We start from the raw sequence: 143,560 nt of genomic DNA on the forward strand, positions 1-143,560 counted from the left end.
GTAGTTTATAATTTCCATTTGTTAGTTTAGGAAGATAAGTTTGAAGATGTACCTTTTTTTTTTTTTTTTAATATTGATTCACAAAATTTAGGTCAACTTATTCAATAGAGCCGTAGTTAAGTTATTGAGTTACATCACGACAATTTTTTGTTCATAACAATCACAAACATCTCTACAATACTTGGGTCAACTTTGGAGTGTTGCACTTAAATCACTCAAATGGATGGAAGCACATTATCAGTCTAATACGGAATTAGAGTTAGGATGTAAATTGTCTCACCATCTGCTAGAAATTGAGAGTATATACATATGCAAAACTAATATTATAAAACAAGATATCATGTTTTCGGAAATATGAACAATCTAACAACACTGCTATTATTAGATGATCTTGAAAGATTTAAGGCATGCTCTAAGTCAGAGATGTCGGTCACTGTTACCTTTTCTTTCTCTTCATCTTTATACTTTATTTTGAATGTGTTAACCTCTAGTTCTAGTTTGTTGGCAATTTCTTCTTTGAGCTGGTCAATACTTTTACTCAATGAGAAATCAAATCTTACTATATCATCATTATAATAGGCCTTCACAATAAAGTTGCTTGATTTCTCATTTTGTGGCAGAGCATCTGATAGTGTACGCTCATTTGCACCATTCAAATGCACTTCGGCGCCTTGATGACTATCTATGGTTTCCATTAAGTTCCCTCTGATAACAACATTAGAGTTGGAGGATACATGATTTGGCAACGTATGCAGGTCTGATCCCATTATACACTCCACATTTTCCGCGTGAGCTGCTAAACTACCAAGGTTCACCAAATTCTGTTGTGAGCAATCACTTTCAAATGGTGCTTTATTGTTGTGTTTCCTCTTCTTTGCATCAGGCTGTAGTTTTTTTCCTTTTCTTGGCCACTTGACACCCAATTTTTTTATTCTTCGTTTCAATGTAGACCTCGATACTGCAAATTGAAGTCAAGTATGATTAATCATTTAGAAAAGCCAAAATTAAAACGTGCATCATTTATATTTGACATCAGGTGAAAGCAAGTCCTTGCATAAATTGCGAGATGGAGGGATTAATATTTATATTGAAAACAAAACAACAATAAAAGTTTTCAAATCACTAACACCTCAACGACATTTGATTTAGAAAAGGAAACATACCTCTAAGTTGTTCTGCTGCGTCTTCTAGCTTTGTGTGATTGGACCAGAATGATTGTAGCTTCTCTAGAGTGATATTATTTTCTTTCATCTTAACCACATAATTACTTTGAGGGATACGATTCTGCTCACTTTCTAAAGCATGATGATTGATCTCTCCACAATCAATTTCTTTTGTGACATATACAAGTGCAATCCCTTGTTCAGTTGCTGTAGTTATAGTGTTTTGAATAGCATGGCTACTCTCACCACTTGGATTTGAAGTCTCCCCTTTGTTATAACTGAGATCTGTTTACACATAGAAACCAAAATTTTTGACTAGTACAACACAAAAAACTTTACTAGATGTTATAGTGAGCCTTTCCGCTAAATGCAAGTAGAGATGAAATTATTAAAAGGCAGGGATCAAATCACATAATGAACATCTAAATTTGCTTAGTGTCCATTTTTGTCAACCAAAAAAAAAAAATACAAAAAAATTGCTTAGTGTCCATGATGAAAATTTCTGTTACTCCGCACATGGAAAAAATTACTCAATGTTTTTATAATTTTGCTCTAGGAAAAAGTTCTCAATTGAAGTTTCGCATTGAATACAGCATTGTTATTCCTTTTGACATATCAGTGGCATCAATAGAAATTAAAACTTCAATGAATAAACAGATTTTAGCAAGAGTATGTAAATGCAGGTCTGAGATAATTAACAATTCTAATACAAACACAATGCGATCATGATACCTCCAAATATTTTTTCTGCAGTTTCTTGAAGTGACATCGGGTTTTCGGACCAGCATTGTTGTAGCTTCTCTGCAGAAATTTCAGTTCTTTTATTTCTCTCCACCATATTGTGTTGAGGGACCTGTTTCTGCCCATTTTCTAAATCATGATGACTGTTCTCACCATTATCTTGCTCAATTAGCATAGTTGTAATGTCATTTTGATCATTTCGTATAGCAGGGATGCTCTCACCTTCTGGATTTGGAGTTTCACTCCTACTAGAACAAAAATCTGTTTGCACAGAGAAATAAAATTGCTTACTAGAACAATCAAGAGAACCCTGCTATTACCAGAAGAGTAGAAGCACACAAGCACTTACAACTTGATCAGGGGATTTCTCATTAGAGATAAAGAAATTGCAATATAAAAAATGGTGATGTATGCAACTACATCAGGGGACTAAATAGCACGTACGTACCTTCAAGAATTGGAATAACATGTACTTTGTGTGGTGATGTTTGCACATTAATTGAACCCTCTTCCAGTTCTTTTGAAATTGCTTCATTATGTCCCTCTATGGAATCTAGATCGGTCCCATTGCCTTCATTGCTGGTTTCCATTGAGGTTTCATAACCATCATCATCATAACTCATGTCATTGAAATACAGTTCTACTATATCATCAATAGTAACATTAATGAACCCTTTATTAGGATACTTAAGAGAGCTGTCCTGTTGGAAACATTTTGGAAGGATCAAGTGCTCCAAATTGGATAGCTTTGTGATGCTATCGGGAAGTGACTTGATTCTTGTACCACTAATATCCAGAGTGCACAACTTGACCAATTTACCCAGATCATTCGGCAATGCTTCAAGGCTGGAACAATCTTTAAGTTGCAATTCTTGCAGGTTTTGCAGTCTTTCTATGCTGGGAAGCAACTTTATGGAGTAGCATGTAACCGAAAGTTTCTCAATATTGATTAACTGTTTCAAATTTAATGAGGCTACATCACATTTTGTTCTTTCGCATCTTCCTTTGTCGTGCAAGATTTCCAAGCGATGAAGACTTGTAGGAAGTGATTTGATGATGGAACCAGAAAGCTTAAGTTCAGCAAGTTTCAAATTTGCAGGTAATGATTCGAAATCACATTGAAAGAGATCCAAAGCTTTCAAGTTGGACAACCTAGCCAGGCTATTAATATTAGAATGTTTACTGCCATGACGTAGAGAAAGGTGTTTAAGGTTGACCAACAGATCCAAATTTGATGGCAAGTTTGTGTCCCCTAAATCTAGGCATAGAAACTCCAAGTTGGATAGCTTTCTGAGGCTAGTAGAAAGGAACTCAATGTTACAATGCTGAAGAGAAAGATGTCTAAGCGTCTTGCTTACGCCAGAGAGGTGCTTCAAGTCGAGGTTAATATTACCAGAGATATAGAGGTAGGTGAGCTTAGGCAGCTCCCCTATGGAATCTCCTATCTTCGGCAAATAAACCGGCAATTCTAACTCCAAGCTACGTACCGACACACATAAATCATAGTTTTTCATAATCCATAGCCCGGGATCCTCCTTCAATGGGAGATAACCAGAAGAAGATATAGTTGAAAAATTATGAACTTCATCAACTGCCATTTTCAAATTAGGAGGATGACTAAGAAGCAGCAGCATAATTAATTAAATAGAGGATCTAAAGCAAAACATACAAAAATTGCAATCCAGGAGAATTTGCTAAAAAATAAATAAAAAGATAAATATATAATCAGACTTTAACCTTTCCTGTTTGTATACTTTGGCATATTAGTAACTTATGTACTGTAAATTAGCACAAAGGGATTTTAAGAAGAGAATAATAATTGACAACATAAAATTGTCATAGATATAAGTAATGTTTGAAACACTTACCTCCAACACCACGAAATGATAATAGCCCCATCTCAGTTTTGAGTTCTTTCCAGGTTTTTCGAATGTGCATACAGTCTACAGTAATTACGACAGACTCAATCAATTGACATGACAATGTTTCGAGTCTGAAATCCAGCGGCAAGTTTAGAAATCGCAACTTCTGAAGATTCTTGATGCTCCAAGGAAGACACTTGATTTTGGTATCACGAATGTCAACAACCAATAATTTGTCCAAATTATCCAAATTTGCAGGTAACTTTTCAAGGCATGGGGCTGAAGGGCTGACTCCTCCAATGTGTAATTTTAATAGGCTGCAAAGTCCTGCGAAGCTAGGAAGGGACTCGATGTGGATACACCGAATAGAAAGTGTCTTAAGATTTGCTAACTCATTAAAATTTGTGGGAAACCTTTTGACATGATGCTGAGAGCAATCCTTAATGGCAAGGTGCAGTAGGTTCATTGACTCTTTCAAATTCGCAAGCAGTTCTTTTGAGCATTTGCAGAGTGATATTTTTAGGTGCTCAACCTTCATTAGATCTCTAGGAGGGAACTGCATCCTACAGTGATAGTTCAGCCATGGATGAACGACATTTATATTGTCCGCCATTTCCTTGGGCGAATTATATTCTGCAAAAAAAAATCTTAAGCTGTCAACTTAGACACAGCATGGTAATAACAAATAACAAAGTACAGTACTATTAACAGTTTGAAATTCATAAAGCTGTGTTTGAAAAGTAAACAAAAGTTCTAACATAACTAGGATCACAATACTCAACAACCTAAATTTCCCATTGTCTTCATTAACTTTCTAGGTGAAGGTAAGCAAGAGTGCACTAACCAGATAAAAGAACTTGAATCATTAAACAAACAAGGTTGGAAAACTCAGAAAGTAACTAAGCATGAAGCATCTAACAAATCTAGGCAAACTAACCATCATGTTTCTCTGCAGCATTGACAAATCTAGGCAACGGTTCCAGGATTGCCCCCGGAGTAATTTCTTTCTCTTGTCTAATAACATTAGCAAATCCATGATAACTCTGAGAGTTGTTGTTATGTCCCAAATCTAAAGCATGATGGTTGTTCCAGCCACCAACAATACTATTTCCATCCCATGAAGATATATTCTGACAAATTGAAGCAATTTCATGTTCATTTTCCAAAGTCATGCTGTCAAATTGTTCATCATTTATAACATGTTGATTGTTCACACCAAAAAAATCAGCTCCGGGCCTGTTTTTCATAAATCCGCCATTTCCCAAAGGATTGAACTGATTTTGTGAATACAAAGCAGTATGCTGTATATTCTCATCAATCGGATCTTTACTGACATTAAAATGAGAATCTGCTTGCACAAAAAACGTAAAATTTTCAACCTAAGCAGGCTTTATAACTTCTGATGATTTCAAACTTGTTACATGCAGGGTTTACCACTATCATTAAGAGTGTTGGAAGCACACATACCTTTATAAATCTGTGAAATACCACCTTGTTCTGTTGTGCTGTGCTCAATAGAGCCTATACTTATACTGTTGAAAAGATCTGCTGATGTCTGCTCATCAGGGACAGTTTCATGAATTTCTACTGTTGGCACAAGACAATCGTCTTCATTGCAGCTCTCTGTTGACATTTTGATACGAGAGTTATTCATATGTGTGAAGTATGCATCATCCGTGTCATCAATGATGATAAAAAAAAAATGCAACATAAGTTATAACATATGAAGTACTGGCAACATTTAATTACCTCCAGGAACAACAATTGGTTTTGTTACTTCATCTTTGCTTTCATCGGAGGCTGAGGCTTGGTAAAGGGAAGCATCGTAGTCATTGCTCTTGTAGTATGCTTCTTCCGTGTCATCAATGTTGAGCACTTGCTTTAGACTCCTTGGCAAGCTTTCAAAGTTAAAACACTTGGGGAGGATTAAGTGTTGTAGATTGCGCAGCTTCACAAAACTAGAAGGAAGGATCTTGATTCTGGTAACACTGATATCAAGAGTATGCAAATTGACTAACTCATGTAGATTTGATGGTAGTTTTCTGAGGCTGATACAGTCTTTGAGTTGTAATTTTTGCAAGTTGTGGAGTCTTGCTATATCTTCAGGAAAGAACTCCATTTCAGAACATGTAATGGAGAGAGTCTCCAGTTTGACCAACTTATTCCAACATTTTTCAAAGATACAACTCAGGTCATATTTGAAAAATAAGATTTCCAGGTGATGTAGGCCAATAGGAAGTGAGTCAAGTGAATTGAAGCAGCAATCCACAAGCCTGAGTTTGTGAATATACATACATGGTGGCAATGACTCGCAACAATAACAGGAATTGAGATCCAGACTCCTTAAGTTAGTTAACTTTTCCAAGCTATCATAAAGTGGCCTCATATTGCAATGTGATAAAGAGAGATGTTTGAGGCTGACAGGCATATTAAAATTTTCTGGTAATTCACTTTTAAGCGAACGCAGATGTAGTGTTTGTAAATTGGATAGCTTGCTCAAGCTGTGAATAACGGACTCCGCAATTCCAAACTTAGAAAAGTGGAGGGAGAGATGTGTAAGCCTTGTGAATGTGACAAAGTAGTTATCCGGGAGGCAAATATGATCATTGATGTAGAGATAGAGGTGGGTGAGCTCACTGAATTGCATTATGGAATCTGTTAACTCCTCAAAAATTTCCAAGTCCAAAAAGCGAACCAACATGAGTAAATTTCTGTTGTTAATAATCCATTGCGAAGGATCATCATCCTCCTCCAATCGGAGATAACCAGGAGGAGACATGATAGAGGGATTTTGAGCTGCATCATCATCATCATCATCATCATCCTCCAATCGGAGATAACCAGGAGGAGACATGAAAGAGGGATCATCATTTCCTATTTCTGCCATTGTAGGAGGGGGAGAGAAGAGATAAGCTTGATTATTACATAGTATAACTACCACGTCAACCAGAACAAACAAATTTGGAGTAAAACTGTAAAAGTAAAAGCATTGGCAATGTAATACTTACCTCCACCAAAAGGATTAGGCAATTCTCCTATCTCTGTTTTAAGTTCCTCCCAGGATTTGCGAACATGCCTTTTTTTAACGGAAATGATGACCGAATTATTCAATTCAAATGGCAACGTTTCGAGTCTAAAATCTTCGGGCAACATTAGATGTTGGAGTTTGCGTAGCTTCGTGATGCTCCAAGGAAGACACTTGATATCGGATTGTTGAATTTCAAGAAGACATAATTGGGCCAACCCATCCAAATTTGCCGGCCATTCAACAAACTCTATATGATCATGAAGAGAGAGAACCTGAAGGTTGACAAATTGATTCAAAAGGGCAAAGATTATAATATAATCGCCATGCCTTTCGCAACCTGAAATGGAGAGGTGTTGTAGGCTGCATGGATCCTTCCAATTTGCTAACGATTCATCAGAGCAGCTACAGACAGTGACTCTCAAGTACTTCAGTTTGATTGGCAATTGTGTGAGGGAATAACATTCTTCGATGAATAAAGTATCCAAGCTGCATAAATCTTTCATGCTATCAGGTAGGGACTTGATATTGTTGCAGTCATGAAGCTCCAGATGAGAAAGACTCTTCATTTGTCCTAGATTTGAAGGTAACTCCGTGAGGAAATCACAGCTTTCGAGATTTAAGGATGTCAAATTGGATAGATTTGCAATGCTCATAGGAAGTGACTTTATGTTCTTGCAAAATCCAAGTTCGAGATGGGTAAGGCTCACCAACTGCCCTATATTTTCCGGCAATTCAACAAGGGAATTACAGTGAGAGAGATTTAAAAATATCAAATTGGATAGATTTGCAATGCTCATAGGAAGTGACTTTATGTTCCCGGAACAGCTAAGCTCGAGATGGGTAAGGCTCACCAACTGCCCTATATTTGCCGGCAATTCAACAAGGAAATAACAGGCACAGAGAGATAAAGATGTCAACTTGGATAGATTTGCAATGCTCATAGGAAGTGACTTTATGCTATTGCAATAAAAAAGTTTGAGATGGGTAAGGCTCACCAACTGCCCTATATTTGCCGGCAATTCAACAAGGGAATCACAGAAAAAGAGAGATAAAAATGTCAAATTGGATAGATTAGCAATGCTCATAGGAAGTGACTTTATGTTCTTGCAAAATTGAAGTTCGAGATGGGTAAGGCTCACCAACTGCCCTATATTTGCCGGCAATTCAACAAGGGAATTACAGTGAGAGAGAGCTAAAAATGTCAAATTGGATAGATTTGCAATGCTCATAGGAAGTGACTTTAGGGATTTACCCAACACGAATTTCAGGCAGATGAGCTGTGTGAACTCACCTATGAATTCTCCTATCTCTTCCACATCATCCCTCAAATAAAAATTCAAGTCTAAGCTTGTAACCAAGGCTAGACGAGAAGCAGGGTTATTTTTAATCCATGCCTCTGGATCCTCCCACAATTCCAAGTGACCTTCAGAATCTACTTCTCCGACAGTTAACATTTCCTTAGCTTCAGCAAGAACACCAAAAACCACCTCTTTTAATTTTAATTTCAAATTACAGAAATATAAACTGGGAAATAAAGGAACAAAGAGAGAAGAAAAATACTACTCAGTAGACAGTAGTTGCAGCTTTAAGATTCCATGAAGAAATTATCACAACTATCAACTTGAACGTGAACCTCAACCGCAAATAATTAATTGTGGTTAATAAGAAGAGCTAATGACCACATAGATTTATAAATGCATCACAGCTTTTCTGGACCCCACTAAGTAATAGGCCAAAGACCCTATACTCCATTGACTTCCTGTTTGCTAGTACCAATTTTCAAACTACTCTTCCGTTTAGTAATAATTGAAACAATGGAGTACTGTTTGATCGATATGAGAATTAAATTCCTATAAAAATTAGTATTTAATGGAAGTTAAATTCTTAATGAAATTCCTAGGAATTTCCTAAATGTGTTCAGTTGGTAATATACGAAATTGAAATTTCTATAAATTTGGGTTATTAAAGAACCTTGTTAATTTTTTTTTCAAAGAAAATGAGCCAATATAAAACCAATCCTGCATTTTCTCGTCAATTATTCACTCGGAGTTGAATATTGCCAATTCTGAAAATAAGACTCATATAGAAGATTGTCTGAGTGACCAAGACTAGCTTTTCCATTAGAATTTAATCTTCTGTTGCAGCAAATGTGTCTCTTTGTTTTAGGTTTAACCCTGCCCGAATTTTGATAAACTAATGTATCGTAGTTAATTTGATGTCATACATTTGAATTCGTTTACTGAGAGATATTCAAGAGATTTGATCCTCTCTAGATCCTTTCAACTATATTCCATATTGGAACGTCGTTGTGATTGATAGAGTATAAAACCAATCTTGCATTTTCTCGTCAATTATTCACTTGGAGTTGAATATTGCCAATTTTGAAAATAAGACTCAGCACTAACAGTCCAAGTGTCCAACTAGTGGGTTGTTGAGTACTTCTCAGGGTGACCAAAACGCCTTATTCTTAGAAAATTGTAGTATACAGAGTACTTTGACTAATGACTAGTTATGCACTTGTTGATTTTTGAGGGTGTGAACACCTTTTTTTTTTTTTTTTTTTTTTTTTTGTCATGAAAAAGCATGATATCGGGAAAACATGAGTGATCAAAGAATGGATGAAAATAAATTCAGACTTTCTGAAAGTGGTAAAAAGTTCTATATGCCCTACCTTTTGCTTAACTGTGAAGTTTTTGATATTGTTTTTCGAAAAATTGACAAAATGCAAGATTTAACTCTAAATTAGCTCTGTTACTGATCACAGAAACATAACCTATAATAACTTTGGGTTAGGGATTATTTCTGGAACATGTACACAGCATAAGGGTTAAACCGTAACAAACATAACTTATACGGCTATCCCCACACCCGCCTATCTCCTGAGATGAGATGAGATTTGAACCTGCGATTTTGAAGGCTTACCACCCTTTACCTTCTAATTTTGTTACATGAACATATGTATAAAGATGACTTTTATCATTCTGTAAGCATCCAAATTAAAGGATGAAATGTAGAGTCTAATTCATGCTTAAAATGATAGACAGGTAAAGGCTTTTGTGATGGAGCACCACCTTAGAATTAGACATGAATTTCTGTGACATGTAACAGAATGATATAAATGATTTATTATAGTAACAATGATTTAATTCTTATCAAACTACTGTTGTCTGTTAATGAAATAGCATTAACCAGAAAAGGTACTATAATGATTTTCTGTTAAAAACTCATTGCCTATTAATCAATTTATTTATTTATTTTGGTGCGGGTAAGAGTCTCATTTCATGTCATAAATCATGATAACGTGTTAGCTTCTAAAACTTAGATCATCATTTTGGCTAAGTTGATTGATATCCCATCAATCCCTATATTCTTTTCTAATCAGAATAAGTCCCAATCCAAAATTATTAATTTGTTGAATTTGGTGAATAATTATTATTAAGATTCTAGCATCTTTAGCCATAGAACAATCCCTTGCTACCACACGTATAAGAGGATTCCAATCAAATAATGTATCAAGTTATTCTATTATACACCCGATCTACTATATGATCAAGATTTATAACAGACAATTATGTATCATATAAATAGTACACTAAGTAATTCCCTTCAATAATGAAATATGTACAAGGAACACTATATTTTATTTTATTTATTTTTTTAAATTTTTATGTTTTGGCTTGCAAGCATTATTTGTTGGATAGAATGGATACTAGTGTTGGCTGCTAGATTATATAGTGAACAAAAGTATTATTTAGTCCTATATACAAAGTATTATTTAGATTTGAATTGTATGTTCAATTACTTTATACCAGTATTTGGATTTGAACTATATGGTCATATACGCTATGATTTTTAGTTTGTACATCATGTTTTTGTCTCACCATTTTTTCCGATTGTGAGGCATACGCGTTTAATGTTGATTAAACTATTGTTTTAATACATGTGCACAGTGAGCATTGGGGACGTTTTACCAAAGTGAGCCCAGTTTGGTAAATATTTACCAAAGTAGACGCGTGGCAAAAGTATTTACCAAACTAAGCTTCTAGGGTAAAACGCTGTCTCGGTCAGCGTTTTATCCTGGAATATTTTTTTTAAAAAATTCAGTAGGTAAAACGCTGTCCCAGACAGCGTTTTACCTTTAAAAAAATAAGAATTCAAATTGAACATAAAACGCTGCCCGAGACAGCGTTTTATGTTCATTTTTTTTGTTGAACGTAAAACGCTGTCTGAGACAGCGCTTTATGTTGAAACCTAAAGCGCTGTCCCAGACAGCGTTTTTCTGCTGGAGACAGCAGACCAGCAGCAACCAGCAGCAACCACCACCAACATGCTCCAGCAACCTGCAGCACCCCCAGCCTTCATACAGCCAGCACCCTCAACCACCACCAGCAACCCCTGCCGTCGACCACCAGCAACCACCACCTCCCGCCACTTTCGACCACCCTTATGCCGTTGAAAACACTCCAACAACCCCTGCAACACTGCAATCACCACCACCACCAACCCCTACCGTCCCACCACCGTCGACCTCCACCAACCACCACCTCCCGCCACTGTCGACACCCCCAACAGCACTACAACCACCGTGAACCACCAAAGTCCGATTTAGACAAATAAGGAAATTAAACTTTACATCACACAGATTCATTAAAAAAACATTCATTATATTAATAATATAAGTGTTATTTACATCATTCTACAAAATCGGGCTACAGGAAGTAAATGACCTAATACTATCCCGACTCATTTATTCTGGGTAAAGGTTCTGTCTCTGTGTCGGCCCTCCGTCTGACACGCCGCCGCCTGTAATGGGTAATGGTGGTAAACGGGTCTCGGGGCGGTGGGGTAGTAAGCTGGCTAGACGATGGACCCTCTTGGGTAGGGGTCGGCGCAGAACTGTGGAAGACGTAGTCCTCTGCGTTTATGGGTGACGTAAGATCACCTCCACAGCTACTCTGGCCGAGCTCGAACTGTGAATGGACCGAGCGCCCATCATGGTCGTCCCGCTGGGTGACGAGATAGCCGTGACCATATCTCTGTAAGGTAGTCACGCCCATATCGCGTACCCGCTGGACCTGGGGTCTGGTGGGTCCGTCTACGAGGCTGATTGACAGTGCATCAACCATCGCAGCCATATCCGCAGCCTGCAGTAATCATCGATCAGTAAGTTGTATGATATAGAAATTAAAAATTGATAAAAATAAGTAGAATAAAAGAAACTCACATATCCGTGAATGACGTCATATGCTGGGTGGTAATGTGTCGAGGGTGGTGTGTAACTGGGGTTGATGAAACGCCGTGTAATACGCCTGTACCACACCATGTATGGATCGGTGGGATCCACAACGCCCTCCATCGGGGCACCTCCAACGACAAACTCAAGGCGTTGCGTCCACAGCTCAACGTAACGCCAATGCTCCAGTAACCAGCTGGTCTCCCCCTTTCCCCGACGGTCAACGCCGTGAAGGCGTACGCTCGTGTCACACTGCTGGGGGATGGGCTGGCGTAGTCCAAACTGCCTCAGGACTCGGTCGGGTAGGTGACTCTCCACGACCTCAAAACAGATCAGGGGGACCCTGGCGCGCCACTCCGCCTGATGGTCCAGCAGATGTGCAGGCATGGAATCTACCAAGTCAGGTACATACGGATCCCATGTCATCTGCAATAACACAACAACAGTAATATCAAGAAAAGGTTAGTCTCAGACAGTATTCACATTACAAAAATGATTACAAGTATCTTTAAATTATTACCTGGTCCTCGGTCGCGGTCCTCGGGTCTGAACCAATACTACTATGAACCTCGTTCATCAAATCATTCATAGTCATATTCGGTTCAAGTGTTACTGGTTCCATATTTCCCCCACTATACTCGACACGGGGTCCATCAAACAGAATTTCACCTCCCCACCGGCATAACAAAACTACATTTTGTGCAGCCACATTCTACATAACCAAAACACATTTTAGGGTTATTGAAATCTAGAGCGAGGTAAAACAGGTTGCCCACAAACTAAGCACTAACTCCATTTATAAACTCTTAGTTTAGGTTGAAATGCAAAACGATTACTAACAAACTAAACTTGCAAACATTACACTAATATAAATTGATAGATATATTATCAATAATTAACTAAGACTCTTCTCACCAATAACAACTTCACCATCAACAACTTCACCACTTTCAAAAATTTCAACAATTTCAACAATTGCATGAACACTTTCAACAATTTCATGAACACATTCAACAATTTTATGAACAATTTCAACCTAAACTATTTCAATAATTTCAACAATTTCATCTCTTCTCACCAATTTCAACCATTAACAATTTCAACATTTTCACCATCAACAACTTCACCAATGTCATGAACAATTTCATCAACAATGTACCACATCACCATCAACAATTATCAACAATGTACCACATTTCCATTAATAATTAGCAACAATTTCATAAAATTGACATGAATTCACCACAACTTAGAGCAATTACACAAGATTGAGTTTAGGGTTTTACCAAGAAATTGAGTGGAAGAGTGTGAGAGAAAGCAAGGCAGCAGCAAGGTGGCGGCAGCAGCACTATCAACGGCGGCAAGGTGGCGGCGGCAAGGTGGCGGTGGGGGCGGCGACAGCACCGGTGACGGTTTGGTGGTTTAGTGTGAGAGGGAGGAGGGAGTGGAGTGCGTTTTTGTTGTTGTTGTTGTGTTCTGTTTCTGCTGCTGCTGCGTATGTTATACGAGAATGAAACGCTGTCTGGGACAGCGTTTCTATTCACGCATGAAACGCTGTCCCAGACAGCGTTTCATTAAACGGTATAAGACGCTGCCTGGGTCAGCGTCTTATGTGCTACCTTGTTTTAATTTTTTTTTCCCTCCTTTTACCTATAATAAACTACGAATTTAAAAAAAAATTAAACACAAGGTAAAACGCTGTCTGGGACAGCGTTTTACCTACTGAATTTTTTTAAAAAAATATTCCAGGATAAAACGCTGACCGAGACAGCGTTTTACCCTAGAAGCTTAGTTTGGTAAATACTTTTGCCACGCGTCTACTTTGGTAAATATTTACCAAATTGGGCTCACTTTGGTAAAACGTCCGAGCATTGGTAAAAATTATTAGTGTCTATTGTCACTCCGTCTTTAGTTTTATCATGAAATGAAACACCACGAACTATATTATGATTGACCTACATAACACGAGAATATTAAAATATACTTTGTATCTTCATTAAACCTCTATTTACTTAGTTATTCACAAACTTCTTTCATCACTAATTACTCCCTCCGTTTCATAATGTTAGTCACATATGGAATCAATCACATAAAATAAGAAAAGAAGAATATTTGGAAATTAACATTAAAGTACAAAATATTTCATAATTAATTTACCTTATTTAAGTTTTTTGATTTTTTTTGGGAAAACATAAGCCATAATGCATAATTCAAGATAGAGATTTCCTTACTTAGAGCCATGTCATCAATCCACAACCAATTAATTCCAAAAAAAATTAAGTTAAAATTGGAACATATTCAATATATATGGGTAGAGCTTTTTGAAACGCCCAAAATAGTATATGGGACTAATATTATGAAACGGAGGGAGTATTATTTAAAGAAAATAAATAAATAAACTCTGTTTACAACACTTATTTAAAACCAAACGATGTAAATATGTAATTGTTTTTTTAGGGAACTATGTAATTGCTATTCTAACCTAAATTAAAATCCTAAAATCTACCCCTTACCAACTAGATAGACAACAACATACTTAAAATTGTTATTAGTCGATTTAATTAAGAGAGAAGTGGAGTGTGATTACACTCCCTTAAATCTTTGATTAGATGTATGCTTGGAACAATAGAGTATTGTTTGATCGATACGAGAATTAAATTCCTGTAAAAACTACTCCGTAGTATTTTATGGAAGTTAGTTTCTTAATGAAATTCCTAGTAATTTCCTAAATGTGTTCAGTTGGTAATATTGGAAATTGAAATTTCTATGAATTTGCCAATTTGGGCTTATTAAAGAACCTTGGTAATTTTTTTTTTTAAAGAAAATGAGCCTTGGTAATTTACTTTTCATGTTTTGTGGGAAGTTAAAATTCTCATGAATTCACAATTCTCTCTTTTATTTATTTTAACAAAATAACTACCCTTCTTATCAATTCCTATTAATTTTCTGTTAGTAATTTAGAGTGTATCTCTGGGGAGAGCCCTCTCCTAGTTGGGAAGGGAGAGGCTGCAGCTAGGAAGCCTCGAAAAGCCGCGCCTGTGGGTGACTTGGGAGAGCCCTCTCCAAGGGCGCGGCCAGCCTTCTCCAGATTTAAAAGGATGAAATTCAATTCGTCATCTCCGCGCCCACGGCCCTTCAGTTTTGCTGTTTTGTCGTTATTTTTATTGTGAAATTAAAAAGAAGAAAGGATATACAATTTTTTCCCTCCTCTCCGGTTTCTCTCTTCTCTACATTTTTTTTTTGAAGAAACTTGCAATCTCTTCCTTGAAATCTCTATCAATTAAGTCTATTTTTGAGAGTTTAATCATCTAATTACCATTTTTAGTGCTAAGATCGTAGTGTCATCTATTGTATCTCAAAGTGACTTTCCGATTTCAACCCAAGCACTGTTATGGGGGAAATAATCACTTTAGAAAAGTGTATTCACGCCTTAGACGAGTATCAAGTATTGAAGACTTACGTGGTCATATACATTCTCATGTTCTTGATCGTTTTACGGGCTTGGAGCAAGGCAAGTTATTTTCTTTCATACTTGTAGTTTAGTTTGTAATTTTTCTGTAATTTTCTTACTAAACTTGTTAGTGCTTGGTTTGTGTGTGTAATTGATTATAATTATACATTGTAATTTCTATTTTATTTACACATATTGTAGTACTAGAACTTGTACTAGTAGGAGAAAAACCTAACATTTTCAAATCCCCGATTTTACGTTTGCAACCAAACAATACCGAGGATATGCACAAAGTTTAGGAAAATTATTTTTAGTCTCTAGGAGAAACAAAACAACTGCAAGTTGCAAAGCATCAATGTCTAAAGTCCTCATAAAACATTTCCATCAAGTCTAGTCAAAATTGGTAGCTGCCAATTCACAGCTCTATAGAACCCCAAAGTCAGTCAAACCTCAACTTCAACTGTTACATCAACCACAACTAATTATGCTTTGAACCTGAATGAATTATTACGCATTAAACCTGAACCTCAAGTTATACTTCACTAAGTTAACAGTAACGGCCCATAGTCATACTCTGTTGGTATGTTCCTTAAAATAAAATAAAAATAATAATAATAAAAAAAAAAACTCTATTGGTTTGTATATCTACTAGTCAAAAAAATAAAAAAATAAAAATTCTAAATCTACTAGTCCAGAGCAAAAATATTGAGTTAACTCACTTAAACCTACAACACCTCACCATTTCAAGTAGCATTTATTCTAAATTTAAAGTATGAAAAAAAAATACAAGTAAAATAAATAACAAACAGCATTTATTTATTTATTTAAGAAAAAAAAAGTAACAACAAGCATTTAATTTTATAGCTTATACTATATGAGTCAAGATATGTCAACTGTAACCAATTAATCACACTCTGTTTCTCTACCTTTTTTTTTCCTTTTTTTTTTTTTTTTTTTTTTTTTTCTAATTACAAGTATCTTTTACCCAATTATAAAGCACATATCTAAGCAAAGAATCATAGTAAAAGTTCATATTTTGAATCACACGTCGAAACTAATTTAAGAATATCTCACCCATACTTTTATTATAAAGGATACTTACAATTAAAGTTTACCTCTTCATATTAAACATTCCAAACAAAAACAGCTCAAAGAAACGGAATTATACTCACTATCCTACAAATAATAAATGTAAGTCAATGAGTCAATATTATTCCGGCACAATTTTCAGCAAATCCATAGTATAACTGTCTCTTTAGTAAAGATTAAATGATTTAAGACTATAATACCGTAAGATCCAGAAGATGAAAGCAGCAAAAACTTAAATTAAACAAAAACCATGAACTTTCAACATCAAGTAACGCAAAAATCATGCAATTTCTACCTATCATAATAAACATGTATACATACCAGTAATTTGGTTAGGGTAGTTGGACATCACAGTAGTAACACACTACTAACACAACCTGTAAAAGCATTGGTATGAAAACCAACCTAGAGATTACCCGATCCGAATATGACCCGTAAATTATTGACCTGAACCGAACCCGATCTGTACCGAGATTGACCCAAACCCGTTTTAACCTGTCAAAACCCGAATTTAAGCCGACTTGTTACTAACCCAACCCGACCTATTACTAACCCGACCCGAATTTAACCCGATCTATTACTTACCCGACCCGAATTTAACCCGACTTGTTACTAAACCGACCCGAATTTAACTCGACCTGTTACTAACCTGACCCGAATTTTACCCGACCTATTACTAATTCTACTACTACTTTTTGGATACTACTACTTTTTATGAATACTACCACTTTTTGGATGCATGTGCATTTTTTATTTAAATTTAGTAATTATGATTTACGAATGCTACTACATTTTAGGTGCAAGTTCATTCTATATTTCAATTAAGCAATTACGGTTACGAATACTACTACTTTGTAGGTGCATGTGCATTCTAAATGTAGTCAATTACGGTTTACGAATACTATTTGACTTTAGGCTTGTTTGTTTCATCTTTTATTTTATAAAAAATTTATAAATTTAGATAAAAAAATAATAATATTAATTTCGAATGATGATTGAATTGAACGTGATAATGATTGCATGTGAGCATGAGTATATGACAATGACCCGATGATAATCTGACCCGAATAATTTACCACCGATCATGACTTGACTTGTTTGGACTCGAGAAAGTGGTGACCTGATCTAGAGTTGTTAAAAGGCTTTTATTGGTCTTTTATTTTTCTAATTTTATTATTCATTTGTCTATTTAATCTTATTTAAATGTTTTAAATAATGACATTCAAATGTTTCAAAAAAGAATTCCATTAAAAAAAAAACGTGAACTCTGAACCTATGAAAAATAAACAAGTTTAGATGATTTCAAATAAAATAAGTTTAGAAAAATTAAATTGTATTTTTAATTATATAAACTAAACCTATTTTAATCAAATTTATGTGAACTTATTGTATTTTATCTAAACTTATTTGAACATGTCATCTCGAATATCTGAAATTGTTATCCCTAAAATGAGTGGAATCAATGTGAATAGATTAGAATAGGGTTTGAACTTATCTTCTAAAAATCTAAACTAAACCTATCTTACTGGAATTAATAATGATTAAACGTGAACGTCATTACATGAACTATTAACAAACTGACCCAAAAAATGTACCGAACCTAAAATGACCCGACTTGAAATCAATCCGAAACCCAAATCAACCCAATATTTGAGACCCGAACCCGAAAATGACCCGACTTGATTATAACCCGCAAATTATTTACTTGAACCAAACCCGACTTGAACCCGAACATAACCTGACTTGGAAAAAACCCGACCTGATTGTAACCCGCAAATTATTGATTTGATTCGAACCCAACTTGAACTTGAGAATGACCCGACCTAATTATAACCCACAAATTATTGACTTGAACCACTAGAAAAAAACAGCTGGATTCCGACGGAATTTTTCCGTCGGAATCACAGGAAATTCCGTCGGAATCAGGCTTTCCGACGGAATTCCGTCGGAGTTGGTCTGTCGTAACAGCCCATGTCGGAAATTCGACCTCTTCCGGCGGAAATTCCGTCGGAAGGCGGTCTTCCGACGGATCTAATTCTGTCGGCGCTGTTTTTGACTTTATTTGAAATTCCGTCGCAAATTTTCGACGGAAATTTTCGTCGGAGGTGGGTAGGTTTCCGACGGAATTTTCCGTCGGAAGAGGTACATTCCGACGGAATTTTCCGTTGAAAAGGAATATTCCGATGGAAAATTCCGTCGGGAAAGTTAATAAAAAAAATTTAAAAAAAAAAACAGACCACCCCCACCCCACCCCACCTGCCCAGACCACCCCACCCACACCCAGCGCCACCAGCCTACATCCCCACACACCACCAGCCCACCCCCTGCCCCCTACCCCCTGCCCCCTAACCACCCTCACGCACCACGCAACACCACCGAAACCCACCACCCATACGTCCTCACCCACAACCCCACCCACCACCCATACGTCCTAGCTCACCCACCACCCCACCAACCGTCCACACCAACCGCCCGTACCCACCTAACACCGTACCCACACCAACGTAACCAAAAAAAAAAAGAAAAATTACCACAAAAAATATCTAAACCACAAGAAATATTATCAGAATTTCTCCAAAAAAAAAAGACAATTCACTATGATAATTACAAATTTCCAATAAATATGTAAACTAATATTACAATTACAAAAATAATTAACTATAATCATAAATGTTCAAAAAACAAAACAAGATCTACAATTTAACCTTAACTAAAACTAGATCTACAAAAAAAACCTTCATATGCTCGCGACGGCGGCCGTTATTTCGGTGGTGTTGTTGTTGTGGAGACCTTGACAACCTCGCGCAGTGGTGTTGTTGGAAGGTGGCCGATTATTGCGGTTGATGTTGGTGGTTGTTGCGGTGGTGGCATTGTAGGCGGTGGTGATGTTGGTGGTTTTGTTGTTGGTGTGAGAAGGAGAAGGAGAAGAGAGGAGAAGTGAGAAGGAGAAGAAAAGTGAGAAGGAGGAGAGGAGTTCTCAGAGAGAAGAAGAAAATGGCGGAGGAAGGAGGAAAGAGGAAAGAGGAAAGAGGAAAGAGGAGGAAAATAAGGTTTGGGGTCCCGGTTTTTTTTTTTTTTTTATATTCAGTTTTTTGTTTTTTTTTTTTTTTTAAATCATAATTCCGTCGGAAATTTACCTTTCCGACGGAATGTTCCGTCGGAAATTTCCAACGGATTTTAAAATGTATCGACGGAATAATCCGTAGGAAGTTTCCGACGGATTTTATTTCCGTCGAAACATTAAATTTCCGACGGAATATTCCGTCAAAATACCTATTTATTCCGACAGATTTTTAGTCCGTAGAAATTCCGTCGGAAATTTCCGACGGAATATAAATCCGCCGGAATATATAGGATTTCCGACGGAATTTTGTATCCGTCAGAAGATGTCCGTCGGAATCTACCCTTTTTCTTGTAGTGAACCGAACCCGACTCAAACCCGAGAATGACCCGACCTGATTATAACCCGCGAATTATTAACTTGAACCGAACCCGACTCGAACCCGAGAATGACCCTAACCCGTTTTAACCCGTGAAAACCCGAATTAAACCCGACCTATTATTCACCCAACCCGAATGTAACCTGACCTGTTACTAACCCGACCTAAACCCGACCCAAACCCAATAAGATGTATGACCCGACATGACCCGACTCAAGTATGACCCAACCCAAACCCGACCCGCATAGGTTACGACATTAACCCGAATTGACCCGACCCGAGTTGACCTGACCCACATTTACCCGACCCAAACCCGACCCGTATACCTGAATTGACAGCTCTAGCGGTAATGCCTTAGGTATTTCCTATTTCGTATTTTAAAAAGAGAAAAACAAGTATTTTAAAGGAAGGGAATTTCTAGGGTGTTATGTTTACTCCAGAACTCCTCCACCAGAATCTACAACACCTGCTTATGTGTAGTCTATCAACCAACATAACAAAAGCTGCATTCTCACCAAAAATCCAAAAACCATCAGCTTAAAATTCAACATTACCAATGCATAATTGTTTAAAAAGGACCCTCAACACAAAGATGATGTAGATCAAGTGAATATTGGTGATATCCAAGACCCCTAGGTGTGGTTCATGTGGTAAAATTACACAAGGCATGCATATAGAGTTGATATAGGAGATAGAGTGGCGGACAAAGGAGGTCAAAAGCTTCCATTTCTAACCATAGTAACGTACAATATTCACAATTTCACATCACATAATTCCAATCAAACAAGTAAGTTTTGCCAAAACATATAACTAATTAACTTCAAAATTTGTGCTATCATCAAAAAAACACAACAAAAATTATACTCCATGTTTAAACGAAATTTATGTATATGTGTATGATACTAAACATTTAACAAACATAACAAATTAGCAAGCAAACAAAAAACAAATCGCATAAAAGTATTACACAGCGAAGAAACCCTAATTCAACGGTTTACCTAGAGAAACATAAATTCATACAATTCATCATTTTAAAGAACATATAATTGAAATTCTGACAAGATATGGAATAAAAAGAAAAAAAAAACCATACTGAGCTTGTGTTGCCCCGCCGAAATGCTGTGCGCTTCCTTCTTAAATCTATTAGTATGTTGATCAGGTGTTTTACTCTGCGAACAAGCACTAGCAAGATATGCCTCTATCTTAGCTTTCACACTCCTTTTTTCCTCCTCAAGCATTGCCATTCGAAGCTTGAGAGCCTGATAGTCGTTTTCCTCATAGATGCCCTTCATTATTGGTGCAAAACGATCCTACATCAAATACCATTGTACAAAAACAAAGAGTCCTTTAAAGTGGCTTCATAACCAACCATCTTTTCATTTCCTCAAATTAATGGTAATTTAAAAAAAAAAATCATTAAATTAGATGACTACAAGTAATTCTTAACTTGAGAAGGCACAAGTTGAAGGCTTCACCAAAGTTCACAGACTTAATAAAAATAATCCATAGGGCTCAAGAGTGAAATCAATTCTGGCACTTATAAATGAGTTATAGTAATAATAGTACCAATTAAGAATCACCTTATTCACAGAACATGAGCACAAAATTTTTTATGCTTGGCAACATTCTTTGTAGTCCTCAAGTTGGATCGAGACATTGTTCCCACTCGCACCATCCCTACGAGAAGTAAAGTAGTAATGAATTTAACAAAAAGATAGTATATACTTGGAAGAAATAAAAAACACAACAATATCAGTTCATAAAATCACCAAAAAGTACTTGGCATTAAACAAAATAAAATAAAATAAAGCTTTGAACATGATAAACGCTCACAGTTGCACCCCTTCCAATATTCCCTATACCAACCTAAACTCCCACACTTCTACCCCTCCCTATCTTCCTTCTCTTTCCTTATAGTATAACATTAAAGATAACATATAGTTCTAATGTTCTGTAAATAATCAAACCTAAGTGTGAGATTTAGACCAAAGATCAAATGATCATCCTCTAGAACAAACTCCTGCACCTGCCACCGAGCCTTTTCCCAAACCAATCAATGCACCCCCTTTAGACAGGGGAAACTTCTATAATATTCACTCATGTCATATATACTATAGCTAGTGTATATTATAATACCTGACTTTTTTGAATTATGTTTCATAAGCAATGTTTTTTTTCCCTTTTCTCACCTTAATCTTTGACTTGTGAAGATGACGCTTTCTTACTCTCAGAATTCTTTCTTATGCTCTCAAATTTTTGTAATAATGCACCAAGTTTTTCCTGTATCCCATTGTAATTTACAATTCCATGTAAATAACAAATCCAATCAAGATGTTTCACAACATCTATTGATGTTTTAGAATATTTAATAACCCCTCCTCAAAACCAATAACTTTTTTATCTCGACCAACGATACTAGCATGGTGAGATAGTATACACAGTCCTAAATTTCACCTTTCTGATTTAACAATGTTGCTCCATAAGATCCAGCTGCAACTGCTAAGTCCATTGCAATTAGAAAACCTAGGTCACCTCTTTAAATATTTCCACCATTAACATTAGGGTTTGATATATATCCTTTAACATAGTTAAGAAAATGAACACTATATGGGCACGAACCTATTAAAACCTTCAATCCTACTGGTTGAGCATTGAGATTAAACTCTCTCGATTCACTTAAATTAGCCGCCTTAGGCTCAAAACCATATAATAAGGAAATTATTTTCTTAGCTCATTAATTGTTTCATGTTCATTAATGAGCCGTAAATGTGAAAAGAGAAGTTTTGCAAGTAAAAGAAACGGAAGAAGTAGAAGATTATAAGTTTACATTAATTTGTTATATACACCCGGGTACACCGTACACGCAACTAACCCAAATTTAGTTTTTGCTTTTGATGATTAAATGAAAACAATTATTAAAATGAGAACAAAATACTCATGGTGTACGGTGCACCCGAGTGTATGTAACAATCTCTCTAAGCTTACGGCTTATCTATGTTGCACTTTAAACGAATTATGCGATGTGAAATTGTGAATCTTGGTGTAAACTCATAATCGTAAACTCAATGAAGATTCTCAACTCTTTTCTTTTAATAAAATCAACATAAAACGAATTATATTAAAATTATTGATAAATTAACAAATTACGTGAAACTATCTCTCTATAAACATGATATACGCTCACTTTGGAAGTATCTGTGCTAAAGTAAACATGAAGAACGCAGTCGCGGCGAAAACTCCACCTACAACCTCTCTGTTGTTACTTTTGTGCTGAAACAAACAATAATAACACATTATTATTATTATTTAAAGGTTGAATATAAAACACGGTATATAATTATTAAACTTACCAAAGGTTGAACATAAAACTACCCTGAGACAAATAACGTAGTAGTAAAAGCCACGGTAAAGATGACCATGTACGCCGTGAGACTCAACCTGTAAAAACAATTAATTATTTATATTTTAATAAAATATAATATATGCCGACTTTTAATGTCGTAGAATTCTGAAAATTAAAAAGTCTACCTGAAGCAATCTCGTAGCCTACGACAGAGTTCCAGCATGAATTATACTTGAATACGAAAAACAGAGTTTGTAATATAAAAAAATACACGTAAATTAATCAAAATAAACAGAAATACGATATTAAGAATCGAATATCACAAGAAATCTAAAGAACAAAGATAAAAACTGAAGCTCAACATAGGGGAGATGGTGGCTGGGATGTGGTTGCTGGTTTTTAGTCATTGGGGTTAATTTTTTTTTAATTTTTTTTTCTTATATAAATAGAAATCTAACCATAATAATATTTAATGAAATAAGGTTATGAGTGCGATAGAAATTTTTAACTAAGGTCATATTTATAATAAAAAAAGAAAAAATTTATGGGAATAATCCCACCTTTACTCCTAATCTGCTCCCAATGTTCCCTGGTGATTAATAAGGTAATTTTTTTTATTAAGTTTATTTTATACGTGTCACAATTTGATTTGTCCAAAATTAAAAAAAAAATTAACAAAAAATAAAATCAAATCAAATAATTCTTTTTTCTTCCTTTCGTCTTCTTCCCTTTCCACCTCCATGAAAGCAGGCTCCATTTTTGCCCAGACCTCCGCCCACCACACCTCCACCGCCACCTTTGGCAACCCTTGAACCCTCATCTCCACCACCGGAATTTCCTGTTCCCCGACCCCACCACCGAAAACCTATTCCTTCCCTCTCCCCGAAAACCGCCCCTTCCCCTCCACCACCAAAATTCCGGCAGCCCACCCCCCTCCGACCAACCCTTTTCTTTCCTCCTACCATTCTCCACCATAAATTCCGGCAACAACCAAATCTGGCAAACCCGAGGAAGTACTAAAATTCATCACAAAAATTTCTCAACTGCATTGTTCATCATCAATCATCACATGCAAAAAATAAACTCCTCAACAACACTCGCCACCACTTTCCACTTTCCACCATTAAAATTACAACCACCATGAAATTCAAAGCCACAAGACAACCCTTGTTGGAATCCGACCTTAACAGGGCCGAAATTGGCCGGAAAAATTCTTTATTTTAAAATATGATCTACAACTGTTGGATTTAATTAAAAACTGAAATTGGCATAGGAATTGCGTGGGTTCGCCGCCACCACTATCAGATCTTCAATTGTTGGTGGTTTCCAGATGAGAGATTTTCGAATGGCCGTCTCGGTTTCGTGGGTGAAGGTGAAGAATGAGGGTGGGTGGTCGTGGTTGGTGAATGGGGTGGCTAAGGGCAGGGGAAAAGGAAAGAGGAAATAAAAAGATTTTTATTTTTGTTATTTTTTTTTCTGTTTTTTTTCTATTTATTTTTTATTTATTTTATTTTTTTGACCAATCACAGGTCGCCACGTGTCAGGTAACTTGTTATAACAGGTTAATTGACCGGTTGGGACCATTAAAAAAGATCGGGGGGTAAAGGTGGGATTATTTAAGAAAATCCCAAAAGTGGGATTATTTAAAAAGAAAGCCCCAAAGGTAAAAATATTCCCATGAATTTTTTTAAATTATTAACACTAGAATTGATTAGAAGGAGAGAGAAAAAAACTTCGAGCTCTATTAAGAATTGATTATGACGTAGATGATGAAGTTGCAGGGGAAAGAGAATTCATCGATTTCTTTTGTTTGGGGTTTTACGGGTTAAGGTCTGGGAGTGTGTAGACTGGGATTGCTGCTTGATGGGTTTGGTACGTGATATTTTGTGGTCCACCCAAGATTTTTTGAAATATTAAAATCCTAAATAAAGATAAACTAATTGTAAAATTCAGTTATGATTTAGGAAATACGAGTAAATCCCAACTATCATAGAGGACTAAGTTTGTGTGGCTATACTTGTTTAAAGAAGTAATTCTTATTCATACATCATAGTAACCTCATTTATTCTAAAGGGTAACTTTATCTTGTCCACACCATAATTCATCATTCGATTAAAATACAGCTTACCGAGATACTTTGACTCTCTTTAGGTTATATATGTGAAAAGACAAATAGTCATATATATTATTTGATTTGTAACAATGTGTCCTTTTTTAAATATATAATTTTGATAATTTCTTGTACTCGTAGCTTGAGATAAAAACGTCTCAAATCATGCCTTATAAACTGTGAAAAAGCAGCAAGTAAATGCAACTAAAAAGAAACATAGGTGTGGTTGGGAGTGCCACTGCGTTAAAAGAGTGTTTAAAGATTGAAAGACAGTGTTTGAGCTTTAAACAATTGCCAAAAGATTCAACTCATCGATTCAATAGGGATGGTGAAAACCTACGCTCCGTTCTACTAGCAGTCTTTGTTGGTGTCAGAGATGAATTTGATCAGTGAGCAGAGCCCGCCCAAGAAGTTATGATCAAGAATGCCGTTGCCTTCAATAACAAGAGCAAAATCAACAAGCTTGATTGTAGGTGCCGCCTTTTTACCTTCCAGAAGTGATCCCTTGTCAAAAACAATCAAAACTGAGCTCGAATAGAAGTGGTAAATTGTTTGCTCCTCAAACCATGACTTAAGCTCCTGCAACTGTGCCAAAATGCCAGAAGAACCACCATAGACAGTCGAAGCAAATTTACAATCCGGTTCTTTTTTGAAATCTGATGCTTGATTTGATGAGACAAACTTCCTCAAAACCAACTTGACATCGTCAGCTGTATAGGTTATGGTCAGCTTTCGATCAGGCTTCCAATACCCTAAATCTTGATTCTCGTAGATTTGCATCCCTGATACCCTGAAACCCAAATAAAGGCTAGAGGTTTCTCTGTCTTTTTTGAAACATTTGTCAATGTACTCATCCGTGGCTTCAGGGTACCAAGTTCGAGAACCAATCTTAAAATCAATGATGGAGGGATTTGCATATTTTGACATTAAGTTTTCCATAACAAGATGAGGAAGGGGCCCAGATTTATCAGAAGCCTCAAGAGTCTGGGTGCCAAAAGATTTGGGGAAGAATTTGCGGATGTGATCAGGCACTCTGTCATCAGTTAATAATGTCTTGTAGAAATCAGCCTCTCTTAAGCCCCGATCATCCTTGAGGGGCTTGTAGAATAAGCCTGATTCGTCTACAAGTGGCCCAAGCTGACCATTAAGAGCCTGGTGTCCGGCAACCTGGTGATCTGGGATCTTAAACAATGGCACACTTTTTGACATAGCTACCAAAATTTCAGTAATATTCCTGCAGAACAAAGGAAACCAATACAGGATTCGGGATTTAGAATACCATCATCTCCATACCCTTTGGTCAACATAAATTGGTCATATGTCGGTAAACTATATTTGACAAATCTAAACTGTTTTAACTTGGTTTCTATGACATTAAAGAAAAATAATTCATGCAATGCAATCTTCAAGTCAATCTGAAAATTTAAGCAAGTTCTTCACGACAACTCATTTCTCTATGGTTTCAACTAATGTCGTACACTCTAAAACACGACTGCTCTGCCTCTCCTCAGGAACAGGTGTAAAAGTCAAGTATGCACCATAATACAGCTAACTAATGCTTGGAGACATATTTTCATTATAATTTTGTACACTCAACCTCAGCAGTCAGCAGCTTCCATCTAACCCTTTAGTCAAATGAAGGCTTGTCCACGTCTAGGAATCTAGGATAAAGGTATACCCTTGAGCAGGGAAATCAGTAAGAAGTTAAGAACCACATAGACACCACAGTGATGTAACATCTTCCTCCCTATTTCTTTGACATTCAAGAACATATGCTCATCTTAAATACATCATCAAGAACAACAGTCTCAATTTGGGTTGGGTTTTCTTCGAGCTAAAAGTGATCCTTAAAGATAAATTACTCTAGGAAGGCTAAAGTGACATCCTACTTAAACAACACATCAAGAATACAAGAATCAATGCAAAGCCAACCACAAAAGATAATGTTTAGCGAAGATAACGAATTACAGCCTTTTCAGTATATCCTAATACAAGAATCAAATAAGGTCAACAAAACTCTAAAGCTAACTCCCACCACATCCACCCCTCCTCCCCCTCTTCTATTTCAAAAAGAAAAAAATTGAAGCCTGTGTGCATGATAAATACAAATCCAGGGACGTTTCCAGAATAACAGTGAGGGACATTATCCTGACAATTAGTTTCTGACAAAACCGATTACCTAGTAGGCTACTAGGCTAGTACGCAATCCAAAAACAAAAAAAAAAAAAAAATCCATACAAGCCAAATCAGTTAGACAAAAAGAAGAATAAGTGGATAACTAAAAGGAAAATTAGCATCTCATGTCTTCCGTACTTCAAACACAGAACGCTTGAGCACAAAAACAAAAAAAAAACTGTGTTTAAGCACCAATGTGCCAAAATCAAGAATACAGGAGAGCCTTGTGCAGAAGATAATCCTCAAATTAGTAGAAGATTATCCTCAAATTAGTGCTCACACGCGGCACGAGACAAATGCATAAATTTGGTAAGTCAGGAATAAAAATTCAAGTTTTGCATTCAAAATACAAATTAGAGATATGGAACAGAAGAACAAAAGGCTACCAACTGAGATGTTAACATTATTATATATCCTAATAGCTAACAATATATCCTAGTAGCCATTTCAACCCAATAGATCCCTTGACCATATCATCCGCAAATCCATTAGATCACCTATTGGGCTATTGACCATAACTCCATCCTCCAACACAAAAAGTCGCTTATTGATTTCGTCTTCTGACCATTCTCAATTTCTCATGATCCACAAAGGCGACATTTTAGAAAAGAGTTTCAAACCCGGCTCTTTGAACCCGCTTTCTTAAGACTTTACCAATTAAGCTACTTCGACAAAACAACATAAACCCACATCTTGAATATGAACAACAAAACCCCACCTCTTGTCCTTATAACCTTAAGTACAACTGACATTAAAACAACTAGGCAACACACAAGGTATCAAATGAAGTTTTGAAAGGGCTTTATACACATCTAGAACTTCCTAGATTGGCATTAGTGGGACCTACAATAGATTATGTCCTTAATTAAGTATAATTAAGGGCATAAACAACTAATTAATCTTGATCCTTGGGATCTAATCTCATCTCTTCATCTCACATTTTAATCATAAACAAAAGCAAAACTTACTTTAAAATTTTGCACAGCAAAAAGCTGTTACCTTTTACCTGCCCATCTAAACTTTACAATAATTCCAAGCAACAATTTAAATAATTTGTAGCCTCTCGGGAGAATCAATGACTGCATATTTGTTTGCGCATGTAATCAAGAAATGATTCAAAACTCATTAAATAAAAAACCCAAAAAGAATTCAATTCAATAAATAATCAAGAAATTAAAAAAAAAAAAAAACAAAAAGAAAAAATTCTGCAAAAATTTCACATGAAAGCAAGAATTAAAATGTGAGAAAAAAAAAGTAGCAAGAGAGTAGGAATTATTCAAAACTCATTAAATAAAAACCCAAAAAGAATTCAATTCAATTCAATTAAATAAATAATCAAGAAATTTAAAAAAAAAAAAAAGAAAAAGAAAAAAATCTGCAAAAATTTCACATGAAAGCAAGAATTAAAATGTGAGAAAAAAAAGTAGCAAGAGAGTAGAATGGAAACTAACAGAGAAATCCCAGAAACTAGAAACGTTTCTTGTAAATTCTGAAAGTAGAGTTGCTGCTATGGCTAAGCCTTTTTGATTATTTAATTTTCACACTCTCTCTTTAACTTTTGCATAAACTGGGCAGAAAAAAAAGGAGAGAGAGAAGAAGATCTGGGGATTTATTAATAAATAAAGAAACGGACCTTATAATATACGGAAAAAGACGTGAACAAAGGGACCACCTTTCGCGCTATTGACGCTAATAGTGATTAGAATATTAATAGGATTTTAGGAATTTAAAAACTTTCTAGGTTCGTCTCATCTCATAATGTACTAGCATTATGACATACAGGATGTTTCACGCATTTATAATAAAAAATGGGATTTTTGACAAAAGTAAGCTTTTGTGGGAAAATATTTACGAAAGTGGTGTCGTGTCAAAAATATTTCCCAAACTAAGCTTCTGGGGTGAAACGCTGTCTCGGACAGCGTTTTACCCCCAGTTTTTTATTAAAAAAAAATTCAAGAACTAAAACGCTGTCTGAGACTGCGGTTTATGTATTTGATTTTTTCTCAACCTTCGTATTTCAAATTTTAAATACAAAATACTTTTAAATGAAACGCTGCCTCAGGCAGCGTTTATTATACAAACATAAAGCGTTGTCTGAGGCAGCGTTTTGTTCTGTATAATAAACGCTGCCTCAGGCTGCGTTTCTTGCGGGACTTATAACGAATTCCAGTGGGTTTTCTTGTCAATCTCACGAAAGCAACTTACACTCTCTCTCACTAACTCTCATTCTCACAAACACCGAACCACCGCCCTTGCCACCACCGCCCTTGCCACCACCGCCCCTGCCGCCGCGAAAGTGACCTAAAGTTGTTGCCGGCATTGTCTCACTCACTCACTCTTTAAATCCGGGTAAACCCTAAATTCGTAGTACAATGTTGAATTTTACATTGAATAGTTGGTAGTTGATAGATGTTGTATGTTGTAGCACATTGTGATGTAAATTGTATTATGTTGTTGATAATTAGTAATAAAATGTGGAAAATTATTGGTAATTATTGATGAAAATGTGGTACATTGTTGAGGAAAAATGTGGACGAAATTGATGATTAAATTGTCGACGAAATTGTTGATGAAATTGTGAATGATAATGTGGTTTGTTGTTGATGAAATTCTTGATGAAATTGTTGATGGTAATGTGGTTTACTATTGTGAAAATAATGATGAAATTGTTGATGGTAATGCGGTATTAGTATGTTGATAGTTGTATGCGGTAGTAATAGTTAATGAAATTGGTGATGAAAATGTTGATAGTGAGAATGGACTTGTTTCATTGTTGTCATATTAGCTACACATGTAGGTTATCGAAATTTGATATGACTTTCCATTGTGAAAGCTATGTATGTTATGTATAGTTAAATAAAGGTTTTTATACGTTGGTTTAGAATTCGATTATTACTACAGGCCGGGGATATGGGTGCGATGGTTGATGCACTTTCAGATGCCTTAGCAGGCGTACCCACCAGAGCCCAGGTCGAGCGGGTGCGAGATATGGGCACACATAGCTTGCAAAGATTTGGCCATGGCCATCTCGTCCACCCGAGGGACGATCATGGACGCAACTCATTCCATTCACAATTCGACTTCGGACAGAGCAGTGGCGCAGATGATTTCCATTCACAGTTCGACTTCGGACACAGCAGTGGTGGAGGTGATACGACGGGGTCCACACAGGCAGAGGATTACTTCATCCATAACACCGCTCCCGGCCACACCCAGGATGACACATCATCTAGCCAGCTGACTCCACCACCCCCGCCCCGAAACCCATTCACCACCATTCGGCAATACGCGAGGCATCTTCGTAGACGGGGGGAGGACACACAGGATGGAGATCAGTTGCCTCCAATACATGAGTCCGGATAGTTTTAGTTAGTTGATCTTTTAGTAGTACTCAGATATTTAACAATGTTGTATATAACGCTTACATTATTAATACAAGAAATGTTTTTTAAACGACTCTGTGTACAACTTGAAGTTTATTTACCTTATTTGTCCGAATTTGACTGTTGTCCACTTATAGTACCGTTTCACGGTGGTTGTACTGTTGTTGGGGTTGTTTCCGATGTTTCATGGTTGTCGGTGGTGGTGGGAATGCTCTTGCATTGTTCAGGGTGTTTTGCATTGCATAGGGTTGGTCGAGAATGGCGCCCAGTGGTGGGGGTGGTGGTTGGTGGTTGTGGTGGTGGTGGTTGTCGTTGGTGTGAGTGGTGGTTGATGGTGGTGGTTGTGGTGGTGGTGGTTTTCGTTGGTGTGAGTGGTGGTTGATGGTGGTGGTTGTGGTGGAGGTGGTGGTTCATAATGGTGAGGGTGGTGGTTGGTGGTTGTGGGGGTGGTGGTAGTCGGTGGTGGGAGTGGTGGTGGTAGTTGTGGTGGAGGTGGTGGTTGATGATGGTGTGGGTGGTGGTTGTTGGTGGTGGTGGATGGTGGAGGTTGATGGTGGTGGTACTGGCTGAGGCTGGTGTGCAGGGGCAGCAGCAGATGGACAGGAACAGCAGCTAGCTGTTGTTGATGCAGTCCAGCAGTAAAACGTTGCCTCAGGCAGCGTTTTATGTAGTGAATAAAACGCTGCCTTAGGCAGCGCTTTACTGTAAAACATAAAACGCTGCCTGAGGCAACGTTTTACTCTGTATACATACATAGTAAAATACTAAAATACCAACAGAAAGTCAAACTAAATAAACCGCAGTCTCAGACAGCGTTTTAGTTCTTGAATTTTTTTTAATAAAAAACTGGGGTTAAAACGCTGTCCGAGGCAGCGTTTCACCCCAGAAGCTTAGTTTGGGAAATACTTTTGCCACGAGACCACTTTCGTAAATATTTTCCTAAATAAGCTTACTTTTGTCAAAAATCCTAAAAAATGATCTTAAAAGTATAACAATTGAGTATTAAGGAATTGAAAGTTTGTGTTTTAAATAGAATTGGCAAGAAAAACGATCTTACAAGTACAACAATTGAGTATTAAGGAAATGAAAGTTCGTGTTTAAAAGGAATTGACAAAATGACATTGGAACATCTAATATGCTTGGATACTTGCTCTCTCATGTAGCGTATTAGGAGTTGGTATGATGGTTTTTTCTTTAGATTTTAATCAGGACAATTCTTAGAATTTACAATATAACCACTTTAAAATTAACACCAAAAAATAACTTCATTTATAACTTTCATTTTTATTTACATGTTTGAGATGGCTTTATTTACCTCTAAACATAAATATTTTTCGTGCATTACCACAAATTCACTCTAGGGCTTATCAATGTACAATTCTCATACAACTCTGTATTGCTAGTTACCAAGTACATCATGGTCTAGTGATAAGGATTGAGTCTTTCAATCTTGAGAATTGGGGATTTAATCTCCATTAGGGGCACTTTAAGAGTATTTCCCGTACCTTCCCCCATATCCTCAAATTGTCTAATTCGCAAACTTGTGAAAGTTTTTAGTAGAAGCCCTATTATATTATAATGTACTTCGTATTATGTATTAGATCAATGAATTCAATATTTTGAAATATATTTTAAACATTACAATAATAAATCTCATCAATTTAAAAAGTTTTATAACATGAGCACCACATTATATTTAAACCATTAATATTACCGTCTTTTTTATCACCTATTCACCTGCCAAACATCCAACAATACAAGGTTATCTACTAGTATTTACCATCATTTTTTTAATCACCTACTAAAGATCCAACAATGCAAGGTTATCCCATAAAAATAAACTTACTAATGAAAAAAAATAAAAAAATCAAATTAGATAAACAAATTGGTCATTAATATATACCTGAAGTTAGAATTTTAATGTACAAAATATCTAATCAAGTTCATACTTCAAAATAATAGAATAGCGGAGTTTTTGGCCACTAGGGAAATAGACAAAATATGGGCCATCAACTCATCAACATGACTCCATGAGTGTTTGTCACAAAGCATAATTGATTGACATGTTAAGTATCTACAACTCGATCCAGACAAGCATGTATCAAGTAGCTTAATTGCCTTAATGTGACAAATTGGTTGCACCAAATTTTGCAATATATTTCTACAACTCTATATACCAATTTCGAGAAAATTATCATTAATTAATCACGTTAATTTTTCAATCTAAAAGAAGATAACGCATCAGAATAGGTGTTGTGATATTGGATAATTCTAATAATATATGCCTTATTTGTGACCAGTAAAAAATTAAATGACTCATAGTTCATCGGATTTTTTTTTTTTGTTTTGAGGTGGGGGGAGAGGTCGAGACGAGGGATCGAGCTCATATTTTGGGGCCGTATTCTAAAAAAAAAAAAAAACACACACACACTTGCTAATTTTCGGTATTTTTAGGGATGATTATGAAAAGAGAAGTTATAAAACCTAAAATTGAGCTTAATCTTAGCTAACCCGAACTAGGATTAATCTAATATGACGAGTTGATGACCCAAGTGTCTAGGTTTGACCATTCAAATTTTAGTCTTTTAATGCCCAACTTCATAGTCTTCTATTATAGGTACAACAACTATAGAATAGAAAGACTTTCTGCATAAAAGGCAAACAGATCAAGTCTTATAATATAAAATGAATGGCATAAGCAAAACAACCAAGTTAAATCACACCATATGATCTAATTCTTCAGCAGATTATGCAAATGAACACAAAGCCAGTTGAAAAGGTATACTCAGTACAGAATTTTTATGATATTGGACTTAGCCATTTCATAAACAGTTAACGGCGACATGCCTATCAAATTCATAATTTCACAATTGCTATTCGCAAAGATAAAAATAAAAATAAAAATCTCTATGGTTCGACGAAGTGAACATTGACCACCAAAAAATTCTAGGTCATTACAACATGAAGAAAATATGAGAAAAATCAAGCTAAACATAACTGTCCGCTTATTCTATACAAGAAAATTTTGTTTTTGTTTTTTGTTTTTTGTTTTTTTTTTTTCCTGGAATTTCCTTACCAAGATATTCTGCAAATGTTTTAAGTTGGAGCCCTTCGGTATCTCATATTTCGATGAGCATGATATCACACCCTCCAACTCTGTTGCTGCAGTTTTTTATTAGCAGCCTATGAAAACTTTGAAACACATTGAAGCTTCTGGTGCCTGTATCGATTAGAAGCGATGGCTTCATCGACATTTTACTCTGCAGTGTACCTCATCAGCTCCATTTCAAATACTACGTAGGTTATTCAGGAACCTCTCAAATCAAAGATCAGCCAGATTTCACTTGGGTCCTGCATATCTCAAGCATGCACCAGACAGGCAGTTCATGCAAAGATGAGGTCATTTCCAAGTCTTTGCAGATGACTTCTTTTAATTGGCAGCTTGTATGCGACCTCCACAGGGTCCATATGGCATTTTTTAAGCCTCTTAAATCCAGCAGAAAACACGTCATCATCAATCAGCAACAACCTGCTATAGGAAGAAATGCATCTCTTCTAGGAGAAATGGGCGAGCAGATCAAGTCATCACTCGTTTTGTGATACAGCATTTTCTGCAAATAGAATATCATATAGCACTGAGAAGCTCTAACAGTCGCTTCATCAACCTCTAATATCCATGCATCATCACATTTATACCACTGGTTATGCAAACGTAGAAAGGTGACATAGTGCCCAGATTCAAGCATCCCCGAATGTGTTACTACAGCAAAAATCTCATAGTCTGTAACTACATCAGCTTCATCATCTTCAAGAGCAAACATTCTATTCCCATGCCTACTTCTGACTATAGACGATGACATATATGGGGACATATCCAAAGAGAAGGGAAACTGTACGTATTGGTCAATCTTCTTGGAAACTTTTCGGACATGGGAATGCTCAAACCTTTTAATATGTAAGCAGAGAACCAAGGGCAGCTGTCTGAATGACAATTGTTTCAATGATTCATGCCTTTCTTGACAATTTCCGCAATGAAGCTTCTGATCAGATCCCAGCTTCTCAGACCTTGTAAAATGACCCAGGCAACTTGATAGCGTTGTCATGTTGTCGCTGCTACTTGCATGGGTTGTTTGGCTATCCAAGTCAAGAGATATGTCGATAAAAGGATCATAAGTAGTTGAAGTGGTCCCACATACAGTGCAAGACAAATCTGAACGCAGAAGGCCGGAAAATACCCTATGTGCAATGCACTCACAGTCTCTTACATCTGTGACAAAGAATATTCATTGTGTTAGAAGAGGGATCATTATATATAATAGTTGGTTCATCAGCACTAACTACTTCACACATTTCAACTTCCAAAAGTACTTATTTGACCAATCTTTCCGAGGTCCTGCAACTCTTATCATCAATTTGTAATAATAAGCTTGACTAATAATGTGAAAGTACAAGTGTAACTAACATAATAAAAGACCTATACGATGCTAAAAGTTTGATCTTAGAGGTTTTGAAATCCAACTGAAAAGCTAATATTTATATGGAAAATAGGAAGTACTTTATTCTTTCAGTTACTAATGAATTCTGAAGTTCAAGCACATTTAACATTCATAGCATTAGTCATTTCCAATGAAACAAAGAATCTATCTTTCCCTGTTTTCCCTACATTTATAGCAATTTGAACTGATATTAGTATACTAATGTGTGGGAATCAACACACACATTCCAATAAACTATTTCAAACAACCATATAATGAGAAAACATGAATTTCCTTTGGGGAACAGACAGTATCACATAAACAGCTTAGAAAAATTCCATTATATGCTCCATTCAAATTTCTTTGGGCCCTCATGAAGCAGAAGACAATATTTGTGCCTCATATTATACAGTTAAGGACAGTGATTGCATTTCAGAACAAATTTCGTCGCTCTAAACTTACACTATAACTTAAAGCTTTCTTGATATTGTTGTGCCACAATTACAAATCAAAGACGGACAAAGCACCTAAATCTAACACTAACACCCACCTCCATTCAGCTTCAAGTTCTTGGATTCTTTCTCATGTATTTGGTCAAGAATTGATATAAAGAATTCATGTGCATCCTGCTGCTCATAGGTTGCATGATTTTCTGAGTGCAACCACCAACTGTAAAGACAAAAAAGAAGTTTTTATCTCAGGTGGAATCACCAAAGATGCAAATTCAACCGAAACAGCAGAAACCACACATCAATTCAAGCAAACAGTCAAAATACACTATCCATTTAAACCACAATTCGAAACAAAGATATACAACCCAACTACAAATAATTCATCCCAAAGCTGCCCCATGTTTCCATCCACCACAACAACAATAACAAAGCCTAGATTCCAAACCACAAATCGAAACAAAGATATACAACCCTAATATTAAAAAGTTGTCCCAAAGCTTCGCCATTCCATCCAATACAACAACAATATCAAAGCATTAATTCCAACCCAATCAGAGTGGCGGCTTCATAGACCATGATACCAACCCCATGAGTCAAGTCAAGTCAAGTCGCTCACACGGATCCTTCTCCCTCACGCATTCCATTCCAATGCAATATGATCCTCCCATAAATTGATTTTAATACTTCGTATATCTTATCCAAAAACACTAACAATTCACAAAATTCCTACACATTACTACTTATGAAGCAATAAGATATACCATATCAAGATTCCAATCAAAATGGCACATTATTCAAGTATACAGCATGTAGCATTACTAGTAACACTTAATCTCAAACATTATGAATGAAATGGAGATAAACATCGAATCTTCGAATGAATGAGGATACCTGTGAAGAAATTGAGCAGGGCTATAAGGAGATCGTTCACCAGAGAAAACAGCAGTGAAAAGATCATCAATATCACAAGGCAAACACAGCTGATCAGATGACCTTTTCTTACAAGACTTTCGATGGCGGCTGTCACTCAAGAAGTAATTCCTCAAAGGAGGAGCATGAAGCAATGCTTGCAACACAGAATTCATAAAACAAGTACTTCCCAAATTGTTCAAACCCCTTAATCCCAAAGGAAACACCATTTTTGACCTCGGATCTCTTCTCAAAACAACTAATTGTTTCGATTTCATCAAATCCAACTCAACTGATGAAACTTTCCTTAAACTACTACCATTACAACCATTACTACTACTAATAGCACTAGTACTAGTACTAATTTTTGATTGAGTATTCTTAATTTCCTCGAAATTTTGAGACATGAAAACCCTGTCAAAATCAGGATCATACACCTGATCACAACATACACAACAATATAATTCTGCTCTGTCAAGATCAACAGCTATTTCATGGCCATTATTAGAGTCAGAATGCAAATGGGTATGATTTGGTGAATCTGAATTTGAGAAACAAGAAATTGTTGAACAAATTAAGCAAATGTAAAATCTACCCTTATTAGACCCAGAACAAAAACTGCATCTGGGGGCAGCATCTTTGTGACTAAAAAAGATTGGATTTTTAGTATTTGAGGTTGTTTTCAGGTAATTTTTCAGGTGGGTATAACATTTTAACCCATGTTTTAGCTTGAGATTTGAGAGATGTTTACATGGTTTTGGGATTGAAAAAGATGGGTTCTTTGTATACATCTACAATCAACAAAATAATAATTTTTTCTAAAAATAATTGCGAAATTAGATGTTAGATTAAAAGCAAAAATAAAAACAGAGATCTAATCTTAGAAAAAAATACAAATATTAATGATTGAATTAATAGGGTTATCGAATGATATTATTAATACAATTAAAATTTGTAAGATTGAAGATAATACAAAGATGAAAGAACAAATCTTGATTGATAAAAATGAAAGATAATAATAAAAATAAGAAGAAAAAAAGAAAAAGAAAAGGACTTTTCCAAGACAAAGGGGAGGAGAAGAGGGGGTGGAGGAAGAAGACGGGTGGTGGTCTAAGACTACTTTAGGTGGGGCGGTGAGTTACTCACATAATAGGGCACTCACACTTTCTACTTCATTTGGGATTTTTGCAAAAAAAAAAAAAAAAATTATTTTATTTTGGTTTTCTTATAATTAATTTTTTTATATAATTAAAAAAAATTTCTAACTTTATTTTTCTACCTTATTTCTCGGGGTTGTACTATTATTGGGAGGGTATGTGGTTGCTTTTTTGCCTTGATTATTGTCAATTTGGCATACATTTTGAAGAATTCATGAAGTAGACTTCAAATAAATTGAGGAGACTTAACTAAATAATAAGCTAGATGATTATGTTTTGAGTATGTAAGTATGTTGATGTTGGTGAAACTTGTCTACAGTATTGTCTTTCGCGACTTTTTATGCTTGACAAATTTATTTGCTAATATAACTAGTTTTATTGATTATCGTTGTATTGGTTTACATTTGTATTGAAAGGTAACATAAATGCATAACCTTTAATCATAAAGCTAGACAATTAAACATACTTCCTCCGTTATCTTTTAAATGCAACACTTTTTACGAGATTAGAATAGGTAAACAAGCACTTTATCAAAATAATTTCAACACTAAGATTATAGAAAGGTTAAGTACTACGTGTATAAATAATTTTAATTAATTGTTCATTTACATTACTTAATATCTTCCTCAAAATGCGTGCCAAAAAGGTGTGTTACATTTAAAAGAAAACAGAGAAAGTCACTACATTTAAAACTCTCACTCTATCCTCAAAACTCCACCTCTCAATTAGTAGTCACTACATTTTTTCACAAACAAATCAAGCAAATTTATAGCGTAATAGACCTTTTTGTTAATAGAACTATACATTACGGGTATAATGTATAGTTTATTTTTGCTACTTATTTCTATAATGTTCATTTGATTATCTTATGAATATGATATGTAACAATAATGTATAGTTTATTTGAATTTCCTATTTGAAGTTTGAACATTGGGTGGCTCTTACAAGCTCCATTGTGACCAAAATTGATAGAATGATGAAAGTCAAATGCCGAAAACTTAAGGTCATTTTTAAAACAAAATTTAATTGGGTACTATGTGTCAAAAACATTAAAGGTATTAAATTTCCAACTTAACTTAAAAAACAATGTATTTTCTGACAATTACCTATTTTGAATCATTACAGTTTGTTTTTTAAGAGTAGGATGCACATTATAATACTGCATTTTATTTTCATTATCACGAACTTCATCAACAAATTTACAAAATCATCAATGGGATCATCATAATTATATGCAAAACTAGGGCAGACTTGCATGTCCCAAACTCTCACAAGTCCAAATGAAAGAAGCCTATGTACGTGGTCTGTTCTTACATTTATGGACTATGAAAGAAGTCTATTTTTTCACATTGATCAGTATAAACGAAAGCGTTCGAGTATATGCTCTAAATTTTGGTGCCAATGTGCCTTCTAGGTTCCTTAGTTTTTTTGTTTGACTCGCATCATCGCATGGGCAACTAGGAATTTAAGAACCGTATCATTTAAACTTCAGTCTGATGGTGTTGCAAAAACCGAAAACACTGCAAGAAACCAACTGCCGCCTTACAAGTTGAGCTACTACGTCAACCAGCTCATGGTTTCCCTACCAGGTCGCTCGACACCACCAGTCAGCCCCACTTAGATCTCAAGCAGCTGATTAAAGTGAAAGAATCAATCCAAGCGTAAACTCACAAGGCTCAGTGAGCTTAATGCAGAATCTGGGGTTGAGTATTGAGTTTAAAAAGCAAAAAGCTTAAAGCATAGCAAGAAAATAGTGCAGATCATATACACTCCTACATCGCAACAATCACAAGCTAAGTTAGCTAACTGCTTCTGGTATACAGATACTAGTAAACAGCAGCAATTGTGCCGTAATATATAGACCAACATAAAGTCATCTTGCATATCATGAACCACAATTTCATTTCATTGCATGGAAGAGGGACATATCTTGCTTAAAAACCTCCCTTCCAAAGGGTAAGGAAACATCAGCTGAATGAATAATGTTTACTTCGGAAATTCTAAATATTGAGCTAAAGATAATATGAAGTATAATCCACTTATGAAAGCATTTTATCAATATAGTTGTATCCTATGTGACCAACATCTATAAGGCTATAACAACTGATGTTAGATCTTCATCAAGTAAAGGAAGCAACAAAGAGCGTGCAGCTAAATAAGATGAACATCCATGACAACTTTTAAGCCCGACAATTGGGGAAACAACCAAACCTTTAGCAATGTCAGACATATAACTAAGCTCCTCATGTTTCTCTCTTTAATGCACCTAGCACTACTCAAGCACAATTTCTTCATTTTACTGCCAACTACCAGTGAAAAAGTATACGAAAACATAGCCATATGACATCAACCAATTTTCATACATGATAGAATTTTGTAAAGGATAGCTAGCTGTCATAAAAAAACAGACAAACATCTATTGTTTTCAGCACATAAAAGAGCAATGTTCCTCCAACTGATAAGACACTAAAATCGTAACAATCCACAGGATGCCAAGGACAGGGTGTACACATACAAGTCAGAAAGATAATCATAGCGGAAGATTAAACCCTTCATCTTCCAACAGATTGATTTACAATTCTAACATCTAATATCCATGACATGAATCAATTCCAACTTCCTTTATAGTAGAAAAGAAGCTGTATACTTTTTCAATTTATTGGGTGTTAAACAAAAGACAGGCGCAAAATTATCCTTGAGTTAGAATGAAGATATTGCTTTTCTATAAAAGCATCAAAGAAGAACACATCTTTCACAAATCATGAAACTCACTAGCCCCACAAATTAGACAAAGATATGACCCATGATGATCCTAAAACTATACAATTTTGGAAACCGTATAACCAATAGCATAAAAGAAGATTGGAAAATATATTGAAAGAACCACGTTGAGATATAGAGCGTAATCACCTAGTTTATGTCAGCAGTGCTTTCTTTGAGAACAAAAAAACTCATATTGTACATCACATTTCAAGGAAATGTTTACAGACATTTGGAATTAAAAAAATAAAATAAAATAAAATAAAATAAATAAAAAAATAAAAAATAAATAAATAATAAAAAACCAAAGCTAACACACAAAGTTCAAAATCAACAGAACCAAAGTCAATCAACACCCAAACTGGGAGAGTGAAAAACCCAAAATAGAATGAGTAAACCAGAAATTTAAAAGACAAATGAAACAAAAACATGATAAATTGAGCTGCACCATCAGAAATTGTGCTGCAACAGCATCGGCTCAGATAATTGGATATGCAATAGAATTTTGCCGTGCACCAAGGCTCCCCTAAGACAAACCACAATCCTATTCCTTTTGAATGGAAGAGCACCACATCTAGCTTCAAAACCTCCCATAAAAAAAATGGAGAATAACCAGAAGTGCTGAACGAATAATGCTGGTTACTTCATATATTTCCACTATATAGTAACAAATAAATCTTCATAAAATCATTTCTTCAATATAATTGCATCCAATATAACCAATACCTACAAAGCTATAACTCTAGATGTCAAACCTTCAAAAAAAAAAAAAAATAGCAAGCTACAAAGAGAATACAACTTTATAGGCATAAAAAAGCCACGAAAACTGTAATCCAGACAATTAGGGGTAAACATTCACAACACCATAATAGCATTTTTGGCCATAGAAATAAGTTTCAAATGCTTCTTTTCTTTAATGTTAGCATATACTCAGGGGAAATTTTCTTCAAATCACCAACTTTAATGAAACAAGGATTTTTAAAATAATCATGATCTCAACCCAGTTCCACAATATAGTTAGAATCGTTATATTGCTTTCAGTGTCATAACAAACATATGTACACTTCAGCAAGAAATGACAATAGCCACATCAGCTATCCAGTGTGTTGTTCTATGACTCAAGGATTCTGGAGGTCAAAATTTAAATCCCTATCAATCTACAATTAGAGTTGAGGCAAACTATGAGGCTGACTTTAAAAGAACAAACAGCGTAAAGCATTTAACGTGACAAACAGATATAAACAGGGTACTTTGCTCGAAAGTAGGAGTGGCCTTTGTTTGAAATGAACAATTCATGACCAAACAACCTATGCAACACCTATCCAGTATCCAGCATGAAGATTGTTTAAGCCTATGCAACACCAAACAACAGTAGCTACCGTTAGTCCGTAACTGGCAACCTAAAAAGGTATTGCAGTGGTTTTGAAGTATTGACTCTAGAAAATAATTTGATTTACAGACCTGTAGCAAGTATCAAAACTGGAGTCTGATTTGAATCCAATGCATAGATAAAGACTGGAAGGAGAAACTGACACACCATCATAAATACGCTCTCCCCACCCACATCAAAAGAGCTTTTCTATTTATCGCATTTGGCACATCGACAGAGAAGGAAAGGAACAATTACCCTTTATCTAATATAAGCAAATCAATCACCATATTTCATGGTCAAACTACTATGCCTATGAATTAGCCAGAAAAACTGAAGCAGGAGATTAAATGTTACATCTTATAACAGATTGATTTATAATACTACGTCTCATACTACCATTAAATATCCACGACATAAAATAAACATTAAAAAAAAAAGTATAAATTCTTTATTTGTTGAGGCAGAAAAAGAAAATGCAAATGAGCTTGAAAGTTTTACAGATAATTTTCAAATCCAGATACATACGGTTAACAAACATTAAAATTCCGACTTTTCAACCAACTGATCATACAAAATCCTAGAAAATTCTACCTTTCAATTTTCAATCCCCATCACTACATCCATCAAACCATACACACAATTCATACCAACATTGAAGCTCAACTTTTTGATCATACCAAGAGTTAATTCAATCATTCAATTCTCAACCCAAATCACTACTTCCCTCAAACAATACACAAAAGTCATGCAAACATTGAAGCTGATCATACTAAATTCAATTTAATTCAACCATTCAATTCTCAACCCAAATCTTATAAACAAGCCATACAAAAAAGTCATACAAACGTTGATATCTGACTTTTCGATCAAACGATATTCAAGTTGATTCAACCTTTTGATTTTGAACCCAGATCATTGCATTCATCAAATTATACACAAAAGTCATACCCAAATTGGTATACAGCTTTACGCTCAAACCAAATTCGAGTTAATTCAACATTTTAAATATCAACCCACATAGCTACATTCATCAACCCATACACAGCGTCATGCAAACATTGAAATAAACCTTTCGATCAAACCAAATTCAAATTAATTCAACCGTTCAATTCTCAACCCACATCAATACATTCATCAAACCCTGCATAAAAGTCATACCAACATTAAAATTCTGATTATTTGACCAATCAATCAAAACCAAATTCAAATTAATTCAACCTTTCAATTCACAACCCAAATATTACATTCATCAAACCATAAAAAATCCAAAAAAATTAATATCAAATTTAACTTTAGAAAAGGTCAAATTATTAACCAAGTTAAACATTACAATTCTCATCAGAATTCCATCCACAACCCAAATTATTAAATTACACAAACATGCAAATTATGGTACGAAGTATTAGACAACAATTTCTTCCATAAATTTCACAACATAAACATAAGACCAACATAATTAATCATACTACTCCATTATTATTTTCAATAAAGATTAAAACTTTCAAACAACACGACCAACAACAGGGTACTTAGCTTCAAACTTCTTCTCCCAATCAGCAAGAACCTCAAGTTCCTTGTCAGAAAGGCCATCAATGTTGGAAACGACGTCGTCTTCATTCTTGCTCATCTTAGCAAGAGCTCTACTAGCATCTTTTCCGGCAAACATGGCGTAGGCCCCACCTGGTCCGTAGAAATTCTTGCCGGTTGAAACATCGAAAACCCGACCCTTAATTGCGACATAAACGGGTTTTGATGGGTCGGTTCCATCGTACTGTTTCAGCTGTTGTAGTGTGAACTCCATTGATGATGTTCTTCGGATGAAAAATGGGGTTTTTAGGAGAGAGAATTTGGAATTTTTGTTGGAAGGTGTGAAAATGTGTGAAGATTGAGTTGGTGAATATAAATTGTTGTTGGTTTGTATAAAGGAGTTGGCTTTTAGGGTCTTGATTCGCCTAATTGTTACGCTACTCGAAGCTGAAGGATACATTTTTAATTTTTATGTTACAATTGTAATTTTGTAATTAATTGAAAATTAGTATCTGTATTTATTACATTTTGTATAAACGAGTAGAAATTATTCAACTGCTCGATAATTAAAGTTGATACCTTGGGTCAAAAGTATTTTTCTATGGGGCCATTAATGTCTTTGTATTGATTTTTCCAATGATGCATTTAGATTTATATCGATAAAGATGGATGTAGATTGTGCACTCTGGCTTGTGTATGTGGTTTGTGTGTCTAGGATTTGACTAGGCCCAGTCCATTTCTGAGTCTACAAGTTACGTGATGGGTTAAATTTTTAAATAGACAACCCAAACTTTACGTGATATTGTGTTTTACACTTATACTTACATGCATAGGTCAAACTAAACTTATTCCAAGAAAATTGTGGTTTATGCTCGGCACGGATTAATATGACCTAATGTCATCACTATGTACCAGTAAGTTGAATATGTATTGAAGTGGCATGAAGGCCGATCAAGCACTACACAAAATCGACCAAATTCGGCATAATCCCTCCACAAGCCTAACATGGCATGCCGATGGGCCATGAGCCATGCATGGTAACATCTTCGAAATTTGTTACAAGCACAATGGGTTCAACGTGCTTAAATTGACCACATTGCACAAACAAAAATGTTTAAGTGGGCTTGACACAATACGTGGTTGGCCTATGCAAGTATAGTATGATATGATTTCTTGGTCAATTCCAAGCACAACCCATTGGGAAGTTATGTAGGTTTGTGGCTTGTTTCATGCCAACTGTATACACCGGGTATATGTAGAGATAGACGTATCCAAAAGACATATATTTACTCATTTTGCTCCATAACAATGAAAAAACGAGCAACCATATATCCTTGAATATGCCTAATTGTCTTTGTCTATCTTTTAAGTGTACCAGAGTGTAAGTAATACTTCTCCCACATTTCTTTTTCATTTGTATCCATTGACGAAGGCTTTGAAGTAAAGGTTTTGTTCATGTGGTCGATAAATCAAGTTTGTACGAGTCATCACCTTCTTTCTCTGTGCTTTGTAGGATTTAAACACAGACTTTAAAAACCATCTTGCGCTTGTAATTTTCCAACTTCCAAGCCTCTACCAATTGGAACCCCCTGACTAAATCATAACCTCAGCTCAGATGGCACTGCAATTCCAATATGAGACACAAGAGCACATTGTACCTGCATAGCGGTCCCTTATATTCCCACCACCGCCCTCGGCCTCTCGAGGCCAAACTACTCTTTAGCTGCTCCACCACAGTTGAGCATACCGCATACCCGTCAATAGGTGGAACTCACTACCTTACAGACACCTGCCTATTTGTTCGAAGTTTCGAATGAACGTAATTTCAAATGAACTAAATGCTCCACCTCCCCCGGGCATTTCATCACTCAATTAGGTACCTTATATTATATAGTGCCAGTAGCATGCAACTCTATTACCATGCTATTGCTACATTTGATAGTGCTGTATGGTTACATGATGAGAATGCAATCGGTAAATAGTTGAGAGAACTCAAATGAAGAAAAAGATTGAGTTAAATTCTCGACCAGACTGAAAACAGAACTTTACTATAAGCGCAAGCAGAAAAAGAAAGATTAATTAGAATTAGAGAGTTCAAGTTACTGTTTATGCCTTCTGGGTTCTTGACCCTTGATACAGCAAAAACAGATTGGTATATAAAGGACCTATGAATATAAGAAATGTCTAGCATACTGAATCTCCTGAACTTCTTCATGTCTCCAAAAAATTCGCAAAAAATAGGAACTGTCTTGAATATTGCACATAAAATACGAAGTCCTAAAGTATGATGTGCAATGATAAACCTGATCATACAAAAGGAATCAACAAAACAGCTATGCATCTTTGATATCTTCTACCAGGCTCGTTCCCATCAAGCTATTCTTGTAAATTGTAGGCTCAACGAATGAAGGATTAGCAAGCAATTAATACAGAGGCAATCCACCACCGGAAAACTCAACTTCCTGAGAGTAGAACAAAATTTTGTCAAGATTATAATCAAAATTGAGTCCAAGATACAAGCTCGTACAACATTAATATAGATGGTACAATAGACTAGCTAGTGACATGCAAGATATTTGAAACCCCAACATTATTAATGCACCTACCTTAAATGGCAATCAGACAAGAAAAAACAGCCTAAAATTTCCTTCTCTCCACCAGCTTAACAGTAATTATTCCTTCCTCAGAAATTAACAAAAATTATACTTCGTCTGTGCATTTGTGCATACATGACTGGTAGTGCACCCTCACATATAACATAAATAAAAAGAACATACCACTAGTATTGAGGATGAAGGACATAATGGAAAAAGGTATCACTACATCAGCATTCAACAACAATAACTAAAGGAGCATCGACGTGTATTATACATCAATTCAAGGATGTGTCAATCCATTAGGTCAATCATCTATCCAAGGAATAGTGTCCAAGAAGCTATCGAGTAATGATATATCAGTATCAGAGCAACTCCATGACAAAGAGCCATAGTAGAGCTGAGGACAGAAGACTATGAAGGGAAGATTCTTGGGGTTGGATAGCTGATCAAAAGCACCCCTAACATATACAAACATCAAGAACAAGTATGATGATCTATTTCATTTCACCAATAAATGTCGTTATCCACTATTCTCACAGCCTTTAAAAGAGTCCTGTATAAGCATCAGTCATCATATTCCTTAAGCACACAGATGCAACTATTTCATATGAAGAGTACAGAACTAATTAAGAGTATGTACATTATCACATCTTCATAACAACATCACAGTGGTTCTTAGCACTTAGTTCCATCACCATTGAACAGTTTCATACTTTCATCACTACACTTAAAAGATCGCAATTATGGATTTGTTTTCGACAACAACTTGCATATGTTCACCGTGACATATATCTACAGGGAATCATTGTTAAAACTTGGGGGGGGGGGGTAAATTGGAAACAGGTTGCACCAAAAGCCTCAAAAGTTGGATCATATGGGAAGGTGACCAATAAGGATGGGATTTAAAAAAATCATATCAATCACCTCTGGTATAATCTTGGCATTCAAGAACTAAAGATGGAAATCACCTCTCTGCTTGTGAGGGGCAAAGATATATCATCTTGATCTCCCAACAACCACCAGTATAATGCAGAAGTCAAGAGCTCTTAACAAAATCTAAAACCCCTATGATAGAAACAAAACACCGCATGGCAATAAAAGTATTCCAAGCACCAAACTCTAAAAAGACTAAAGCTAAAACCCCTATGATAGACATGGAGTCATGGGCTCAAAAGCCATAAGCTTATACACTCTAAAAGAACTGGTCTGAATTAAGCTTTAATCAAGAATATTGACCTTTAGACAGGTTTTCAAGAGCTTAATAACAAGGACACTTAGATATAAATCATACATGATCATTAACTAGATCAAGAACAAAGGTATCCATCAAGGCATCACATCTAAGAATCATCAGTGGTTTTCTCATATTGTATGTCACCAGAATTCCAAATAATAAACAAAAAAAGATATAAGGTAATGCTAGAACCTGAGCAGGAGGTAAAGATGACACCCAATCTGAAGCATGTGTTGGGAGAAGACCCAGTGTGTTCAGCTGCCAGTACGAAAATAAAAAGGTATAAACATTGTTAAAAAAAAGAAGAAGAAAAAACCCTATCTCCTTTCCAATACAATGCCTTAGCTACTCAAATTACCTTCCAGATACCAAGGGCAAGTCCCACCATATTAAGAGCAAGGAAGACCAACTTTGGCCCTAAAAGCTCAACTTTGCTGTCCTTGTAAGGCTCGAAAACTGTAAAACAAACCAATTTTGATTGTCATCAAGCTATCATATTGCATCATACCTACCAAGCAGAAATGAAAAAAAAACAATGTACTCGTATATGTTATAACTACTACAGTGTCATATAGAGGATAAAACAAACTCAATAACAAGACATTCAAGTAGATGATTGTACCTTTTCCAACATCTCGAAGGGCACTAATGGGCTGCCAAAGAGCTGAAAAAGTTATACCAATGCTAAACAAATGTACGGTGCTTCCAGACATCCACATCATGAATCCCATCATCAACAAATTCTTTACAGGACCTTGTGCAACTTCCCAAGCTTTCTATATACAGAAACAGAGTACAACGTTAGTTACATGCTAGTCAATAGTAGTCATAAATCCCTCCTTCACTTACTACAACCAAACAACAGATTCCGTAATCTTATCTCATGACACTATCTATCCAGTATGAGGCGATGACATCTAATTGAGCAATGACTTCAAATTCAGAAAATTCTTAGCTTATGAAAGTGATTCTCACTTCAAAGCTATCTCGAAACCCAACCCGTCTCTCCTTACATTCAAATCAGCTAGCCACACTACAAACAATTGTATTTCTGTTCAGATACACTATCTATTGGGTATCACACCACGACATCTAACAGAATACTACAATTTTAGAATAATCATACAATCAATTGAAGATCACATAAAAGTCAATAGTGTCGCAATTTGATTACAACCAGTACTATCACATTCGCAAAATTGATTCAAATTATGCTAATTAGTAAGCGCAGAACTAAATAAAGTCCTCGATTAGAGTAATAAATTGCCAAAGAAAAACATAAACCCTAATCTAGTAAAGATGATTAGAATTTACCTGAGCTTTCCAATTAGCTTCAGCATCCTTCTTTTGACGAGCAACAGACGAATCTTCCTAAATCATTACAACAAAAAACAACAAATTAAACCCTAATTTCACAAATTCACGATCAAATCGAATAAAAAAAAATCGAAATCAAAACCTGATCTTGAGAGGCGCGAGTGAAACCAGGAGGATCTGGAAAGTCGCGAGTAGAAGGAGCAGTGGAATTATCGGTGAATTCAACAGCCCATCTTCTTCCTCCAACCATAATTCCTTTACCTTTCTCCATATTTTCTCTCTCCTCTTTCTGGGTTGTAGGCTCAGACTTTTTGTTTCAAGTGGAAGTGGTTGAAGACGATGAAGAGCAGATATTTTTTTGTTTAACAATTTTACTCTTGATCTATAATTGCTGCGAATTACGAAAACTTCGACGTCTAGTTTGAAGCCTCCAATACTATGTGACCCATCGTGGATTCGTGGCCCGTGTATTAGAGATGTCAAAAATTGACTCGATTCGATCGTAATTTAAATTTAAAATGGGATTCGATTTAGATTTTGATTTATCGACAATCAATGGCATAATGTTTTTTTTTTTTTAGGATGCCCAACCAGTTCACTGGAGCTTAGCTCTAACTACATTCGAATCCGATCCGGGTCACACACCTGGCTTATAGTGGGTGAGTCTCCTAAAAAGAGTTTCTGCATACGGTGAGGCTTGAACCTGAGACCTCCTTAAGTTACATCAAATAGCTTACCACTTGAGTCAACTCTTGCCGGTCATGACACAATTTTTTAGTCAACTAAATTGACACCTCAATGTATTGTTCGAGTTGCTCGTTTCACACGTGTTGGTAAAAAGTTGTTGCTATTTCGGCTTAAATTAAAATTACATTTCAGAATTCTTTCACTTTTATATTATTTTATGCTTGTTACTTTAGTTAATACTTGTGATCACGTAGATAAGTTGTAATTTTGTCTTTCTCTTCATTTTCTCACTCCCTTAATTTTGTGCACACCTCCATATTTCAATATCAAGGAATAGAGAAAGTATAATGTTATCATTGGTAGTTTTGCAAAATAATCAAAATCGTTTAGACAAAGTCGAATATAAGTTAATTCTACAAAACTATTAGGCTCAAAAGCAACTAAGCCGTAATGTTAGCAAGCATGAAACCTGTAAACACCTAGATTACATAACAATGCACTATATTAGCTGATTTAATTTACACGAGCAAAATCTGATCAATTACTAATGGTTTTTCGTCTATAGGACACGTGTGTCCGAGCTTAAACGAAAGAACAAGAAGGTATAGAAAGAAAAATAGCCATCCTAGGAAGCCAAGATCGTCGCACTTGCTACACTTGTATTTGCTAAGGCCAATTTTGGCAAACACAAATTCTTCAAAAAGGCGGGTGTACGTAAATTTATTGTAAAACGGGTTAAAGTTATGTTAAAAGTAATTAAAGTTACCCTTTGTATTGCTAAAGTTATTATTTTTCTATGAATAAATTTTATCTTATAAAAAACTTATAATATATTAAATTGATCATATTAATCTTTATATTATGTAATCATGTATCTATAAGACATTACACATTAAAATAAAATTCAAAACAACGACAAATTAAAAGTTACCCATTAAGTGGTTAAAGTTACTATAAAAATAGTTAAAGTTACCCTAAAACCGACCGTTTTACAATAAAATTAATGTACACAATACTTATTGTTTTACAAATACTACGATTGATAGGATTATGTAATTCAATAGTCATATAAGCAGCAGCAAATTAAATGGCCATTCAGGACAGTAATCCATGATATTTGACCACATACATGTTGAGAAATTTAGCATGTTGCTTCGAAAAGGTCTCTTGGCTCAACAAGAACAGATTACGAAATAATCATCTATATAAAAAATTATTTCAGTTGAAATTATTTCAGCCCTAAATTTCATTATTTTAATAATTCTACAATTATTTTTTGTTAAAAAATAAATCAAGATTGTTACTCCAATGGCATAAATGAGTAAATGAATGAATGTGGTTACTCTTATAAATAAATAAAGCTACCTATACAAACAAATAAATTAATTAAAGATTACTCTAATAAATCAAAATGTGGTTAGCCACACACAAAACGTCTCAAATCTCAAGAAATCATAATGTGCTCCTTATACGTACTCCACAGTCCACAACCGATGACATTGATTTCACTACTAATTTTAAATCATTAAGTCAACTACGAATGTATATAGTACACAAGGCAACAAGAGAACGCAGAGAGGTAATAGTAATAATAACGCTAAAGTCGTTAACAGAACATCAACAATGCTGAATAACAAACGTTTGATTTTGTTGTAGGCCTTGTTGCTGCGTTTAACGGTTGAACTTAACTCAGCATCGAAAGAGCTCAAACACGGCTTAAATGGAAAACAAGCCATAATTCGATTACGTTCATCATGTGCCTGATCAACATCAAGACAATCATTTGACTCGGCGATCTTGTCTAGTGCCCCATTGCTTAGATTATAGGCAAAGATGGAACAATGGTTAATAAGAAGGTACATGATCGGAACATCTGGATGAAAGGCGAGTGGCCTTACCACATTATCCGCAACAAGATTTAATTTAAACAAGTCAGGGCTATTGCTAGATTGTAGCAATGGAACCCAAGACCACGCGTCAACTTGTGTTGTTGAGCCATATTCGTCAAGATGATGCTTCCAAATTAATAGTCCATTCGCGCTATAATAGGAGAGGTAAAGGGTTCCCGCACAATCCCATAAGCTCTTGTGCTCGTACCTCCTTAGCTCGCCGTGCACTTGTTGAGGTAAAGGAAATGTACATTGATTAATAATACTAAAAGGACTACTTTCATCACCCCTAAATGTTATTGCAAATCCGCAATCCTTGTTAGTTAGTACATATAAATAAATTGAATCCAAACCATCAACTAAGGCAACATAATTCCTTTTATCCCAAAGACAATTGTGGTTCACAATTTCATCATCCAACACCAAATTAAATCTTTTCCACGACATAGTTGTAGAATGGTAGACCTCTATGAGCTTTGAACTACGAAAAAATCCAATAATAATGAAGTCGCATTTGGTAACAAGAGGAGTAGGAAATCTAACAATCATATTCGTTACAACTTCGACAACCAAAATCGGACTATAATAAGGCACGTCCAACATTTTCTTAGTAACCGGATTATAAACTCGACAAGCACTTGTAGGATAGCTGCCTGAAAAAAGTAATAGACCTTTTGTGCATTGTAATGAAACAATATCGTGCAACTGGTATAAAGTTGAACGATATATTTGCCAACAATCCCTTAACATAACCACTTTTAACCATGAAAATTTCATCGAACCAACCCTTTTTCTCACATATTTTCCCTGTTTTCAAACATATATAGCTTATACTCTGCCTTGATTTACGAATATTGTAGAATTTGAGTAAAAGACCACAAAGAGGAACTAATTGGGGATTATTCATAATATTGTTCCTCAAATTATTGATAATATCCCTCCAATTTTTACACACTAATTGACATGTTAGTAGAGATTTAACGGGCAGTCTTGAAAAAATCTCAAACCAAACGTCCTCAAATATTGTGACAACTACGTGGTCCTTTTGTGGCCTACCATCACAAAGGCGTGTCATCATACAATTCATACTCATACTTACTACTATGAATTATTACTCTTTTCGTCTCAATATATTTTTTGTTATTATTAATTATAACTGTGACAATAAGTTTGAGATGATAACTTGAATATCGTGGACTCGGTTATATGAAAGAGACGATGTAACGTACCTTGTCTTCCAATGGCTAATTCTGAATTGCCTCTTGTTATAGGAACAATGAAGGGGTTGTACACTTGTGCGCCATTAAAAGACTAGTATAAGATATCTTAGGATATATTACTTACAACTTTAATCTGTATTATTTGATCGTAATTTATAAATAAGATTGTTCTCAAAAAAAAAAAAAAAAAAAAAAAAAATTATAAATAAAATATTTATCCTAAATAGATTTTTTTATATATATTACTAGATAGAATTAAAGAATCCGATACTTATCCTAAATAAAATAATATTATCTTTAAAATATTATCCGAATTGTAAATTAAAATAGGTTTTTTTATAAGTCACGTATGGCGCATGAGACTTTCTCGACGTAATGTCGAGAGCATACTTTGACTCAAAAAGCGTCAACAAATTAGGAAATACTGATTTGTATACTGACGGTAGAGGCATTGGGTCGATAAAACATAGAATATATTTCTTCATTTATTTTGATCTTTATCTTTATTTAAACATGTTTTAAAACATAAATATCTTCAACTCTGTTCAGATAATAATTCAAAAAAAAAAAAATCTCCAGCTCTTCATAAAAAAATTTGTAAAATGTGATATCTTAAATGATAGACATTAAGATTTAAAATGTATCCAACGAGATCCACGACTAGGGTTGTTTACCGGTCTAAGATCAGATTAAAAATTAAAAATTCAAGACCGGTGACAATATATACATGATTCCCATTAAAACTCACTCTATATTTACCTTCACTTTAAAACAAAAGTACACATATATGGTTCCATTAAAACTCGAAAAAAAACTCAAAAACGGAGGGAGTATTAACAAAGGCAGACAATATATACAAAATCCAACTTATTTGATGTGATGGTCCTATGATATTATTGCAACACTTTAAGGTTACTAATTACGAGCATTACAAGTATTCCAAATAGTATACCGACCAGCCAAAATATAGTAACATTGAAAGCACTAGAATGATGCCTATTAAAAGTTCATATCTGTCGCAAACCTTGTATCTGGCTTCCAAAGTTGTACATAACTCAGCATCGAAATAGCTTAAACAAGGCTTAAATGGAAAACAAACTACAATTTTATACCTATCATCCTCTTCATCAAAGCGATAATCTAACTCGACGATCTTGTCTAGTGCACCATTGCTTAGGTCATAGGCAAAGATAGAAGAATGGTTAATAAGAACGAACATGACCGGAACATCTGGATGGCAAGCGAGTGGCCTAACAACATGACCCGCGACAAGAGAAGATTTGAACAAGTCAGGGCTATTGTTATATTGTAGCAATGGAACCCAAGACCATGTGTTAGCTTGTGTTGTTGAACCATAATCATCAAGATGATGCTTCCAAATGAATAGTCCATTCGCGCTATAATAGAAGAGGTGAAGGGTTCCCCCGCAATCCCATAAGCTCGTGTATTTGTACGCCTCGTGCACAAGTTGAGGTAAAGGAAATGTATATTGATTAGGACTAGTTTTGCCCCTGATAAATTGTAATGCAACTCCACAATTCTTGTTAGTTAATATGTATATATTCGAATCCAAAAAACCATCAACTAGGGCAACATAATTCCTTTGATTCCAAAGGCATGAGTAGTTTACAATTTCATCATCCAACACCAAATTAAATCTTTTCCACGACATAGTTGTAGAACGGTAGACCTCCGCTATCTTTGAATTACGAAAAATTCTAACAATTATGAACTCACATTTGGTACCAAGAGGGGTAGGAAATCTAACAATCATAGTCGTCGCATCTAAGACATGATCATACAAACTTTTAGGCACGTTAAACATTTTCTTTGTGACCGGATCATAAACTCGACAAGCACCCGTAGGATGCAACGAAAAAAGTGATAGACCTTGGTGTATTGTTTCGAAATAATATCGTGCAACTGGTAAAAAGTTGAACGATAAATTTGCCAACATCCCTTTACTATAACCACTTTTGACCATAAATTCTTCATCCAACCAACCTTTTTTCTTACATATCTTCCCGGTTTTCAAACATATGTAATTTAAACAACGCCTTGATTTACTAACATCAAAGAACTCGAGTAAAAGACCACATAGAGGAACTAAGTGGGAATTAGTCATAATATTGTTCCTCAAATTATTGATAATATCCCTCCAACTTTTACACACTAATTGACATATTAGTAGAGATTTAAGGGGCAGTCTTGATAAAACCTCAAACCAAATATCATCACAAATTGTGAGATTTGTGACACCTACGTGGTCTTTTTGTAGCCTACCTTCACAAAGACAGGTTATACATATTATACTCATCCTTACTACCACGTCTCAATATTTTTGTTACTATTAATTGTAATTTGAACTTGAAACGTGACAACAACTTGATAACTTTAATATCTTTCAATATCGTGGACTCAACTAAGCTATATGAAAGAGACAATGTGACTTACCTTACTTGTCTTCTCAAGGCTAATTCTTGTTTCTTTGTATAAGAATGAAAGGGTCTTACGCCATCAAACGACTAGAATTTTCATAGGTGGAAGGTTTATTATTTTATTTTTATTTTTTTTTGTGTGTGTGTAGCTTTATATCTGACTTAACCGTAGTCTTTAAGTTCTTCTGGTATAACTATTCAAAAAAAGTTGTTCTTGTATAAATAAAATACTTATCCTTAATAAATTTTTTTATTTGTTATTTTTTTTTTTTTGTTTTTTGAAAGGATTTGTTATTAGAATAAAGGAAATAAATTATTAGTGCTAATGCAATTGATATACTTTGCCAAAAAGATAGTTCTTTATATATATAGTTATTCTAGAAGTTTAGAAAGTAGATAATTATTGACGAAGTTATTTGACTTTTGTTTTTTGCTAAAAACAGATTCATTTATCATATTGCCCTTAATTAATTACGTTTTACATAAAAAGTTTTCCTAAGTTATGTAATTTATATTCGTAGCCTAATACTAATTAGATTTTATGGGGGAATTGATGAACCTCTTGTCCTCTTCTAATAAGGCATGCTGGAATTTTGCTTTGCTAATGATAACATGATAATTGATACGGTAAATTACGTATTTTGCTTTGCTAGTAATAATTGGCGTTAAATTAATGTCTTTTAATTAGTGGGCTTTTTTTTCTTTTTTTTGTGAAAGACGTCCTAAAGTGATTTTTAAGTGATTGCAATGTCATTACTTAGAGGTTACAGTATTCGATCTTTTGCCTCAGTTGAGGATATAGAAAAATCCTTAAATTGCATCTCCTTTTGAGCTTTATATTCCCTGCATCTAGTACAATCAACTGTCAGTAGCTAAGTGGATGCTGTTCTCATGAGTGCTGAATACAGAAGCTGCATTTCCAATTTTTATCACACTGGTAGGAACTTTGGAAAGTTATCTCGAAAAAATATTACTACCTCCGTTCCATATTTTTTGCAACTTTGGAGTATTATTTGTTACATATAAAATATTCCAAAGTTGCAAAACATATGAAATGGAGATAGTATAATAAAAATAAATTTCGAAGGATGAAGCAGAGGAGAACATGTGGTACGGTGTTCCGTGTGCATGGCTTGTGTTTTAAAATACTCCGTACTAGGCATAGATTTGAATCATTTGATGGCCAAGTTAAGTTTTAAAATTAGTACTTCGTACTTTTTTTTTATTTAGTTGCCAATTACCATATACTAATGTGTATTAGACTAGGTAAACAAACACATTAATTGAAATAAACTCACCACATGTTTCGTACTTTCTTTTTTTATTTAGTTGCCAATTACCATATACTAATGTGTATTAGACTAGGTAAACAAACACATTAATTGAAATAAACTCACCATATGTAAAAAAAAGAAGTGTTAATTAGTTGTTATTATGTACAATTAAAATTTCATAGTTTAATCCGTCTTTAAATTGCATGCCAAAGAGGTAGTATTTTGCAAAAATTAGATTATATCATATAAATAACATATAAAATTGTGCGATTAGTGAAATCACGAACATATAAAAAAATTGAATTCACTTAATTTGCGGTTCTCCAATAGCGTCTCTCCTGATAGTTGCAAGATTACGATTAAGATTTTTTCCCTCAAAAAATAATTTAAGAAAAATGGTTTAACCTTGTTACTACCTTAATCAACCTTTATTTCATTAGTATATATACACGTAGTACTACTAAACACTAAAACACCTAAACAATTCATTTTTGTCTTCGTTCCAAACTTCGTCTTTCCTTTTTTTCAGTTCTTTAATCTTTACAGGGAAAATTATGGTTTGACCACATCCTTTGGAAAGAAACGCATCAAAAGAAGTGTGGAGAAAAAATCACCGGAACTCTCGACTACCACCCGCCAAATAAGCAGCTTACTCAAAACAGAGTCTACAACATTAACAATGATGACCACTCGATTAGGCACATGAACTTGCATTGCCATCTCTAGACGATGACAATGTAAATAACAATGACGGCGAGGAGGTGGATTATAACGGTGAATCTTATTTCGCCGAGGAAAATAAGTATCATCGACACTTAAATTCTTCGCGAGGATGGCTAGTTTGCCTAGATGATGCGTGTGCAACGAAGAAAGATATATTTACTAGGGAAAGAATAAGAATTCCTGCCCTTCCAAGAAAAATGATATCACGTATGTTGTGCACGTATTGCGCCAAGGATGAAGATGCCTACGTTTACAATGATTCGATTTTTGCTCTATCAGAATGTCCAATAACCACTTCACATTACACGCTTGCCATTATTTTCATCAAGCCTTGTAGCCTAGTCTACACTGCCGGCTTTTGGAATAGCAAGGACGAGAAGTTGGTAGTGATCCCGAAACCTCCTTACTTAGAACGTGTCACTGATCACTTTTTATAAGGGTGAATCCTATGTTGTCGATAGCAAAGGGAGAATGGTTGTAGCTAGTGGGTTATGATGCTATTAGACCTCTGATTACGCAACCAACTTGGGCATTGGATGGATGGAGCAGGTTGGGTGACAAGGTATACTTGGTGGAATCAGCAGGATTGCTGTTGCAAGTCCTTCGTTGCTACCCCGACCTTACCTTACCAAATACATCGATCATCGAGTTTCGAGGTTCAAAGTTTGGGAGGTTAAAGAAGTGAAGAATTTGGGAAATAGAGCACTGTTTTTAGGTCCTAATTCTTTCTTTTCAGTGGAGGCATCTCCGCATTGTTGTAAGCCTAATTGCATCTACTATGTTAGTGATTTCGGACACCACGAAAACATGGGCATAAATGATTTAACCTCCGGCCAAAAAATCGAGGACCACATTTGTCCAATATTAGCAACTACAAGTACATCTTTCTGTGTTGAGGCACCTTCTAGTTGTAGTAACAAATCATAAGAATTGCGTCATTAGTTATTTTCGTCTGATTAATTCTTGCTTTTGTTTAGCTTTAGTGCAAAGAATTTGATTATTGTTGCGATGACAGTTTTACGTTCCCTTGTCGCGTAGAAAGACAGATAGTTCTGTTCAACGTGGGCCCTACGTACCTGTCCAGTCCAGGACAACTGAGATCTTCAGTTCTACGTGCGTGTTTTGTATCATATGATTTTATTTTATTTTTGGAAAAATTGATTCTAATAATCTCACTTTTGGCCGGTTCACCAATAATAATCTCAACTTTGGATTATTATTTAATAATCCCACCTTTATAGGGGATTTTCTTCTAATGGTCCCTAACCTGTTGGTAACCGGTTTTAATAGGTTACAATGTCATGTGTCGCTTTGTTATTAGTTGTAAAATTAAAAAAAATAAATAAATAAATAAATATTCAAAGTGTTAAAAAAAAAAAAAAAAAAAAAAACCAACCCAAACCCCCACGCCACCCCATCCCCACCTCCCATTCACTCTCCGGCTTCCCCCATCCCCTCCACATCACCAGCGCCGCAGAACCTCCCTCCCCATACCCACCCAACGAACCGCCTCCCCTTCACCTAAAACCACCACGACTACCGCCCCCCTTCCCTAAAATTAAACTTATTTTGCGAGAGACTCCATTTTACTTTGTTCTATAATTATTTATTCCCACCATATTTGATTTTTGGGTTTTAATCAAATCTCATAATTTTTTCATCAAAATATCAAACAAATTTGATCAGTGTTTTTCTTCAATCAAATGGGTTCCAACCCAATCAAGGTTTCACCTTTAGATCTCATGAGTGCTATTTTTAATGGTAATTTCGAGCAATTAAACACGTCATTTAAATACTCTTTTGTTGTTGCGACCATCGTTGAATATCGTGAAGTTGTCATGTTTGTTACAACCTCCATTGTTGTACTCACTAGTGTCGCTTTCGACACCTGGGAAGGGGGAAAGGGTGTTTCTGGGGTGGGTGTGGGAATCATGGTGGTTTAATTTTAAGGGAAGGTTTAAGGAGGAATGGTTGCCGAAAGCGTGGATGAGGTGGCGTTAGTGTTTGGGGTGGCTATATTTTTTTTTAAAAAAAATTTAAGTTTCTCTTTTTCTATTTCTTTTTTGACCATTTATGTATTGACACGTGTCACTAAAATAAAAAAATTAAAAAGAAAAATCAACCTAACGTACAGGTTACCGGTCACAAGGGACCAATAAAAGAGAATGACCTATAAAGGTAGGATTATTAAATAATAATCTAAAGATAGAATTATTAACAGCAAACCGGCTAGTGGGATTATTAGAATCAATTTTTCCTTTATTTTTTTATTAAGTAAATTTTATCTTTCAAACAAAATTATAAAGTACTTTCTTCGGATGTTCTAGTATATCAAAATTTCCTGTTCAGATATTAAGGTAATTTTTTATCACAAAAGATAATATTTTTTTCTTTGATTACTTGGATCATTAAATTCTAAATTAAATTATAATCAAAATAAGTTTTAATTCATGAATTGTAAAACACAATTGATGATTAATTATTTTTCATTAGATATGATGAGATCAATTAATTTTTAAAAGGGTTTTAATTCTTCAATTGATATGATCTTCTACGTAATTATTGACACGTTCTCGTCGGCTCTTCACTCACTGAGCGCAGACTTCAATATGAATGTTCAAATACAAATGAATAAACTTTGCTCTTGTAAATACACATATTATGCTACGCTACAATCATCATTCCCCTAAACAATGATTTTCCCGTCCCCTGCCTCTTGAAAATTTAGTTCCTCATTGCTTGAATTCCCGACTTGCGTTGGGTTTTTCTTCTATTTTTTGAAGTCAAGCAACACAAGAATATTGACGTAAAAAACTTCGTTGTCTGACAAGCTCATGAAGATCGTGAACAATCTTGAACACGGCATCTGGCCTCGCATGCTTCAACGCATTCTGTGACATGATCTGCAGCTCATTTGATTTCGGACCAAACCATTGAGCAACTGTATAAGCTATTTCCTTGGGTGACTTCAAGTATTTTCCAATACCATTTTCTAAAACATAGGGGACATTTCCTGCTTCCTGCACCAAAAAAACAAGCCCGGCAACTCAGTAAAGGGGATGAGGTCCTTCGCTGTGATTTTTGCACAGGGAAGCTCAACAGAAATGAAGAAAAAAACTTTGGGGTAAGAATTAAAGTGTTCATATCGCAGCACTGTTATATTGAAAAAGAGCACTTTGCACAAAATAATAAACCCATTCACAGCTAACCTTAATAGAAAAAGTATTTCCTTCATATGGGAAATAATAGTCAGTGTCCAACGCCTTTATAATTAAGGATTTAACATGATTTTACCGGGTTGTCTTCAATGATACTTCAGCTGTTATTCCTTTTTCATCACTTAAGTAGGGTTTCTTAGAAAATCTAATCATAACACCCTACTGCTTCAATCCCTGACTTTTTCGTCACATGTCCTAAACATGGACATCCCAAATTGTCTTATCAAGTTTTGTTTGGGTTAAAAGCACTTATTTCATTTCCCAAATACCATGAGCACAATTGCAATTGATGCTTTGTGAGTTTGCTCTCTCAAAGAATAACAGATGCCCAATTATGCATATCTATGAATACTTAAAACATATATTTATATAAAAGGACTCTGGCTCAAAGGAACTAATGTGAAGAAACTAGAGATTGGTGACCACATATATCAATTGAAAGTGATGACCAGGATTCTACACCTACATATGATTGTTGAGATTTATCCTACTACTAAACATTCAATGCATCTGCTACTAGTTTCTTTGGAAGTGTTGTGTGTTTACTACTTTACTCCAACCATATTACCTAAAGAGGCATGACTCACACCTATCTCTCAGTTTTAGGACTCTTAAAACTAGTATATTCTGGACAACATATTGGACTCATACATGACAAAAGACAATGAAATTGTTCCTGTTTCAGAAACAAGGTGTTATAGGAAACTCGGGCATTGCATGCAGTACTAGCAGTATAGTACAATTAAGACAAACTGATGGATACCTGCCCAGCGATGTAATCATTTAATATGATGGGTAGTCCTCGAATCATTGCTTCTGCAATAGTTCCAGGGCCAGCCTGAGAGAAAGCCAAATAAATAAGGATACAGATACTGTAAAGCTGAAACTTATCCAGATATAATGATATTTACCTTTGTTATTATACAATCACAAGCTCCCATGCACTCCTCAATTTTAGTAACAAAGCCCTTCACCTGGAATTTTTAGTTGGCCATCAACTTTTAATCTTGAAGAATTAATTGAAACAAGATATCAAAACACGAAAGTAGAAGCTGAACAGAACCAAATTCAGTGGTAACCCTTAGGCTATGTTCAGCTCAAAGCTTGGATCAAGCTCAGTTTGACCTGATATATGAGCTGAATTGTGTTCAGCCCCAACATACTAACACTCAAATAAGCTAGGTTTGGTCTAATTTCTTACTGATTTTTTTTTTTTTTTTTAATTTTGTATAAAGTACTTGTCAACAGTCATTTGATAATTATAATAAATTAAAGTCATTTTGTTTTATTTCTGTTGTGAAAAAAAAATATATATTTGAAACAAGCTGAGTCTTAGAATGAGCTCCAAACCATGTTCTCATGACAAAACTCAGATTGAGCTCAAGCTGTCAGAACTTAGCAAGTTTAAACTGAGCTACAGATTACAGAGGTAGCCCACTTTTGGTAAGCTAGGACTTATTTCATTTCAGCTTTGCAAAGATCCCTAAAAGCATACCCACTGACACCCTTTCATAAGCCATTCATGCAAAACTACCCACAAATCACATATAGTATACCTGGACAGGGATCTTCCAATCAATTGAACTCAATTTTGCAGCAAGCTTTTTGTTGCGACCACAAATCACAATAACTTGACCTATTGGCTCACCAACGCCAGCATCATATAATGCATTTCCAAGAGCTCGTGCAGTAGCCTCAATGGGACCCATGCCTTCCCCTCCTCCCATCAACAAAACAGCAGGAAGATGATCATCCATTCCAAGTTCCTTGCGTAACTCAGGCTGTGGAAAACAAAAAAAAATTAAAAACAATATCACCAGCTGCACATACCAGAAACCCTTTATGTCAACATTAAGGGCAAAATCATCAACACAGCAGAATAGGGAGAAACAACATAATTTCTTGGAGAGATTCCATGAAACAATTGCATCAGCAATAAGCAGAATATAAAACACCGATACCATAACATTACCAAAAAAGTGTATATCAAACTTAATAATTAAGCTTGTTATAGACTAGCCAATCTTAACCAGAACACAAATGGCAAACTTTAGTACACAGCCAACCCAGATTACATGTCAAGGCAAAGATATATAATTATCCAGAAACATAGTAATATAACCAACAATAAACAAGCAATGGAGTACAGGAAAGAAATGATATGAATAGGTACACAAACCTTTGGCCTAACAGACCTAACAAAGGATGGCCGCACAGGAAGTCCATAAACTTTTATTTGGGAAGGCTGAAGACCAGCTTTTGTTGCTCTTTTAGCCACCTCATTTGAAGGGCAGTAGCACCTTGTTACAAGCTTATGAAACCTACAAGGAGGAAGAAAAAGAAAGGTCAGGGACCAATGTCACGGTCTTGTTACAAAATACAAACATAAAACCTACATAAAGGAAACCGCACAGCCTACCAGGTAGGATGACAGGTGCTCAAGTCTGTAACTACTGTAGTAAAGACAATTTTCTGAAGGAGACCCCTGCCCCTCAAGATACGAAGTGGAACATGTTGCATCAACGGATGCACACTAATGATTATATCTGGCCGATATTTCATCAATCCTTTAGCTACCTCTCTGCAAAGAATAAAAGAAACAAAGTTAGCTTTGAAGTGACACAGCATACAACTAGTTGATCCAGAAACATATTCTTCACCAACAAATCCAACGGAAGAGATTTTATCATCAGGAAAAGGCACCAGACAGTCAGCTAAAGATCTAACTTTAATTTCAAGCTACAATCAGGCTACACTTATATTTAAACAGATCCACTCATCACTACATTGTTATTCAACACAGTTCTTCAAACAGAATAAGCAGCATAACAATAAATGCAAATAAGCTAGGACAGCTTTAAGCTATACGTTGCACCAAGGGCCAAATGACGGTCACTTCCAACCAACTATAAACAAAAGAATGCTGAATACCATTATCACGAAACAGAAAAGGAACAAATTTATAGAATATAGAGGGAGCTGAGTCCCCTATAGTAAAAAAATATAGACTTCGTATAAAATAAATAAATAAAATAAAAAAAAAAGTTTTTCAAGTTTATTATTTACAAAGAGCAATGACTCCACTTGACACCACCAATTAATACACACACCTTCCTGTATTGGGATGCAAAGTAACGTTGAAGTATTAAACATTTATGCTTATTCATCAGCACTCCCCGCAAAACTAATAAACATACAACCTCACACCCCGTTCTACACAAGTAATGATTGCATGGTCATGAGCCAACACTGCAGGGCCTTCACTAAAGGTCTTTACCCATTTGTTTACAGGGTAACAGAGGTAATTTTTTGCAAGAGCTAAGAACACAAGTCCAGAAAAAAGACATAATTTTTATCCAAATCTTTGTCCAAAGAAAACAAATGCTACTCCACATATGCAAGTGACTAAGTAGTAGGATCATATTTTCTTCAAAAAAAAAATATGATTCTTTTATCAATCATTTGTTTTGGTCATAAGCTTTAAATTCAAATATATTTGAAACTCGAGATGCAAAGTTGAGTCATTCATTAATAGTGTTAGTGGAAAACTAGACATTTTATGATTGTCATATTCTGTCCTTCACTAGTTAAAAACTGAATCTCTCAGATCCCTCATATCACCTACAGGTAATTTGATCCAAAGATTCCAGACATGTAAAGATAGATCCTTTACATCCAGAGTTCTATCTCAAAGAATGTCACACCTATCACCTATGTACGTTTTCTTAAGAAACAGAAGACAATTTTGCATGATGGCAACAGACTCACCTTGCTATAAATACAGAGGTCGCGGCAAAATTTGATTGATGGATTACTCGAGGAGATGTACCATAATACATCATTTTCCACAACGGGCCATGTTTCACCAAGAAATTATAGCTCCTTGGTAATTGATTAAATGGCCAAGGAGTATGCTCAGACCATAAATCCGTAACAAATACCTGCATTTACCACTGTTTAAAAACGATATAATCAACGAATATATACATGAATGCAACCACCCCCTATTCCACATCTCAAACGGGCACACAATCACAAATTTAATAGAGGCAAAACCACAAATTTAGCAATTAGCACCAAACCAACCAATTGACAAGGACATGATCAACAATTATAAAATGCAATATCCTTATATCCTCACTTATCAAAAAGCATATTCCAAATTTTCTATCATTAGTTACCAAATTGATTCACTCACACACACAACTTCAATAGCATGGCCCACTCATATCAAGAAGTAACTAAGCTAAATCAACCTTTCACTTCCTCAATACAAACTAATCAAATCAAACTTATAATTAAAAGTACATAATTAAACTTGCATATGAATGATATCATTTACTGAGTACAAAATAATACAGCATTTAAGAAGAAATTGATTGGAAATTAGACCTGATAATCATCACCAAATTCTTCATTGAAAGCAGCCTTGATAGCTTCAGCAGAAGCCCGGTGACCGCCTCCGGTATCGCTCATCAAGATTAGAACTCTTTTAGGGGATTCAGGCTCAACCCCATTAACAGGCACTCTAACATCTTCCAAAACTCCATGTCCATTATCACTCAACCCATTACTCTCCCCAGAATTAAGACCAATTGAAGAAAACCCAAGTGGAATTCTATCACAATGAAGCCTAATTGCCCTATTAAAATCAGTCAAAATCCTCTTCAAATTAGAACCCTCTTTGCTAAAACTCAATGAATTAACGAATTTAAACCTGTTTTGAGTGGCTAATCCACCAAAATAAGAGTGATTAGAAGAAAATGAAGAACACCCATTTGAATTATTGCCCTGAAAACTTGAATTTAGAGCAAAATGGCCCAATTTAGGCACAAATTCTAGCAAATTTGAGGGCTCTGAAGTGACTGTTGAAGGATGAGACATGGGCAAAGAATGGAATTACTCAAAACTGGGTTTTTCAATTCCTAAGTGGGTATCATTGAAAAAGTTGTGAAATTTGAGTTCTGATTAAATACAGCAATCAAATTGAAGCAAGAAAAAGTTTTTTGGACGGAGGAAGAACAAGTGTAGAAAGGTTGGGAGAGGGTAGGAGAGAGATAAGTGAGAAGGAGAATCTTGGAAGGGATTGGTAACCACAGAGACAGGATTTAATTTTTTTGGGAAAATATAATTGCAATTTTTGTTTTTCAAGTAAAACTATGATGAAGAAATTTTTTTAGTTTATGTAATGGGATTTTTCCATTTTTATAAAGTTGGTTGTCCCATCAAAATAAACATGGGAGAAAATAAATTAATAAGAGTGTTACATCATCGAGGATTCGAGGAAGTCTATGTAGAATACGAGTAATAAAATATGATGAGAGCTTTTGGTCATGTTTGGTAAATGGGTTTTTGGTGGCTTTTTGGTTAGCTTTTGACTTTTTTATGTGGTCAAACAGCCAAAAAAAAAATGTTTAGTAATTGGTTTTTCATTCAATGAAAAAGATGACTTTTAAACCAAAATGGAAAAGCTACTTTGAGTAGCTTTTTTTGTTGGCTTTTGGCTTGTTGGCCCACAAATTATCAAATAAATAGCCAACAATTAAAATTTACCAAACACTTTTATAAACGGCTAGCTTAGACAGTCAAATTCAAAAACCATTATAAACAGCCAAACATTCCATCTGGTCAAACAAGCCAAGTGAACTAGCCAACCGCCAACAGTCATTTGCCAAACAAGGCCTTTAGCTTATTGAGAGTACTCCATACTTGTATTAAAGATTGTGAAATACGAAGTAGCTAGTTGTGGGTGTTTCGTAGACAACTTATTAAAGAAACTTTTTAAGCTTAAAAAACTCGTTTTAAAAAGGCTTATAAATAGAAGCTCTTTGTGAAAAATCTCATAATAAAAACTCTTTTTGGAAAATCTCATAATAGGAGTTTATTTAAAATTAACTTACTGAATGTTTAACTTTTTGTTATTACATAAACTGAAATAGCTAACCATTAAAAGTTATTTAACAAAGTTTATTGCACAACACTAGCCTATTCAAATGAGCTAAATAACCAACTAGTCAAATAAGTTTATACAACCAAATATATTAATCAACTACTAGCTAAATTACCAGACAAAGCTCACATGTTAAGGGTGATATTGTACATCATCTTGCGTGGTTATTGTCATGAGACATTGAAGAATAGTGGGGGAATCACTCTATAGAAAATACTACTTATAAATTTGTAATGTACAAATGGATTTAGTTGATACATTACCCTTTTTTTTTCTTAACTAAAATAAATAAATAAAATAGGGGTTATTTATCTATCACGAGATCACCTACGTAAATAAGACTCCTTCACTCTCATTTTACCTATTTAGTTTTGTTGAAGATATTAATGATGATGCAGGCAAGTGAAGCACACATGGAATATGAGTTGGCAGTAGGGTCACATAATAAGCATGAGCTAGTGCACAGCAGATATTTTCCAAGAAGGAATCAATTCTGTTGGAAGTTAGTTACAGCATTTACTTTGTAATAAATACAGCTTCCAGAGCTGATGTTTTTATTCATTTCTGTAATTTTCCTTTTCTCTCTAGATTTCTCTGTAAACTTTCCCTCTCAAATATTCAATGAATTAGTTCTAGTTTGCCCAAGCATGAACTCTACGGACAGTGCAATGAAGGCCAAAAATTTGATGTTCCTCTTTGTTCTGCTTTGATTGATTCTTCTGCTGCAATTTTGACATGGTATCAGAGCTCCGTGATGATCTGGAGACGATCAATTCTTCGCTAACTTTGTTCATTCAAGGTATTCTTGCTTTCGATCAATTTCTTGAGTTTTTCTGCTCGATTCTTGCTCAGTTGCTGCATATTCTGCTTGATTCTTGCTCAGTTGTTGCATATTTTGCTTTGATCATTTGTGGTTTGGTGTATTCGATCGTTTTCTGTTTTTTATCAATCGACTTCAAGTTTTTTTGGTGAATTGAGGTTGTGAATTGGTGATAATCCTCGATTTGTTTAGTTTTACATAAATCAAGTTCATATAGAGCTTGATAATGGCAGTAGATTCTTCACAAAATCCTCCCTCTCCTTTTTACTTGCATTCTTCTAACAACCCTGGTCAAAAATTGGTGAATTTCAAGTTAGATGGAAATTCTTTTGGCAATTGGAAACGTTCGATGTTAATTAGTTTATCGGCTAAAAATAAGCTTGGATTTGTGGATGGAAGCTTGATTAAACCAGCAATAACTGATGATTTTTATCTTGCTTGGGAGAGATGCAACAACATGGTCATTTCATGGTTGTTAGGAGTCTTAGATCAGGACATTGCTAGGAGTGTTCTATATTTCAGTACTACTAGGGAGATATGGTTGAACTTGGAGGAAAGGTTTGGGCAATCTTCACGTGCTTTGTTGTACTCTTTACAGCAAGCTCTGCATGAGATTAAGCAAGGTCAGGCAATATTTCGAGCTATTACACCAAAATCAAGATGATTTCGGATCAATTGGATGCAGTAGATCCTATTCTTGTATGCAGTTGTGTCAATTGCAATTGCAACATTGCTCAGAGGTTACATAAGTCACAGCAAGACAGAAGACTAGTTGATTTCTTGATGAAACTCAATGAAGGCTTTGAGATTGTCAGAGGTAGTATCTTAATGCTCAATCCTTTACCTAACATATCACATGCCTACAGATTGCTCATGCAAGAAGAGAAACACAAATAACTTTTTCAATCTAATGTCACAACAACTAAGTCTATGGCTTTTGCAGTCAATAATAGGAGGTACTATGATCAGGACAGAAACAGGCAAGGCTATGTATCAAGGTTACAGAAATAATGATCAGAGAAGAGTCAATTATTTCTGTGATCATTGCAAGATACCTTGACACAGCATTCAACGATGCTACAAGTTGAAAGGTTATCCTCAGAACAGTCATTTTGACAAAGGCAAGAAATTAGCAGCACATGAAGATTTCTATGATCATGGAGGAAGTGATGATCAGAGTGATGAGGTCACACTTACTGGAGAGAAATACCAGAAGTACTTACACTATCAGATGTCTCAACAGAAGGTGGATCCTCATGACTATAGCTCTACTGGTACCACACAGTCCAACAAATCAGCTCATGTAGCAGGTAAATTCTGTTTTACATCTTTTGTTGGTGCTAAGTGGATATTGGATAGTGGTGCTACAGATCACATGTGCTATGATAATTCTCTACATGATTCATTGCATCACTATAATGGATCAGAAAATTTAATCACTATCCCAAATGGAAAACAAGTAGCAATCACACACTTAGGTACTGTCACACTGAATGATCATATAGTACTAAGTAATGAGCTGCATGTTCCTGATTTTAGGTACAATCTAATTTCAATACCTAAACTATGCAAGGATTTAAACTGTCATGCCACATTCACTGATAATGAATGTTATCTCCAAGGCTCTTCAATGAGGCCAATTCTTCTTAGTAAGCTCACATAAGGTCTTTATTGCCTAGAGGATTCACTACTTCATAAGCCACCCAACACTACTTCTTTAGTTGCTACTGCTTAATAAGCTCAAGCTATGGCATCTTAGAATGGGATATCTTATATTATTAAGTTGCATTTTGCAGTGTCTGATGTTTGTAATAAGGATGTTACCTTGGATAGTTTCTGTTAGATCTGTCCTGCTGCTAGATAGACTAGGAGTTCTTTTCCTTTAAATAGTATTAAAACCAAGGCTCCATTTGATTTGTTATATATTGATGTTTACGGACCTAACCCTGACCTTACATATAATGGAAAATCAGTGTCATTATATTGTGAAAGCTATGAGAAGTGACAATGCATTAGAGTTGTGTGAAGGGGATATGAAGAAGTTTTATATTGCTAAGGGTATTCATCATCAAAGGAGTTGTGTGGATACTCCACAATAGAATGGAGTGGTAGAAAGGAAGCATAAGCATCTACTTGAAACATCTAGGGCTTTATTTTTCCAAGCTAAGCTTCCTATTCAGTTTTGGGGAGAGTGTGTTTTATGTGTTGTACATCTCATAAATAGGATGCCCTTGCAAGTGCTTGGTAATTGTTCTCCTTATGAGAAAGTATTTGGTGTATCTCCTACTTTGGATCACTTGAGGGTATTTGGTTGTCTATGTTTTGTTTCCACACAAAAACAACATAGAGGAAAATTTGATGCTAGAGCAAAACAACATGTGTTTGAAAGGTATTCAGCTTCACAAAAGGGTTATAAGGTGTTAAATTTGGAGACCTTAACTATTCATGTTTCTAGGGATGTTGTATTCCATGAGCAACATACATTTCCCTTTCCATTTCTCAAACTCTCAACAACACAAATTTTTCCTACCTGCTGCAATTGACTTCACTCCATTTCACTATGTGTTACAGATATGAGATATCGGAAAATATATGTGTGATATATTTTCCGTAGATATCATTAAGAGAATAATATGTTTAGGTTTATTTTATGTTAAGATATTATTTAGAGAATATATCTTTAAGATTTATGGTTAGGCTGGTATATCTTTTAAGAAGATTGTTTCCTATCTAATAAGCTTAGGTTTTGTATAAATACTCTATCTAATGATCGATAATAAAGAAGTCATTCTATTTACTCTTTCTCCCAAATTTTTCATGGTATCAAGAGCAGGTTAAATCTTGGGACCATTCACAAACATTTTTCCGATCCCCTGCCTGTGGGTTAGAAAATTAAACCCACCGGTGGGATAAAACTTTAGCCAAAAATATAATTTTTTTTTTAATATTTCAGATTGTTTCCTATCTTATAAGCTTAGGTTTTGTATAAATTAAATACTCTACCTAATGATATATGATAAAGAAGTCATTCCATTTACTCTTTCTCCCAAATTTGTCACTATGACTCAATTCCTGTTATTTTCAGACAAGATCATTCTCCTGTTTCTTCCCCTTCTACTACTTTTCACTCTGATTCCGATGAAACTTCTACTTCTGATGTACTTATCTCCTCACAATCAAATAATTCTAATTCTGATTCTACAGTCATTAATGTCATTGAAATAAAAAAAAGTACAAGACCTACCAAATTCCCAAAACACTTTGATAACTACTTCTGTAACCTTAGTGATTCTCAGTCAAGGTTACATTAGTATGGTCTTGTATATTGAAGATATTAATGATGATGCAGGCAAGTGAAGCACACGTGGAATATGAGCTGGCAACAGGGTCACACAATAAGCATGAGCTAGTGCACAACAGATATTGTCCAAGAAGGAATCAATTCTGTTGGAAGTTAGTTACAACATTTACTTTGTAATAAATACAGCTTTTAGAGCGATGCTTTTATTTATTCACAAAGATTTCATTTTTGTAATTTTCCTTCTCTCTAGATTTCTCTATAAACTTTATCTCTCAAATATTCAATGAATTAGTTCTAGTTTGCCCAAGCACGAACTCTTCGGACAGTGCAATGAAGGCCAAAAATCCGGTGTTCTTCTTTGTTCTGCTTTGATTGATTCTTCTGCTGCAATTTTGACAAGTTCAATCAAAATTTTTGTAAGAGCTAGCTTTTGGTCAAATTAGAACAAGTAAAATGAGATAAATCTAGAGAGAATAATATGCTATTATCTTTATTTTCAATATATATTTTACGTAAAATAAAGCACTAGTGTTGTTAGTTATCGTGAAAATTGAACAATCATGACCATACTCCACGAAATCTTTTTATTTTTTTATTATTTTTTTTAATAGAAAGCTACTAAATCTTAATACATGCTTATATATTTATATTTTTCCATACAAATTATCAATTAAAATGATTATGTAATTTTTAATAACAAAAGTCACAATGGTACAACTATCAAAACAAACGAGTCACATTTTTCTCCTTAAAAAAAAAAAAAAAAAAAAAAACTAGGCTCTAAATTTCGTGAATGGCTAAAAATGGCAATGGCCGTCCAATACCAATTCCATGTTATAAATGTGTCAAAGCCCACGTTGTGAACACACTAGGTGATGACCGTTGACCACCCACCCACCGTCCATGAATTTCAAGTCAACTACTTTTTTAAGGCATTTGGGAGAACTTTCATATCAATGGTCAACTCTTAATTTCATGCGCATGAGTGCATGACTCAACTACTAATATGGTTTGTTTGGGTGATATCAACTAATCGGTTATAGTGTTTCTTGTAGATTAGTCATGATTTGAATTATTATTTTCGTTATATTATTTGTAATGATTTGATAGAAAATGTGAGTAAAAAATATCTAATCGTTGCAAATAATATAAAATGGAGGTAATATTTTTAAGTTTGACCCTGAAAAATGCATTGGGAGTAACCTTTATAGAGATTGAATGAAAATTAATCTACCATAGCTTAATCTCTCACAATTATCATCAATATTATCATTTTTTTGGCAATATGATTGGTTCTTGGTAAAAACATATCTTCTGGAATCTGGAGTACTAATTAAGCTCAATGGAAGTTGGAAATCAAAGTTTTTACATACCACCCAAACCCAATTGATGAGTTTAACCCGCCCAATTTTCCAACCATCTATTATACGATTGCATTGAAATTACTAACTATAAATAACAGTCAAATAGCATAGGAAATCATGTCTTTTTTTCCCACATTGCATTTTTTTTTTCCACATTGCATCTTTTCAACCCTCTCTACCATCTACTCTTCCCCAATAAGTTATTGGCATTAACGGTTTCTTAATTTTTGAGTGGTCAATGACTCTAGTCTCAAGGTGCTTGTGACCGTTAATTTTTTAGTTTCATAATTGTGATATTAATTTAATAATTTTACTCCATTGCATACTTACATGCATGTCTTTTTCTTTACAATAAAAAAAAAAATTGTTATTATTAATCCCACCTTTGGGCCATTCATTTTAATTAGTCCCAACTATCGATTATTCCTTAATAATCCCAACTCTAGGGGGCGTTTTCTTTTATCAGGTCATAACCGGTCAACAAAAGTCAATGATTTTTTATAATAGGTTACTTAACACGTGTCAAGCCCTGATTGGTCCAAAAAATTAAAAACAATTTAAACAAAAATGAAATAAAAAACAAAACGAAAAAAAATAAACTAACCACCATCAGCCCCCAACCCCTCCCGCAAAACACCCCCACCCCCTCCCTTTCCTCCCGCCGGCGATTACCCCAGGCCACCCACTGAAAACGCCAACAACCTTCCTCAGAATACAACCATGCCAAAGCATGAGATAGGGAGTTTTACGGGGTGGCGGGGAGGGGGTGGCGGTGTTTACCGCTGGGGGAAGGGGGAGGGATGGATGGCTAACGGTGGTTTCCAATTTTTTTATTTTATTTTATTTTTTTTTGGTTTTGGTTTTATTGTTCTATTGTTTTTGACTAATTAAATTAAGACAAGTGTCATTTAAGAAAAAAATAATTTTTTTTTACCTTTTAATCAAGTTACCGATCATTTGACCTGATAAAAGAAAACGCCCCTTAAAGTTGGGGTTATTAAAAAATAATCGATAATTGGGATTAATTAAAGTAAATGGCCTAAAATTGGGATTAATAATAACAAATTTTTCGATCTTTTTGTCTTATACCGTGAAACCATTTTAGCTAGCCGTTATACTTTGTCATCAAATAGTAATTCTCAATTGTTTTAATTTTTCAATAAAAAAATTACAACTTTGTAGGTGAATAGTCAAGTTCAATTAGTTACGTTCTATGTTTGATTAGTAAATTTCAAATAATTGCACTTTCTAATCAAATTGCGATCTAGTATTCCGTCGTAGGTATGCAGAATACTTAATTACATTTTACGGAATAATTAATTCTTTGTACTATGTAATTAAATAATTCTAGGGAATGCTTAATTAGTTATATTTGTATTTAAAATTTTGTGTTAAAAAAAGAATTTATAATATATTTGTATTTCATAAAAGAACTCATGTACTTATATCTGTTTTTTTTTTAGCTGAGTAGGTGAGTTTTATATTGCTGAGCATATAAAAAGATACAAGTAGTAATTTTTAGAGTAATTTAATAAAAAATCTAAATATTACAGTATTTGAATATTATTATTTTTGTAAGAGAAAAGGACGGAAGGTACTCTATATGATTAAAATAAACGAGACATAATCTCATGTCTAAACGGACTAAATCACTACTCCGTAATACTTAACTTCAAATTTTAGAGTATGAGAGTATCTATCGAAGGACGGAGTAGAAATATCTTTCGTGTCCCGCGTTATTTGTTGTGTTACAAGGATTTACGCTATTACGCCCACAAACGAAGAAAAAACAGAAATTAAGAAAAACTGAAAAAACACCAAAATATTTCCCAGAAAAAGTGAAAAACCCCATTTTTGATTATTCTCAAAATTCATAAAATTTAAAATAATTGGAAGAAATTATTTCAAAAATTTAAAGCACCATGTCTTATTGTTTGTGTTGTAAACCTTCAATTTGGATCGAACCCATGAAGAAAAGCTCCACAATAATTCCTTTAAGAAGATCCCAAAACGTCGTCGTTTCAAGTTTGATGCATCAGAGGTTCAATTTCAAAATTCAAGCTTCAATGGTGGGTTCTTCATCTGATAATTCCTCCAATTTTGCTGATCGTATTGAACAAGCCTGGTTAATTTCTCAGGTATTTCACTTAAATTACTTAAATTTGTAATCTTTTTTTGTTTTTGTAAATTTCTTTAATTTTCCCAATTAAAGCTAAAAATGCCCTTTTGGGGGGTTTTGATTTCATTTGGAACCCTAGAAAGCTGGAATGTTACAATTTTGTATGATTTACCCTGTAAATTAGTTGGACAAAATTTAATGGTGGAATACATTTAACTTCAATATAATTGGTACTGTATTGAATTATTGAAGATAGATGATGGAAATTATGTACTCTCAGTGCTGGAATCATTCTTACAATGAAGTATTGCTTATAATACTGGAACTCGTGTCATATCCTGGACACTCAAACACGGGTATGGAACCATGGACACATCATTTTGAGTAATAATACGAAATCGTCATTTTAAGTTGCCGAGTTTGATACTTGGACACGTACGTACCTTTGTTTGACACCGATGCCCGAGTAATATGGTTTCTGACATGTGTAATGACAATGTATGCAGCAACCTATCCCTATTGCTAATTTGCTAGCTCTTCTTGTAGCTGGAACGGTTTGTTGATTGCAATAATATGATTTTTATGAGTAAAGTAGCCGAGTTTGACACTTGGACATGTACCATTGTTTAACACCAATACCTGAATTCCATAGTTTCTAATATTTATAATGTAAATGTATGCAGCAACCTACCCCTATTGCTTGCTCTTCTTGTAACTCGAATGGTTGTGTTGAATGCAAATGGTGTGCTGGTACGGGTTTTTTCATTATTGGTGATAACATGCTGTGTGAAGTTCCGTCTAGAAACACTACTTGTGTAATATGTGCAGGAGAGGTGAGCAATTTATTAATGACCTTACCTTCTGTATTCAGTACTTTCGGTTACTATTATGATACATATTAGTATATTAAACTCTCTAGCATAGGATGAAAAGAGTGTTCTTCTGTGTCTTGATTTTATGCAGGGTTCAACTCAATGTGGTGATTGTCAAGGGACTGGATTTCGTGCGAAGTGGTTAGGAAAGCCACCAATCTACAAGAATTAGCTGCTGCCTGCCCTATGTTGTAAAAATTTGTAGTGGTTTTAGAAAGTATGAGATTACATGTTTGTGTGGTTGCTTACACTGCTTATTCTGATTACAAAATCTGTGTAAGAACCACAACATCATTATTTGATCTGAAAATAGAAATGTTATACAGGAAAGACGTTCACACATTTGTTACATAACATATGGGGTATATAATCATTTTTTTCAACATTTTGGGCATCATCTCAATGAATTTTTAAACGGAGCCTCAACTTTGCTGTTTCTTAATATCAATATTCGATTGGTCTTGCATATGATGTGCACCTGCCATTAAATTCTGTGTACACAATTTTTCTGATTTATGCATTACTGCCTTACTGGAAAGTAGTCTTCAGTATTTTATTACTTCTATTCTATAGCTCTATGTTTCTTGCTTGAAGAATAAGAGAATTTTTTGTAGGTATGAGCATTTCTGTAAAGTTGTGATGAGTCCTTCGTGATGAGACCGTGACAATTCTATTCGAAACAGGGGTCCAGGCATGGGGTACCCCAGCTTCTGAATTGCACAGAAGGGACTGATGTTGCTACCCATATTATGTGGTGTAAATAGCCTTAGCCATATATAGGCTGAATAGGCATATAGCACGATCGTCACGATGTAAATTCAACAACCATAGCACTTGTTAGTGCCAGAAATCTGCATTCCTTGGTGAATGACACTTTTGCTGCAGATTCATTAGTAGGCTACTCAGTCAGATTTCAATGCTCTGGATTACTGATATTATACCTCTAACCTTATACTAGTCCATTTCATGATGATTATTGATGAATCTGTTCATTGATATAAGGCCCAATAAGCCCTTGCCTAATCCATAAGATTAGTGGCATGTTCATTGTTTAATTCTATGCTGGTGAAGGGATGTGCAAAGAGGACTAATACGTGAATGATGGAATGTGTACAAGATTGCTAGGGTAGTGGTGTACTGGTGTATGTACGTAGAATAATACATTGGGGACTAGTTCAATGAGGGTATTCATTATCAACATTGGGGGTTAGAAAGTACATAGGGGACTCATGCATTGGCAATTGAGTGTACACTAAAGACTAGTACACTCAATTAGTCCATGTGGTGATGAAATGGTGCATTGAAGAGAGGTGAACTGTGGTGTGTGATCAGGAGATTCTAAAAACTAGAGATGGTGTGTACATGGGAGATTTGCCTGATTATACACAAATGTAACCATGTTCCCATGTCCTACGGTGTCTTGCAAAATACTAATATCAACACATTAGTATAGGCAGTGGATAATACATCTAACAATGTTCTAAGATGTTGAATGCCAAAATTTGTTTAATTCCTATGTAAAGAGTAACTATGATAGGGCCATAGGGAATATAAATGACAATGAATCAGATCTAGGTCGGTTCTACTAGACTTAGGCCCGTACCTAGTGGGTCTAAATGGGTTTATAACAAATTACATTCCATGTTGCAGATCGTTTTTATTATTTTTATTGGTTTGTACAATTGCCCTATTTTTTTGTATGTATATATAACGATTTAACAAAGTTAAAGCATGAGCACAATTATTGAATGGAGGGAATGCTAAATATTATAAACTCGAATTTTTTTTTGGCTTAGTTCAAACTTCAAAAAGTTGCAAGTCTTACGGAGTACAAGCTACTATGAACAACACACGTAGTCACGTAGATGCCTCCACCAAGATTCAAATTTCAAATAGTTATATAAGCAATAAAAGTATTAAATAAGTCAAAACTTCCATATTTTTGTAAAAAAAAAAAATTTCATCTTTTTGTCGCCCTCCATTTCATCATCATTAACAACTCATTTAGTTTGTCGTTATTTATTTTAATTTTTTTTTGGTGCAAATGATTCAAGAGGCACGTAGTACAAATAGAGTAGGGATTTAAATATGTGATTTATCGTACACAGGCCCTGAATCTTACCCATTAAGATAAGACCTCGTTGATAAACAGGTGTTGGATTTAGGATTGAAGTTGTTGGACCTAGAATTAGACCCGACCCAACCCAACCCAAGACCTTATTTGCTGGGTTGGCCCGATTGAGGTTGTGAGGAATCACATAAATTCTCTCTTTAGACTTCCATTTCATGCTAAAATCTGACGCCAATAAATCATACCACCTCTTCCTTTAACAATCAAAGAAACTTAACAAATCCAATTGCAAGCTTATCAAGGTCAGTTATTCGATTCCCATTCTTCAATTTCATCTTTAATTTTATTTTTCATTTTTAGCACATTTTTTCTTTTGCTATTTTGATTAACAAAGTGGAATTCTTTAATTTAATTAAGCTGCAGAATCCCTTGTTTACAATTAGTCCATGTTCATAGTAGAATCCTCAACCGGTAAACCCCAGAAAATTTGCAAATTATATGAATTTTTGAAACTGTGAATGATTATAGGATTTTGTTTGGTAATTTAATCATCAAAGAGAACAAATTTACTTAGTACATGGTAATTATATGATGAAGATTGAAGGGATAGTACTAGTTTCCTGATATCTGAGCTGTAACTCTTTTGTTGAGAGTTGTGAGATAGGTGCACTAGGATTTTCTTTTAGAAATTCGTTTGTTGAAATGTTGCAAGTATTTAGGAATTGGGAAATCCATCAATGAGCATTTCTGTATATTTCCGCCTTCGGGGGAGATTCAAGAAGAATGTAATTATATTAGTGTTTTGAGCTCGTAAGGAGGGGAAGGTCCTATTGATTGACGGATAAAAGCTTCGGAGGTGGACAGATATGAGCTAGAGGTATTAGTGCTATTAGGAATTTAGGATCATGATATGGGGCTGGGGTGAAGAGAATTGTAGTAAAGTCATTTTTGATGGATGGATTATTGGACTGCAGTGGCGTCACCAGGATTTTCGAACTGTGGGTTCGAAACTTCCGAAATTTGAAATCATAATTAACAAAGGAATAAAAATACAATAATTAAATATTCAGTACATAAATAAGTTCAAACTATGGATTACAAATAGATTACACATAGAAAAATGAAAAGAAAAAAAAAAAAAAAAAAGACTACAGAAGCATTCTTCGAGTCTTCATACTTTGGAAGCGTTCCAATACATCATCATCACTAACTCTTGAAAATAAATCTCTTTCAAGAAAAGTGACTAAATTATCATTCAATAGTTGATCACCCATACTATTTCGCAACTTATTTTTTACGTATGTCATTGAGGAAAACTAGAAGGCAGAATAGCCGGGCTAATGCTGTGACTTCTCCTGGCTCTTATAGAAGTGTACTTATACCTCTATAGCTCTACCTTATGTAGAGGAGTTGTATTATCACGTTTAATTCTTAGTGGGTACAAGACTAATTATAATCATCTAAATAAAATCATACCAATCCAAGCAATAACATCAACCACTCTAGCTAATTAGAAGGTAGAAATTAGATTGTTTATTATTCTTGATCAACAAATAGTTAGAATGTTTACGATAAGATATTGAGCAAGGTGAGGCCATATGTTGAAACTTTTCAAGAGAATGTTTTTATGCTACGAGGTAATTAACAAAGTCTAGCCCATTCAACATTCTTACAACTTTTCAGAGGTAATTAACAAAGTCAAGCCAATTTAACACTCTTACAATTTTTCAAGAGAATATTTATACTTGAAATATAAGATAATTATAACCAAATTTCAGCAATTTACAAAAAATTCTGCAATTTGTAATGTATATTAGCAATTTAGCATATGAATTTCAAGTATTAGCATAATAGCATATGTATATGTATATTAGCAATTTAGCATATGAATTTCAATTTTCAAGTATTAGCATATGTATATGTATATTACTATATTAGCAATTTAGCATATGTATATTAGCAAAAAATCCCCAAATTCACTTACCCCTACATACGGTGGGTCTGCTCCGCCACGGCGCCACTCAGGGGCGGAGCTACGGTGGTCAGCTGAGTGGCTGACTAGTGACTACTGGCCTACTGCCGACCTGCCGTGCTGCGGTGCTGGCTGAGTGCCTGAGTGGCTGCTGCGGACTTCTGCGGTGCTGCGCCCGTGCGCCGGGAAGAGAAGGAGCCAAGGAGGAAGAACGGGAAGAGAAGGAGCCAAGGAGGAAGAACGGGAAGAGATTAAGAGAAGGAGGAAGAAGTTAGGGTTTTGCAATTTGGGGGAATGAGGAAGAGGAAAGCTGGAAGCAGGGGATTAGGGGAAGCAGGATGAAAGGAAACAAAATGAAAAAATAAAAGTGTGAGTTATGGGTTTCGAACCCTGAACCCACAAACTCTTGTATCATTGTATGATGAGAGGTAAAAATAACCACTGGGCTACAACTTTACTTGTTGCCATATAATACACAAATATTCTATTTAAACCTATTTTGATTTTTTTTTTTTTTAAAAAAAAAAGTTTTTAATTTTTTTCAAAAAATCAGTGGGTTCAATGAACCCACTTGAACCCACCGTGGCTCCGCCACTGTTGGACTGTATACTCCCTTTCGTCCATTAAAGATTGCTCTACGAGAGTTTAGCACGATCTTTTACATTTGGTTGCGTGAAGTGAATGAAAAATAAATATGGTGGGATCTTATGTATTTTAATGAGAGAGTAATGTATTTGGAATTTTGGACCTCATGATCATAGATAGAATGGAGCATTCTTTTGGGGAAATGCCGGACATCCTAAAAAGGTGGTGCATACCATAAAGGATGTAGGGATTATTTGGTTGAATTGAGTTCTGATCTCTTACCTGCAGAGGAGAAATTTATTGGAGCAAATGCTGCTAGCCTGCTATATTTTACTTCATCAGATTCATCTTCGTATTCTTATTTTTGATTTATTTATGCTTAATCCGTTATTATTTGTTTCCTTTGGAAGTTGTTGTCTTTGAGTGTAATGGGTGCTTGGCCTTGGTGTTTTCAGATGTACTTCATGTAAGTCATGAAATCAAACCCTTCCTGTAGTCAAAGCTTACATGGGTTGGTGGCAGGGCTGTGGGGTCAGAGTGGAATTCGTTGTGAAATCAATTGCTGTCGAACTTGTCCTGAATTTCTTATGTTGGCTAGTAAATAGTGATTTTTCATTCTTTGTAAGGATATCTAGATTTAATTTATCCCTGTCTCTCTTTCCAGCTGATGAATAGATGATAAGCAGGATTAACAACAGCTCAAATGTCATTAAAATTCTTGTCTTGTAATCAGTGGGTTCAACTTCAAAGGTATTTAACATCAAGACTCTGTTATCTAGCCATCCTTCCTTTTCTTTTCAAACTATTATCACTTCTCTCATTGTCCTGTTATCTCCTGTTGCGATCAGTCCGGCATCTTTAACAACCACCAAGGGAAGAGGGATAGAAGCTGGACCTAGATTTTTCAAACTACCACAATATACTCAGCATAAGAGCCTGTCACCACGTTTATGCGTTGCTATGGATCAAAATATCCGGCAAGAGGGTGCCTCTGGTGTTGGTCAGAAAGATGGTGTGATTATTGTGGATCATGGATCTCGTCGAAAAGAATCCAATCTATTACTGAGTAAGGCCATTTAGAGTTGTTTGATGTTCTTGTCAATGTTTTTTTGGGGGGAGGTTGGGTAGCTAGTTGTGCAAAATTTTCATTATGTAATAGTGTGCTTACTTGTGTACTGCAGATGAATTTGTGCTGATGTTTAAAAACAAAACTGGATATCCTATTGTTGAGCCTGCACATATGGTAATTACCCTGTTATGTATCATGTTGCCATGCAATGTTTCGAGCTGGATATGAAATTTCCGAGTGGCTCTGGAAGCCAGCATTCTATCACCTTTCTTTTGTGTTGAGGAAAGTGTGAGTGTATTAAGCACTCATCCAAACTAGAAAGACACCAAATTATGTAGATATTGGATTGGAACATGTACTAAATAATCTTTGTCATGCAATGTAATATTTTTTTTCCAGTGTTGTTTATTTTGCTTTTTCATGTTGAACTAGTCTCTTGACTTTTAAGAGTTCTGACCATGTCCTTACATTACATGTCACCTTATTGTTTAGGAATTGGCAGAACCGTCCATAAAAGATGCTTTCAGTTCATGTGTCCAGCAAGGGGCAAATCGTGTTATCATTAGCCCATTCTTCTTATTTCCTGGAAGGCATTGGCATCAGGTAAGAAAACTACCATTCTACTGTTTTGATCCCTCCATTTTTGAACATAAGACAATGGGGACTGGTGATGACCCCCTTCTTGCCTAGGTTCTATTGTGATCATATAGTATCTGCATGCTGCTGTTTTGGACTTTTAAATTTCAGATTGAATCTAGGACATTAGAATTTATCCTTGTGTGCCTTTAATATGTAACCCATACATTTATTATAATCACTCATACAAGAATGTTTCTTATCCTATCTCTTGATATGAAATTAGATATCCAGGTGAGGATGGTCACTCGCTGTTAGGGAGGTTGAAGGTCAACCTTTTTATCTCTATACGAATCTGAAAACAGTTGAAGTAAATTCATTTTTCTGTTGTATAGGATATCCCGAACCTTGCAGATGCTGCTGCTCTGGAGCATCCTGGTATCAACTATCTTGTCACTGCACCATTGGGTTTGCATGAGTTGCTTGTGGTATTAACTTAATCCCATCTTATGATTTCTATGTGAATGTTTGTATTTCGTAAATTTCAAGTGGTCAAAGTCATATGGTTGTTATACTTGTTTATAGTATGTTCTTCATTATAACATACCCGTTTACACCCTTCCAACATCACCCCTATTCAGATGGTGAACTGATCTGAAGAGATTTGTGACTTTCTCGATACCATCTTTTAAAAATATGCAATGATTTATAATTAATTTTCCCACTTCCTTGCTCTTTATTGTTGTAGCGTGATGCATATGTATGCTATTTAGAACTGACACCTTGGGATCATCATGCTGAATTCAGTTATTTGAAGTTGAGACATTGAAGGCACAATGTATTGATTGTATGCTTTGTGCTATTTGATCTTGCAGGATGTTGTGAAGGACAGAATTAACTATTGCTTAAGCCATGTAGCTGGAGAAGCGGAGGAATGTGCAGTCTGTGCTGGAACAGGCAGGTGTAAGTTTAAAGTGCAGGACTCTGAAATTGACTTGCAGCCTTCCAGCTGATGTAGTGAGTTAATACACCACACTTCTATAGATCAAGATAATGTCCTTAGACTATCCACTGTGGAAGCTTCATGCGCATTGTTATGCTGAAAGACTTGACTGTACACCTTGTGTGCTGAATAAGTATATGAAGTGGCTTGATTTCTCATCAGTCTGAAAATTTATTTGAGTGGGCCACATGATAAGTGAGTATTGTATTGCAACATCATCATGGCAATGGTAAACCTAGTGCATAAGGCTGATTGATGAAACACTAGCACATTTCTTGAGATGTACTCGTAACAAAATTGTAGCTGTAGCAGTTCATAAGTGTTCAAACTTCATCATTAACTTCAGTTTTGAATTCTTGATTGTATAGGCTCGACATGTCAATATAGAAAATTATGAATGCTTCATTTTTATTCACTTAATAAATTCATGTTGTTTTCATATAAACTTATTGGTGTTTAACTTATTTTAGTTGTGAATTGAAGTTTTTAGCTCTTATCTGGATCTTACAATGTAACATATGGAGTACAAAATTTTAATTATAAATCATTATTATGTAGCAAATATCTAGAAACCATATCTAGAAAGTATACGGAAATTGCAATAAGGTCATACGGATGGAGTATAAGTAAATTGTTGATACCGATGGTCAAAGTTGTGCATCTAATTGCACATAACTGTTAAAGAGTCAAAACAGTAGGTTTTTACAAAACTGAACTCTGAGAATTAAAAATCTCCTATTGATATTGTTATACGAAAAGGTCTAAGAGCAATTTGGTGCAAAACAAAACAAAGGAAACAATTTGATCGTTAGACTCATTTGCCCATGTAGTCAAATATACATCATTATCCATCGAGCTATCGAACCAAGTTGTCCATCATTCTGCAGGGACCTGATTGTATCGCCTCCAACTTGACCGATTATCACAGCATAAATATTTGCATTACCTACTCTCTGCTCATTGCCCTTCTGTATGATCTTCCTCAGTCCTATAATGCAGTATGCCCGTGTCACAATGTTGTTAAGGTACTCACAGAGAGGTTGGATGCAACCTAGATTCACCAACAAGCTGTAAAATAAACATTATGAGTGCATGTCGATAAGGAAGAGATAACATGATGCAAGAATCATAACAAGATAAGGAAAGTTAGTAATGTAAAAATAGGGAAGAACATTGCATACTTAATATCTTCAACAGTTCCATGCCTAACTGCTTGTGCAAGAATGGAGACAGCCAACTCTTTTACTTCGACATCTCCAAATCCATCTTGTATTATTTGAAGAAGCCGATGGATTACATCTTCGTCAAGAAGTACCTGTTTACAGTTCAAAATTATAATCCTTATATGTCCTTAAATTTGCAAGAATGTCGTAAAAAGACACAAGCGGGATAAAAGTTGAACATATAGGAAGGGGCAACAAATGTGTAATGCCATATGTTTGATTCATTGGCCAAACAAGAAATATTTAGGCTAGGATCTTATCCTGAAGGTGGTCATTTGGAACATAAATAGTAAGGGAAGTTTGCAGCTTCGATACTCAATATTTTGCAGGGAAGGTTTCTGTAGGGGAAGTTTGCAGCTTCAAGAAAAGTATAACATGAAGCAAGAGTACAAATATGCACCAAATATAAGAAAAAGTACTTCATATAGATGATGTACCTGTACTCTGACCCGTCTGTAATATATTATAGCGAAGATTGTCTTGCAAGCTTTTGCTTGATACACGGGATCATCATAGAGGTTTTGGTTAAGTGCTTGAATTAGTTGATGGTCAATTAGAACCTAGATTTTGAAACATGTAGGCAGGGGAAGTCATTGTTAGGACAATATGCAAGAGCCAAAGAAAAAAGTTAAGCTCAGAAACAGGAATATCATAGCATGAAACCATGAAGATTTATAATCTACTTAGAGCTTGTGACTCAGGCACAAGCACTAGTTGAATAATGAACCGAGGAGAGCATGGCATTTCTGAGCCTGTTAGCCTCAATAGTAGTAGGTGCAATCTAAGCTCATAATCACACCCTTGAAGTAACATACAATTCTGTTACCTTGAACATGAAAGCTATGGATGAGGGGGTACCTGAACAAGAACTTGACTGTATATCAGATTCCGCAATATTAGATGAACAGCCTCATCAAGTTCTTCGTTTGTTCCTCTTCAAATACAAGGCAGATGCAATGGTTACTACATGCTAAGATACAACATCATGTAGGACAATGAAGGTAACTTACTGCATGAGCAATATTAGACTCAGACATAACTCTGCATTCACATATTCCTGAAGTCGGTCAGTTGTCAGATTTTCCAAAATGTAATACAGGGTCACGCAAGCATCTGTAATAATCTTAGAATATATTCCAATTGGAATGTGAACTATTAGTATTCTTCGAAGACTTGGAATCAGAATTTCCACCTGCAATAAGAATTCCAGTTTATATAACTTGACAAAGTTACAAAAGCTTGAAACATACTCCTAGATTCCAAGAATTTACGCTCTTTTACCAGATGAAATGCCGGTAATGGATCTCCTGAGCATAAACTTGGCAAAGTTTTAACTCCTCTGTACAACAATGTTGCTTCTTCAGAGCCTTGGGCTACAGTAAACATAGGTAGTTCTACTAGTGGTTCAAGCAAGACTGCTAACTCTGTGGCAGCGCCATGGTTAAGAAGCGCATCCCTGTACTGTGGTGGGAGGTCCTGGGCACAGGCCATAGCTCCCAGTGCCTATTGTCCAACAGAAGAATGATCAACTGATCAAGTTCAGCAAACAACATAACAATCTTCAAATGACAGTTGACTTATGTACATAACAATTATTTTTCATTAATTAAGTTTTCACAATTCCAATTGATCAATAATGAAGTGTGATTACCCTGATTTTCACTGTAATATAGCTAGAATTTAATAGCCCAACAATTATGGCAGCACCGCCATGATCAATAATTTCTTGAGCTTGCTCAGGAGACTCATTTATCAGTTTGTAGAGTACTTATGCCCCAGTAATCTAGAAAATAAGGCAATAGACATCATTTAAACTTCAATATATACAGATTAATTAGTTAAAGAAAATTCATGCTTAAATGTTTTAGTCTTCTAGAGTGTTAATCAACTTGAACAAAGCCTGGACAAGTTTCAAGAAACCGTAGCAAATGAGGGACTATGCCACGCTGAACTAAGGCTTGTGTTGCAGCATGATCCTCTGAAAAATAAAACTCGAAAATATCAGTTTACGACAAATTAATCAAGCAAGGAATGTAGGACAATGATTTACAATACAATATAATGGTCATGCATATTTCATACTTAGTTGCACAATGATGAACTCCATCTTATGAACTGCTGCATATTGCAACATAAAATCCCCACTCGAAATGTCTTGAGCTACGATAGGTACACTGTCAACCTGCCCAAGTACGTAAATACTACGCGGTTATATTACATTCAGAAGCTGATAGTAAAGCCAGAATTTTATTTAAAATTTGATACTTGTTCATTATATTGACACGATCTATTATTCCGACTATCTTATATCGTTAATTCATCATATGTATTCGAACCCAACCCAAAATGGTTTGGTTTATGAATTGCCAAATTAAACTAAACGTGCCCAAAAACTAAAAATGGGTCAGATCAACCAGATCTAATAACTTGGTGCAACTAATTTTGATCATCAGTTACTCATATAGTAGCAAAGTCAAGAAATTTGATGGAAAAAATACACACTTTTGTAAGATTACCCACACACTTTATTTATCTAGTTTTATCAACATTTAGCACTTCAGATTAACCAAAATCTGCCACAATATCTTAAAAATACAAACTTTCACTATTTGCAACCAAAATTGTGTCAATGTTAAGCAAATATACTACATGTTAGCTAGATATTTATCAAAAAAATGCGATCTTTGGTGTTCTTCAGATAAACGGGACGCTAAAAATAATGTAAACTACGTATATCTTTAAGAATAAAAATACAATCTTTTTTTGTGTTTTCCAGTATTATTACATTACCCACAACATCCAACTAAGAATTTTTTGATCACCTAGCTAGATTTGTTGGCGAGAGGCTAGGGATCAAACCTTACTATCATAAAGATCGAAACTTTACTTATTTACTACAAAATCAAGCTTATAATACTTTTTTTTTTTTTTTTGAAACAAATTAAGCTCATAATATAGTAAATGGGAAAGAAACATAATATAGTAAATCGAACCTTACTATCATAAAGATCGAAAATTTACTTATTTACTACAAAATTAAGCTCATAAAATAGTAAATGGGAAAGAAACATACAATGCTTTGTATCTTTTGAGGGTTACCAATGGCATTCTCCAACTCGTAATCTACCATGTAATACTTGGCATACCTCTTATGGAAGAGTATGCAAGCTCTCGTTGATTTTCTTATCTTTTCTAAATCTTCAAAGTTACGTGCTTTCATGTTGGAGATCATTTGATATGGTTTCATATTTCTTGACTGAAGAAAAACCCTTCCTTTTTCTCTTCAAATGCCAAATGCCTAGTAATAAGAGGGTTTTTGTAGTATTCTACAGTGTAAGATGAGTAAAAAGTTTTTTTATGGACACTAAAATGGTTTTTCTAAGGGTGGTCAAAGCATTTAGCATTTCTTTGTTACACTTATACCCTAACTAACCCTCCCATAAAATATACAAGAATATTACTCCGTATTTCGTATTTCACAAACTACCCTCAATATTACTAGTCATTACTTCCGTGTATTCTGAATTGTTTTTTACGGTTTTAAGTTTGAGTCGTTCAATGTTTAAACATTTTGATCATTAATTTCAACATTATATATACTTCCTCCGCCCGCTATTATTAGCAACAAAGGGATATTTTATATCTCACAAATAATACCCCTTTGTTGCAAATAATAGCGGGCGGAGGAAGTAATACGTTATATATCAAAATATTTTCATGTATTCATATGAGATCTTAAGATAGGTCTACTGAAAAATGACACCATAACATGATGATGTGTTATGTTATGATCGGCGTTTTTTGATTTATTATTATAATCCTATGCATAATTGTAAATACATGTATTTTTTTAGAGAATACGAGATTATAGTTTTTTAAAATTTATTTTTATCTTTTTAAATCATTTTCGAAAATTAAAATTTAGAAAATAAAAAATTCATCATTGTTCTTCATTCATGATCTTAATTAACCACCCCAAAAATCTTGAATAATCTATTGGGAATTCAACCAAAATTCTGTCCGATCCAAGATCGGATTCATTGCAATGGTTTTCGAATCTGCTTCCATGATTCGTATACAAATTTCGTTTTAGGGTTCGATTGATAATATTGATTTATGAAAAAACCAAGTTGTTTGATGGTTTTGAGGATGAAAATAGCCTTTATGATGATCTAAAACACAAATCTTTCAATTTTTTTAACGGGTCAATGGATAAATAACGAGGGTGTGCTCTGCAATTTAGAGTTCAAAATATTTTTTCCACAAACCTGTTTGATCCATAATCGAGGTATGTGATTATTGTAATCTGTTTGTGGTTAGGTAATTACCTGTATTTAGTTAGGTCATTACCCAAAAAAGTTAGTTTTAATTTGTAGTTGGAATCTGCTTGTGTTATAAGGCATTCATTTGTATTAGTTTTGGTCCTTACTTAAAAAATTAAGTTTTATATTTTAGTTGGAATCTGCTCGTGCTCAAGGCACATATAAATTACTTAACAATTGCGTTTCATTTTTTAGTGGAAATCATAATTTTACGCTAATCATGTATCAAAAAAAAAAAAAGATTTATAGAATTCTTGTCATATCATTTTGGTAAAAAAGATTTATGGGATTCTTATCTTATTATATTTTTGAAATCTTAGACATATAAATTAATTAGTTCCTATAATTTTGGTATATTCATAATTAGTTGTTTATATGATTTGTATACAAACATAACTTTGTTATATATATGATATCAAAATATCTAAGTACATTGTTACGAATAGTGAAGGTTTGACCGAAAAATTTAGTTTTGAAAGATTATTATTGATCTTTTTTTTTTGACAAGAATTATTGATCTTAATTAATTATAGTTTAACGGTTTCAATTTAAAAAAAAAAGTAGCATTCACCTGATTTTTTGTTAACCGAAATATCCATAATAACATTTGCCGCTTTTTTTAGCAATTTTATAGAGAAATATTCTCTCTCAAAAAAAAATATTCTTAATGACATTTAAGAGAATATAAAAAATCAAAAATTGCAAAAAAACACAATTTGTTTACGAAGTTTTTATCCCGATTTTAGTCCGGATTTGCGAATGCATCAACAACTAACATTAATTTTAGGAATAGGGGGCTTATCTATGACATGATTGATGAACTCTATGAACAATGATGAACGATTGTAGAATAATATGAACAATGTTGAACGATTTTAATTTTGGGATTTTTAATTATAATTATAAATTCGAATATTAATTAATATTACAAAAAATAGATTTTCATAATTTATAATTATGTATTTCTAAAAAAAACATGAACTAAAAAGAATACAAAAAAAAAATACATTAATTCAAAATGAATATAGAAATACTAAATATAGGCCAATCAAATTTTTCCACATCAGCAAATTGTGGTGTCATTTATAAAAGAATGACATTGTAGAATTTTCAGAGATCTTAGGTTGCTTGTGACATTTGTTTATTTTTACTTTAGACGAAACAACATGTTTATTAATTTGCAGCCCACACAAATTGTAAGTGTTAAAAGTTTAGTCATATTTTGAGCTTTTTAACATTACACTAGTCATTACTTTTGTGTAGAGTTGTGGTGGTATTAGTGGTCGTGGTGGTGGCGCCAATGGCCTTGCGGTGGTCGTGGTGCGTATGGTTGTGCGGTGGTGACAAAGATGGACTGATGATGTAGATAGAGGAAAGAGAAAGGGGATAAAGCTAAGAAAATACATTAATATCCTTATATTAACATTTTTTGTTAATATGACACATTAACAAGTATTTTCTCCTTTTTTGTATTCTAAATGATTATATAGCCATATGAACTATATCAAAATATTATCTTGTTTCCACTGATTAATTGCATAAGTTTTAAAATTTTAATACTAGATGAAAGCTCGTGCGATGCACGATTTTTCATACATATATCTCAAGAAAATATATTTTCCAGTATACTCTAAGTTTTTTTTAATAATATTTGATTTATTTTACAATTTATAATACGACTTAATTTATTGTTGTTTTGTATTTTATTCGTTATTGTTAGTTATATGACAATAATATGATATCTTTCCAAAAAAAAAATTGTAAATATGATATTTCATTAATTACATATTAGGATAAAATCTTTAATGTGAAAAGATAATAATTTTTTAATTTTAAAATAATTTAAATCCTAAATCATCATTTGTTGCTTTTTACACTTGAATTTAAACTCTCAAATCTATTTATCATTTTGTAATTTCTAGTGATCTCTTGATCTCTAACAAATTATCTGCCTTTTCGAATTTTTAGACATAAAATGTTTAAAGAAGGTAAATTTTTTTTAATTGCGTTATAAGTTTTAAATTTCTTTTATGAAAAAATCATCTTATTAATCGGGTATATAGATAAAACCATTAATTTCATAAGATAATTTTTATTTTTTTTTAATAATTTAAATCCTAATATCCCACGGTTTTTTATACATAAAATCTCATAAAAATAATTTTTGTAGTTAGATCATACGCATAATATTTTTGATTACTTTGCTATTGTTTGTTAAGGATAATTTTTTATTAATTTATATGATTTATTCCCCTAATAAATATTTTGATAAGAACATTAAAAATAATAGTTATTAGATGTAATATATCAATGTAAAAAATGTATTAAAAAAAAAAATTGGATCGGATCACCAACTTTGTTCACACCCATATCTCTTCCATCTAATAAAAGTGGATAAATAGCACATGTTAGCAAAAATAAAATTTATATAAAATTATTCTTTATAGTCTTATAAAATATATTAAAATATTTACCAGAAAGTGAATAATTGTTGTGAAATTAACCTAAAATTTTTAATTATACAAAATTAAATCTATGCATTGGAATTTTTTCATCGTCCCCAATCGCCCAAACAATAGTATTTTGGAAAATTGAATCATTATTTTGTTGCTGCTGACAATGCGTGCGATATTGCTTCTTATTTTGTTAACGACTGAAAAATATCTAATGGAGTAACTTTTCCTTTAATCAATTTTGAACAAAATTGTAGATTAAAGTTGACTTTCATTGAGGCATGAACGTAATCACCCTGTAATTAAAAGTAAAAAATTAAGTTAATTTTATGACTTAATTAAGCTACCTAAATCACAAAAAATTTGTTTTAATATAATCATAAAATTAATTGATAAAAACTAAAAGGTTCATTAAAAGATTTAATAAATGTAAACGATTTATAAAGATATAATACCTCCTCATCCAATAGGATCATTAGGCGAGAAACTCGTACTTTGATATTCCATAGTTTTTTGCTCGAATATAATTCTTTGATTAAATTAGATCTGCATGTAAAAACAAAATTCAGTAAACAAAATATAAACATATAACCATTAAGTATCCCAAATAAACACAATTTAAGCAATAATCACAATATACATTTTAACATGGGTTTTAAAAATTAGGCTAAGAATTACTCAGTCATTGATGAACTAATAAAACTGACACAAAATTTGCTTGGTTTGATTTTGTATTGATACGAAATTTTGTTGGTGTCATATGATGCGTCAATTTATAATGGTAAATATCACAAATTTTAATTCAATTATAATTAAGGAATGATTTTTATTTCTTATCACAAACACTATCAAAATTTATCTTATAATAGTAGGTATATAAATCCTATATCTAAAGATGATTATTTTAAAATATAATTTTTAGCTTTTTAAATAAATTAAATCCTAATAAATCAATATTCATTGTTTTTACTTACGTGGCAAAATTCTTAAATCTCATTCGTCACTTTTGTTTAGGTGGCAAACGGATTTTTTAATTCCAAAATAAAATAGAAATCTAATATTTAATTGGTCGAAAATATACCTTTGCTTATGTGGCACACCGAATGCTCTTGAAAAATGCCTACTTTATTTATATATATATTAGATTTGTATAAAGTGGATAAATTTTCGCAAAATTTCTCCTTTTCTGTATTCTAAATGATTATATAGTCGTATGAACTATATCAAAATATTATCTTCCACTGATTAATTGCATAAGTTTTAAAATTTTAATATTAGTATAAAGCGGGTAAATTTTCGCAAAATACAAGTTGATCAATTTGATCAACTTGTTTCGCCAATCAACAGGGTAACAATGTCTTTTCCATCATTAAACCTGGGGCAATTTGGTAATAACATTTATTGTGACTCAGCATATTTGTCACACACGCACATCTACGTGTATTTGCTGCAATTTTGGCCATTACGTCAATTTTGATGGTTGTATGACTTATTTCCTCAGCTACCCCATGTCTCATAAATGCAACTACCCCTTTTAAGTATTCAATTTTTTTTATTTTGTAAATTGTTGTATTGATATTACTTTTCATCATCTTCCAAACAAGGTTCCTCTCTGCATCTGCACCTAACCCCGCTGCCCTTATCTTGCAAACCACTATCTATCCACCCACCAACTACGGGCAAAACATTACAGTTCTCCATGGCTAGTTTAGAATCTTCAAAATTCTAACACAAAACAAACAAATTCTAGTTCCATTGTTCTGGCAAGTGATTTCGCAACGACGCTTGATGTGAGTGATTTTGGTATCTAATCAATCGAAGTGTTGGGTAAGTCGAATACAAACTAAGTTCATTTTGATTTTGGTATCTATAGAAGGATTATTGTTACATTTGAAATTAAGGATTATTGAATAGCATCATCGAACACTGGTTTTTTTTTTATATTTTTAATCTTATTTATGTAGTATTCTCTTATCTGTTTTTTACAGATTATTGAAATGTATGGATTCTTGAAGTAGATTTTGGTGTGAAGTATTCGAATCAATATATAAGAAAGTGTGATAATACTGTGGATTTGTGAATTTACGACACCAAATTAAAAAAGATGAACATGAAACGTGGATATAAACAAGGCAAATCAATGATATTAAAACTTGACGGTGACGCTAAACACTCTAACGGACGTTATATGGGGACACTCCTACTCAGTTGCTGAGTAATTGCCATCAGTCAAATATGTGGATATGTGGATGTTTGCTATTCACTTTTTTTTACAAAAAGAGCCATTTTAATTGACAAGTTAAATTGATAAAAAAAAAATCAATGGGAGCACCCTCGTAAATTTTGCATCAATTACTTTCAAAAGTTTTCAATATTATTTCAATAATTTTCATTAATCACCCCTTTTATTTCAAGTGAGATGAGATTACGAAGTCGATACCCTTACTTGCCCTATTCTTAGTTTCTTTTTTTTTTTTTTTTTTTAATAGGAAAACGGTAAATGCATTAATTTATAGAAAGAGACCAAAAATACATATGGGGAAATCTCATTCGGGACAAAATTATCCCAGAGCTATTCACTACCATACGGCACTAACCTAGCTAGGTGGTGGGCAACAAAGTTTCCCTCCCGTTTAACATGGCACCAAATAATAGAAGAGAAGTCCGTACAAGCAGAGACAATGTCTTCTAGAATACCATCAACAGCCGCTAGAGAAGACGACCCCTTCTTAAGCTTAGAGACTAGCAATAAGGAATCAGCCTCTAGAATTATATTACCCATGTTTTTCTCCCTTGCCTTCTTTATACCAAATAGGGCTGCTTTGCATTCAGCCACCAATGGTTCCCACCACGCCCTTGATCTGCTCACTGCCGAGAAGAGAACACGCCCTCTGTCATCACGAGCTATAGCTCCTAATCCCACCCAGCCATCTTCTGAAATTGCTGCGTCCACATTCACCTTCACTGAGCCGAGAGGAGGGGGCACCCAAACTGGTCTACCCACTGGTTCGCTTGGAGGAGATGTATCTCCATAAATCTTCTCAGAATATTCACCAAAATCAGCCACTATCCTACTGTGTCTGAGAAGAAGAGCCTCATCCGAGTCCCATACATTTTCGAAGACCCATTTGTTGCGACGAAACCAAATAAACCATAAGAGAAATAGGCTCTTTTGATAAGTCTCTGTCGAGAGATTTTTAGCCCAGTCAAGCAACAATTCTCCAAACGAATACGGTATGTTCATGTTAAGCACCTCCTGGCAGCCACACCTCACCCATAATTGCCGAGCTTTGGGACATAGCACCACAGCATGAACAGCCGTTTCATTGTCCGTTCCACAACATGGGCAGCTTTGGTCTTCTATAAGGTAACGTAAAACAAAACTATTGATAGCAAAAGGAGCACAAAAAATACTTTATAATAAGATCACGAATCTCATTTGCGACCAATTATACATCACATTCTAGTGTTCGAGTAATATCATCTTTAAACAGTAATTTTAAATATGGAAGAATGCGAGGGAGTATAGGCAAGTCCGCTAAGTTTACACTCATGAGATCAAAATCAATGCTAGCCTTTTCCAAGTTGATCTCACTGCTAATTGAAGGAATTTTAGGATACCGTTGGCTGAAGTGTGTAAGAATAATGCGATATGCACCAGCAGAGCTCCCCACCTCCATGGCTTCTTTAGAGGTGCTGTGATTTCGGGCTATTGCCTCCTCCACAAGGTCATCTTCAAAAGTCGCCTGCAACAATGAAGTTCAGCTATCAGATGATACTCCATTTAAAAGTTAAATAAAGACACACAATCCAATCATCATTAGGATAATTTGAACAAATGGGACATTTAAATTGTTAGTTGTAACAGAAAAAACACACACTCAAGCGCAAAGTCTTCAAAAATTGAACCCACTCCACTGCCTCCTCAAATACAATTTTTTTGCAAGAAAGCACCTTTAAAGAATATATTTCCGTCAAATGGCACACAAGTTAACTTTTCGGTCCTTTGTTCCAAATTTCCTTTCCTTTTTAATTTACCTCACTCATGACGCAATAAAATTATCCACTCTCACTCTCTTTTCGTTACCTCTTATGATTCAAATCTTCTGCCATGAATTCCCACATCATTCTGCCTTTCCCTTCCCTATGCTACCATCCCTGCCTTTCTCCTCACCAGGACCCATGAAATGGAACTCAAAGATATCCACTTTCTTATAATTCAATCTCTCTTATTCCTGTAATGAACCTCGTGATCTCCATTTTCATTCCACCCCCATAAATTTCTCACCTCAAAAATCAATCAAAATGGAAAAGGAGCTTAAAATTGACGGTGATATTCACCTAGTTTCACACATTCTTTGAACAAATTTAGGTACAGTTTTGACAGCATCCAATAGTGGCATTAGTGCACACTTAATCAATATCAAACTGAATAAAATTAAACCAATTACAAGCCAAACAAAACATAAAGAAAATCTTGCTACACGTGACAAAACGGTTATTAAATTATTCACTTTATCCTCTTGTTGATGATACTAAGAGAGAACAAGGAATAAGTGATGAAGTGAAAAGAAAATGGGGAAAAAAAAGTGGGAAGTACGTTCATAGGGGGAAGAGTGTCGGAGGGTAAAAAGTAAGCAGGTGTGTCTAAATGCAAAGAAAAGAAGAGAACAATAAAGAAAATGGACAAAAGAGTGGTCAAGGCATCGGAAAATAGGCATTTGGTGCCTTAACCGTTGACAAAAGAAGAAAACCTAGAACAATATTCCTTTATTTAACTACCTGCTCTAACTGCAGCACAGAGAACTAAGGCAACCTCTAACTAGTCGTTTGATCCAATAGAATTTGAAAAACCCTAGGCAAATTTGATCACGCCATGCATGTCCAACTCAATAAAGCATCAATCATGCTAGCACAAAAGCTGTCTGCCTGATAGCAAGGACTACCAAGGTAATTCCCAATCTCGATCAATTTTTTGCTATTCTAAATAAGGGTTAAGCAGACTATTTAGACTATAAGGATCCAGGGAAAAGGTGAGGAATCCTATAAGGGATTAGAATTAATTTCCTGACAAGTGGACATGCACTCGGCCACTTTTTTTCAGTATACTCATTTATAAATCAAGGGAGCATACATACCTCGTGTATAAGAAGAGTCGCTGCTTCAGCTGCCTGTATTACTTCAGTGCATGGCCTAGTGTCACCTGAGTAGACAACCTTCCACCCTGGAATCAGAGCTCCATCATTGTTGACTCTTTCCCTTGCTTTCAATATAACACCAAATGACTCAGGACAATGCACAACAGGAAAACTTATCAATCTTGCCAGGCCCATTTCTTTCAAAACTTCACTCAAGCTCTTTTGTAAACCATAATCTACACAATTATCCACATAAATATTTGTTTTCTGTCTCTTTGAGCACCTCTGCAAACATCCATCCTCCTCATTTTCATCGTTCACATGCTCATCTTTCATGCTATCAGGTGAAAAAGTTTGGTAATCTGTCAACACAGGACCACGCTTGAATGTGTCCCATGAGGCTTGAGAGGTGCTTCTGCAGTCAAGGAACTGCATATCTATATCTTCCAGATCTTTGTATTTATACAGGAATGATTCAAGGTACTTGGGCCCAATGACATGTAATGGTTCATGAGGGGTTCCCTTCAACAAATCACGCCGCAGAGCAAGTATCCTCACCAAACCAGCATGATGATCAGCATGGATATGTGAAATCCAAATGCATCTTAGGTTTTTTACAGCATCAGCAGCACCATCCATGCCATATCTGTAGACAGTAAGGACACAGCAATTCAATAACAGTACTGAAGAAAACCTTATACAGTAATACAATGTACTGAGCTTGGAAACATACTACTGTCCCCCCCCCCCCCCAACACCCCCAAAAAAAATATACACTTTCCTCAAAAAAATAAAAATAAATAAAGCAGATCACCTTCTTTTTAGTTGAGCCAGCGTTCCTTCACCACAATCTAGGAGCAAGTTACCTTTGGCGAAAAGATTAACAAAGATAGAGCTAACATTGCGATATTTAGATGGCTGAGATGAGCATGTCCCTAGCAGCACAATTTCTGCATCATCTCTCCTTATATTCTCTAAACAACTAGGAAGAGGACTTTGATCCAATGAAGGATCTCCAATCAATCCTTCTCTATCTTTAGTGGAATCCCCTTTGGCCACTGTGGGCTCACACCAGAACTGGCTGATTTGCTGGGCAGCTTCTACAATTTCTGGAATCTCCAGCAGTAAATCACTAATGACTTGTGAAGAGGGTATGAAACCCGGAACATTTGATTTATCCAAACCTAGTTGAGAGTGAGGAAGTAAAGTGAACTGTTTGGTAACCAAAAAAAAAAAAAAAAAAAAAAAAAAAAAAAAAAAAAAAAAAAAAAACCAAAAATCAGATTATGGAATTTCAGGAAGACAAAAAAAGGACAAATAACCAGAAAAACACTCTATAGAGTATAGACAAGCCAGAAAAAGAGAGAGGAAAACAAGATTTTAAGCACCTTGAGAAGATTTTCTGCTAATACACTATCACAGATCCATTTAACAGGCTCCTGCAAAGTGCAAAGGTAAATGAGGAATTTCTCAGTTTCCATTTTCAACATCCTCTATAAACAACTCTATATTCTAGGAAGTTGAAATAACAGATACTAGATTAAACCTAAGAGAAACCAACCATGCCCATTTCAGCATTTTGATGTTCATGAAACTCTAAGTCAGGAGCTGGGAAAAACTGAGGACACAGGTAACTAAGCTGGTTTGTGATCCTAGCACTAGATTTTAGAATCGGTATATTCATATTCTTCCTGCACATACCATGGTCTCAATCAGCATACATCCAATAACTTAAACATAGAAATGAAGATAGATGTAATACAAGGAAGGGAGGAAGATTGCTCAACTACAAATGAAGGATTGGAGCAACTCACATTGAATATCCAGCCATAATATGTTGTACTGAGCCAAACTTCTTCATCCAGTTCTGATAATTTATAGTTTGTACAACAGAAGCAGGAGTAAGATGGACTACACAATTCACAGTTTCAAGTGCTTCACCTGAAAGATTTGCATAGTATTTACCAAGAGATTGGGTGATAAATAGCTTTCCTGCATGAGATTCAGTTGGGCAGTCAACTATGAGTACAACAGGGCCTTGGGTTGAAGGGTCTATCACATCACTGGGGTGAACCTAAAAGTAAAGGTAGCATATATAAACAGAACATACAAAAGGTTCTATAATGAAAATCTGTCTCCTAGAAATTCTCATATGAAAACTCACCATAATATCTAAGCGATCTGACTTGACAGATTTCCCGTTTTTAAGTTCTCTGCGCTTGGGTCCAGGGTTTAGACCAAGGGCATCAGCCTTCTCATTGTGGAACTTCCCTTTAATTTCGGCCAACTCACAGATGTAGACAACAGACACATCACTAGGTTTTAGAGAAGAATCTTCAGAAATACATGGTTGTAAGAGAATTGCTGAAACTTTGACAGCTGCACTTCCACAAACAAAGAAAGGACCTTCAGGCAGGCTTGAACCAGTATGAGATTGAGCATCTGAAGACAGATTGACTCCAAATCTCTCCGCACAGATGGAAGCATGTGGAATGAAGGACTTGAGTGCATGAACCAATGGTTTGAGATTTGATGGACCCCGTAGCTTGACCTAGCAGTCAAAATTTCAGCACAGCATATAGAATAAACTCACATAATACTATAATAGCTCATTATATAATTTGCGAGTCAAAGAGACAGCAAAGTTGGCATCATGACTCAAGCCAGTACTTACAGAATGTCCTTCTCCAATGCCAGCCAGAGTTAGAAGCAACCCTGTACAAGAAGTTATTGATCTTTTAGAACCATGGCACAAAGACTACAGTCAAGAAAACAAAATAAATGTGAAGCTTCTTTCCTCATTTACTCCTATATTAATTCAAATTACCTTATCAATTCATTCTATATAGAGCAAGCATACTTTTCAAGCATATAATAAAATAGAAAAACATGAAAAAAAGTATGACACGAAATGACAAAAACCTGGAAGTCCACCAATTGTCTCTGAGCAAACACGAGAAAGACATACATAATCTATCTGAAAAGGCATCACAGACACAATATCCTCAGCAATTCAGTATGGAAAAATAGAAAAAAAGAGCAACAGAATACTCATGAACATTCAAAGACTACAGCAATTGATCCACCTATATACACCTTTGATAGCTTAATCTTATGCTCCGCACAGAATCGTTGTAATCCCTACAATGAGATTAGACATGAATGTTTATAAGTGTTCCGAGAAGTATAATTTGAGCAACAAATAAATAGCATAATCGGAATGGGTGTTCCTAACAATATCTTCTACCAATAAAAGGCTTTATCTTTACCTCTCCAGCATTAAATATAATCCGGAAATTATCAAAGAAGAGCAGAATTGAAGGCATTGTGTCATGAGTATCCATACCAGTTCCTAAAATCTGCTCCAAAAAACAGAAACTAAATCATGTCACCAAAAAGAAGAGGACTTTCCAGTACAATTCATTCAACCAGCCACAAAAAAAATGGAATTTGAAGCAACAAGATTTCTATGATTAGCGTTAAACTCACTTTCTAAATACGAATGTTTCACAATAAGCTCAACAGTAAAAACTTGCATTTATACCTTTTACCGGCACCTCTATCATGTTCCAAGGTACACAGGTTTTGTTCTTCCTCATTTCTGATTTTGTTCCTTTGGAGAATTTTGCACCTAGAGCTAAGTGTACTTGGGAACAACTAAGAATTTATACCACATTTAGCAATCATGTCCTTCATTCTCTCGTGTATTACATAGGCGTTTTTTTTCCTTTTCGATCATCTATCATCTATTTCTATCCTCTTTCTTAAAACAAGGATAGTGTTAAGTTTTTGGGAAATTAAGAAAATTATAGGATAACACATAGTATATTAAGAAATTGTTTTAGCAAAATGTTAAACCAAAAATCAAAAAACGTTTTCAATTGCACAATATGCCAGTATATAAACAACTAAATCAAAAGAATTATCAACAAGTTCACAAATTTATAGCAAAACTATTGAATACAAGAAAATATCAACAAGAACATAAATCATAGAGAGTATATAGAGACCAAAAAAAATAACCTGCACATAGGCATTGGAGGACTGGGACTCTTCTTGACGATACACTTTCATCTGCTTGTTTCGTTTCATTGCTGATAATTACGAAAACATAAAATTAAGAACAAAAATCCAATATAACATCAAGTTAATTCATTACATTACCATAAAAATAATTATTACCCATACAAAAAATTGAATATTGTTAATAAATTTTTGGAGACTACTATAAAAAATAAAATGGCAAAACCCTTGATAAATATCGAGTGATTACAACTAGAATCAAAAGCCCTAAAATTGAATGCGCACCATTTTTGAAATTTATAGAAATTCAAGTATTCAATTTGAATTTGATTAAATTAAGCGAAGAAAGATTATTTACCTTAGCGATTACTTGAATTCAAATTCTGGAAAAAGTTTGAAGATGCTCCCAAATTTTATGCTCAAGGTGAGAAATTGTTGTTGGTGGCGGTGAATGGCGATGAACAAGCGAGCAGCAACGCCGGTGAAATTTGCCTTTGATGGTTTAAGTGCGATGTTAAGACATATACTAGCATGTTGGTATATAATTGGTCACTAGTCTCAATGTCTCATGCACACTTGAGTGTATCGAGTCTGCGTTACGGAATATGGATGTGTAATTGTGTATCATGCTCTCGCTACTTCAGGAGTAGGGTAGAAATTGCGTGTGCCGAGTCTATGCTATGAAGAGTATGAACAAGTTAAATTATACAGTATTATTTATGTTGTTTTACAGCAGTGCGGAATATGGCTGGAGTATGTTGAATCTATGCTAATGAATAGAAGTTATGAGCAAGTTATTTACTTAAAAATATACCCTCATTTACCCTATAAAAAAAAGCTAAGTTGGAATCGTTTCTCATTAAACACGTGTTCATTCCTAAAGTCATCGTTGACAATTAAATCCGTAATACTCAACACTACTTCATCCTTTTTTTTTTTCAAGTGCAACAATTTAACTTTTTCTACTACTCCATTTATTTAGTGTCTTTGACTACTTGTTTTTTTTTTTTTAACTAATGTACTCCGTATAATGTATAATAAACAATTTTTGTCATGTAATATGTTGTTGAATTAGTTACAATATACAGAGTACCTTTATATAATATCAACAAATTATAATTTATATCGACATAAATTTAAGATATTAATAGTCAAAGTTACCTATAGGGGGTGTTTGGTATCTGGGATTAGGAGGTGAGAATAGGATTATTATTACCAAGTCTCCATAAACCCATGTTTGATTAGGGAGTAGGAATTAGCTTGAGATTATTTACCCTCTATTCCCACCATTTTATTACATACCCCCTAGGTAATAAAATGATGGAAATCCTCTAGCTAATTAAAAGACATATTTGCCCTTAATTTAATAATGCCTATCAAATTTGAGATTTAAAATAATTAGGATAAAATAGTAAATATAGCCTTCAGTCCTAATATTATTCCCATTTGTGTGCTAAACAAGGGATTGAGAATATTTGATAAATTTCCACGTACCAATTCCCATTCCGACCTCTGAGATTTGTTAAACATCGCCCACAAATTACTATATAAAGCCCACAAAATTCACTTGGTTTCCCAAAATTGCCCTTGACCTTAAAAAAAACACTCACACTCTCATCACTCACACTCTCATTGCTCATCTTCTTTCAACCTCTCTAAAAAAAAAATTTCAAAATAACGGCAATGTCGAGGCGGCAAGGCAAGGAAGTGGCGGCGGTGGCGGAGGGAAGGATGTCCCAAGGAGGAAAGGTATATTTTGTTTAAAAAAAAAAAAGGGGAAAACCGCCGTGAACGCGGTGGGGCGCCCTGGCTGGACGCCCAGCCAGCGGTGGTGGCGCCAGATGCAGACGCCGCCACCAGTTGGCTGGCGCCTGGGCTGGACGCCACAGCCACGGTTGTGGCGTTTATTCTAGGCGCTGCAGCCGTGGCTATGGCGTCCAGCCCAGGCGCCAGCCAACTGGTGGCGGCGTTTGCATCTGGCGCCACCACCACCGGCTGGGCGTCCAGCCAGGGCGCCCCCCCCCATTTTTTTTTTATTTTTTTTTTTTTAATTTTTTAAAAAAATTGTTTTTAATTTATTTATTTAATTTTTTTTGTAATATAATTTTGAATTGTTTTTATGTTTTGTTGTTTATTTTTATAAATTTTTTCAATTTCGTTGTATTTTTTCTACGTTTATATTTTGTTTACAATTATTTGTATGTTTTTAGTTTATTTGATTTGCGATGATGATTATTTATCGTATAAATTTTTGTATGTTTATATATTTTAAAATTTTGTGTAGGGTCGTCATGGTGCGGGGAAGAATATAGAGCTTCTTAGTAGAAGTTATTCAGTGGAGAGGTCGGGGCATAGACATGTCAGATCCCGTGGTATTTCGGCCTCAGTTCGTAGAGAACGGATCCACCGTCGGGATGAGGATGACGATGATGATGCTGAGGAGGGTGACCAGGAGGAGGGGCAGGAGGAGGGCGCAGATGAGGATGAGGATGTGGACGATGGCAGTGGACCGTATGATGATTACGGTCCATTCAGTCAGAGGGTTGATGACATGTACGAGACGCATATGGTGGAGGTGCGTAAGGGTAGGGGTGGTAGGTTTGTTAGTAGATCTGGCACATCATCTGCGTCCACTGTATCTGGGGCAAGCAGGAAACGGTCGAGGGCCGGTAATGATTCTTGGGTTGTTAGGAGTGAGGTGCCCGGTGGGCCTGTTGACGGGAGTGTGATTCCTAGCTTTCTAGGACACATAGTTGCCCGTATTTGGGAGGACCAGGAGAGGCCTTCAGTTACGGGGTTGTTGAAATGTCATACCCGGGAAAAGACTTGTAGCTTTTTGCGTACATGGGCTGAGGCCTGGCCGGCGGAGAGCGAGATGTTCGAGCGACTGGAGGGCACTGGGGTGAAGCATGTTCCTGCCACCATGCACGATAAGATTGACAGTACGCTGATCACGGCTTTCATTGAGCGATGGCAGCCGGATACAAACTCTTTCCACCTTCCGTTCGGTGATATGACGATCATGTTACATGACGTCGAGGCCATTCTGGGGATTCGTGTTGAGGGTAAACGACTTTGTGCTGTGGCTGATGCGGATCAGGCAGATTCGCTGGCGGAGTTGTTGGCGGTGGACAGGGCTGCACTGTACACCGAGGCGCTAGGTGTTTGGGAACACGGAGGTGTGAAGATCGCATCCGTGTTGCAGCGGTGTTTGTACCCGAGTGCACGTAGGACGCCAGACGCACAGCTGAGTGCTTATGTTTTTCTACTCCTCGGATGTACCTTGTTTCCGGATAAGAGCGGCGGAAACAAGCTCAGGCCACGCGACATCGTAGAGGCGTGTGACCCCGACAGTGTAGGCCAGTTTTCCTGGGGATCGGCTACGTTGGCGTATTTGTATCGCCAACTAGGATTTGCGAGTCGGGCTGACGCGGCAGGTATCACTGGGTGTCTGACTCTATTGCAGACCTGGATATACGAGTACTTTCCTGCATTGCGACCACATCGTGACCCAGTTCCTATTGATGAGGGGATGCCGCGTGCTTGTGCGTGGAGTCCGCGCTCGGAGAAGAAGTCCGTTGACCGCCTCCGATCGATACGGTTATTGCTGGACAGGCTGTCCCCCTTAGAGGTAACGTTTATTTATAGAGTCTACATTTTATTATTTGCACATATTATATTCATGTTATTAAATTTTATATGTTGTTATTGTACAGGTGAACTGGATGCCTTTCGGCCCGAACCCTAGTGTTAGGGTACCCAGGACCCTGTACACGGGACTCATTCAGTATCGTGACATCGTCGAGGCGTACATGCCCCAGCGTTGTCTTCGCCAGCTTGGATTTGTCCAAGTTGTCCCTCCTCCCCCGGCGTGCCCGATGAAGGCGGTCCGACCTGCATCGTCGAGGGAGTACGTCGTGGAATGGCCGGATATCATGACCGGGACGTGGGACCAGTTTCCGATGGTGGCCCGCTTATGGACAGCGGAGTTGCAGCGGCCGCCCTCTGGGGGACAGCATGAGTGCAACAGGGAGAGCTGTTGTTGATAGTCTGGAACAGACCCTTGCGCAGTGGGAGTCGTCGTCGAGGAGGGATTACTGATGGTTATTGTATTTTATTTATAGAGCATTATGTTGGACATTATGTTGTAAAATTGTAACATTTTAGATTGTTCTTTTAGCTTCCAACTTAAACATATTATCAGTGTTGTTTTTAAATTTTGATATAACCGTTCGTGGATCCGCGCAACTTACCCATACAACATATAGAATGCAGTAAGCAATACAATATAAAATATTAATGTTCTCATTAAAAGAGCAACGTACAAATAAGATTACAAATAAAGAATGTAAACATGAAAAACTAAAATGCAGCTAGGGTGTTCCATTCGTGGATCCGGTCATTATATAGCGCATCCCAACCCTCTACGCTCGTTGTGCGAATGTTGTACCACCGAGGTATAATCGGTGGCACCGGAAAATCGGTTGACATGTCTAGTCGGATGAAATGTCTGTATGACGACCCAAGAAACGCAATAGCTAGCTCTCTGACCGGTGTGGTGACAGTCTCACGCGACCGCCAAGGGAGAACCGTGGTACAAGGATAATAAGCTTGACTATGCACTCCCAGGCCGAAATGCATGACTGCGCATTTGTAAATGTTTGCAACGGCAAACAGATCTAGGGGCGCGTCAAAATAATGATTTTCGCCGCAAGGTCCACCTCCCCACCGGATACGCCGCAGAGCGCCATCCAAGTCATCCTGGTACACATGACGATAAACATTTCGGTTAGAGGCAATTTCGCTGTACATCAACTCACGCACCAAACCGTAGTTGTCTTCGCCCATTTGAAAAACATCAGCCACGACCCGGAATCCGCAGTTACCATCTCCGATTACATCATTCCACCCTTCCAAGTACGACATGATGATCGCAGGTATCCTTTCCTTGTACGGAAACTGATCAACATCGTTTCTTCCTATTCACCAAATAATTAATTATAGACAGTTAAGAAGGCAGGAGTAACACTTTAAAACTATGTGCAATAAAAACAACCAAAACGTACCAGTTCTCAGGGGCATATTCACAGACGATGAAGATTGACTACGACTAGATGACGATGTCCGTCCACGAGAACGACCACGACCAAGACCACGGATATACTCAAACGCACTCCTGTTCCGCCGTTGTCGACCTCGAGGACGGTCAACTCCTTCGGGTTCCTCATAATCTAAGTTAGACGGGTGGAACATGTCATGAAGCACATGAGTAGCGTCACGAATAATAGAAGGATGGCTGGAGGACACTCGGTCGTACATTGAACGGAACTGCTCCAACTCTTCCTGTTCACGGTCGGCCGTTTGATTGTCTGCATGCTCACCAATAACAAGCGTCCTCCAGAATGAATGGACCTGATCAACATGTAACGACGCCCTTTCTTCTGTAATAACGCGATGAATGGTGCATGCGCAAGGTAATCCATGAGTTACTGAAATAGTACACCCACACCGAGTATACACTTCGTCAGCCAAGTCCCTCACCCTGTTCAGCTCAGTGAGAATCAACCCCAAGCAGTAGTGCGACACACGACCATGGAGAATCTTAAATTTAAAATGGCTATACATCGTACCATGTCGTCGTCTGGAGTCCTCTAGAGAGTTCCTGATGTCGTTCTTCTGAGTTTCAATTGACTTGTTCAGTCTAGCGAACAGTGTATCCAAAGCAGCGGTCGATGAATCAATCCAGTCCTTGGTAGCTCTATGAGCGCTCTCAACTCTACATGTTGTAGTGTTCCCAAAATGAAGTACCTGGTTTGTCCAATATTTGACAAACTTTTCTCTGTGAGGGACCCATTGATGCATCACATAGTCCACCAGTGCCGGACACCACTGGTACGAATCCCTGAAGTTAGCCAATGCTCGCTCATACGCTTCCTCTGTGGTAGCCTGTAGGATCTTCCGCCACTTACCATTCACCAATCTCTCTGCCATTTCCAAATTCTTCTTGAAAAGGTTGTAGGCTTTCACTTTCACGCAGTTGTTGATGTGCCATGTGCACAATAAGTGGTTCGATTCGGGAAACAGCTCTGCTATGGGGGCAAAGAGACCTCCCTCACAGTCGCTGACGATGGCTGCTGGATGAACATTAGGCCCGATGTAGTTTCTCAGCTTCTCCAAAACCCAATAATAACTTGGAGCCGTCTCATCCCTGATGATTGCATGACCAATCAGAAAGTTCTGGTTCGTTGGAGCCATCCCAACCATCTCAACCAGAGGGAACTTGTACTTGTTTGTCTTGTACGTTGAGTCGATCAAAATCACAAATGGCCAAGACTTGATCATATCAGCACAATCAGGATGCACAAGGAAAAGATGAGTCACCTCCACTGTATCTTCATCAGAATCAAACCAGAACAGGTAACCACGTGATTGTGCCTGGTGTAGCAGCTGCTGTATAGGGTTCCTTCCCTCTGACCGTTCAAACCTGAGTTGCTGTCTGACGTTGTAGATGTGTCTTCGGTTTGGATGGTCTTCTGGAAATTTCTCTAACACAGATGCTAATATTTTAGCAGGCTTCACTTGAGCATCACTCATTTCTTTCACAACTAGTTTCGCAGCAGGACTTAAGCCGCTCAGTTGTCGATGACCCTCTTCATATACTATCATCTCATGGTTGTGATACCCCCATTTAGAGTAACCTATCACTTCCCAACCGTCACGACTCCGTAGTTGTCGAACCTTTACTCTGAACTCACACCCACAACCTTTCCGCTTTGTGTCAAACCGAGTGGCTGTACGAAAATCTCTTTCTTCTCTTTTGCGATAACGGTCACATCTCAAAATGCGATCCATTCTACCATCCCGTTGAGATTTATGAGTTGCTACTACCAAGCAAAATCCAGCTGCAATTGCAACTTGTTTTGCCCAATCAATCGCCTGTTGAGCTTCTTCGAATGGACCATCATGTCCAAATATCTCACTGTAATCATTTCCGTCTCCACCATATTCCTGCATCAATTATATATTACAATAAATACATTTAACGTATAATACATTTAATTTCTATATTTCCACATAATTAACACAAAAAAAACATAATTATATATTATCAAACTTAATTTTTATAAAAACCCAATTCGAATTTTCAAACTAAATTTAAAAATATACCATTTCGAATTTTCAAATTTAATTTTAAAAAAACCTATTTCGAATTTTCAAATTTAATTTACAAAAAACCCATTTCGAATTTTTTTAAAAAATCATTTTCGATTTTTTTTTTTACAAAAAAATTAAATAAAAAACAACAACAAAATCAAAAAAGAAAAAAAAAATTTAATTATTAAAGGTGGCGTCTGCCAGGGCTGCCACAGCCACTGGACTGGCGCCTGGCAGGGCCGCCTCACCCAGTGGAGTGGCGTCTGCCCAGGACGCCAGTCTGGTGGTCTGGGCGTCTGGGCTGGACGCCACTCTGGTGGTCTGGGCGTCTGGGCGTCTGGGCTGGACGCCACTCTGGTGGTTCTGGCGTCCGGCTTGGACGTCCAGGCTACGGTTTTGGCGTCCACCCTAGGCGCCGGATCCACTCCGACGGTAAACCGTGAATTTTAACGGTGACTTACCTCGTTTTCCGTCGACGACGACGTACCTCCGGCGTCCCCCGCATCTCCGGCCTGCCATCCGGTCTCCCCCGGCGAGCCAGTACGGCTCCACATTTTTTACACCGAGATTATTTCAATTTTAGAAAAAGGGCATAATGGTCAAATCATAACATATTTGTGGGCTTTATATGATAAATTGCGGGCGATGTTTAGCGTTTCACCTGCTTTATATCCCCAAATTCCCATTCCACCTGACAAACGCCCCGATAGACAAATATATGCAATCAAATTACGAGTACAAAACACAATGGGATAGTGTGAAATAGAGTGAAAGAAAGTGAAGGACAAACACACACAGAAAGAGGCAATAGAAAGAAAATCATCAATGGAGTTGGAAGTACGAGCAGTGGCGGGAGTAGAGAACTGCCATGTCTCACTCCCACTCTCTCTCCTCCAAACCCTAGAATCCACTCATCCTGACCACCATCTTCCTCACTTTCTCCCTCTTCAGCTTCGTTCTCTCTCCGTTGACCGTCTTTGGCATGTCGCTTGGTGCGGTTCTTCCTCCTCTTCTCCTGCCATCGAGGTTTTTTTCTCTCCTTTTTTTGATTTTAATTTCATCAAATTTACGATTTTGTTCGGAGTTTTGTTCTAATTTGATGATATTTTTCTGAATTTTATCTGGAATTTTTGGTTGATTCTGCTTAGTTTGATGATTTAGGATGATTTTGCGCCGTTGGATTGGATTCATTTTTTATTTTTACCTCATAAATATTTCGATTATGTTGGAATTCATCTGCGAATTTTCGGTTTGGTTGGCTGATGTTGCTTAATATGATGACTTTAGGATGATATTGTGCTTTAAATACGAGCAAAGAGAAATACTTGTATTTAATTTTGATTTGATTTTATTCTCTTCAATTTCTGGATTATGTTTGAAATATTGTTCCAATTGTTTATTTTTTTTCGGAATTTACCTGCAAATTTTCCTTTTTTGGGCTGATTCTACTTAATTATGGCTTACTATGATTTTGTGCCTTCTAAATATGAGCAAAGAGAAAAAACTGGATTCAATTTTGACTTTAATTTCTTCAGTATATTAATTATTTGCTTTAATCTGCTGATATTTTTCGCAATTTAGCTGCAATTTTTCGTTTTTTTTGGGTTGATTCTGCTTAATTTGGTGAATTACTATGATTAATTACCAGCAAAGAAGAAAAAAAAAATGGATTTCATTGAACTTGTCAAAATCTTTGAGCGATGATGAATCCAGGCAAAAAGATGAGGATTTTTAACTGAGCTGTTAGGAAACTTGAATTTGTTGATTATTGTTTCGGATTTTTGTCGAAATGTATTATGGTTTGCCTTGAAATTTGTATTTTGCATGTATGGAAAATTGTTTAGTAAATTGTACTAAGTTTTAATGTTTATTGTAGATAGCTCAAGAATTTGCTGCTTGTATTGGTTTACCGGATGGAACAATTGTGCAAGTTAGAGCTCTTCCTAATGTGCCCAAGGCTAGCCTTGTCACAATCGAACCCCTTACTGAAGATGACTGGGAAGTTGTTGAGCTCAATGCTCAAAGTGCCGAGGCTGCTATCTTGAATCAGGTCTTTCCACCTCTTGTTTTGTTTACTGGGTTTTTTCATGATAATTAACTGGTTTTGTATTGACTGCATAGTTAGAGTTTTTATCGTTTAGTATATTGAATGAGCTTTACTGCCTCAGTAGGACTGTAGGAGTGAACCTGCTTATAGATTACCAAGCAAAATACAAAAGGAAACACTTGGCCATGAGATTCGTTTCACCATTATTAATATACGAGGGTCACTTTTGTGCTCTCTTTTGCTTGGTTGCTGAACATTCTACCCAATGTACGTGAATTTCACCATATGTATCAAATGCATTCAACAAAGCTAATACCAATTTACCACTAGCCATTACAAGCTGGAATGTGTTGTGGACTTGTGGAAAAAAACCTGTTCTTTTGCAGTGAAGAAGCTGTAAAATATGTCCTTGGCCATCTTGAAATTGTGCCGTTTGACTTTTGACTGATATTCATCTATTCCTGATGTATAATTGCTGTATCAAGGTCTGAGCTACTGCTATTCTAGGGTCATACACTACTTAGAGAAACCAGACCTAGTGTTGATTGAGTATATGTGGATTGTGAAGTCAATGAGAGTTGCTCTTCAGTCACAAGATTTCATGCCACAGCTGGCAGTGATTTATATTTTATTTTTTGTTCTTTACTTATTGTATCTGAGCACATCTGATGATCTAAAACTATTCAGATTAATCTTGTAAAGTGCTATATCGTTATTCTGTTATGAACAAACTTCTTCACTGTAACTGGTTATATCCATTAATCTACCGTGTTTTTCATTTTCTTAATTAGGGGCTTATAAAAAAATGTCTTGTGGTTTAATAGGTACGCATTATCCAAGGAAACATGACATTTCCTTTGTGGTTGCATGGCCATCGAATTGTTACCTTTACCGTGGTATCATTGTTGCCTGATAGAACTGTGGGTAAGAGATTACGGGTTCTTTGCCTACTTTGGGTCTATATTGTGCTTCTGCATGTTGCAGATTTGTGGAATTGAACTATTTGATGATTGAATATGCTCTATAACGATATTGATTTTATGATTAGGTTAGTCTTCGGATTTAAGATGTTTGGTATAAGTGAGGAACTGTTTGTAAACCTAATGATTGTAGTGGAAACTTTCTGCCATGTTAAGTTAATCAATCTAGAAATTTAAAACTGGTTTTTATTTTTTGTTAAAACTTGCAATCAATTTAGAATATTTAAAACCTCATGGACTTTGCCCGGATTTCCTTTGTTTCTAGCAATTCTGGCTCGATTCTTTTAATGCTTATAACACCTGTTCGTTTATCTGGATGACGAACATATAACTTATAACTAATATCTGTAGTTTTATTAACTTTTTCTTTAGTACGTGGTAAGACAGTACTGTTATACACCGCTTCATTGTTGTGTGTATTGCAATAGTCATAGCAATGAATATAAATCCTCTTTTCCATGCAAAGATATTATATTGCATATTACTTTTGGCTTAAATGGTGTAAGACAGTAGGAGTATTTTTTATTACTTTCAATTTTCCTTGATAGCTCTCTCTCTCTCTCTCTGTGTGTGTGTGTGTGTGTGTGTTTGTTTGTTTATTTTTTTTTTTTTTTTTTTTTTGTGTCTGTGTGTGCTTATGAGATATTAACATTTCATAATCAGTAGGTATGATTTTCTTATTTGATCAGTTTTTATGTGTGTGTAGATCTTTGTCTGCCTCCTCAGTTTTCTTTTCTATCTGAACCTTAAGATAAAAGAAATCTGACATTTCTATTTCATGATACTAATTGCTTATTGTGCAATATTATTGCAGTACAACTTGTGCCAGGAGCTGAAGTTGCTGTTGCACCAAAGAGGCGTAGAAAATCTGCTGACCAGTGCGAAGACTCCAGTTTGAAATCATTAGATGGATCTAATTCTTTCCAAAAGATGCTTTTGCGTGTTCAAGATCCAAAAAATAGGTTGATCCATGATAGCCATTTAAAAGGAGGGAATGTGGGGATTGAGCTAACAACTATTGTTTTAATTCATCCAGAAACAGCCAAAATCTTTTTGTTTGACTCTCTTCATGTAGTTGTCATATTGCCTAGACAACCTTCAAAGATGAAAGTGGAGAATACTGGAAATAATAGTCAGAGGAAGCAGCCATCATCAGAGGAGAGTAAATCTCGTTACGTTATAGTTCGTCTTGTGTTCTCTGAGTCTGTTGCTAAAGGACACATCATGATTTCTCAATCATTGTGTCGCTATCTGAGAGTAAGCTTTCACTCATGTATGTCACCTCTCTGGTATTGGGTAACTCACTTTATAGTGCTATGTTTCACATTTAGGCATATTTATCAAGTCTGTAATTGTTAATACTCAATACACAAAGTGTTTTCTTGCGATTGTTTTGCTATAATGCTGAGAACTAAGTGAGGGAATTTTCATTGCTGAACTTCTTAAGGATGGGTGTATTTAAGTTGTTTCCTTCCTAAAGCATTTTATTGGTGGATAGGCGTGAAAGTGATTGCCTTCTTGACCTTTGCAGCATTTTGTGGTTCAGGAAATTAGTTTTGTTTTTAGGATTGTAGTATGATGGTTTATTACCAAGCAAACTGTGTTGCAGACATTTACAAAGTAAGTTTAGATTTTATTGCAGTATGTTTGTTGTAAATATGATGAATAATATCTACTCTGCTCTTAGCTGTCTTTTGTATTAACATTCATGCCCTTATTCTGGATATGCCTATATGTTCGAGGAATTTAAATATCTTTGGATATCTTGGAATTGGCTTTTCATCGATGTGTTGATATAATTTGATTACACATTGTCACAATTACTTTAACATATACTCCTTATGTTCAAATTTATTTGTATATAATTGCTAGCTATGCGCAGAGACTAGAGAGTATCAAAAAGCCATAATATGGCTTGAATAAATGCCTTGATAAAGTAAGTTAAGTTTGTTTTTTCATGGCTGTTGTTTGTGGTATATGTCCATTGTTTTAAATTTCAATAAAAGCCAGAGTATGCATTCTTCACTACGGCAATAGTCTGTAGGGAATTTTATTTTTTTTTCTTTCAATTAGCGGCTGCACTTTGTATGCATTGTACTGAGTATTTTGGAAAAATTGTTGTTATTGCAGGGATCTATATGCAAAGATATTCTAATCATCTGAAGAAAGATGCTCCTTCATTTTCCCTCTCCCCAAGTCAGTTTATGCCGTACAAAAACAGCCAAGATCCTCAACAAAATGGTGCAGAGGTGCTTGATGACAGTCTTGTCCAAGAAGATAAACCTTCACTTCATCAGTCTTTGCGTGACATGGGTGGACTAGATTGCACTTCACAAGAGGAGCTTATCTCTACTCTTTTTGATGGATTAGCTGATACTGCAAATAAGGAGAGTGGTTTCCCTTTTAATGCTAAAGAGAGATTGAAGGGCCTCCTCTATTCATGGATAGAAGCTCAGTTTCATGGTATTACTTCAATGGCTGGAGTAAAGGCTACTTCATTGGTTTTGGGTCCTACAACTTTTCTTCGCTTCAAATTGACAACTAGCAGTTATGTGTCTGGTGATAAATGGCAGTCATCAACTGACAATTTAACGGATGCAAAAATGATGGTACAATCAGTAAATGAGATCTTGTATGTGTTAAACGCCTCTGGTGGATCTGTGCCTGCTCAAAAGTATAGTGCTTATGAGCTCGCAATGGGAGATCAGGTCACTAGGGTAAATGATGTTTTGAGGATACTTTCTGAAAATCTGAGCATGGACAGTTTTGTGTCTTATGATACTTGCAAAAACCGTGTCTTCAACCAAAACACCACTTCAACTATCTCTTCTTTGAGTTGGATGGGTATTGCAGCTTCAGATGTCATTAATAGTAGGTACTTCTTTATCTGATACACATTTATGTACATCACTTTATATATAGGGTCTTTAACTGTATGTAAGAAGATCATCAGGGCGGTGTTTGGCTTTAGACTTTTAGCAGTTTAAAGAGATTAGTAGAACTTTTGTAGTCTCCAAAATTACTATCTTCTAGTTTGCTCTGTTTCCTTGTTTTATTAGCTTCCTGGTATTATTGTGATTTTTTTTGCTCAATTCACAGGATTGTATCGAAAGTGTTATCTAAGGCAGCAAACTGTGTTAAATTAATTTGCTTTATGCCAGACGAGCTAAGTTGTTCTTTCAGTGTTTACTAATTGTAAATATTCTCTTTCCAGGGTTGACACTGCTGTTATCTCCTACCTGTGGGACATGGCTTAGTAATCTCAACCTTCCATTACCTGGTCATGTTCTAGTGTATGGTCCTCCTGTAAGTTTGTGCTGTTCAACATGCAACCTCTTGTCTATTTCTGTAAAAGTAAATGATAAGAAACAATATGGCAGAAAAAAAGTTATTTATTTCCTCTTCAGTTAACACCAATGACATTGACACAGAAATTTAGACTGACATTTACACAGAATTCTAGACAGACCCTTATTGAAAACACTTCCATGTGATCTCTCGCATAACAGGAGTTCTTTATTTTCTTTGTTTTATGCATTTCATGTATTGATGCTGGAGGATTACTCTCATTTCCTTCCTTGGTAATAGAAGCTTGATTTCTCATCTGTGCACATTGGGAGAAAAGGGGCTTAAAAAAAATATTCTTTTTCAGGATAAGGCTCCAGTTTGATTGATCATTGTTACTGAAGGATTATATTATTTTTTTTCATCCCATGCACTAAGAGCATCTTCTCTTAAGTGGTGTTGCACTTCTTTTTTCCATATTATAAGAAATAACTCTTTCTAGTCATCTTTTTGATTTAGATCTACTGGAAACAGCTCTTTACAATTGTAAGGGCTAGACTTGAAAAGCCTATTTGCAATTTGTACGGGTGAAGCTGTGTACATTTGAACCCTTCTTCACCCCTCTTAGGCTGAGCCTCATTTATGGCATTGGGGGTAGATAGAAAGCATGCAAATGTAAGAACAGAGCTCTAGAGGAAAATATGGGAATTAAAGAGCTGTATTTGGTTGATTATTTGATAAACAGATCCATAAAGCTTATCATTTTAAAAGTGAGATAGTTGGTCATGATATTCTTGCATCTGATAATATTTAGTTTTTCAGCTTGTGCTTGACTGAGCTTGTTATCTGATTTCCAGGGTTCTGGAAAAACAGTCTTAGCTTCAGCTGCTGCCAAATCCCTGGAAGAAAACAAAGACATCTTGGTCCATACGTATGCATTTTCATTAGAACTCTGATGCAACTCTTCTGGATTCAGTATTAGTCTCTGAATATCCCCCCCCCTCCCCCCTCTCTTTTTCCCCCTCTAAAACTTCTTAAGAGATTCCTCCTTTTCTAAACATATATTGCTGCTTTGGTTATCAGCCTCTCTTCTTAGAGCATAAAACTTATTGAGGTTCATGTTTCAGTGTTTTCATACCCTGCTCAACATTGGCTGTAGAAAAAGTCACGTCGATCCGCCAAATGCTGTGTGACTATCTGTCAGATGCCCTGGATAATGCACCATCTGTCATCATATTTGATGATCTTGATAGCATTATTACATCCTCGAGTGATGCTGAAGGATCTCAACCCTCTGCCTCTGTGGTTGTGCTTACGGAATTCATCACTGGGATCATGGATGAATATGGGGTAATGTATATCTGCTGGTTATCTAACTTTTAATGATTGATCATTCTACGGTAGCTTGTGAGGACGTAGTAAATACTTGAAGTGTTAAATGAGCATTTAGGTTATAGAGGGTGATTTGCTTGATTATTCAGTTATAAAAGCAACTCATATTCAAAACATGTACCATAAGTTCATGCTGAAGAGAGTTAAATACCACAGTAGAAAGCAATAAAACAAGCTAGTACATACAGAGTAGTAAAAAGACTCGGTAGGTTGGTATGCATGCTTAAAGTAAATCCCATAAGTGCTTAATTTTAAATAGATTTTTCCCTAACTGAAGATGCCTTTGATAAATTCATTTTACACTAATGCGTCCCTCCAGCAACGGGGATCGTCCCTATGCACCGGGGACGAAGAGAATGAGTTTCTTATCTTGTTGACAATGAAGCCTAGCTTTTGGGCTAACTTCTTTTGTTTTCTGTTTTATTTCTTTTTGAATAGGAGAAGAGGAAGCAGTCATGTAGCCTTGGTCCTTTAGCATTTATAGCTTGTGTTCGTGAGCTGGATAACATACCTCAGTCATTGAGGTCCTCAGGTTAATTCCATTTTCTGTTGAACGAAATTTTATATATTGGAATATGTTGTTCCTTTTTTATTTTATTTTATTTTTTATGTTTCATTTGGTACCTCGATTCTTATGTTTGGATATTTAAAACTATCAGGGAGGTTCGATTTTCACATACAACTTCCTGCTCCTTCTGCCTCGGAACGTCTGGCTATCTTGAGGCATGAAATTCAGAAACGTTCCTTACAATGTTCAGAGGATGTGTTACTAGATGTAGCCTCAAAATGTGATGGATATGATGCATATGATCTGGTAATACACATTTTGTATAAACACCTTTATTATGTGATTAAAAATGTAAATTGCAGAACATTATGCTTATCAAGCTTGTCCAGTGATCCATGAACAAAATTAGTTCTTGTCCATATGCCACAGATGACAAGATTGATGATAGATATCTAGTTTGTTTAAGAGTGAAATTGGTAACTCAAATAGTTAGAGCTAATGATTGGCAAGAAAGCAGGTAAGCTATGGGTTACTGTGATGTGGTAGCATATCTGACATGATGTGCTTCATTTGCTTTCCCAGGGCACTTGGTTTTTCCTCTTCTTTAAAGTATGTGCTTATTAGTTGGCTATGATATTGCCACTGATCCATTTAAGGATTCTTTCTTTCCTTGCCATACAATTTGAGCTTATCAGAATTCATCTTTCATCAGAGTGCTTCTATCTTCGGAATTGTTTTTATCAGACGCTTGCTTCTTAAATGTACCAACTAAAGGCTGTTAAGTTCCAAGCCCCCCCCCCACTCCCTCCTCCGTAGAGCGAAAAGGAAAAAGAGAATTTGCCTTATTGTGTATATCACTTATTGGACAATTCTGTATCCAGACTTGGAGCCACAAACTTTAGCTGTCAAATTTTAATTTTGACTTGTCATTTACTATTCCTTTTTCTTGTGGGTTTCAGGCTTCCAGCCTTGCATTATATTTTCGCATCTTAAGAACTAATTGCTTCATTGCAGGGTATATTAGTTGATAGGAGTGTTCATGCTGCTATTGGTCGTTTTTTACCTTCTCAAGAGGCAGTGGATAGGGTAAACCCGAGCTTAATTGCAGATGACTTTGCACAAGCTAGGCAAGATTTTCTTCCAGTTTCCATGCGTGATATCACCAAGTCACCATCTGAAGGTGGTCGTGTTGGTTGGGAAGATATTGGTGGTCTCAGCGATGTTCGTGATGCCGTCAAAGAGGTGAATGTTTTCACCCTAATCCTTGTAGCTTTTGGCTAATTATGAGATGTAAGTTCATGTGGAGTCCTTGGTGTCTTAACATTTGACAATGCTTATCTGATCCTAGTACAGAATGTGAAACTTGATGATCCAGGACTAAGTTTTACGGAATAGTGAGTCACGTTATTTAGGGCGAATCTTTTGATTTCATATACTATCCACCTGATTTTGTGTCAATTACTTAATTAAAGACAAAGAAAACTGACAGTTGTGGACACTACGATAACTGCTTCCATAGAGCACCTCAAAACTTGTGCTCTAGCATAATAACTATGCTTCAAATTATAAGATTTGATGTTTTCAATCCCTATACAGCATATTTTATGACAAAATTTGAATTTTGTTACTGTATACTACATATTTTGACATCTTCAGTTGGATGTTTTAGATACTCTGAAGCTTTTAAAAGCATGTGATTCATCCATCACTTTTTTCGAGTTCACTGACAATTATTCCAAAATTAACCTTTTAATGCTTGTAGCTTAGACGTGCCATTGTAATAAGGATTAAAGAAAATCTGTCACAAAATACCTTATAGAATTTTGTGGAACATCACTGTTTTGAGAATTACCTCATTAAGCAATATCTCTTAAAAATGAAACCTTTTAGCCAGAATTGGGCCAAAAAGTCAAATTTCAAGCTATTGACTTCATATATTCCAAATAATCTATCTGCAAGACTTACACTCTGTTCTTCAACCCCTTCTGTCTTTCTTCCTTGTCCTTCGACGTTGTTCCTTTTCCTTTCAACCTCAGTTCTTCTCTACCTCCTCCATCTTTTCCACCATCTCTCTTTTATCTTATCTTTTTTCTTCTTCTGCATCTACACTCCCACTCATCAAATGCCCGTAAAGAACAGTTTGAGTGTCATGACAATCATCAACCAACCCAAAAGATTGAACAATATAAATGAACTAGCCCAAATATTTACCCTTCCTTTAAGCCATGATTAACCAAGATACAGATACCAATGTTGATTCAATCAACAACTTCTAAACCAAATTATAATCTTAATATATGTAAATAGTATATGTAATATTAGATCTTGCAAATCAGAGATGTTTACATTTTACATTGATTAGCTACAGGGGAAGAGGATAAATCAAATCAATATCAAGCCCTAAAGAAGAAACTGCAATTGTATTTGCTCAGAAATAAGAAATAAAATGAGCACCGAAATCCACAATTGGTATTGTTCTTGCAAAGTTATTGCGTAAATATGGTCTTATGGTACCAGAAAAACTAGACCTCAGGAAAATATAGTTGAGCAGAATCTCAAACCGCAGTTATTGGATAAGGAAGTGTCTTCTGACACAAGGAAGTATAGAGCAAGTGAGATTTGCTCAGTAATATGGATATCATCACACTGAAAGATGGAAATTCATTAAATAAAAACATTTGGACCTGCTAATCCTTATCACTGGATCTGATTTTATTCTTTGTTAATAAGTAGATGTGAAGATCAGCTGTAGAAGGAATAAGATCATAAGGAAAATGGGTGAATTCTGTGTAGAGTAAAAAAATGAATGAGTGTGTGACACACACACAAAGGATGGATAAAATGAGGTTCAATGACCTAAAGTTTGAATTTTTGGCCAGATTCTGCTAAAAAGATTCCATTTTTCAAAAAACTTGGTTGTGCTTGTTACTTTTCTCACAAATTCTTTATAATATAGACAAGAGCTGCTATTTCACTAACTATGTTTCAGAAGGTACTTTCTTGCAAAATTTTCTTTTATTATTGATGTAGATAGGCCATTGTGTGATGCCCCTTGTGTATAGAAATTTGTCATTATTATGGAAGTTTTGCTTTGAACTGCCCTTTTGCTTTTGCTTTAATGGTTATTGATTGTGATAAGGCATTTGCAACCTTTTGGGCTATTTTTGTTTTATCTGAGCAGCTATAGAGAGCATTGTCACCTGCCATTATGCAATTATTTATCTGCTACTAACAATATTGAAGCATCTTTATTTAAATGCTTCCAGTGAATCTCATTTCTTTGTTTCCATGCTTGTTAACAGATGATTGAACTACCTTCAAAATTTCCACATATATTTGGTAAATCTCCTTTAAGAATGCGCTCAAACGTTCTGTTATATGGCCCTCCTGGCTGTGGAAAGACCCACTTTGTTGGGGCTGCTGCTGCTGCTTCTTCTCTCAGATTTATATCGATAAAAGGGCCTGAGCTGCTTAACAAATACATTGGTGCATCTGAACAAGCTGTAAGAACAACAAATACTTTTATTTTCCTTTTCTTTCCTCGCCAGCTGTTGATCAGCTTTCCTGAATATGGTGAATATAATACAAAGCAACTTTTAATAATTTTTGGTTACTTTTCTTGTGGAAGTTATCTTTGATTTTTCTATTTGATTTATTTATCAACTTGATTCTGTCTGTACTTGCATCCTTTGGAAATATTAATATGTGTACAGCTATCGTGACTGAAATTAACATTATTATGTCTGATGATTAATCTTATTGGACTGGATAAATTTTTATTGTTATGTATTGGATTGAAAGAGCAACACACTTGCGCTACTTGTCATACAGTAGCATACTTTACCTACCATCATTCTTACAATTGTTAGCAGTGTAGAGAAAGCTTTCCATTCATACTTTTTTCTATCACTAGGTTCTTCCAAATTGAATTGCTAGGGAATATGCTGCTTTTACTTGATTTAATTTTTTTTTTATTTTTTTATTACCAATCATCATTATGTGTGCTATTATTATGAACTTCATCTTGTTGATTTCTGTACTCTGTCTGTGTGTTCCTTCTTACTTTTTCTAATGGTTTCACTTTCTTTCAGGTTCGAGATGTGTTTTCTAAAGCTGCTGCTGCTGCTCCATGCCTTCTATTCTTTGATGAATTTGACTCCATTGCCCCTAAGAGAGGACATGATAACACTGGAGTCACTGATCGTGTTGTTAATCAGGTATGTTTTCATGCTATTGAAATATGTTGGTCTGTTTCTGTTATGTGAAAGTTAAATTTGCTTTGCTTTTTCTGACATCAGCAAACTCTTTCTCATTGTATTGCAGTTTTTAACTGAATTGGATGGTGTAGAAGTCTTAACTGGTGTATTTGTTTTTGCCGCAACAAGGTTTGTAATGTATTCACTCCTCGATATCTACAGATATACCGTACTTTGTAATGGAATTTGCTTTAAAATCTATACTCTGTAATGTGTGGTCTATGTTTATACACTAGCTACTTCTATCACGTCTGCAGTTAATTTAGATCCACAGCGACAACTAGTGCGGATTGGAATTTCTTCATGCATTGGTTAAGTGGATTTATGTTACTATGGCTTGATGTTTGATGAGAAGAGAGGCTATTTCTAAGCTTATGTAACACTAGGGGGCATGTTAAAATGTGAAAAGATCAATTTTATCTAGTTTAGGGAGGAGAGTGAGGAGTTTTTAGGGGTTAACAGTCATTGGGAAGGTGAACCATGTGTAAAATTAAGTCGCTATATGCTGTAATGAACCAACCTTTTAAGAAGCTTGAGGAAAAAGGCAAAAAGTTAAAAGTGAGAAAAAAGAGAATCAAAGTGCTGTAAATCAAGGAGAGTAATGAGAAAGATATTCAGATTGTTGAGTTGTTATCTTAGTTTTGTTTAGCCTTGGGAGTGAAACAAGCCACTTAAAAGCTTATAATTATTGATCACTTGTTCTGTTTCCCAGATTATTAATCACCATCATCATCTTCTTCTGTTAATTTGGCCATGATTATGTCTAGTTATGTTAGTTCATAACATACACTTTTTTCTTTTTCTTTTTGGTTCGTGTGTAAAATTTGATGTGAATGTATTTCTTGTCAAGCAGTAGGCCTGATTTACTTGATGCTGCTTTGTTACGACCTGGTCGACTGGATCGCCTACTTTTCTGTGATTTTCCTTCTTTGCATGAAAGATCAGATATTCTTAGAGTTCTCTCAAGGAAGGTAAGTGTTTTTAATCATGGTTTTGAGTTTTTCAGATCTGAAATTAATTCTCCTTAATATTTTAACTGTTCTGTGGATTATAAGGCAATAGGTAGGTGGTTTAAATTATCATAATTCAAAAGCAACAGAGATTTCCTGATGTAACCTGTATTTATGTCCTGAAAAGCTACCCACTTTTCCCGCCCTTTCCATTGTAATCGCCAACTATTCAAAAACTCATTTAATTGGATGGAAAAATTACTAGCATCAAGTTATTTGTTATTTTAAGATTTTAAAAATAAAAAATTAGTTCAAAAGTACTAGAGTAGAAAAGGAACGAGGAAAAAAATCATGGACATCTGGAGAAGTTATATAGAATATAAAGAGGGTTTGGGGTTTTATTAATTCCTTTCCTTTAGTTTTTAAATACAAGTACAATGTTGTATATATGATGACCCCAAATACGAATTTTGTACGGATGGTGTGAAGTGGGTGGGAACATGGAATGTTTAAAGTGTTGTCCAACTGATTCACAACTGTCCTTGGATATATATTTCAAAGGAAAGCAATTTTAATTTTGGAAAGATCTATGGATCGGAGAGCAGCCTTTAAGGTGCCTGTTTTCCACTACTTTACTGCTAATATATGTTGCGTAATACCGTAATGCTCCAGTTTCAAATTTCTTCTGTGGGAATGGTTGGGATTAGCAGTTTACTAGAGCCCCCCATGATCAAGAGTTGGAGGAACTCATTTCTATGTGTGACCACTTGCCTAACCAATTAATGGGCGCTGATGATACTATTGTGTTTGGGAGATTTGCTTGGCGTTGTTTCTTGTAAGTCCTTCCTCAAATGTTTGAATTGTCCCCCTAAATATCCTGCATTCCACTATCAAATTTCATCTAGAAAGTGAAATTCTTTCTTAAGTTGAGAGCTTTTGCATGGATAAATGTATAAAAAGGCTCTAACCACACCAATGGGTTTCCCTGTGCCTCATTGAAGTTGGGCGCTTATAAGAAAAAGTGAATAGAAGATCTGGAAACATAAAAGTTGTGATCCTCAAGCTGCTCTGTCCTGTGCGCCTTGCTGAAATCATAGGCCCTGCTCCTCAGCACCTAGGTGTGCCCTTTTTAATCACTGGTATGGACTGTAGCTTTGGGAAGGATCAGCATGAATAGTGATATACTTCAAACCATAGACCAAAGTTGGCATCTCACTAAATATATGCTTTCTGTGTCGAGCTAATAGTGAGTGCTGCTCACATGTTTTCCTTCTCGGTGAACTGGCTAGCTATCTTTGAAAAACTATTTGGTGTGCTTGTCGAACATTCAGGAGTGACTACATATTCAATTTGTGGGTTTTGGAGTGAAGGAGAAAAAGTTGCTTTGGCGTAATGCAGCGATGGCAATCTTGTGGTGTGTTTGGTTAGAACGAAATGGTCGAATTTTTAATGATGTTAGTCGTATTACTATCCGATGTGGTTAGCTGAAATGGTCAAATTTTAAAGGATGTTACTATCCGGTGTGGTTTGCTTTGGGTTAAAGTGATGCTGCTAGCTTCATGGGCTAAGGAAGCTGGGGCTTTACCAAATTGTTCTCTAGGGAAGATACAGAGGAATTGGGCTAATCTGTCGGCTTAACATAACACTTTTAGGCTTTTAGCTGTCCAATTTAGATATTTCAGGGAGGGATAAGAGCATAGGGGTGACATTAGAAAATGACCACAATTACAAAGTTACATCAAGAATTTTCCTCATCAAAATTTACTACAAGCTCTTCCTCTACCACAATCTGAATGCGATGTTACAACTAGGCTCCTAGTCTTAAGCCTAATGAATGCTAATGTTTACTGACATAGATTGCTACTTGAGATTCTAAATCTTTGATTGTGGGGAGTGTGACTTCTGTGAGTGGGTGGGGGGGAGGGGGGTATTACCATGTAATACTAGTCAGAGAAACATTCCTGACTTCCGAGTGCTTTGCTGACATTCATAAAGTTGGTAACTTTGCTGTACTGTGACACCAACCCCATCACCAACCAATATGGATCTGGTCCTTGCTTGGGAGGACATATTTACAACACCTTACCCCTATAAGTTGATATAAACAAAAAATAGACTTTTCTGGGAGGATTTTCGTTAAAGCTTTAATTTTTCCCCCCTGTTGACAAGTGATTCTATTGCTAAAAAAATTTGTACAATACATGCCTAGGCTGCTAGGCATTAGCATAAATAAGGATATGTTTCCATATCCGTTATGTATAATATCTGACTTTGCTACATCTGCAGTATTAATATGTAACCAGTTATCCGATTATCCATTACTTAATTCTGAACCTATACCTTCAATGATTGTGTACTTTTCTTTGCCATTTCTAATCATGTAACTTACTGCTAAGTGGAATGAATATCATGCATGACCTGAAGCCATCTTATAATCCTTATAAAAAGCTAAGATTAGTGCACATAAAACCCTGAGAAGCAACTAACCCCAGGGCACATAAACTATCTAAGTTGGCTGTTTTAAGCCTCCTAAGAGTAAATAGCGTTATTTTCAGTCTATTCATTAAATAAACTAACAATTTGGGATATGAAACCCTGAGAAGCAACTAACCCCAGGGCACTTAGTCTCCTCTATGCCTAAACAATCTATTGAAATAAAGGACACTTAGCTTATCATTGCTAGCTGCTATTTTTTTCATCATTTCTGTGCATATGCTTTTTTATCCCCTTTTAGTTCACCCCTAACCTGTGTCTGCATCAGTTAAATACTGCAATCAGATTTCCTCTGGTCGAAATTTGATCACATCCAGCATTACGGCATGACCTAATTGAATGATGACTTATCCAGCTTCTATTTCTATAAGATTTTGCCTTGGGTGGTAAAAATTCATTTTCAAATAAAGGGAAAGTAAGTAAAATGAAAATGTAGTCCACAACCTCACAATTTAGAAGCAATGACTTGTCTGAAGTAGTCTTGTTATATTGGTGTTTTAATAGTTTCTCGAGAGAACAACAATGTTGCAAGCATTAGAGAAACCAAGGATACTTTCTTTCTAGTATATTGGTTGGATGTGAACGTGTGATTAATGTGGTGTGTTATAGAAGCCATCCTTTTAGGAACTTCTGGGTTAACAGCATGAACTCAACGGGAAGTGGCAGTGGTAAACTGGTATGTTGTCATAGACTCATAGTCACCATTGATTTCCAGAAGCATAATTCTTAATCATCTTGAGATGCATGGTGTTGTGGATCGACCCTTCTGAGAGCTGTTTCCTTCTGTTCTTCCTTTGCATTAATAATTTGGTGAATAAATCAAATGAAGAGAAGGAACTCAAGGGAGCAAGAGGAGAAGACAATGTTTATATATGTTCAGTTTCCAACCGTGTTAAATACAGCTCTTTTGAATGGGATATGCTCACCTTTATCATTCAGATTAGTTGGTATGCATTTGGGATTTCTGACTTAAGAACTCTGCACTTGAGCATACAACTTCCCTCCAACATTAGCATATTCCTTCTTTTTGGTTGGTTAAGAATTAGATGGTTTCCACCTGTTCTCATTATAAAAGGAGACAACTGGCAATGGGTGATTGAGCACCTGGAAAGGAGCAACTAACTAAGAGCATGCTTATTCCTATTATGTCTAAATTTCAGTTAGGCAATACAATTGTGATTTGTGAATATTGCAATGTGTAACATATACAGAGTACTACTTAGCTTAAGGTCTCTTTCAGTTCATTTTGAGAGTTATCATGACCCAATCAGGTGCGAGTTTTACTTTGCCAATTATGTCTACATTCCTTCCACAAACCCCCTTCCCACCCCACCCCCCCCCCCCCCCACCCCCCCACCCTCCAAAAAAAAAAAAAAACAATTCCAACCCAAAAAAAAATGAAAATGACATGGCTGCTTTCCTTGGCCTCTGTTAGCTTTTTAGTAAAAGTTTGTTTCCTACCGAGTTTGTCAATGTGGCTCTTCCAAACATCAACCCTGCAGAATCACTACTGGGTGGTAGTGCTGAAAAATGCATCTTTGCTTTGTGAAATTTCTATGCAGTTGGTGTTTACAAGTAATTATTCTTAGGATACTTTGGTAGCTATATGGTGTGTTTTTCAGCATCACCTTTGAGCTGAAGAAGTTGATATCACACCTTAGTGATAAGAGTTTGTTAACTTGGGGGATACAGCTCTTGATGTGAAAATATGTACTGTAGTATTTTCAAAATTATTTACCTGACATTTTGTTTGCTCAGCTACCTTTGGCAGATAATGTTGATTTGGGCGCAATAGCATATATGACTGAAGGATTTAGTGGTGCGGATCTTCAAGCCCTTCTGTCAGATGCTCAATTAGCTGCGGTTCAGGAGCTTCTTGACAGTGGATATGATGGCAAGTCAGGAGAATCACCTATAATTACGGATGAGCTGCTAAAGTCTATTGCTTCCAAGGCTAAACCATCAGTGTCAGAGTCTGAGAAAGAGAGACTTTATGCCATTTATAACCAATTCTTGGACGCTAAAAGATCTGTTGGTGCACAGGTTTGTTTTTAAATATGCTTCATATTTCAAACCATTGAATACTTAGAATAATATGCACTGAATACATCAGGGCAATTTCCTCCTCACAAAGATGTGAAGTGGCCTGTGTGATGCCCAAAGATAAAATATGTGGATTCATTCACTTCTAAAAAATTGAATTTCTTCATATTAAACTAGGGAAGAGCTGAAAGTCAAAAGTCACAATACTAAGAGTTGAGGCTCAATGGTTCTCACCACTCAAAGACTTCTTAGGCCAAAGCCTTGTACACCTATGTAATCATTCTAGGCAAAATTTAACAGCTTTGAAAATCTGAAGATCCATATTTGGGGTAGATTATGCCTTAAGGGGAATTTGTTGCTACTCCCTCCTTTTTTTGGGAATTTGTTGCTACTCCCTCTTTTTTTTTATTCAGTGCTTCATTTTCTATTTTCAGCCGTTTTTTTTATAAAATAAGTGCTCCATTCCTATTTTTGGAAAGTTGTAACTATACTTTAATACTTTCCTCTCCACTAATAGTCCTCCATTTCATTTTTTAATACTTTCGTTCTCTCTCTCTCCTGCCCACAATAACTTACTAATGCTTTTTCTGATTTTTTTATCCTTCAACATACCATACTTGAATAATAACTTAATACATTTAACTCTTTTGCTTTGATGTTGGAGACACGAACACTTGAGCTTCAATTTCTGTGACTTTATCGTGTTGAGTGAATTGAAGACTTACATAATTTATAAATTGTCTGCAGTCTAGGGATGCAAAAGGCAAAAGAGTGACATTGGCATGATGAAATACTGACTTCAGTTGACTCAAAAAAATCATTGGATCAAGCAATAGCATGCCATACGTAATATGGTGAGCTGCAAGTAATCTTCGAATGATTAGTTGCCAGCATTTTTTTTCAGCTTCTAGGCTCGGGTTTTTTTTTTTTTGGGGGGGGGGGGTGTTGGTGTAAAGCTATAATTGTAGATTCACTTGTATATTTTGTGTTATCCTAGGCTGTTACATATTTCAATTTTCATGTGGTTGCAACATTGTAGCTTTCGTATAAGATGCAAGCTTCAAATGGACTATAGAGAAAATTCACATGTGCTGTCGATCACAAGTTACTGACCTTACTGCTACCAAATTTGATTCCGAGATGGAGAATACTGTACTAATACGGCTTGATGAATCTATAGTAGGCTGTCTGCCTATTTATACCATATGTTTTCTCACCTGTGTGTTTTTCCCTGTTGAATAAACATAAGCTCTCCGTATTCAGAAAATCCAAACAGATTAACCGAATTCTGACAAAACTAATACTAGACCCTGATTTTTGCTTTACTTGTTACATTGCCACATTTATGCCTCCGTGTATCTGAAGTGGAAATTCAGTCTGAGGCTAGAAAAATTAAGTATTCTAATTTGGCAAGCAGTAATGTGTTTTAATTCTGCTATCGGCTGGATGCACTGCGAAGACTGCCAACAAAAGCCTTTGATGGTAACTTGCGGACAAATTTATGCTAGAATGACAGATTATGAAAGCAAGTTGAAACTTTAAACCAGCATATCAAGCAAGATAGATTACATATAATATACATCTCATGAATATAACGCAACTTGAACATACATTTAATGACTGTCATGAGTAGGTAATTGATTCTCTTACGTAATTGGTAATTTTATTTAACTATTTAGATTATTGAGAAAGAACCATGTTGAAAATTAAATTAAGTTTTGAAGTAGTAACAGCATCATAGTGCTAGAAAAGTTGCCACACTTGCGGGCTTACGGCTGCTAACTTGCTAAGCATTCATAGCGATGTGTATTTTTTTTTTTAATCCTATTCAAGGATAAATTAGCCGTCAAAAAAAAAAAAAAAAAAGTTTTGAAGCTTTCTATTGAAAATCTTGCCCTACATCGCTTTGATTCGTCCTCCCTCAATCATATATCCTAAAAAAACCTATATACTGCTAAACAAGGTTAGTGTTGCGCCTTTGGTGCTAAAAAATTCTAGGGGAGGGTCAAGGCACAATAGTGTGGGACATTGTTGCTGAACTTGCCCAAGTCCTTGTGCTACTTCCCAGCCATGTCCTAACATGGGGCATCGGCATAAGGTTAAGGCATAAAAAACATTTCATCCTTCAAAAACTTTTAAATTTGACAATTGAGGTAGCGTCTTGGCTTGCCTTATGGCCGAAGCAAGGCAAGACAAGGCCTAAGACAAGCCAGTGCAAAGGCAAGCTAAGAAAAACGAAGGCATTTCAAAAGTTTCACCCTTTGAGAGCCCTGGGAATCACCTTCGTGCATGATCTATAATACACAAAATCGAAAAATTTCGGAGATTGAGGCATCTAGTAGCAACTCGGCCCATACCATGTAATTAATATGATTATGTTAGTCTTGGTAGTCTAACATAATCATATGATTGATAAATTTAAAAACTTCAAAGTACTAGAGTTACAGAATGGAAGTCTTGGGAGGTGGGAAGCATGGAGATTGAAATAACACTTGAAAGAAACATGAAAGTCCAAATGGGTAAGACCGCAAGATTGATAACAATTAATGCAGAATCTGTGGTGCACAGATCAGTAGAGCAAAAGATACAGCTATTCACATATATGGGCAACAACGTACTCAGCCTGTTCATAAAATTTACCTAGGCAATACTAATTATTTGCCTCACCCACTTGCTACATAAATCCTCACCAACTTACCTAAGAGGTCCATAATCAACGGATCCAGTTTAAGCTAATCAACTCATGAAGTAAATACACAAGACAGCTATTAAAAGGGCAGAAAACAAGTGCCTGTAATTTGTACAAATGATCACTTTTGTCATTAATCTGGATCCCTTTGCTCTCATTACAGCAATATACACCATTAATTGCTCCGAACAATTGATGCAAACAACAAATCGTTGATATCCTCTGGCATGGAAGTGTTGCCTCCATTTCCTGCAAAATTACCACAAGTTCTCAAATTTGGTTCTGAGATAACCCCATCAATAGCTACATTGCCAAGAAATGGGTTCCTTTTGAACAACGAAGTTCTGAAAAATCCCTATTAGTGTTTAATTGTAAGTGGAGAAAAGGATGCAAGTGTTCCCCTATCAGAAGAGACGTGGCAAACATGCTCCATTTTTTGGCATAGTATGACAAATCTTTTTTTACTTAAAAAACTCCCCTAACCCAATAAACTTGAGCATCACACTGGATATGTATAAATAAGGAAACAAATAATTAAACAACAACCTGAGTTTTTCATTAATCTCAAAATGAAAGAGGAAGCAAATACTTAGCAACACTTGCTTCTTTGCAAAGTGAATAAGGGGGAAAAAATAGTTTACTTGAGAATTGTGAGATTCAAAGGTCTATACCTGTTTTTGATCTGACATGAGTGGTCCATTCATCGATAATCTGCACAAATGAATCAAGAGGTTATAATGTTAGCTCATCTAGGCTTATTGGTGGTTGCTATGCATATATGAAACACAGAAGCTATGAGTATCTAGAGAAATAATGTAGCAAGGACAAGCATTTCAACCCCCTCAGGACTGCTGAGCAGATGCTTAATGCTAGCAGTTACTAAGAAAGCTCGTCATTTGCAAAGTTAATTTAGGTTGCTTGCTGGCAAGTGGTGTAAATTCTTTAAACACCATTTGGAAAAGTGACAACCGTAAACTCTTGAAGGAATTGGAAACAACAAACACATTGACACAACCACAGCTAGACACTGTAATCAATGAAAGCAAAAATATTAGGAAAATGTTTCTCTGCCTGTACTATTAGCAAATTCCACAATTAACCTTTCATTGCAAGAGTACTTAGTTTATAGCAGAGCATCAACATCCACCAAATGCCTCTATGGTTATATAGAGGCTTCCACCCTAAATAGTCTAGGGAAATGGAGACATTCACTAGTTTTTGCACAATATCAGAAGCTTTTTAAACATATTTATTCTCTAGGAAATAGAGCATAAGCAATTGTGACCTGATTAAAGCTGGAAAAGGCAGCATCTTCAGAATCATCAGTCACTGGAATTCCAACAGATGCTTGCATGCGCTGCACCATGCTTCTGTTTCCAACAAGAATGGAAGTCGCCTTATCAATTAAGTCCTGTAAGATAAAAAGCCTCAGTAACTACATACTTAAATCATGTCAAATGAATATATATGTTGCTGAAAACATCAAATACATGTATGCATAAACCTACAAGCAATTTCAAAAAGTCGTCATTTGTAGAAAAACATTCGTGAATTGCCAATCTATCCCCATGAGCATATTATATCGAACATCCAGGTGGTTTATACCTTATAGCAGTGTATAAACTCTGGCCACGATACGATACTTCTAGCTTGAGTTATAAAGTCCATCAACTGATCAACACGCATTACAGTTACTCAGCAAGCTTTATAATCCAATTTTTATCAAACTTCTTTTACTCCTATAATTTGTACCCCAAAAAAAAGGCACCAAAAAAAATCCAAATTAACTGGCTTTTAGAAAATTTATGGCATACTTGAACACAGCTAACTTATACTTGAAAAAGCATCTGCATTGGAGTATTTGAAATTCATACATAAATTCATTGAATCTCACCAACAATTTTTCTTAATTTTTGATTCAAATGACAGTAAGCAATCATTAACAATCCATAAGATGACAGGAAGCAATCATCGCAATCAAAAGCACGGTAAACTATTCACACGCAAATCAAATCAAAATTCAACAGAACCCCATTTCAATTCAGAACCAATTAAACGGAAAAGAAGCTATTAATTGCAAAATTAGGTTTAAAAGAAAAAAATCAAATCAAAAAGGAAACCTGCTTAGCAGTGAGAAGCTGGCGACATTGATCTTTAAGAGAAGAAAGCTCATCCTGAATTTTCTTAATCCGACCCACAAGTTTCATAGGATTAGCCTGAAAAAATCAACATTCACAAAATTACGAAATTTCTCATCAAAATTATACCCATTTCACCAAATCATTCATACCCAAAAAAAGTATAAATTGAAGTACCCAATTCTATAAAAAAAAAAAAAAAAAAAAAAAAAAAAAAAAAAAAAGGCTCATCAAATGTATACCCATTTCAATAAATAATTCATACCCAGAAAAAATAAAGTAAAATTTTAAGTACCCATTTCAATAAAATTAAAGAAAGGTTCAAATTAGATGAGAGAGAAAAGAAGGGAATAACTAACATTATCTGGGTAAATTTGTTGGAATTCTTTGTCGAGTTTGAAGTGAAGAAGAGAGAGATCATGATGAGCTTTGATGAAGAGAGTGACTAAACTGTCTACTGCTGGGTGATGCTCTTGTTCTTCCCACTTTTGCCCCATTTTCTTCTTGCTTGCTTACTTGTTGTTTCTCAGAGCTTTAAAAGTGAGATTTAAATTTCAATTTTTTTTTCAGAGAAATCTCAAATTGCCCGCCCATACTAAGAACCCTAAATTTGGATAAAGAGAGCCCCGTGGGGCAGGTCCAAATCAGGACCGGATTTGGACTAAATTAAATCGAACTTGAACCAGATTGGAGATCGGGAATTTTAAATATTAGACCAATATTCCGAACCAATTATTCGATCAATTTATATATATTTTTTTCTATAAATAAACATTTATTTAATAATACGGAAAATAAAATGTTCAATAAGAAGTATAAAACAATTCATAAATGAAATCATTTCAATTCCCCCATATAATAGTTGATATTGACATATTTTAGATTTTTTATACATAATTTTTAACTATAAATCGTTTCTGTCCAAAATCAATTTTATACAGGGACCAAACTAGATCAGAAATTGAAAAATTAAGCATTGTTTTTTTAACTTAGAGGTCGAATTCTTTCTCTTTGGTCCAAGGCAAAGTCAATCCAAAATCCAATCCAATATATATTTTCGTCGTGAGGAGAGGAGGAATTTTGGTCATAGAATTTAATTTTCACTTGAGCAACTCAAAAGTGATTGAGATTTCATGCTTGTTTAGATTTGTTTAATTCACCTTAATTTTCATGATTTGATCATATTCGAATATAAGTCTAAGAATGTGTTTAATCACTTGATTTTCAATTATATGAACTAATCTAAAATTGACCTTATTTTAGTTGTAATTTAAATTTGGATAACCCTTATTAAAATTATATATGTTTCCAGCCATGTAATTCAAAATCAATTGACAAAGAAAAGGCCCATGCTTTGGTGTAGGGTGTAGCACCGGTTCTGGCAACTAACTTATCTTAATTGAACTTTTATGTACATTTTTCCCAGAAACAATTGGAAATATAATTGATGAGAACAAAGTAGCGCCTAATTAGTTTAATATTAATTTATTTTTCAGCAACTTTTTGGTGCAGCAGGTCATACCGTGTGATAGGGATTACTCGAGTTATTTTGTTAGGGGTTACCCGAGTTATTCAGTCAGGGGTTACTCGAAATACTCGGTCAGAGGTTACTTGAGGGGTTCGGAGGGGTTCACTCGATCAAGGGTTACTTGAGGGGTTACTTGGTCAAGGGTTACTCGAGTTACTCGGTCAAGGGTTACTCGATTTACTCAATTAGGGGTTACTCGGTCATGGGTTACTCGAGTTACTCGGTCAGGGGTTACTCAAGTTACTTGATTAGGAGTTATTTAAGGAGTTCGATCAGGAGTTACTTGGTCATGGGTTACTTGAGGGTTCAGTCAAGGGTTACTTGAGGGGTTACTTGGTTCAGGGGTTACTCGAGGGGTTCGGTCATGGATTATTTGAGGGGTTACTCGGTCAGGAGTAACTCAAGTAACCCCTGACCGAGTAACTTGAGTAACCTCGCCAACTCGAGTAACCCATGACCGAGTAACTCGAGTAACCCCGACAACTCGAGTAACCCCTGACCGAGAAATTAAACTCGAGTAACCTCGACAATTCGAGTAACCCCTGACCGAGTAATAACCCCTGCCGCACGGTACAGCAGGCCGTATACAAAAAATTGTGTTTATTTTTTCTATTAACCATTATATATGTTAACTTATCTTAATTTAAATGATGTAATATAATTTGAACAATTGTTTGATTCTCCTGTATATTATAAGCGATAATTCTTTAACTTAGGCCCGGTTCAATTTGATCATTTTTTTCCTACCCTTTATAAGTTTAGATATGTAAATGAAAATCTAGTTAATAGAACCTACCCTATTTGGTAGTTAGATGACCAAATTACTTCTAAAAATCTAAAACTTGATTATATATATTACTTGCATCTATTTTTTGCATTATTGTATGAATAAATTGAATAATCGTGGATGGTGATGTTTAATAATCCTCGTATCTAAATTGTTGTGGATGGTGATACAAAAGTCAAAATGTTATCAAATAAAACCACAACATGTATCCAAATTTTTTTATCAAATTTCTTTGTCCGCCCTTACATATAATTAGTGGCATGCATACTCAAGAACGAATATAAATAAGGATATTGATATAAATGATACTCCGTAACTAAAACCCGCCGTTTTTAATAAGTATTGAATTATCTCATCCTATACTTGAGTGATTCTAGTTCATTATTAGGTGTTATTATGCTTTTCTTTATCAAAATTTAGACTAATAAATAATTTATGGAAAATTAAGCTTATTAAAAATTAGTTTGAAGATTGAAGATTTGAAGGTGTATTATTTGTTGGACCCAATAAATGGCTAACAAGGTTGTCATCATTAAGAACTAATATTAGTCTCATGCTAGAGATCATAAATCATGCTTAGCTTGGACAAACTAGCAAGCTGCAATAAAATTATTGCTTAAAGCTACTTCAAAATTTTGTAAACAATATTTAGGAATGTAATGCAAGTGCATACCCTACATTTGAATTGGCTCCGCCCTTTAATATAGCTGTCCAACGCCTAAATACAAGTGTTACACGTAATAAACATAACATGATTGTGATAGAAAGCATAAGATAAATACTTCTCATGTCCTTTTATTTTTGTTTCTAGTATCGCTATAAAATAAAATAATATATTTCATGTCCATTACATGTACTGTTTTATATAAACATGTGTTTTCCGGTATAGAGTATTTAATATGCACTCGGGTCCATAAATCTAATTTGCGCTATCCTTAGCACTAATCTGTCTCTATTATCCGTAAGACTCAGCTTCTGGATCATTGCATAATGAAGAAGGCAGGTATTGACTAAATTATATAAATTGCTTTCATCCTGTCAACCAACTTACGTATAAATGATACAGTTCAACTGTCAAAGAATGGTCCGAGAGAGATTGATAAAGGTTGAGAAAGGCACGGATAGATAGATGTGTATTTAGTAGTATTTGTTTTTCAACAATCATCCGCCAATTTTCAACATTACTACGCCATTAAATTAACACTTACACAATTAAATAGCGTCTTACCAAAAAAAAAAAAAAAATGGCGTCTTACCAAAATTGGATATTAATAAACACAATCTTAAATTTTTAGTGGTGCTAAGTTGGATTTCACAACCTATTATAAAACATCAAATCGAGACGTCAAGAACATCGCTTTTAAATCATCAATAAATATAAATTGAGGTAAACAGATAAAATTCAACTTCATCTCAAAATTAGAACTAAAACGTTTTAGGTATTGTATAATATTTTTTTTTGTTTTTTTTTTCCATTTTTCTCAGAAACATTTACTGAAAGGCAATGATGTAGACGATATACAATCCCAACGAGTAAGTCTAAGGTGACACGACTGACACCCCCGAGACTCAAACAATTAAATTAGTTGACATCAACAATTGCGTAAACCTAATTTGATGTACGTGAATTAAATAATCCCGTGAGAACGGAAATATATGTAGGCCTAATAAATCGTAATTAATTTCTTACACTCAACCAGCATTTAAAGAATTAAAATAGAGAAGGGATAGTAGTATAGTATAGTACAAGCACCCACCAAAATCCATTAAATACAGAGAAATTAGTGTACAAAAGAGAGCGTTGAGCTTCCAACTGAACACCCTTAATAAGGTTGGGTGAGAGCATTAACCATCTTCCACCTACCATGTCCCAACTAAGTTGTATTTTTGTTATAAATGAACAAAAATATTAATTTTATCATTGAAAATAAATTAAAAACAGTTTTGTAGTTAGTCACGTAATCAAACTCCAACCAAATATATATAATGTGACACATTCACACATTTTTATAAATATACACTTAAACCAAACTCAAACCAAAGCTAGCTAAATATTTAACTGGGGTTGCATTGCTACCTAAGATTTGAGGTCGAATCTCGTCTATAGTGCATTATTATGGCACCACCTTCGAGTACGACAGCAACTGCGGCGGAAGAGCAGCAGTTGTTGTCGACGGAGATAGTGAACCGAGGGACGGATACGTTTTCGGTACGTGTAAGGCGAAGGTTGCCGTTGCCGGATTTTGTGAACTCGGTGAATTTGAAGTATGTGAAGTTGGGGTATCATTATCTTATAAATCATGCAATATATTTGGCAACAATACCAGTTTTGGTGTTGGTGTTTAGTGCAGAAGTTGGTAGTTTAAGTAGAGAAGAGTTGTGGAAGAAATTGTGGGATTATGATCTTGCTACTGTTCTTGCTTCTTTTGGGGTGTTTGTTTTTACTCTTTCAGTTTACTTCATGTCTCGGCCTCGTCCTATCTACCTTCTTGACTTCGCTTGTTACAAGCCTAGTGATGATTTCAAGGTACATTTTTTTTTTATCTATATATTTTAATTTTTTTTTTTCTTAAGTGCATGTGTAATTATTGATAAACAGTGACGGATCTAGAATTTTTATGTGATATAATAAGGAAATGTATTCCGTATTTAAGTCTGGTTTAAAGTAAAAGTTGTTTTAGAAATTAAGTCGATTTTATCTGATTTGAAAATAGTTTAATAAGTCAATTGATATTCTGTCCACTACTAAATGACTATACTATTTTACTTTTTGTGTGGAGTAATTTTTAATGTAACATTAATTACTTAATTAAGTATTAGAAAAAAAGTACACTCTCTAAGAAAATTGATATTGTAAAACCATATATCGCATTGAATTAAGTATATGCATGCTTATTCTTGTATAATCAAGAACATATTCTCCTTTGCTATTGTAAAAAAAAAAAAAAACATATTAGATCTAATTTTCACTGAAATTTATAAAATTCTAAATAGGATTACGTCAATTAGAAATGGATCTACAACTTGTGTACTTATTGTAAAATTCCTTTTTGCCCTTGAAATTACATATGGGGACCTTTTAATATATAAGTAATTGGTATAAATTATGATGTGTTATACATGCCCACTCTATTAAAACACTAGATAAAAGTGAAGAAAATAGGATCAAGTTTTTCATGGATGATTACGAGAAATAGATTCTTGGTTCATGTAGCCGATCTCATCTTACTAAAAATAACTTTTGTGTTGTAGTTGAATACGCAAAATTTATAGTGACTTTTGAGGTGGCCTAACATATGAAATGGATCATCAAATTTCCTGCAGGTGAGCAAGGAAGAGTTCATAGAGATGTCTCGTCAATCAGGCAAGTTTGATGAAGAGAACTTGCAATTCAAGAGAAGGATCTTAGAGTCTTCAGGAATCGGAGACGAAACGTATGTACCAAAATCCATAGCAGCAAAGCACAGCATAACAACCATGAAAGAAGGTCGAGAGGAAGCGTCGACAGTCATATTTGGAGCCCTCGATGAGCTCTTCGAAAAGACTCGAATTCGTCCTAAGGATGTTGGTGTGTTAGTAGTGAACTGCAGCATCTTTAACCCCACACCCTCGCTCTCGGCCATGATCATAAACCATTACAAGATGAGGGGCAATGTCTTGAGCTATAACCTCGGTGGAATGGGGTGTAGCGCGAGTATTATTGCTGTCGACTTGGCTCGAGACATGCTTCAGGCTAACCCCAACAGCTTCGCGGTTGTGGTTAGTACTGAAATGGTTGGGTTTAACTGGTACCCGGGTAATGACAGATCTATGCTTATTCCAAACTGCTTCTTTCGTATGGGTTGCTCTGCTGTCTTGCTTTCTAACCGTCGTCGTGATTTCCCTCGTGCCAAATACCGCCTTGAGCATGTTGTTCGTACCCACAAGGGTGCTGATGACCGCAGCTTCAGGTATATATACATAGCTTGAAAATTCTATTAGTAGTCGTTTGAAATATGACTACCATGCGTTGAGTTTTACTCACCATTATATGTTTAATTTCACTGTCTAATTAATTGATTCCAAAATTAACAGGAGTGTGTATCAAGAAGAAGATGAAAGAGGATTTAAAGGCCTAAAGGTGAGCCGCGAGCTGATGGAGATAGGCGGCGATGCACTCAAGACCAACATAACCACTCTAGGACCACTGGTGCTACCTGTATCAGAACAACTCCTGTTCTTCAGCACTCTAGTTAAGCGCTACTTATTCGGCGGAAGCCCAAAGGATACCCAAATTAACAACAATAGGATCAGTGCAAGTACTGGTAATAATATATCATCATCATCTTCAGGTTCAAAGCCTTACATACCAGACTTCAAGCTAGCATTCGAGCACTTCTGCGTGCACGCTGCAAGCAAGAACGTGCTAGACGAGCTGCAGCGTAACTTAGAGCTGAGTGACACCAACATGGAGCCCTCGCGTATGACTCTGCACCGATTTGGAAACACATCTAGCAGCAGCATATGGTATGAGTTGGCCTACTTGGAAGCCAAGGGGAATATTCATTCAGGGGATCGAGTTTGGCAGCTCGCTTTTGGGTCAGGTTTCAAGTGCAACAGTGCTGTTTGGAAGGCTGTCAGACGCATCAGGAAGCCGAGTTCCAGGAATCCATGGCTTTCCTGCATTGACAGATACCCTGTAGCCCTTTAAGTATACAGGATAATTAAATTAATGATGCATAATGCCTGTTCTGTTTTATTGCCTTCCTGTATCGTAAACTTCCTATTTATATTACTAGATCAAACCATTAACATTTGGTTATGTATTTTACAAGCATATGTACTAGTACTTTTTTTTTAGCGCAACTTAATTCCTAATTCCATTGTAGGATGCTTAATTGTATACTAAGTACTATTGAGCTTTTGAGCTGTTGTTAATTTTTATCTTGTAGTAGTAATAAACCTTATTTCTGCAGCCAAAAAAAAAAAAGCTGATTCTGAAATTCTCAACAGCAATTTGTAGCAGCAACTACTGATTTTGATATTAGGCGAAACAGCTTAAAAATTAGCTGCTTAAGCTTAACCTTGTTTTGCTTGATTAAGAGTTCAAGGTCAACTCTAGTCATGAAATTAGTGGAGGCTGAAACTGCTACTTTGTAAGATTTTTAAAGAGTTGTTGTCTGGTCAAAAGTCTTAAAACTATCAAGATGAGATATATGCCTGTATTTGAGTGTATAAATTATGACAATAGCCTACAAGTCACTGCACAAAGGCCACTATTCCGACGAAATTAAAGCAATATGATATGTACAATTTTAATACCACTTCCGGTCACAACCTTCAGATTAGCCACAAAGATATACAAGTTATGTAAACGAAGTGGGATCGAGCTTCCATTCCAATCCCACCCCTTTATATCGTAAACTATGTGCATGATTTAGCCTCTAGGATGAAGCTAAGTTTTACCTGTATCAGAAGTTCAGAACAACTCCTGTTTTCCAACACTCCAGTTAAACACTTCTTATTTAGGTGCAGGTCAAAAAAATAGCCAAATTAACAACAATAGGATCAATGCAAGTTCTGAAAATTCATCATCATCCACAAGTTCAAAGCCCTACATACCAGATATCAAGTTTATATAGTTTTCAGTCATATTTATTTTTCAGCTTTCCAGAAAGTTAGTAGTAGATTCACTACTTGCAAAGCTAACAAACAAACCATGTTCCACAAGTGCATAATTGCACATCAAAGCCAATTCAAGCGGTTGACAGCTAGAATTCCCGCGGTTGACAGCTAGAATTGGCGAAAACTGACTTCAGTCTACTCTCTGTTATAAGCGAGTGCAGCAGCAGCAGCAGAAGCAAGCATTTGGACCTTATCACTGTTGGGGAGGATCAATCTCATTTTGCTCATAAAAACCAAATCACCAAGTTCTCGGAAGTTGAATCGTATTAAGATGCTATCCATTGGCTCAAAAACAAAACACAGCAGCAGACCAGGTACTAAAACTGATGCTTTCTTCAGTACCTCCAAGTGAGGCAGCCGAAACCAAGCTTGATGTGTCTGCCCTGGTGACATTCCCCTAGTTGCAACCATCTGCAAAACCCACAGTACAGGTAGCACAAAATCAGTATCATACCACCTACATGATCAATCACATCCACTTGAATTGAACATTAGATTCGAACATTACCTGAGACTCATACTCGTCAAACAAAGGCTTATATCCTATTTCAGCTTTCACAGTTCTCTCAGCTATGATCATTGAAACTGATTACATGAACAAATTAAATAAAAACATGAAAATAAGAACAAATTAGTTCAGTTCATGAATAATATGATAACATTACATGAAGCAAATTAATAAACTGTTTAAGTACCAATTTAACCAAAAGCTTAAGATGCAATGATAGTTATTAAGGCCGAGAAATGTGTTATATATATATATGATGTTAAATGATCAATTTAACCAAAAGTTTTTACTATGAAAAAAATATAAGGAGAGATTAAGAACCTAGTTCATCTTTCCTATTTGTTTCAAGGTGATTGATCATCTTCATCAGCGCTTCAGACAGGATAGTGGCCTCACAGAAAAATACAAGATCAGGAAACCGGGTAATTTCAGCATTGGGTTGCAACAGTTCCACCTTTAACTCTGTATCAGGATCACTTCCTGAAATAAATATGACAATTTCACTTATCAGCAAATATAACTGTCCAAATTATGATCATTACATTAGTCAAGAGATGAAAATTTACAAACAGCATGGACTAAGAATTAAAGATTTCTTCATAGTATCTTGAATTGAGAAGTACTGAATATTAACATTACTTGAATCAAAATCATGATCATGTTATGAAATTCTTTGATTAATCATAATATTTTCTATCCAAATTATCTTCCATGAAATACGAATTGCCCATAAGAAAAAAATGAAATCTTGCATAATATTGTGATGAGTTTCCAAAATTTTAAAACTATTTTATTAATAAGAAAGCAAAAAAATCATTTACATAAATATACCAATTAATCAAAATTCTAACTTCTCACATTATTATGTTCAATATTTTATCTCAAATTTAGATTTTTTTAATCATATATTATTGTTAAATCATTCACAAATGCCAATAATTAATCTATCATTTTTATCCACATATCACAATGCATAAAATTATTTAAAACATAATTTAAATTATGTATTAACAAATAACAATTCATAATATTCAATTATTTATGACTTAGTACTATAACAAGTTTTAGAATATTTTTTTATTAACAATTTATCCAGCATCTATAAAAATAATACGAGTGTATGATTAAAATGATTATATTTTTCATACTCTTTATTTTTTTTAAGTCATAATCATGATAATTTAATACCATATAGCTTTATAAATGTTAATTTTTTTATGTGATAACAATTTTCAATACTATTGAATTAATATACAAATATTTTTATCATTTTCTAAAGATTTCAACTAGTCATTTGTGATAGAAGCTGAGGCACTTACACAATTTGGGGATTCGTTTTACAATATCCACATTAATTTTATTTCCAAAAATAAATACGAAGTATTAAATATTAATTTCTTAATAGTGATTATAGGCATTATATGTAATATCAAGCCACTATGGGTGATGGGACGGGAGTGAATTTTATGTTGTATCTACCCTACTTTGTACTCATCTCATCCCCATATCCATATATTTTTAAAAACAAAATTATATACTTTTATACTATTATATAAAAAAATTATGTAAAATAAAATAGTAAATATAATACTTAGTATACACTTATATTATAAACAAAAAAAATGTGTAATATTAACAATTATTTTTTCTTTTTGTAATCTTTATTAATTATGAAGGATTATGTATTTGGGAGGCGGGGATTAGGCGGGTCTTAGGTGGGGGTGGATATCCAAGTGGAGGGTGGGGTGGGGATGATTTTGGAGTTGTACTCGTCGGGGCAGGAATGGGGATGAATTTTAGACCCGCAGGGATGGGGATAGGGATGGGTATGAAAATTTTAGGTGGTGATGGGGATGGGAAGAAGGACAACATCCGCCCCGCCCCGCCCCGCCATTGACATTCCTAAATATAGGGACCCATGCATGTGACGAGGAAAGAAATAGAAAGAATACATGTGTATATATAGTAATGCTGCAATATTTGTGAAACTTGCAAAATGGTAATTGGTGCATTATTAATGGAACGGAGAAAGCATTAACTTAATAAGTGATTTTTGTTGTACGTGAAAATTAAGTATGAAGTATTGTTGTATTTTTTAGGCAGCGTTAGGTGGATAGCTAGTAGGGGCGGTGAAGGGTGGGGATTAGGGATGGTAGTGGATCTGGACCCGACCCGGATCCATGGATCCAGATCTGTTTTTCACGGATACGGGTCTTCAAATTTTGGATCCGACGGAGTCGGGTCGGATCTGGGACCTGTTGGAAAAAAACGGATCTGAATTCGGGTCTAACCCCCAAACCCGGATCCAAATCTGTTTACCCGTTTTATAATTTTCCAATAAAAAAAACTATAATTGTTTGTTTCCTTGTTAAAAATGTTGATGATGTTGATCTTATAAAAAAAATGTTGATAATGTTAGTAGTGATGAAGATAGATTTTGGATGCTCATATCGGATACATCATCATTATTTTTTGCTTGCTCATTTATAACATCGTACTTTTTCCATTGTTTACACTACGTATATTTTTTTTCAAAAGAGAAGTGTATAAGTTGGTTGCTTTGTAGTTTTGGATTAGTTGTATAACTTTAATTTAGATTGATCTTAATAAACCCCCGACAAAAGTTTGAAATGCATTTTATAACCCGAACATTACATTTATTGCAAGAAATTAGGCAAAACGTATTGGACCCGGACCCGGACTCGGATCTGTTGGACTTGTCGGATTTAGATCTAGATCTCCATCTTCCAGACCTGACGGATCCGGGTAGGATCTGGATCCAATGTAGAAAAATGGATCTGGATCCGAGTCTATCCGGACCCGGTCCAGATCCGACCCGTTGCCATCCCTAGTGGGGATTAGGTGAGTTTGGATATCCAAATGAGGGGAAAGGAGGGGATGATTTTGAATTTGTACTCGGACCTGCTCTAGGAATGTGGATGGGGATATATATAGGGATGATAATTTTATAGGTGAGGATGGGATGGAAAGACCACATCCATCATGTAGACTTACTCTATTGACAATTCTATCCATTTATCATTTTCGTTTATCATTTTTAATATTGACACTATAAATTGAGATCTTTTAACTTATATATATATTATCCATTTTGTAATAATTGCAACACTCTCTTACACCCGTTTTATAATAATTGCAACATTTATTATTTGGTAAGTATCAACTACTATTTATTATTTTCCTTTCTCATCACTAATGAAATTTCTATGGTAGTTATGCTTAAAATGACTACCATTATGTTAATTTTTTATTAGCTGAATTTTAATTTTTTTTTATGTCAAAATTTATAATCAAAAGTTTTTTCTTATTTTTAAAATTCATTTTTTTTAATTTTTTCTAAAATTTTCATATTAATTTATGAATTAATTTTTAATTTAATAATAATAAAAACTGAATTTGTAACTTAATTAGTCAAGATTATATTCAAAATTAATAAACGAATTTTTAAAATTAGATAAATGTTCTATAATTAATTTTGACATTAAAAACTAAATCAAAATATGCCAATAAAAAAATAGTATAATTGGAATCATTCTAAGGATTACTACCATAGAATCATCTAGTGTTGTAACCATTACGAAAACGAAGAGATTAAATATAACGTAGTCATATTGGGTCTTATTTAATTCGTTTCAATGAGTAGTTTATTAGTATTCAATTATTAATTTTTAAAAATAAATAGCAATTGTAGATATTTCTGGTCAAAGTAAGATATTGACATTAATGTATAGTCAAAATGGGGAGAACATGTAGAATCAATGAGAGTAAATCACAATAAACACAAAATCTTCAAGCAAAACCAACATGTAGCATTTATTAGACCCAATAATTTTTGTTAACAAAATACTTAATTACATTTCAAGTTTTGAACTCAACATTGAATAAACTTAATTATTTTTATAAAATTCAACAACAAAATTACTAACTCGACAACAAAAATCTTGATAAATAATTCGTCCTTAAATTTTTGCCCTATTTGACTTTTCACGATATTCAAGATATGTTTAAAACCATATATATCTCAATTTTCATATGCGTAAAAATTATAAAAAAATTGACATAAAAAATTATGCAGTGAAACGAATCCGATAAGATTCCACATAACTATATTATTTTATATAAATTAAAGATGATTTGTGGTCAAATTTTTTAAAGTATTGACCCATTTATTCACAATGAGGCAAAAAAGTTAGGGACGGAGGTAGTAATTACTAGAAAAAATCTGCTAAAAAAATCTTACCGAAAATGAAAGAGAGATTCGTAGATCCATCGAGATGAAAAATGGTAAGAGAATCACGATCAGAAGCATCGACTAGAAGTTGAGAAATTTGATTTAGACTAATAATTTTTTGACCAAAAGGTTTGTTGTTGCAGTAATAATAATCGATTAACCCAGAAGAATGGAAACCCAAATAACCAGAAACTTCAGTATCAGTGTTTATAACCGTGATTTCAAATCGTTTTTTAGTCACTTCAATTGATGCAACACCTTCCAGGTTAAATTCAAAGTCACGCAGACATTCAATTGCTAGTTTTAGTTTGATTAATGGGTTTAATTTGAAGCTGAAGGTTTTATCTAGGTTTTGGTTTGAAGGTTGAACCATGGTTGTAATTCTTTAGGAAAACAGAGGAGAGAGAGAAAAAAAACAGGAATTCGAAAACGAAAATAATTTAAAATCTAAATAAACAAATAAATAAAATATTGTAACTTTTATTAATTATTGGTACATGCACTATTAAGTTGTAATGGGATTGGACCTTGAACCGAAATCACGGTCGTTATAAAAGTATTTGTTAATAAATGTGTTCTTCTATCGCTCGATTTGACTCATATATAAAATTCTTTTTAGATTTTTTTTTATTATACGATTATCTTGTATGATTTACATGCTTTGACTTTGGAATATATAGTTTCTTGTTGGCCACTTGAGTTGACTCATAAAATAAAATTATTTACCAAACTCATTACCAATATCAACTTTATGATTTGATGAATCTATCCAAATGAATAGAATCATATTATGATTTCCTGAATATATATATTGTATGTGTAAGTAATTAATCTTTTTTTTTTTACACAAACCAAAGCTTAGCTTTTATTAAATCAATAAACTTTCAAGATCATTACAAATCGCCCCTTGTAATTCCAGGGGATACTCCTCTAACCATACTCGACAATCATTGAAACTACTACTTAACATTGCTAAGCTATGAGCAACACCATTCCCTAACCTTTTAACAAAAAAGAAAGAACAAAAAGAACACTCTCTTGTCAAAAGAAGAATATCTTTTACTACATTCCCAAAGGCATTCGGAGGTGTACGTAATACCTTTCTTCATATGGTGGAACTATTTGATGTTGTCAGTTTCAATCACAAAGTTCCTGAAGCCCGCTTCAATAGCAATCGAAAGACTTTGCCGCATTACGATAGCTTCACCTACGTCCACATCAAAGCTGCCCTTTAAAGTCGAGTAGTAGGCTACTAAGACATCACCTTCAGCATCCCTTAGTACTCCCCCACACCAAGGGACTGGTGGTCTTTAAACTAGGCATCAATATTTAGCTTGAGCATTCCCACAGCAGGAGCTTTCCACACCGAGCCCAAATGTTGCAGCAGAGACCCAGATATGCTCCTTTCCATCGCCCTTTCATACTCTCCTATAACCCCAACAACCTTGTGGATTATATCACTCTCAAGCTTTCTTTTTTTCTCAAAGACCCACGTGTTTTGCCTTAGCCACACGCCCCAAGCCAAGCTCCAAAGAATATCCCACCACTTGGGTTCTTTAATTTTTTCGCTTGCCAAAGCACAACAATCATGCACACAGCTAGCAACAACAAGATTTGTATCAAGCCTCAAGATAGAGTGTTTCCATATGGATTTCACAGTTGTGGAGTGAAGGAGCATGTGTATGGTAGTTTCCTCTTCTTCCCCACACATTGGACATAGGCGATCCACATCCATCCCCCTAGCAGTAACCGCACTC

The 143,560-nt window shown here is 35.3% G+C and overlaps 14 protein-coding genes across 19 annotated transcripts; 4 read left to right on the plus strand and 10 right to left on the minus strand.

Moving 5' to 3' along the window:
• Positions 1–267: 267 nt before the first annotated feature.
• On the minus strand, positions 268–8,430 carry LOC110712140. Of its 2 annotated transcripts, XM_021890567.1 has the most exons (9): positions 6,775–8,430; positions 5,516–6,646; positions 5,234–5,389; positions 4,704–5,114; positions 3,773–4,399; positions 2,353–3,495; positions 1,896–2,165; positions 1,164–1,448; positions 268–958 (listed from the first exon to the last, which is right to left on the minus strand). In XM_021890567.1, exons 1-9 carry the CDS (start codon positions 8,246–8,248, stop codon positions 339–341), a joined length of 6,117 nt encoding a protein of 2,038 aa, XP_021746259.1. In that variant the 5' UTR covers positions 8,249–8,430; the 3' UTR covers positions 268–338. The 2 variants fall into 2 exon arrangements, with proteins under 2 accessions (XP_021746259.1, XP_021746260.1); XM_021890568.1 differs by lacking the exon at positions 4,704–5,114.
• Positions 8,431–25,657: 17,227 nt separating this feature from the next.
• Positions 25,658–29,251, minus strand: LOC110712170 (inositol polyphosphate multikinase beta-like). Its single transcript, XM_021890613.1, has 2 exons — positions 29,087–29,251; positions 25,658–26,694 (listed from the first exon to the last, which is right to left on the minus strand). Exon 2 carries the CDS (start codon positions 26,667–26,669, stop codon positions 25,812–25,814), a length of 858 nt encoding a protein of 285 aa, XP_021746305.1. The 5' UTR covers positions 26,670–26,694; positions 29,087–29,251; the 3' UTR covers positions 25,658–25,811.
• Positions 29,252–33,789: 4,538 nt separating this feature from the next.
• On the minus strand, positions 33,790–38,178 carry LOC110712154 (ubiquitin carboxyl-terminal hydrolase 22-like). Its single transcript, XM_021890593.1, has 3 exons — positions 36,837–38,178; positions 36,044–36,162; positions 33,790–35,285 (listed from the first exon to the last, which is right to left on the minus strand). The coding sequence occupies exons 1-3, from the start codon at positions 37,643–37,645 to the stop codon at positions 34,537–34,539; spliced, it is 1,677 nt and encodes a 558-aa protein (XP_021746285.1). The 5' UTR covers positions 37,646–38,178; the 3' UTR covers positions 33,790–34,536.
• Positions 38,179–43,407: 5,229 nt separating this feature from the next.
• Positions 43,408–44,128, minus strand: LOC110712184 (probable steroid-binding protein 3). The gene has a single exon (XM_021890637.1). It carries the CDS (start codon positions 43,942–43,944, stop codon positions 43,645–43,647), a length of 300 nt encoding a protein of 99 aa, XP_021746329.1. The 5' UTR covers positions 43,945–44,128; the 3' UTR covers positions 43,408–43,644.
• Positions 44,129–45,719: 1,591 nt separating this feature from the next.
• LOC110712190 (ER membrane protein complex subunit 4-like) lies at positions 45,720–49,230 on the minus strand. Its single transcript, XM_021890644.1, has 6 exons — positions 48,961–49,230; positions 48,816–48,872; positions 48,124–48,277; positions 47,860–47,957; positions 47,694–47,759; positions 45,720–46,132 (listed from the first exon to the last, which is right to left on the minus strand). The coding sequence occupies exons 1-6, from the start codon at positions 49,087–49,089 to the stop codon at positions 46,094–46,096; spliced, it is 543 nt and encodes a 180-aa protein (XP_021746336.1). The 5' UTR covers positions 49,090–49,230; the 3' UTR covers positions 45,720–46,093.
• A 10,395-nt stretch (positions 49,231–59,625) lies between these two features.
• On the minus strand, positions 59,626–65,464 carry LOC110712165 (monogalactosyldiacylglycerol synthase, chloroplastic). Of its 2 annotated transcripts, none has more exons than XM_021890606.1 (8): positions 64,660–65,464; positions 64,036–64,208; positions 62,687–62,848; positions 62,447–62,588; positions 61,824–62,048; positions 61,179–61,241; positions 61,031–61,105; positions 59,626–60,069 (listed from the first exon to the last, which is right to left on the minus strand). In XM_021890606.1, the coding sequence occupies exons 1-8, from the start codon at positions 65,149–65,151 to the stop codon at positions 59,833–59,835; spliced, it is 1,569 nt and encodes a 522-aa protein (XP_021746298.1). In that variant the 5' UTR covers positions 65,152–65,464; the 3' UTR covers positions 59,626–59,832. The 2 variants fall into 2 exon arrangements, with proteins under 2 accessions (XP_021746298.1, XP_021746299.1); XM_021890607.1 differs by having other exon boundaries at positions 64,036–64,220; positions 64,660–64,939.
• Positions 65,465–73,354: 7,890 nt separating this feature from the next.
• LOC110712235 lies at positions 73,355–75,119 on the plus strand. Its single transcript, XM_021890696.1, has 3 exons — positions 73,355–73,840; positions 74,505–74,654; positions 74,785–75,119. Exons 1-3 carry the CDS (start codon positions 73,625–73,627, stop codon positions 74,863–74,865), a joined length of 447 nt encoding a protein of 148 aa, XP_021746388.1. The 5' UTR covers positions 73,355–73,624; the 3' UTR covers positions 74,866–75,119.
• Positions 75,120–76,924: 1,805 nt separating this feature from the next.
• LOC110712177 (sirohydrochlorin ferrochelatase, chloroplastic-like) lies at positions 76,925–82,414 on the plus strand. Of its 2 annotated transcripts, XM_021890629.1 has the most exons (8): positions 76,974–77,066; positions 79,777–79,787; positions 79,986–80,071; positions 80,170–80,387; positions 80,503–80,564; positions 80,883–80,993; positions 81,362–81,454; positions 81,842–82,414. In XM_021890629.1, exons 3-8 carry the CDS (start codon positions 80,025–80,027, stop codon positions 81,977–81,979), a joined length of 669 nt encoding a protein of 222 aa, XP_021746321.1. In that variant the 5' UTR covers positions 76,974–77,066; positions 79,777–79,787; positions 79,986–80,024; the 3' UTR covers positions 81,980–82,414. The 2 variants fall into 2 exon arrangements, with proteins under 2 accessions (XP_021746320.1, XP_021746321.1); XM_021890628.1 differs by lacking the exon at positions 79,777–79,787 and having other exon boundaries at positions 76,925–77,066.
• A 385-nt stretch (positions 82,415–82,799) lies between these two features.
• Positions 82,800–86,412, minus strand: LOC110712259 (importin subunit alpha-like). Its single transcript, XM_021890720.1, has 8 exons — positions 86,266–86,412; positions 85,275–85,374; positions 85,082–85,170; positions 84,474–84,695; positions 84,203–84,384; positions 84,051–84,126; positions 83,151–83,284; positions 82,800–83,037 (listed from the first exon to the last, which is right to left on the minus strand). Exons 1-8 carry the CDS (start codon positions 86,410–86,412, stop codon positions 82,800–82,802), a joined length of 1,188 nt encoding a protein of 395 aa, XP_021746412.1.
• Positions 86,413–92,539: 6,127 nt separating this feature from the next.
• Positions 92,540–93,211, minus strand: LOC110712260. Its single transcript, XM_021890721.1, has one exon. It carries the CDS (start codon positions 93,209–93,211, stop codon positions 92,540–92,542), a length of 672 nt encoding a protein of 223 aa, XP_021746413.1.
• Positions 93,212–93,366: 155 nt separating this feature from the next.
• LOC110712207 (tRNAse Z TRZ4, mitochondrial-like) lies at positions 93,367–100,155 on the minus strand. 2 transcript variants are annotated; one of them, XM_021890667.1, is made up of 14 exons: positions 99,487–100,155; positions 99,129–99,199; positions 98,375–98,464; positions 98,202–98,246; positions 98,028–98,082; positions 97,780–97,820; positions 97,270–97,656; positions 97,071–97,097; positions 96,920–96,972; positions 96,667–96,796; positions 96,494–96,544; positions 95,920–96,317; positions 95,106–95,751; positions 93,367–93,713 (listed from the first exon to the last, which is right to left on the minus strand). In XM_021890667.1, the coding sequence occupies exons 2-14, from the start codon at positions 99,195–99,197 to the stop codon at positions 93,417–93,419; spliced, it is 2,289 nt and encodes a 762-aa protein (XP_021746359.1). In that variant the 5' UTR covers positions 99,198–99,199; positions 99,487–100,155; the 3' UTR covers positions 93,367–93,416. The 2 variants fall into 2 exon arrangements, with proteins under 2 accessions (XP_021746359.1, XP_021746358.1); XM_021890666.1 differs by having other exon boundaries at positions 96,920–97,179.
• Positions 100,156–107,009: 6,854 nt separating this feature from the next.
• On the plus strand, positions 107,010–125,562 carry LOC110712267 (peroxisome biogenesis protein 1-like). Of its 2 annotated transcripts, XM_021890728.1 has the most exons (17): positions 107,010–107,309; positions 108,160–108,333; positions 109,155–109,254; positions 110,125–110,583; positions 111,441–112,181; positions 112,525–112,616; positions 113,453–113,526; positions 113,723–113,945; positions 114,426–114,519; positions 114,647–114,801; positions 115,510–115,737; positions 117,798–117,998; positions 118,587–118,712; positions 118,819–118,880; positions 119,605–119,722; positions 123,953–124,237; positions 124,985–125,562. In XM_021890728.1, exons 1-17 carry the CDS (start codon positions 107,109–107,111, stop codon positions 125,021–125,023), a joined length of 3,372 nt encoding a protein of 1,123 aa, XP_021746420.1. In that variant the 5' UTR covers positions 107,010–107,108; the 3' UTR covers positions 125,024–125,562. The 2 variants fall into 2 exon arrangements, with proteins under 2 accessions (XP_021746420.1, XP_021746421.1); XM_021890729.1 differs by lacking the exons at positions 107,010–107,309; positions 109,155–109,254 and having other exon boundaries at positions 108,245–108,333.
• Positions 125,563–126,744: 1,182 nt separating this feature from the next.
• LOC110712225 lies at positions 126,745–129,725 on the minus strand. The gene is made up of 5 exons (XM_021890685.1): positions 129,424–129,725; positions 129,047–129,142; positions 128,212–128,337; positions 127,598–127,637; positions 126,745–127,175 (listed from the first exon to the last, which is right to left on the minus strand). Exons 1-5 carry the CDS (start codon positions 129,559–129,561, stop codon positions 127,102–127,104), a joined length of 474 nt encoding a protein of 157 aa, XP_021746377.1. The 5' UTR covers positions 129,562–129,725; the 3' UTR covers positions 126,745–127,101.
• Positions 129,726–133,312: 3,587 nt separating this feature from the next.
• On the plus strand, positions 133,313–136,364 carry LOC110712271 (3-ketoacyl-CoA synthase 10-like). Its single transcript, XM_021890736.1, has 3 exons — positions 133,313–133,906; positions 134,704–135,329; positions 135,454–136,364. Exons 1-3 carry the CDS (start codon positions 133,496–133,498, stop codon positions 136,067–136,069), a joined length of 1,653 nt encoding a protein of 550 aa, XP_021746428.1. The 5' UTR covers positions 133,313–133,495; the 3' UTR covers positions 136,070–136,364.
• The last annotated feature ends 7,196 nt before the right edge of the window (positions 136,365–143,560 follow it).

This window comes from Chenopodium quinoa, unplaced genomic scaffold, assembly GCF_001683475.1.
Source record: "Chenopodium quinoa cultivar QQ74 unplaced genomic scaffold, ASM168347v1, whole genome shotgun sequence".
NCBI lineage: Eukaryota > Viridiplantae > Streptophyta > Magnoliopsida > Caryophyllales > Amaranthaceae > Chenopodium > Chenopodium quinoa.

Bases quoted from the DNA above. Each gene is read 5' to 3' on its own strand.
- LOC110712190 (XM_021890644.1), bottom strand. From the start codon at position 49,089: ATGGAGAAAGGTAAAGGAATTATGGTTGGAGGAAGAAGATGGGCTGTT. The intron at 48,873-48,960 runs GTTTTGATTTCG...GTAATGATTTAG, and splicing joins CTCGCGCCTCTCAAGATCAG to GAAGATTCGTCTGTTGCTCG. The intron at 47,760-47,859 runs GTAATTTGAGTA...TCGTACTGGCAG, and splicing joins TTGCCCTTGGTATCTGGAAG to CTGAACACACTGGGTCTTCT.
- LOC110712259 (XM_021890720.1), bottom strand. From the start codon at position 86,412: ATGAAAGCACGTAACTTTGAAGATTTAGAAAAGATAAGAAAATCAACG. The intron at 84,127-84,202 runs GTAAGTTACCTT...TTGTATTTGAAG, and splicing joins AGTCTAATATTGCTCATGCA to AGGAACAAACGAAGAACTTG. The intron at 83,285-84,050 runs GTACCCCCTCAT...AACTGTAAACAG, and splicing joins ACAGTCAAGTTCTTGTTCAG to GTACTTCTTGACGAAGATGT.
- LOC110712260 (XM_021890721.1), bottom strand. From the start codon at position 93,211: ATGAACATACCGTATTCGTTTGGAGAATTGTTGCTTGACTGGGCTAAA.
- LOC110712271 (XM_021890736.1), top strand. From the start codon at position 133,496: ATGGCACCACCTTCGAGTACGACAGCAACTGCGGCGGAAGAGCAGCAG. The intron at 133,907-134,703 runs GTACATTTTTTT...AATTTCCTGCAG, and splicing joins AGCCTAGTGATGATTTCAAG to GTGAGCAAGGAAGAGTTCAT. The intron at 135,330-135,453 runs GTATATATACAT...CAAAATTAACAG, and splicing joins GCTGATGACCGCAGCTTCAG to GAGTGTGTATCAAGAAGAAG.
- LOC110712235 (XM_021890696.1), top strand. From the start codon at position 73,625: ATGTCTTATTGTTTGTGTTGTAAACCTTCAATTTGGATCGAACCCATG. The intron at 73,841-74,504 runs GTATTTCACTTA...AAATGTATGCAG, and splicing joins AAGCCTGGTTAATTTCTCAG to CAACCTACCCCTATTGCTTG. The intron at 74,655-74,784 runs GTGAGCAATTTA...GATTTTATGCAG, and splicing joins GTGTAATATGTGCAGGAGAG to GGTTCAACTCAATGTGGTGA.
- LOC110712154 (XM_021890593.1), bottom strand. From the start codon at position 37,645: ATGTATACAAAGAACCCATCTTTTTCAATCCCAAAACCATGTAAACAT. The intron at 36,163-36,836 runs GTATCCTCATTC...TTGTCTTTACAG, and splicing joins CCTGCTCAATTTCTTCACAG to TTGGTGGTTGCACTCAGAAA. The intron at 35,286-36,043 runs GTGGGTGTTAGT...TCTTTGTCACAG, and splicing joins GAACTTGAAGCTGAATGGAG to ATGTAAGAGACTGTGAGTGC.
- LOC110712140 (XM_021890567.1), bottom strand. From the start codon at position 8,248: ATGTTAACTGTCGGAGAAGTAGATTCTGAAGGTCACTTGGAATTGTGG. The intron at 2,166-2,352 runs GTACGTACGTGC...CTGTGCAAACAG, and splicing joins TGTTATTCCAATTCTTGAAG to ATTTTTGTTCTAGTAGGAGT. The intron at 959-1,163 runs GTATGTTTCCTT...TTCAATTTGCAG, and splicing joins CGCAGCAGAACAACTTAGAG to TATCGAGGTCTACATTGAAA.
- LOC110712170 (XM_021890613.1), bottom strand. From the start codon at position 26,669: ATGTCAAAAAGTGTGCCATTGTTTAAGATCCCAGATCACCAGGTTGCC.
- LOC110712184 (XM_021890637.1), bottom strand. From the start codon at position 43,944: ATGGAGTTCACACTACAACAGCTGAAACAGTACGATGGAACCGACCCA.
- LOC110712177 (XM_021890628.1), top strand. From the start codon at position 80,025: ATGTCATTAAAATTCTTGTCTTGTAATCAGTGGGTTCAACTTCAAAG. The intron at 80,072-80,169 runs GTATTTAACATC...TGTTGCGATCAG, and splicing joins CAGTGGGTTCAACTTCAAAG to TCCGGCATCTTTAACAACCA. The intron at 80,994-81,361 runs GTAAGAAAACTA...TCTGTTGTATAG, and splicing joins CTGGAAGGCATTGGCATCAG to GATATCCCGAACCTTGCAGA.
- LOC110712207 (XM_021890666.1), bottom strand. From the start codon at position 99,197: ATGAAACGAAACAAGCAGATGAAAGTGTATCGTCAAGAAGAGTCCCAG. The intron at 96,545-96,666 runs GTTGGTTTCTCT...TGCACTTTGCAG, and splicing joins AAAATGCTGAAATGGGCATG to GAGCCTGTTAAATGGATCTG. The intron at 96,318-96,493 runs GTGCTTAAAATC...GTTACCAAACAG, and splicing joins TAGCAGAAAATCTTCTCAAG to TTCACTTTACTTCCTCACTC.
- LOC110712165 (XM_021890606.1), bottom strand. From the start codon at position 65,151: ATGTCTCATCCTTCAACAGTCACTTCAGAGCCCTCAAATTTGCTAGAA. The intron at 64,209-64,659 runs GTCTAATTTCCA...TGGTAAATGCAG, and splicing joins AATTTGGTGATGATTATCAG to GTATTTGTTACGGATTTATG. The intron at 61,106-61,178 runs GTAAATATCATT...GCTTTCTCTCAG, and splicing joins GTGATTGTATAATAACAAAG to GCTGGCCCTGGAACTATTGC.
- LOC110712225 (XM_021890685.1), bottom strand. From the start codon at position 129,561: ATGGGGCAAAAGTGGGAAGAACAAGAGCATCACCCAGCAGTAGACAGT. The intron at 128,338-129,046 runs GTTTCCTTTTTG...TTTATCTTACAG, and splicing joins AGCTTCTCACTGCTAAGCAG to GACTTAATTGATAAGGCGAC. The intron at 127,638-128,211 runs GTCACAATTGCT...TCATTTGTGCAG, and splicing joins CCTTTTCCAGCTTTAATCAG to ATTATCGATGAATGGACCAC.
- LOC110712267 (XM_021890728.1), top strand. From the start codon at position 107,109: ATGGAGTTGGAAGTACGAGCAGTGGCGGGAGTAGAGAACTGCCATGTC. The intron at 109,255-110,124 runs GTAAGAGATTAC...ATATTATTGCAG, and splicing joins GTTGCCTGATAGAACTGTGG to TACAACTTGTGCCAGGAGCT. The intron at 114,802-115,509 runs GTAATACACATT...GCTTCATTGCAG, and splicing joins GATATGATGCATATGATCTG to GGTATATTAGTTGATAGGAG.